Genomic DNA, 144,179 nt, shown 5'->3' with positions numbered 1-144,179 from the left:
GTTGAGCGCTTACTTTGATCTTTAAAGTTTAAATGTTAGATCTTTAGATCTTCCCCCTACTTTGAAAAAAGACAGATGCTTTGAAAAGTTGGTTCATTAATAAGTTTTGAGTTGTCAGGTCTGTCAAGCATCCCCCGCAGTGATCCCAACAACTGTATTTGTCCACTGACTAGCAAAGTCACGCTAACATGCCCATTATAATGTTAGCTCCTTGTCAAGGTTTAGTCTTGGTTTCATGAAGTTAGCCTTTGCTTGGACACATTCGTATTACCTTGTGATTTTTTTGGCATTTTTGAGAAATTTAATATTTACTTCTATGTCCACCTGCACCCCATGGCTGGCTCTCTATAACTGCCCTTCCAGTAGATTTCAGTACAACCATATCCGGTTCTCAAGCATATTCACATCAGGCAATGATTGATCCATTTTTAAATACGTATGCACGATATGGATTTTTTTCAGCCGATACTGCAAGATGATAAATGCCTTCTTCTCAAGGCCAATACCGATAATTTTACTTATCAGGATACACAACAGAAGTTAATGAAGTCTGTTCTGGGTCAAGACCCGTCCTCGTCCAAGTTTCATAAAAAAAATGCATTCCATGTTTTTGTTTTTGCATAATCCTGCTGACAAACCAACCAAATAACAGGGCTGAAAACATAATCTCCTCGACGGAAGTAAAAAGTCAAAAACGCCATGTGGGCGGTGGGCAAGTCGCGTATCTTGAGTAATCTGTGTATGCCTGAACACCATGTTACACCAGTAAAAAGCAACTGCTGTGGCAAGCTAATCCTGATTTACAGTTTTTGATGCTTAACAAAGTAGGGTGTGACTGTAAAATGACTTTGCAAACACCACTGCTGAGGAATTCAGCCCCAAGAAATACAGAACAGAAGAATGCTGATTTGCACTCAGTGTGTGTCTCCCTGACTCAGTCTGTGTATGGTTTATATCTAAGGCAGCTTGATGCCAGCTGCCTGTCAATCACTCAGATAACTGGCTTGACCACAGACACACAGACAGGACCACCCAGGGGCCAGTCTGTCAGTGTGTGTGTGTGTGTGTGTGTGTCTGCAGAGAGTAAGTGAGTGTGTGAGAGAGAGAGAGAGAGAGACAGAGAGAGAGAGAGAAGCCAGTTGTTTTCTGTCCAGCTAAAGTCACTGGCCCTCACCCTGAACCATCCATCACTAGACAGAGAAGGATGGAGATAAAGCCAAACACAGAAAGAGAGAGTCAAGGGCTACTAAATGGTTGGACAGAGAGAGACAGTAAAAGGGGGAGGGAGTGGGAGGCAGGGGAGCAAGAGAGAGAGTATGAGAGCGACACCAAAGCCAAACAGTGTGAGTGAACTTACTCAACGGTTTCGGCGGAGGAAGACAGTAAAAGAGAAGATTTAGAAAGAGAGAAAACAGTTTGTGTACACTATCCTTCAGTTTTAGGACGCGTGTCTTCGTAAGCACCACGGCGCATCAGGAATGTTTGTTTCATAAGAAAGAAGTTGAATATAAAGACTGCGTCTGAGGGCAGGCTGTAAAACGTCTCGTTTGTGTACGACGTTCCAGCTGGAGTCTGCAGGAACAAAATGTGACGCTTTGAATGCCCGAAAATAAACTACCTCCTACATTTGTGACAGTCTGAAATATCAGACCCTTCTCACTCCCAATGCTACTTCTTCTAGTGCAGTAGCATCAAGAGAGAGAAAAGTCTGAGTCATGGGCAGGTCGGGGTTGGTGAGTGAGTCATTCATGGGACTTTTGCTCCAGAGACTGGGGTTTGTGACCAAGAGTCAAGAGTAATTTGTTTTTTATTCATGTAACCTAAGCATGCCAACGTACATCAATGACATTGCTTACGTCACTTATGTCGCTTTATGTGAGTGACGTCACTTGTGACTGAATGGTTATTTTAATCCAAGGTGTGATCGTTTCCTAAACCTAACCAAATAGTATTCAACCCTAACCAAACCATGACCGTTGTTATTAAATGTTATAAAAACATTTCAAAAGTCATACTATGTGAACTGTGACTCCACAAGCTTTATTTTGGAAGTCTAATTGGATGTGGTATATTACATATTATTGCTATCTTGGCCAAGGAGCCTTTATTTTGAAAGTCTAACTGGATATTGCCTACAATGTTTTATTGCCAACTTGAGCACTGAGCCATTCATGTTAAAAACTGATGCTAGAGTGGTAGGTAGAGCATCATAGTTTGAAGCTGAAGGCCACCGACCAAGCTTGTGAATTTGACAGACTGAGTGTGAGAATGGTCTTCTCTTCAAAACTGTTAAAATTATAGACCTCGCTCTCTTACAAAACACCAAAGCTTACCTATCAATTTCTCTTGTGCCGACTACCCCCTGTCTAAAGGCTGCAGCACAGCGGTAGTTGTGTTACAAATACACAAAAACTGAAATTTTAATTCAAAAGCAAAAGACAGACAGCTGGAAACTCTTCTCTGATAGTGTAACTGAGAGAGCAACAGCTTGAGTTAGGAAAGTGATTATGTTTCTCTGCTTTAGTCTTTTTTTTTCCCTTTAAAAGGAAGACGACATCACCCAGTCGGCTCAAATAAATTAAGAATAAACCAGGCACCAGAGCCGGTTCTCACATGTAATTTATATGTCATGGAAAGTTTAAGTTAAGCCCATTAAAATGTAAAACGTCACACAAATCTCCAATATATTCCACTTACACATGTACTAAAAGCAACCGCTGCCTGAACCTCTCTGTATGTGTCTTCTCAAAGGTATTAGCTGTTACATACAACTGAAACTATAACTGTAACCGATGCTTTCCTCTCATCCATTCCTCACTAAAATTTCAGTATTCTCAGTAGTTTGTTTTTTTTTGCACTGGGTGAAGTCTTGTTTGTTTTGTTGTTGTAGACTTGGCAGCTTGTTTGTAGCTTTGGCCATATAACGAGCACATGTTTGGTCAGCTCCCTTAAAATAGAGCGATTCAAGTCCTAGTTGCTACCAGTAGTAATCGTAAAAGACACCAAACAAACCCATCTGTGTTTTAACACTTACAGGAAAGTGTTGTCATGGGGTTTCAGTCCAACAAGCAGAAGGAAGTTGACATGCAAGAAGCAAGCGAGTACATTTCCACCCGCAGAATCTGTAAAACTTCACATTTGCATTCATTTAAAATATGTAAGCTGCTGTGAAATTGTTTTGCATTTTTTACTTCGCTGTGACTTTAACTCCTGCTGAGGTACTTTCATGGTTTGCAAAGAAACAGTTCACCAGTGATTAGTGAAAACCAGCTTCTTTCATCTGGCGGCAGCAGCACGATTCAAATTCCCGAGAAACGGCTAGTGGAGTGATATTGGAAATTACAGTAGCCCATAGTGCTGAAGGTATGTTACAACCCTCGCCATGGAGCTTGTAGTCCACCGACTCTCCCCTGACTGGCAGCTACTAGTGAATGAAGCTGGACCGGGACGGAATGACAGTCTCAGACAAGACGGAGGCCAGTTTGATGAAAGGGTATACAGATGGTTTTCTTGCCAGGTTTGGCTCTTGGCTTGGGAGTCAGTGAACAGCACTGCTAACTTAGCTGCATCGCTAACCGAGGTAAATACCTAATGGCAGTGACATTTAGCAGCAATCAATGGTTATTTTAACAAGAAAGCTGTTGGTATCTGTTCATCAGGAAACACCATAAGTCAACTCTGCACTGTAATTGGCCTCCACCGTTCTTAAAGGCCCTGTATGTGTTTTATTGGACTTAAAATCAGTGTAAATCCTTTATCCTTTTCCAGGAAACTACAAACTACAAAACAAAACAACGTTTTTGCCATTGCTGAGCCTGACTTTGGCGATACTGATGATGACTCCATGGGAACTTTAACTACATGTGACTGAATTTATGTTTCATCAATTTGTTATGTAAGTGTTAACTGAATCCTGCAGATGTTATATTTTTAATAACTGGGCCTTTATGCATCTTCACTGAGGCATTTTCTTTACCCATCTATCACTGGTGCTACTGTGCTTGTGAACCAGACAACCACAGTTTGAGTAACACATGTGAAACCGCTTCCTGAAGACGAGCACAAACGCTGCCTTCAGACAAACAGGAGACACAGCATCGTGTTTTCACTACCACTCTCACACCTCATGAGACTTGAGAACAATATCAACTTTTGATTCGATTTTCCAATCGACACCCATGCAATTGTGGTGTTTTACCTTTAGCGGTGGCTGTCTGACATTTTCTCACAGTCACGGGCTGCAGCGACAGGGATGAATGCTAATCATTCCTGGACTGTATCTCAAAAAAATATCAACATGAAGAGGAGTTTTAATGGAGGAATGATAATAGAAATAGCTGATTCATTCCTACACACACATATTTCTCTTTATGCATATTTAATAAAGCATTCTTCAGGGTTTAAGACCGTTGCACGGAGGAATGCTGTAATGATTTTACATTGGCCTGGCATCTGATCAGTGACCTATAACAGGCTCATGCACTCAACTTTGCCATTTTTATTTATAGACTTATTTTGTGTGTAGCTGTGTGTCAAAGAGAGAGAGGGCAGGCGTGCGTGTGTGTGTGCATGCTTATGAGGATCTACATGGCAGCTTCATAACTCAAACAATTCCACAGTGGATGCTTGTGTTGTGCTATTGTGTTACAAATATGACAAATCGCTAACTCACTGCTCGCTAATTGTCCCTCGAGCCCCGAATACAAGCGCTTGTTGTGAGCTAATTGTCACCCAACGGGAATGCACAAATCCACTGAAGTGAGCTGAGACAGTATGCACATGGGTTGAGACTCTGTTATTAAAATCAAATCATTAATAGATTACTGATCACCTGAAGACAAATTTCAACCAGCGATTCCTCGAGGGATCCGATGGATTCTTCAAAGCTGCCGAAATAATGCCGTCATGTTGGATGTACTGACCCTCAGAAATTAGCTGAAGCTGAGGTCAGCTGAACAGTTTCATCTAATTTGCACTCTCATTTGAGTCTTCTAAAGTGGCAATTAACTGCTGCCCGTTGGGAGCTGCCTCATTGGAACTAGGAACAGTTGACTTAAATACTTTGTGCAAACAGAAGCATCTTGTCCTTAACATAACCCTCAGTATGCTGGGTACATGCATAAATCTGCTTAAGTAGGTACTCGTATGGAGAACCTTCTTGCATGTGCACGCCAAATGTCTTTATGATGAAAGATTCTTTAAAGAAAATCACCTCTTTTGTCATTTTAAACATCTAGAAAATAATGTGAATTTAGCTGTTAACGATCTTTTGCAATACCAATCATTTCTTATTCTTCAACACCAAAAGATAGTATGGATTCTGATACATTAATAAATCAAAAAACTGGAAGATGACACCCTTCCCTACCTTTTATTTGTCTCTTTGCAGACTTGTATTCTTCTTTTTCTTCAAAGGCAGACATACCGTTATATTCACACATCAAATTTTAATCTTCCAATCTTTCCCTTGGATGCAGCTGTGATTGGTTATGAGTGACAGGAATAATGAATTATACATCTGTTAAAATAGCAACACATATCGCATGTGAGACCACGAACGATTGGACACTCAGACACCTTTGTATGCAAACTCAGTGTAACGTGAACAATATTCCAATCCTTAAAGACTATAGATGTATGTAAGCTGTTTTATTTTCTTATATGTCTGCCTCAGTCTGTCTCTCCTCCCTCCCATCTCTCCACTCTGAGTGTAAATGTTGATTTTGACCTCGAGATTTCTTGCTGTTTGTTGTTCTTAATAAGTGTGTGCATCTGTGTGTGTATGTGGGTACAATTTGGTGGCGTCTTGCTGTTAGTTGCTCTAGATGTGAACCTTCAGAGCGTCCGTCTGATTCATCACCTCATTAATTATTTGTTGCCATAGCATCCCACACAGGAGCCCTCCTTGATAAAGGCGCAATTCTCTAATTAAAGAATAAACAAAACCACAGGGTTGGACTCAGTTCTGAGTGTGTATATGTAGAGTTCGCCACAGATGTGTTCAGCGGTCACTGTGTTGCCTCCTCAAGGCCATTAAACACTGGCGGCGTTTAGTTCGCACATCAATATTTGTGTTCAAGCCGTTGTATTTGTCATGAGTATTTTCAAACAGAAAGTGAATATTACACGCTATAGAAGCAACACAATTTGTATTGGAACATTCGCCATTTTGAATGAAGGCAAAACAGACGTCACTTCACATCTCACGACAATGGCGGACTTGTTGATTGTTTGTCATCACCCTGTATTATATGACAAAGGACACAAAATTATTTAGGCAATGTGACAAAGGTGACCTGGACTGAGTAACCTCGATTGCTGTGGGATTTAGCGTTGAAGTGGTTACATCCTTCCGCGCTCTCTTCAAATCCACCAGACTACTTTGATAAAAAACAGTAATCTTTCCTTGCAGAACATGAGGGTTGCTGGTCTACTGCAGCCTCGCTTTGTTAGTTACTTTGCAATTGTGATGTTTTAATGCATAAATACACCTTTAACAGATCAGACTGGAGCTTTGGGACAGGCAGCTGACATAAACCTGGTGAAGGAAACCTCTCTCTACCTGTCACCGAGCTGGTCAGTGCTGCAGTGCGACCCCAGAGCCCCCCTGGGGGCCTTCTGGGAGCTCTGCAAGCTGGTGTCGTTTCTCTGCCAGTCCATGTCCTGCTTGATGATTCTGGACAGTCATGTTGTATATTTGCATATTGGAGCAAACTATCGCAAATTTGCGTCTCTGCCAGAATAGTTTCAATGTGACATCAAGGGTGTCACTTTGAGTTGAATAGCGGTGGGGACGTAAGGGGCTAAGATGATGTCACTGACAACTTGCAGTAAATACAGAAAACATCTCAACTCATGTAAGCAGGGTCGGTGTACTTTTGAATGATACAATTCAAATACAATTAAAGAGAAAATGAATCAAAAGGTGCTTATAGATGTTCACATAACCCAGTCTAACCCAACACAGTACTCAAGGCTTTTACTTTGTGCTGAAAAGTGGAAAGAAAATGGATAATGGTGCATCAAAACACGTTTAATCTCATTTGTTAGTTCACATTTCTTGGTGTAATCTTTTATTAGCACATTTTTAGCTAATTATGTTCTGTATCAATCTGTAATTTCAAAAAGGGATGGGGAACATGTCCTCAAAGCAATATTTACATCTGATTTGTTTGATTTCCTGTTTCTTCAGAAGATTCAATCAGTAACAATGCCAGCTTTTTTTTTCTCCACCGCAGTTATTCCCTGCTGGTGATGAACTACTATGTTGGGAACATCCGACCCCACTTCCTTTCACTTCAGCTTCACACATATGGTAAGTGGTTGGGAGTCCCATACTGAGCCATGCTGTGAGCAATCATAATCAGAGCTCATGATGCAGGAAAAAGCAATGAAAATAAAATGAACAGATGAACAGACTTTTATGAATTGCACTGAGTATCTAGTTGCCTGCATGAGCCATGTTGTGTTGCGCAAAGCATGGATTTGTTGAGAGAGGAAATCTATGCAGATAGCAGTTATCCCCTGCTGCAAGTGCAACCGAAATGCATTTTGATCACGGCTGGATGTGACACAGAAGCTTTGAGAGGCTGAAAACTTACTGCAAATGATTGGATCCTACATTAACACGTACTTTCTACCAACGATAGACCAGTTGTTGTGGCTCACATGAGTCTATCTGTGTTTCTGTTTTTATCTGTGCTGTAATCATGGGTTTGAAGTGGGTGTGAGTCTATAAAAAGATCATGTCTCATACTCCTGTGCTCCAATCAGGATTTAGTGAAGCACAGTTGGTGGGTTGTTTACTTGCTGCCAATCAAATCAAAAGTGTATTTCATGAGTTCTTACAAGACCACTGTCATTTACAGCTTTACAGCAAAATATAACTTCCTGGAGAAGGATAGTTGATTGATAAGTCTCATCCCCAGATTGTTAAATAACAGACTTTTGGACACCGACCCAGACTGTCAGTATTTGACCATCTGGGAGTGAGACTCAACAATCAACTAGTGACGTGTCGGCCATGACCGAGTCGCTCTTTGAGCTCTATGAGTGAAGATGGGAGCCGGCTCCCATTGATATCTGTCTTTGTTAAATAAATTAATGAATACAAGACAGAATAAAAGGATGATGAACACATTTGTTAAATAAAAGTTCCAGAAAAGTCAGATTTTGTTAAAATGAAGACACAAGCATGTGAGACAATATAGCGTTCATACACAAAATACTGTTTGATGTTTTGACATTATTTAAGGTTTGTTTTTGTTTTCTGTAATGTAGAATTATGTTATTCTGGAAATTATAAGGTTTAGTATAATTAAATTAAATAGATTAATTGTATTGGCTACATACCCATCAGAGGTCAAATTATAGCTTGACTTGGCTAAATTGTATTCTTTATGCTGAGCAAAGCTGAATGATCTGCCTCCCAACACAGAGCCGGAGTTACCATCACTACAATCATCAATCTCTTTCTAGGAAGTTGTTGCTTTGAAGAGATATTTCAAAAATAAAACTAAATTTTACATCAACATCAGCTGATTTTGTACTGTTTTAACACTCAAGTGAAATAAGAGAGAAGTTTGGGATTTGAGCTAAGATGTGGGGTTAGTTCAACACAATTAATCTTCTTTGTTGTGTGACTTCCTTTATTTTTCACTTTTAAAAAAACAAAGTAGCGTCTGCTTAGTCATAAATATTAGATTCTCGAGCCGGGCTGTAAAAAAATGAAGGTGGGAAAAATGAATAATTAACATTTAAGTATCTTTGAGCAAGGCAACGCTTCAGTGCAGTTGTTTGGTGGCCAGCAGCAAAAGGCTGCGATTGCACCGGGCAGCCCAGAGGGGAGAGAATTTTAATCGGAAAAACAAACAGTCAAGAAGTAAACTTGTGTACTTTAAAGTCAGTGTTAATGAAGCGACGACATAGAGAAAGCCAGATTAAGACGCAGGTGGTGTTAAGGAGAGAAGTGCAGCAGCTCTGATGGGCATTAATAGAGAGAGGGATCACAGCGCCTGTGTTTACTCATTCATTTTCTTTATCTCTCTCTCTCTCTCTCTCTCTCACACACACACACACACACACACGCAAAAGCACCCTCCACTCAGTCATCAGTGAGCGATAAGATAATGACAGGAGATGGACGAAGGGAGGCATCCTGCTGAGAGAAGAGATGAAGAAAAAACACAGGAGTGTGTGTGTGTGTATATGTGTGTGTGTGTGTATCAGCAGGGGGTTGTGGGCTAAAGAAAACAGAAGTGGTTTTCACACATTAGCCAGCAGCATGCAACGCACACACAAGAAGACACAGGAGGTTTTCACACGTTAAGCAGTCGAGTGGAAAACCTGACCAAAAAAGCTAGTTTAAAGGGATATTCTGCCACATAAAAAAGAAGTCTTAGTAGATAATAATGCTATTTTTTTCCTAAACAGACCCCAATACGCGAAAAAAATGTGATGGACTTTTGCCCTAGTTCATCTACACAACAATAACAGAGTGCAACTATGATTAAACCCCCCGACAAATAATTGCATAGGCCCGTGTCTGTGTTTACAGGCGGAAAATGGGTTCAATCTTTAATTACCTGTGCTGTTTTTAAAAGGGATCTGAAATCTCAACGAAAACAAAATGCTTCACCCCCCACTGGAAAACCAAAACACACCTTTCACCTTTAAATTGATTGACGGAGAGCTTGAGATCAGACCTGTGGGTGTGTGTGACAGCTGAGGGGCAGCTCGGCAGGATTTCAAAGCCGTCTCACCACCGCTGTTAAGATTGAATTTAGCTGCTTGTTATTTATTGATGAAGGCAAAATATCTTCCTAGAGGTAAAGAGTGTCCAGGTCTTCGCATGAACCTCTTTGTCTCCGGGCTATTTGGAATGGTGGGATTCATAAATACTGACTTGCACTTATCCACAGTGATCTACAGTGTCAGCTGAATGCCTGAAAAGCAAATTTGCTTACCATCAGCTGCAGTAGAGCGCACTCTCAGTAAGCATAGCATTGTTTTTGGCTTGAACAGTGTGCTGCACCGATGCCCTAAAAGCATTTTTACCACTGGAGAGTGACAAAGCACCGTGCAAAATCAGAAGTTATGATTCTAATAAAATATTAGACATATTTTGGGAACATTTCTAAAGAAGTCAGCGCCCCCATCAACTCCCTTACGTAATTAATGGAGCACCGGTAACTCTGATACATCATGGCATTTCATTGTTGCTTCCCACCTAAGATGGCATTTGTGCTTTCTTTGATTAATTAATGAACCACATGTACCCTGTGGTGTTTGTATCCCCTGCTAAGGAGATAGAGCAGGGTGTGACAGGCAGTAAAAGACCCCGTGTGGAATCGAATCAGGCTTTCTGATGTCGTGGAGGCCTGTAACGATTAGTGGCAGCATGACATGAATGATTTTTTCTGCACTAGAAGACAAAGAAGCAGGTATCATAAAAAATGTATTGCTAGCTTTTATCACATCTTCTCTTTTTGATATGCCAACAAAATCTTCTTTTTATGCAATACATTTCTGTGCGTTTCCACGTTGCTGTTTTCATACACTAACTGGAAAAATAAAATGCTTCACCAAATTTGTTCAATACATCATGTTCCATTATGTTATTTTACATTGTTTAAAATGTTGAGTTAACGGTGTAATGGTCACCTTTCGAAGGTAGCTCTAAAGGTTTCCAAGGGAGCTGCTCACTATACTCATTGCTGTAGTTATCTTTGGTTGTAGCAACTTTAGCTGTTAGTAAGTTAACTCGGTTAGCTTTGCAGCTAAATGGCACTATTAGCTGACAAGTTGCCTGAATGCCTGGACTGCAACCTTGGCTTACAGGGGTAGTAACCGCGGCCAATGTGGCTCAGCTCTACTGGGCCCAGCAGCCTCCCAGTGAACACGGCTGGACAAGGATTTACATATAAGACAGACCAAGACCGAGACTGTTTTGGTGAGTTTTACTTTGTTAACGTCAAATTGCATGAAGTGTGTATGACCATCAGTAAACAGAGTTGTTTATTTATTAGAGCTTATGAAAAAAAAAAGAGACAACTAGCTGCTAGCAGGCTGGGGCTAGCTGGTTAGCATGCTAACTGAAGTAGATATCACTGCAACACAATACATAACGTCAACACTGTTGTTTCATGTAAGTTAATTTTTATATGTTCTGTAGTGAAATTCTGGCCATATCTCACATATGAATATACAAAAGAGATTGGCAGTTTCCAAGGAAATGTGAAGTATCAGCAGGAATAAGCACTTCAGGAAGAATTAGGAGTTGGTTACTGTGAGGCGCTCAATTTGGAAAGAATTTCCATCTAGTTAAGTGAAATGTTTTTGGTTCCCCATTGACGCGCACTACAAAAATCCCCTGCAGACCGCCTGTATCTTTTTTAACTAAGTGAAGCTTTGTTAGAGTAGTGGAACAGTTGAAGAGAAACTGAGGAGTTTAAACTAAACAGCTTGCATGTTGTTTAAAGAGTGAAATACTTTGGTTCCCCATTGACTGTGACTACCCAAATGCAAATAGGGCACAGCTGCCAATTTCTCGGGCACAACAGCATGAAAACATTCAAGATGTCTTGAAGGAAAGTGTGGTTTTAGCGTGAGTGTGGGGGTGTGTGGGGGGTGTCATCATGGTTAGGGATCGTTTGCAGGGACTTCTAAAAATGCCTCCAACCCATTCTTTAGCTGTAGTGTGTAGCAGCAAGCCCCTGTCAATATTTTCTAATTGGAATGAATTGAGGTAGAAAGTGGTAAAGGGCATGCTGTGGTTGTGTGCGTGAGAGGAGGCGAAAAAAAGCCAAAGACAGTTAAAACTGAGAGAAGGATGGAAGAAGACAAGGAGAGAGATAGAGAAAAAGAAAAAGTTGCACGGAACGATACTTGTACTGTGAAATCCAATCGTCAATATTTTGTCAGAAGCTAAATCTGCAGTGTCTGGTGAGTGTGGGTGAATGACATTTTGTATGATGTGGGGTGCTTTTGCTCACACTGTGTGCCGCCGGGTGTGTGTTGGGAGGGTGTTTATTATGTATGCCTCCTCTCTTCTACTTTAGATGTAAGAAAGCCAACGCGGATCAGGAAATATTTTCATTCCTGTAAGAGATTTATGTCTTCACACATAACATTGTGTCATTTTGAACTATGAGGCATCCAAAGTGCGATGTGTGTTAAATGTTTAAAGTGTTGCCATTGTAAAATACTTTGATCTGTGTGTATGTGTGGCCTGCTCAGATACATATGTAAATTATAGGGCTACTCCCCGCTGTTTGGATCAGAAACTATTGGCCTGGTTACCATCATTGTCTAACTGGCCATGACGCGCTGTCAGAGATAAGAAGAGGATAGGAAAACAATTAGAAAAGAGATCAAAATGTAAAGGGTGGAGCAACAAAACGATGCAGAGCCAGAGACAAGTGGATCCAAAGTACTGTGTAGGGATTTATGCAGAACCTACTCCCTGAAAACCACTGGACCTGGCGTGACTTGAACTAGAATTCCAGTGCACTCTTTCTACTCCCCTCTGCTTTCTAGTTCTGCTTCTTTACAGGTTCTGGTGCAAGATGTTGTCTACCAGACAGGACCTCAGATCAGTGGGGCCAGCACAAATCCTCATTTTGAAGTCAAATGTTCCACACAACCTCCTATCATGTATGTTTACAACCCATTCGTCACAATACACGGTCCTTATAAACGTTTGATGTGCATTCAGCCGGCATACAACAACCCTGAGCTCGGCATCGCTGTTGCTACACTTCTGCCTGCTTTCAGAAAAGTAACTCCCTCCACCTCCCTAGCCTCCTCCTGCATTAGCATTTATTATTCATTTATTAGCATGTTTCTTTAATATGTATTCATGTTCACCAATGCTGTGTATCTCAGGGTCTGCTGGCAGGGGGGTTGTGAATGAATGGGACAGTCTGTGTCAAGCTTTGCTCTGATTTGGTTGCATCACATGAGAAGACCCACACTTCCAAACCAAAAAATGCATGTTGTTGTCGCAATAAATGGTTAAAATCTTTATGAGTGTCCTGACTGATAAAACATAGAAACGTGCAGGTCATGCAGAACGAATGTCAGAAATGGAACACGGCTTCATTAAATGTGGGATATTTGTTATTATAAGGGTGTTGCACTTTGGCGGACAGGCAGCTGTCCTCATTAGTGAGTTTTTCTCGGTTTGTCAGGACCAGGGAATTTTATGAAGCTGCCTGTTGAGGGAACGATGTTGGACATAATGGTGAAGTAAGCAATGGAAGTTCTGTTTTTCCCAATTAAGGCCCAATTTGTTCAGATATTAACTTTGGTTAACTGCTAACTGTACGCTGGTTAAGAACAGCCTCTCTGTCAGCTTAAAATGATATCAAGGCAGCGAGGCAGTATCATCAGTCAATGTCGGGTCAAAATCTAACAAGAAGTTAGCCATGTTAGATTAGATTATGTGTTAATTAAAAGGGGAATTTGTAAGGTTTGACCAGAATTGTAGTTTAATGATCAAAAACTGAACTAACATTCTCAACAGACAGTGAAAAATAAGAGAGATGGGTGATGAGAATCAAGGTTGGCTGTGTTTCACAAGCTCTTAGTGTAGTGAATGAACAAAATAAGTTTACAAAATGTCAAGAAAGGAAATACAAAATAAATCTTCAGTTCACAGAGTTAGATGTGAAAATATTCTGGCTATACAAGCCATTTGTGTCAGCTGCTGATGCCAGACTCCCTCCCGCCTCTCCCGTCCCTGCCTGCCTATTTTCTTGTCGATTAATTTATAGTCATGGTCAGAGCTGCTGTAAATCACCTCCATACTGTATCCCCCGTCCTCCATCAGTCCAGGAGGCAGTGGTCGGTCCCAATTGAGCCAGGTCCCGTTGCACATGCCGACTCCCATCGTGAATCAAGGTCTCGTTCCAGGAAAACTATAGAGCCACGAGCCAATTAGCAAACAGTAGCTAGCTATAGCCAAGGATAGCTAGCACCGAGCAGCACTTATCGTTACTCTGGTGATATGCTGCCCTCTATGTTTTTGGAGCTGCCTTTGAATTCTGGCCATATTTTACCTTTAAATGCCCATCTGTCCATTATGAAGTTTAGTAAACCACTTATCACAAGTTTCTGTCCCCTAATGTCTTTATGTCTGGCTTTATTTCTGTAGACTGTGTTTTTATTTCATTTTTCTTTTTAGTTTGCTGTCTCTTTGTACCAAACCTTTCAACTGTTTTCATTTGCATTAGAATAAAAATTATTTATTTCATGTCTTAACCAGCATTTCATTAGCAGTGGTGTGTATTGGGTCTGGCCGCCACTGTGACATCCTCCTTCTTTTCATTTTGTTTTTTTTTTCTTTCTCTTGGCTCTAAAGTGCCCTCCCCTCCCCGGCCTCCCCGTGTTTACTGCATCTCCAGTGCACCAAAACAAGTTGCCTGTCCTTTCTTTTAACTTCTTACTCCCTCTTTTTCTATTGGAGGGTAAAAGTCTCTCCTCTTTCCGACTCCATCCGTTGCATTCTCTCTCAAATGTATCCATTGAAAGCCTTCATCCCACTTGCTCTCGCAACTGCTGCTGCAGACACCGATACATAAAGAGGAGGCTAATGCACAGACTTAGGGCTCTGATTAAATGAGTCTAGAGTGTAGGAGGCGAGCTAATGTTTAGCATTATCTGGCCGATTAAAGCATAGCAAACAAGTGATTGCTATGCAGCTCTGCTCCTCACTGCTAACTCATACACAAGGCTGCTCTCTGTTCTCTCTCTCTCTCCACATCTCTCCATCTCTAGATCTCTCTTTAATTCTCCATCTCTGCTCCTTCGGCCTTACTAATTCTCTCAATCCTCTCTCCCTGTGTCACTCTGACTTGCTTTCCCTCACGCTACCCTAAAAGAAAAAAGTCATCCCTCCGTACTTGTTCGAATTTGCTCAAACCATTTCTTTTTTTTTAACCTGAATGGGTATAATAAAGTATAAAAATATGGACGGATCTCTTATTTTATTTACCCTCCTGTGTCTCTGTCTACCTCCAAATAAAAACTCCATCCCTCTGTCATTCTCTGTACCTCTAAGTCGGTCCCAGCTCCCTCAATTTCCACAGCTCAGTTACCGTGCCGACAGCCCAAATTCAATTATTGCAGACTGTGTGATAATCCCAGGCCACTGATTGGTCACTACAGCCCTCCATTAAGTGAACACAGCAGGGTAGGGTGGGGGCACAAGGAGGCAGAAAGGGTTAATACACAGAAATTGTAAGTGTGGCAGAATGTAAAATATGACATAGAAGGAGGGAACTTAAGAGGTTAAAGGAATAAAAAGAAACATGTGCCCCACTCTTTTTATCCCCTTAAAGCCCCTGCTATCCTTCAGATCCAAGCTAAAACAAACAACCGTGCCCTTAAAAGCCCACTCCATAATCCCTGTGTAATCACTCAGGCAGCCTCACCACACATAACCAAAACACGAGCATGAAAACAGAGATCTATGTCTGTGTTTTTGTTTAAAATGAATTGGCCGTAATCCACATCAAAGACCCAAAAGCTCGAACACAGTATATCACGCTGAACATTAGTTGAAAAATGTCATTTGGAAGATTGTTTCTATCTGCAATATAAAATCAAAGGAGATCTGGATCAGAGCGTTTAAACTATGATGACAAATTTATAAAAACGTATTTTCCGAATGGGGTTTAAAGATTATTTGATATCGGTCTGCAAACTGGGGCTGTGTCATGAGTATCCTCCAGGAGTTGGGCACTTTTTACATGAGAGAAAACACCAAACTCTCAGGATTTTATTGGCAACACAAAATGTGAAAGTGACAGCTGTTACGGTGTCTGGAGAATAGACTGTTTTCTCACCCTATATCCTGTGGGCTTTATATAGAGCACATGGAGGCGAGTGAGAGGTGAGCAAGGAAGGAATAGCATCATGGCAATAAACCACAAAGATGCTGCTATAATACAGAGAGGAAGAAGACTTTTGCCTGTTTCTGTAGAAAGAAAGTCAAATAAGATGATTCTAATTTCAAGTATTCTCCAGAGGAAAAGCCTCAAATGACAATAACAACATCGAGCGTTTTGTGTGGAACAGTTTTCTCACTTGAATGTTGAAATGACATTTTTTTCAGTGAAAGGATCTTGATATTCAGCCCAGTCAGCAGGATACAATGTTGGCAGTTAACGTTTCTGCAAACCATCGACACATTTATATTGGTGTCCATGTGCCATATCAACATTTCTACATACATGGTTGGTTTTTTTCTAAGCAGCTCATCTGAATATTGCCTTGCATATTGATCTTGTTTCCTAGTAGCCAATCACTTTTATGCAAATAAAGCACACCAATTACTGACAAAGCCATTTCTGCAGGTGGAATACCTCCACTCTCGGGCCATGATGAGGAACAGCTCTGTTCAGGATCAGGAGGCCAATAGGCTTTTCAACTAGCACATTAACTGACGATACAAATCCTCAGCTTGGTGACAATATTGAACACGTAGCCAATCCATTTATTGAATTCCAATCAGTGTTCAACATTGATAGCTTAAAAAGATCAACGTCAACACTGAAGCTGAAAACCAAATAACACGCCTGTCACAGAACATTTATAGACTATCTAGCTGAGAAATCAAACCATTCACAGCATCAGATTGTAAATAACACTCAGGTCTCTGTCGTACAGTCAGTGGAGCATATTCTTGTACGTAAGCCTTGTGTGTTTGTTCCCCTCATGTCCAATCACCCAGTCGATGGCTTAAATACCTTTAGTCATGACTGAATCAGCCTCACGCGCGAACACACAAACAAACACACACGCGAGCATCAACTGTAATTATGTGAACACACAAATGCACCCTTGCTAAAACACAAAATTAAAAAAGCACAACAAAATATTGCAAACAAATCTGCTTCCAGACAAACACACACAAGCAGGCACGCATCCGTTGCTCTACTGATCTGCCTCTCACACACACACACACACACACACACACACACACACACACACACAGTTGTCTAAAATAGTGCAGTATGCAGCCCGGCCTGTGTGTCTGCAGTCAGAGGTGTTAATACTTTATAACTGAGCAGTGACATCATCAAGGCGAAGAGGGGAAGCTCTCTCTCATTCTGTTCTCTGCAGGCTCTCGCAGTCTATTTGTTTAAATTGATTTTTAGCTGGTGTTCCTGTTGTTTTCAATAAACCCTGGTGTCTGTGTATGTACGTATGTATACGGTTGTGTGTGTGTGCATCCTGTGTGTGGCCCGGCTCACGGTGAATATTCCCTTATCGCTGGGGGGGTTTGTGGGTCAGTGTGTTCGACGACAGAATCGTCTTCCCACTCCAGACCTCTGAGAAGTGCAGCCTCAGCTGAACGTTTATAACATGAGACTGCAGGCTCTCTCTGTGTGTAGCCACCACACACAGTATTACTGCACCGCTCACCAATCTGCAATGCTTCAGTTTGAAATGCTCTTACTGACATACATAAATGTAAACACCATAACAGCTGAGGGACAGAGATCGCTTAAAGGTTTAAAGAGGTCAAAGGGTGGTGGGTAAATCATAATTCTCCCCTTTAAGAATTTACTCTGCTTTCTCTTCTTTACCAGCAAGGACGGTGTAAGGTTGGTAGTGCTTTCACCTTGTCGGTCTGTGTGTGTGTGTCATCATGGTAAAATGCGGCCCTGGAGTTACCTATTGTAGTGGGAACTGCCAGAGTTTATATTTCTGTCTGTTGGTGGTGAGATATTGTCAACACAATATCATGACAACAAGATGAAGTCAAGAAAGTATACACGTGTGGAGTCGAGATCAAAGTTAATGCCAAATTTGAAAATGGGTGTGGTCCGACCTATGAGTACTAGCTACTCGTGCAATAATTTGATTATCAGAATAAATTTTTTTATTTTGATGTTGTGACAATGCTGTGCTTATGGTATGGTTAGGTTTAGGCACAAAAACCACTCTGTCTTGTTAAAAACACCGGGTTTTGTCACCACAAACACAGCTGGAAATCGTCCCAAGTCTTTTTTAAATTATCCGGCGGTGTCATACTTACAAATGTTAAAACATCGTTCTCTCATCAAATAATTCTGTTGTTCCACACCGCCAAACGTTGAAACGCAGTCTCGAACTGCGGTCACTGGCTTGGTACCTATCTCAAGTCATGTAATAATCATGTAATGGGGATGTGATACATATTGTAGAAATGTTAATATGTTACCTTTGACACATATAAATATGAATGTATCAGTGGTCTGCAGAAATGCTAACTGCCAACATTTTATTCTGGTGACTGGGCTGGTGCTGTAGACTTAAGTAGTCAGAACATGACCATGTTGACAACCATCAACGCTGGTGTAATCCCATGGCTAGATGGTCTTCTCAGCTAAAAAAGCATCTTACCATTGAGTTATTCAACACAGTGCTCGCCGCTCTGTGGACACCAACGATTATTCAGCCCCAAAGGCATCCAAAGCATGACGTTTTCAACATAATGATCCTCTAAACAAGTCATGTCTGTATCTAATTTTCTGTTTACCCATGACCCAACAACCCTCAATTCATATTTTGCATTACTTTATGTTGAGAGTAAACAAGCCCATGTTGAAGCAACAGCGAAGGCAGCATTAAAACTGTATGATAATGGCATGACTTCACATCTTTTCACAACCGTGTGTTATTTTCAGGTGAATATGCATCTTGAAAAATGAATGCTGATGAAATGATTTTGGTGTTTGATGGATAGGGATCAGAGAATAAGGTCCATGATTAAGACCGCCAGAGGTATGTTCTGATCTGAATGAAATCATCCATCAGACCATACACATGACCGTATCAATCATGACTCATGGAGGACAACTTAACTCAGCTAACTGTATACTTGTGTCTTGATTATAGTGACAAACTTCTTGTTTATTTATAACAAGAAGATGTACCAACCTCTCACCGGTGGTGAACTGGTGTGGTCCAGTCGAATTCATATCTCCATCTCGTCTTTCCATCACCCCAATTATTTAACCCCAAACTGCTCCGACTGAAAGGGAGCTCTTGGCACTGCAGTGATGCACCGTAAGCAGCCAAAATAAAGCAATCGTCTTGAATGTTATTACTTGGATTTAATGCTGAATTTCTTAGGGGAAAAATAAACTTGGAATGTTTTGATTTTTCTTTTAACTGAAAAAAACACACACACAAAAAAAAACACCGGCACAAACCTTACCAGGGAAAATAAGTCTATAACTAAACTGAAGAGGTAATGCTTCTGACCCAGTCATTTTCAGGGGTGAAAAAATGAGTGCAACGGTTTTATCCTCGCTCAGCACCAGAGAGAGAGGTGTGCGCGCATATAAGCTTTATAAAATCATAAAAGTCCTCTGTCTTTGAAGAGGAGAAACAAATCAATTCCTCTTTAGTTCTTAGCATCGCCCTGCTGTCCCTTCCACCTGCAGACCTAGACAGAGAATTAAAAAACACACAAAGTAAACAGAGATATGAGGGAAAAGTAAGTGTGCATTAAGAATATTAAATACATGCAAAGTAATTTAATGAAACTAATTTTTATCTGTCTGCATACCAGACACCCTGAAATAAAGAGACTGTGCGCAAAAAAAAGGGGGCAGCGGTTGTTTACATGTTCATTCATTATGGCCAAAAATACCCTCTAATTACATTTGACAACCTGCCCTTTATCTTAATCTAATTATGTCATTTTGCATCCAAAGTAATAAAGGCCTGCTGAATGCCATAATGAAAATGTGTATTATCATCTAGTGTTCTCCACTGAATGAAAGCCCCCGCTGTCCTTCTTGCAAATGAGCACTATATCAAGAGCTTTTCAAACCTGCCATTAACGCTCAAAATACACACTGAAATGTACAGAAATTATTGCTTTGAGCTTTCAGTCATTAAATAAATTAACGTCAGACATCAGAAAAAAAGGAAAAGTCTTCCTGAAATTTCAATGCGGCACAATAGTGAGCTGCAGTTGGGACCGCATGATGAGTTCTGTAGGGGGTATCAGCTCCCCAGCATCTCTGCTTCTTTGTACTCCAACTGCTGCACAACAGTTTCCTTCAAGATAAAAAAAAAAAGTTCTGTCTCATCTTCAAAATTGTGTCATTCCTAAACTGTTTACTAGTCAAGCAGTCATCTGCATATCCATGAGTGGGTTTTGTTCACACTTTCAAAAGCCAGACCTGTAGACAGGACCTCTGAGAGGCTGCTGGCAACCACTTGAGTCCAGCTGTTGGTTTTAAGGAAATGTCTCAACAAGTCCTTCAAATTAAATGACAAAACAACCCAGTCTCATCAATCTGAGAACAAATACAATTTTACACTTTCAAACTACCTGCGGTGCACTGGCGACTGGTGATATGCCAATCCTTCCCATTCAATTTTGTGGAGAGCAGATTCAGAGCGAGGCGTTCTCTGTCAAAGTGACAAAAATGAAGACGTTGTGAAGCCGCTGTAGTTTAATGAGGTTTAGGCAACACTACTTGGTTAGGATTAGGAAAGATCATGGTTTGGATTAAAATAAGCGTGGTAAATACTGTTGTGGTGTCAAATAAGTTAAAATGTTACATCTGTGAACTTAAATTAATACAATTCAGCGTTGAGTTTTGGTTTCACACAGGACACAAAAAGAGGTCTCCTGGGTAAAAGTCCCTGAACATCTCAACCTCGACCCTCCACAGACTTTTTAGCCATTTAGACTACCTCACCTGACATATCCTGCCTCTATTGTTAATGATGTGACAACACTGTGGTTTGGGTTTGGTTCAATTTGGCTCATCCCACTGAGGCAGGACCTTCCTGTGCGGAGTTTGCATGTTCTCTCCGTGCTTGCGTGGGTTTTCTCCGGGTACTCCGGTTTCTCCCACCATCAAAACACACACACTAGGTCGATTCTCCAGTCAGACCAGTTGACCAAAGGCACTGGCTAAGATCTGTAATTGGTCCCTGGGTGTGCATTCTTCTTCCATTAAGTTTTAGGTTTAGGGAGCGACCATGGTTTGGGTTATGAGTTTTTTCATTAAGGTTAGTGCTATATCCTCGTGGTTGCACTGATAATGATGTGGTTAGGGTTATGGAAAAACGTTTGAATGTCGTATTGAAACAGGAAATGAACGGCAGTTTACTGTGTTAAAGTTCAACCACCCATCAACCCTGACCTTCTACCAATTATTAACATCATCATCGTGTTTTAGCTTATAAGGGAATAAATCTTCCAACAAATACAATTCTGGATGGAGGATTTTTAAAACATGAATAATACACAACTCCGGGGGGAAACTGCATTTTAAAACTCCCACATACGAAGGAGTGGGAGGACTTTCACAAATCTGGGTATTTTTCTGTGAAAATCTGAAAAAAAAAAAAAAAAAAAAAGTTTGGTGTTTGGTTAAATTTTAAAAAAAATATGAAATGTGAGTAAAATCTGTGTCAGCCAGCCCTTCAGGTTGGCTTTATACAAAAAACGAAGATAAAGAACCCTTTGTAATCTTCTTGGATTGTTGTCATATGGCAGCAGGCATTAAAGGAACATTAACACAATAATCCATCACATGACAGCTTTACATGTCTCCTCAAAGATACATTTATTCAGCGGATGAGTCACTCTGACTCAAAAAAAAAAAAAAATCTATAAAACCAACACATCAATAAATAAAAAGTGTTGCTTTACTTTACAGCTGTTTCACCTGACTGAAATGATGATGCGATTTTCTTTTCCCAACAGTTTTTTTTTCCCTCCTCTTCGATCATTGGCTGGGAGATATTTTTAAATGGGACTTGTATTCAGCCAATCGCCTCTCAGAAAGACGGGGTCTTCCACGGCTGCCCCTCCCTCCTCTCCTCTCATTGGCTGCATGTGAGATTCTGAATCCTCAGCTTCTCAGCCAATGAGGAGAGAGCAACTGTTGCATCCTTTTTACCTCCCTCCTGCGGGGCTCCTTCTGCTGCAGCCTCTCTCAGTCTGGGCTCTGATCTGAGACGGTGCACAGTGGAGAAAATCATGGGGACGCAAAGTGACCCAAACACCTCCTCATCTTACACCAACGCCAGTGTATGTTACAAAGAACACCAGGAACATCTGCATGCATTTAAATAAATATATTTCTCACTCCTTTGCTATAATATTCAGTCAGATCTGTGGATGTCAGAGCGGTTATTGGGAGATCTTATTGCATCAGATGGTTGTATTGTTCCCCTGTGGTGCCACAGCTCATCCCCACAGTCCCGTGACAGGCTATTCAAACAGTATCCGATTAAAAAATATATGATCAGTATGGCGAGAATGAATATAGAGAGAGGAGAGAAAGTGAGAGGAGTTACTCTAGTTTCCAACGCCCTCCATCGGCAGCGACATCTCTCTCTCCCTCCCTCCCCCCCTCTCCCTCCCCTCCCTCCCTCTCTCGCTGCTGCTGCCGCGCTCCCGTTCAGCTCCCTCCTCACTCCGCTTCCGAGGCTCTTGGAGGGAGGACGGATAAACGCCGCTGACAGTACCGGATTTTCATACCCGAAGGAGGGAGAGGGATGCTACTGTGATTTCCCCTCTTTTTCTCGCCTGACACCCACCTCCTCACCACTCCTCCTCTTCCATCACTTCGATCTCGGAACCTTTAATCAAGACGCACCACTGCTCTGTCTATCTTTGTTTTGTATTTTTTGTAATCTTTGGTTTGGTTATCTTTCGCCTCTGCGCTCCAGCGGATAAAAAATTAAGCAGAGAGAACATTTTGGGTTCGAGGAGAACCGGCTCGGCTCTGCCTTGGGTTTTTTTTTTTCTCCCCCTCCTCTCTCTCTCTCTCTCTCTCTTCTCCAAGCGCACAAACAGCAAGAACTGGGTTTTCAATCAGTGGATGTGTGTGTTGGACATCTGATACAAGAAGCAAATACTAGTTGAGAGAAGTGATCGTTTCTCTGCTGGCTTGTATGTATTGGGGGGAAATTTCCTTGGAGAGACGGGCTGCGCACGGAGTCTCTCACTTCCAAGGTAAGGACCGCTTAAGTTAAAGGACTGACTGGGATTTTTTTCCCCCCCGACACAGTCCCATTCATCTCTTTCCCCCCCTCCAGTCTGTCTCTCTCTGCCTCTGCAGAGGCTTTAATGAGCGTAAAACAGGCGAGAGAGAAGTGAAATGCTTTCTGCTCTCGGGATGCTGTGGGGGGGGGGGAGATTCTGGATGAATTCAGGGGGTTGCCGCACGAACACTGCACATACATGTTAGAAAAGGTCACAGTGAGAGGATGTCGGACTTCGTAGTGTTTGAGCACATCGGGTGTGAGATGAGGAAACCCCACAGAGCCGTTGCGCATTAGCGATGGGAAGATTTGGGTGTATGTGATGAGCTGGAACAGAGCGGACTTTCTTCGCTCCTCGGAACCGCTGGATGACGGTTGGACTTGTGCGGTTTCCACTGTGTGTGTTTTTTTCTATCACATTTCCAGCGCAGTGTGTGTCTGCATATTTGCGCTCCTTTGGTCGGTGCGTGCGTGCGCGTCTGCGTGCACGTGTGTATATCTGTGTGTGTCTGGCCACGTATAGTCGGGGCTAATCTCGGCGAAGGCTCGCTCCTTCGCTGTGCCTCCCGGCGCCTCCGCGTAACGGCGACGCACAACTTTTCTTTGGATCACCGTAACACAGGCTTCGTGTGTATGTGTACGTGTGTGTGTGTGCGCGTGTGTGTGTGTGTGTTTCACGGTCAAATGACATCATTGACTACAACAATTAATTTCCCTACTAAAAGAGGAACAGTCGTCACTTTCTGGAGGCCGATTACTTTTTTCCCTCATCAGCTGATCAGTCAGTAAAGTGTATTTCTGAAGCCACAAGCTCTTTATTTTCCCTTTCTCATTCCCACTCATGCGTCTCTTCGCAGGCTTCATTATCCCCTTTGTAGAATTAAGATCTCGTAATGTGAAACCCTCCAGAGTCCGAGCGGTTTCTTAGTATTCAGTCCATTTGAATACTTCAGCCGGCGCTGCGTCCTTGCCCTTTCCGTGTGCGCCAGCGCCGGTGAAACTGCATAAAAATTGCATACAGATCACCCGCCCGTAGGCTCACTCAGGCTCATTCTGCACTCAATTAGGTCCGTGCGTTTGGCTTATCGCCCCTGTAGGGCCACATTAGATCATTTATTTAATTGTTGCGCAGACATCTATTGAAAATCTGCTCAAAACGCGTTCCAGGCTGGTTGGGTCTCTGGAGTGTGCTGGTCTTGGGGTGAATAATTACGGATGGATGGAGTGCTGAGCTGCTGCTGCTGCTGCCGAGTCGTTTTCAACGGAGAGTAAAGTGAGTTATCGGTGTATAATTTGGGCAGCTGCAATTCCGCTGCGTTTTCAATGGGGGAGCACAGAGAGAGAGAGCGAGAGAGAGAGAGAGAGAGCTGAAGGGCTGTGCAGTCTTTGGTATTCATGGCACAGCTCGAGATTGCTGCTCTCAAGCAAGCAATAATCTCTCTCCCCCTTCCCTTCTTCTGTCTCCCACACTGTTGCGCTATGAAATGTCTCCCCTCTCTCTCCTCTACCTCTCCCTCTTCTTTCTCTCTCTCTTTCCAGCTCCTCTTCCTCTCCTTCATCTCTCCTGGCCCTACACTCCCTGACTCTCTCTCTCTCTCTCTCTCTCTCTCTCTCTCTCTCTCTCCCTCTCTGTACTCTTCAGTCTTGTGGGAGCCATTGAGAAAAATCATTTGCTGTTGTTGGGTTTTTATTCGACAGGGGGTTCTTACCAGCCCCGGCTAGGCTGTGGTTTGCAGGGCTGTTTCTTGCAGTGCCTTTATAAAAAAATAAAAAAAAGGTCTGCAGTCAACAATGGAGAGAAATATGCACACAGAGGTCCTTGAGAGGCACTGTAGCTCCAGTTTGTTAAATGGAAGGAAAAAAAAAAGAGTTTGCAACTTCTTCTGTTTTATCCTCACAGGCGAGAGGCTTTGTTGTCTCCCCTCTAGTTTCCAGTGATGTTGTGGTTTTCCTCCACATTTCCTTATTATGTGGTTGCTTTGCAGACAACGCTTCACTGTTTATTTCTGCCCCTTGCATTTTGCTAATTAGCCTACCGAGCAGTCAGCAACACAGAGAAGAAAAGCAGAAATTCCCCCTCCTTTTTTCAGTTGTGCAAGTTTACATTGTGGTTCAGTGGCCACTTAAAAGACACATCACAGGAAAAGAATGCCCCCCCTTATTTTCCGAGCGTTGAGTCGCTGCTTCTCGTAGTCGCTCTACGACCGAGCCCAACATCAGAGCCTTCTCATCCTGTGGCTCTGGAAAAGAGGGGTTTTTTTTGTAAAAGCACCACAGTGTCCCTTGATTTGTTCTTTTGGTTGATTTAATTTGCTAATTAATTCTTCTCAGCTAAAGCAGTTGAGTCACATAGTAATTCAGTTTGGAAAGAGGAGAGGATCAAAAGGCAGGAAAGACGATGAGGGCAGAGACGACAGGACAGGCGAAGAAGAAGAGCATGACTCCTATCAGAGGATGAGGAGGAGGCGGGGGAGGAGAGGAGGGCAGCGTGACTTCTATCAGCACTGTATTTCGTCTCCCGTCTTTCATGAGAGCCGCTGAAAGGAGACCTGCAGCTAGAAAAACTGCTCGTCTTCACTTGAGCTATCTCAGGAGCGAACACGGCTCCTTTTTCAAGGGGAAAGTGTGGTTTCATGTCTGGGAGAGCGATTGTATACCTTATAAAAGCAGGACAGAAACACAGGACCCCCCCCCCCCCCGTACCGGTACATCTTTGTGCTATTTAGGGTGAGCGGTATACAGAAACCAGGCTTGGATGACAGATGAAAGCGGGGTGGGTGAGGTATCAGATATTTTCACTGATGTGCAGCCAAGAAATCGCACAGAAACTGACACAGAAGTGTCGTCTGATTTGTTGGAATCACTCATCGAAGCGGTTTTTCGGGAGCTGGCGTTGGAAATGTTCTGCTTCACGGCAGAATGTGTTTATATAGTTTGTAGAGACGTAATTAAAAACGTGCGTTTCTTAAGGAATGTTTGAAAAGACACAGCTGGGCCAGTGAAAAAAGTTAAGATCAAGATTACAGAGTGCTTTATGTTTGTGGGGGGACTTGAAAGTTGATGATGAATCCGGTTATTAGAATCCCATATTGAGTTCAGTTAAAGTGCCTTTTTCTCATTTCCTGTCTGATCTGCGGATGTTTCTCAGTGTTTCATCATTTAGAAAAGGAACTTATTTCTTCACTTTGCAGACAAAACAAACACAGATGCAGATGAGGGTTGTTGTTTAAGAGTTTATCAAACATTCATCAGATATACTTATGTCGTGTGTTTTACCCAGAAGTCGGACTGTGACCGGCCGTGAGCCACTTTCAAAGACGATGTGCTCTCAGTTGTGTTGATTTGCCCCTAATTTTTTTTTTAGAAATGTGCAGCAGGACTGAATTTTGAAGGAAAAAACCTCGCCTACTGGAATGAGTTTAAAGACAACTGACTCCAAACACTGCTGACGTAGCTCAGCGGGGAGGCAGTAAGATAGAGGGATTAATTTATTACACTGTAATCATTATATTTATATTTAATTAGGCGCCAGCTGCTGATTCTCACAACTTGTGGCACTGTAAACTAGTTCTTTTTGAAACTGTGATAGAGAAGGGAGAAGCTGAGGATGAAGAGGAGTCGAAACACAAAAAAGGGGGGAGACAGAGGGAGAGGTAAAGAGGGGGGGGTGAATGACAGAGGTACCAGACCTATTCTAGGTGACGACAGAGGGAGCTGTTGGGCTTCGCTGCAGCCACGACAGCTCTGCTCTGCCTTTTTTTTCCTTCTTTCTCTCTAATTCTTTCCAAATCTCTCTCCCTGTCTCGCTCCCTTCTCTCCCCCCCTTCTCTCCCCTCTTTTCTAAGAGGGCCAGTCAGGGAGATGGAGAGGTAGTTAGGCTCCCCAGGGACGCCGGATTCAATCTGTACGGGGCCAAACACACACACACACACACACACACACACACACCCCTACACACACAAGTCGAGTCTGTCTGGATAAGCATGTCCATCGTGACTGGCTTCTGTTACCTTCAGATTCACATTACCTCCCAGAGAGAGGGAGGGAGGGGGGGGGGTCGAGAGGGAGAACGGCAGTAAAGAAAAGGGGGGTGTTGAGGGAAAATTGAGTTGGTTCCTTCCTTTCGCCTCTGCACTACTTTGTTTTGCTCTCCCTGGGTCCTCAGGTTCGATAGAAGGCAATCAGTTTAACAGGCGACTTTCTTTTCTTTCCAACGTTGATCTTCAGCTCTTCATCTTCATCCCCCCCACCCACCCACCCCAATGCTCTTCTCCAAACATAATGGGAAGCCAGGTAGATGTTACACTGATTTATAATTTCCTGTAGCCGTATATACGATAGGATTATAACTCTAATCTCCGGCCTCAACCAGATTAAATGACGGAGTCGGTAATTAGTGTTTTTGACCTCTAATCTCTTTACTTGCCCTCAAGAGGAAAAAAAAAGAAAAAAAAAAAAGACAGTGGCTGATTTGTCTGCATTTAACGAGGGGCGAGGGGGGGGAGTGGGGAGTGATTTTCTGGGTATTGGTGCGAGCGAGGAGGATTGAGACAGCACAGGTGGTTCACTGTTGTTGACACAGTTTCCTCACAGTTTAACGTCCAGGGTTTAGTTTCCTCGGCCTCTAAGTATCCAGTCTGTATGTTTTCTTTTTCCCGTGCTCATGTGGTTTCACTTAGTAGTCCATTGCTTTACATTCTAGTGGCACGCCTGTGAACTGGAGAAGCTAGATCACCCACAGGTCCAAAACAGAAAAAAAAGGTTTTAATAAGTTGATAAATTCAGCCAATGTCTTGGTCTTTTAGTCCAAATTTTGCCTAGACAGACATTTTAAAGTCATTCTTTCATCATTCAGAAGCTCAAAACTGTGTCATCTTCATATTTCAAGCCGAATTAGAGTTAGAGTATGTCAGACAACATGTTGTCTAATGTGGGTAATCTTATGCAGCTTCAAAGTGAATGATTTCCTATCTGTGTTTTCAGTGTTTTTGACAGTTTTCCACCCTGCATTTAACTAAATGCATGCTGGGATTTTAATCCACTCCTCGTAACCCTGAAAAGGACAAAAACAGAATAAATTACACATCAAACTGAAGTCAGTATAGCTGAAAAATGCTTTTCATCTTCAGGCACAGAAACAAACCGGTAACAGTGTTGTTCATGAATATGTCCCGTGTTCGCGTTTGTTTGATGAGGAAAGTCACATCGAAGTCATTTAAGTGAGCGCGTGCTGGATGGATGCACAGACGGACTCGGAGACAGAAACAGCACCGCAAACAGGCTAACAGCAAGGACACCACTTAAAGCAATCGACAGAACAACAGAAATTAAAAAAGCACAGAAACACTTCAGCATCAATTTGGCATTTTACCACCTCTCATCATGGGAACACAATGCCAGACGCTGCCGCAGTCCAAATGAGTTGGCTTTTTAATATTAAAAACTTTGTCAGGAGTAGCTGCTCTTCAGTTAGCGCGTGACCTTTTCTCCCCATCCATGAGAGAGAGAGGAGATTTACTGCCAGACGATAAGGCTGCGGTGTAATTGTGATAACGGAGGATGCCGGATCAATGTTAATTCAAGATTAATGGGCGATTTAATCGATTTCACTATTGATGATCAGAATGTGGTGTTGACAGGGGTATTGATCGGATTAGAATGAGAATTGATTACTCCAGATAGAGAGCCGAGCACCTGGTGTTTTTGTGTGTATGTGTGTGTGTGCATGTGTGTGTCCCTTTGCATTTCTCTACCGCGAATGCAACCCCATATGTGGTAGCAAATGCAAAGCCAATGTGATTTTTGCTAGTGTACTCTGTAGATTTGTGTGTGTGTGTGTGTGTGTGTGTGTGTGTGTGTGTGTGTTAGGGAGAGCATATCTGTGTAATCCAGTGTAATTTGTTTTCCCTGACAGTCGTTAGGTGCAGTCAGGTGGTTTGTGGTCTCATGACACCGGTCACATGAGAGAAAAGAAAAGCAAGGTTGTTTTTTTTACAACCAATTTTAACTGCATTCTTTACGTCGGCCGGCAGAATTCAGCAGGGAGAAACACTGAAAAAACAACGGAGGAGAAACGGGATGAAGGTCGAGAACAAAGTTCATCTTGTGTATGAATTCAGGAGGTTTTTTCAGTCTGCATTCTTTCATCAGTTTGGTATAAAAACTGCTCCAGATTGGGGTCGGTGGATCTTTTTTTGGGGAGTTTTGTCAATGCCGATTAATAATTCACAGCTGAAAGGGTTTTCTGGTTTGACAGATTTCGTATGAAGTACAGTACGAGCCATGCGAGACAGAAAGGAAGGAGGAAAGAGAGGCGAGTTTGAGCGTGCGGGTCAAGGAGAGATTTAATGAGTCGTTTGCTTCTCATTATTCTGAATAATAATTAACGGTGTGTGTGTGTGTGTGTGTGTGTGTGTGTGTGTGTGTTCTTTCTCTCGTTGGAGCCACCACTGAAGCGGTCATTCACAGCTGTCTCACCTCTTTTCTTCTCTCCTCACTATCCTTTCCCCATTTTCTGCAACCAAGGATGACATTTATCATTGATCAAAGAGAACCCAAGCTGATGTCCTCAAAACGACTTCAAAATTATATTGATTATCAATCTTTTTTGATTTATTCTCTTCATCATTATCAACTAACCTCTTTCACCTACTCCTTCCTTCCCTCTCCGTCACCTCCATCCTCCTGTTTCTCCCTCCATCATTTTCTCTCCACTAAGCTTGCCAGTAGGTGAATCTCACACTCACACACACACACACACACAGGTTTGAGTGTGTGTTTGCAGGCGGTGTGTTGATGATTACCATAATTAACACGGTTATGTTAATTGTAGCAAGTTAATTTTGCTGATGGAACACATTTGTAAAGGTGAACTCTATGGACAGACGGCTACTGCCTCGGGGTACAATGTGTGTTGTTTGTGTTTATGTTTGCGCAGTGTGTAGACACGCATGCATTTGTGTGTGTGTTTTATCCATGTTAGCAGCTGACAGGTCGGCTCCAAAAAAAGGTGTGTATCACCTGGAAACAGGATTTATTTTGCAGGGCACGTGCTGACACAGACACACACAGTGATGTCGAAACCAGAGGCCCCAGCAACCTGTCATGAGGTCGAAAAGAAAGAAACGACCACACACACGCACGCACGCACACACGCACACACGCACGCACGCACGCACATAAACAGCCTTACTGGTCAGCCAAAACAGCAAATGCTGCATAGAGCTTATCTGATTATGAGCGGGGTTGGATAGAGGACTCTGCATGAAGAGACAAGCAGATAAACAGACTGATAGATAGTTTAACTAAAAAAAAAAAAATGGCATCCTGGTGGCTCCACGGTCTGAAAACCATGTAACTGTGACCTCCGTCTGGCCAGGAACATTCATCATAAGTCCCCTCCCTGCACATTCTCCCCTTTTGTTTCTGCCACAGTTCAGACTAACGAGAAAGTGAGAAATTAAATTGACGACGTGGCGCACAGTGGACGGAAATAGCTGCATAATGAACATCCCTAACATATAGCTCGGAGGCAGAATGCTCCACAAATTGCTATGATGTGTGGTGTCCGATGTCATGGTGAGGGGCGGGGAGGGGGAGTTCTGGGGCCTATTTATTAAAACTATCTCACTGGAAATAAGTGGCCTCATCTCCATTTTTAAAGTCTCTGCTTTGTTTTTTTCTAACTTCATTATTTATGGGGTTGAGTTTCCTCACTCCCAAATAAAAAAGCCTTCGGTGTTTTCTGTCGTCGCCTCCAAGGAGACAGAGGAGTAATGGTGCTAACATTTGAGCTGATTTACCGGTAAAAATCACTTTGTGGGTTGTATTATTTTGAGAAATGTGGCAAAAATTGAGTCATGGCAACCAATTTTTCAAGCAGCAGAATGTTTTGTTTGTCCTGTCTGCTGTTGTATGGTTCTGGTTCTTTCAGTCTGCCTGAGAGCAGAAGAAGCTCATTCTTGTCGGTGCATTGTCGTATGCTAGGAGTGGGTGTTAAGGTAATGGGATTTGTACTCATGACTTACCTGTGTTTAAAGCAAATGAAAGTCATCAGACACAGGTGATCAGAACTAGTCTTTGTGGACAGCTATGAGATGATCAGATCCGAACCATAATAAGTTAAAAAATGGTACGAAATACAGCCGATCTTACTGTGCATATCAGCATCACTTGGATAAATATGAGGAGAGGCTTCTTAGTCGCACATATTTTAATGTTTCAAAGTCTGTATGTGCATTTCGAACATTAACCAGTCAGTCTGCTGGCAAGGCCTGCTCTTGATGTCAAAGTACTGCTTTGATCACACTGGGACTTATCTAGTAGTTCTCATCCTCTCCTGTCTCTTCCTCTCTCGTCCTCTCTTTCCATCCCTTCTCTCCTCTTTCCTCCCTCTCCTCTCATCACTCCTCCCTCCTACTATTTTCTTCGCCTGTCCTCTTCAGTATGGCTCACCTCGCGTCGCCTTCTCCCCCTCCTCTCTTCTTCTGTTTATCCCGACTGAGCTGTGGATGAACGGAGCAGTTTCTCACCTGAGAAAGGATCCAAAAATAAACCCGAACACTGCCGATATGTAACATAGTTTACAACAGCTCTCTATATCATCACGTGGTATGATGTTTGCTAAATTAAGCATCAAAGAGGAATGCATGGATGATGTATGTTTTCTAATGTGACCACAAAAAAAACTGAGCTTTGATTCAGCTCCGTCGATATGAAAGTGTGCTGAAATTGAGAACTGGTTGCAGTTGAAAGCCGGTTCCAATTTGTCCGATCCATCAGAATCATATACCTACAAGGTCCTTTTTATGTATGCCGGTATGTTTTTCTCCTCATGCTGGAACAATTCAGCAAGGAGTAGTCGTGGCAGAGAGGAAGAAACGGTGGCTTCATTGCACAAAGAAAAATGACAACAGTGCAAGTTGTCTGTAAAATGATCATTCCAAGAGTAGAAAGATGTTGAAACATCTTTCTACACAACGTGGGCTTAAATTCCAGGAATGAAGAAGTGTAGGCTGGTTATATACGCACATCTCGTGGGCGCGAGGCTATCAGGAAATAATGTGAATGAAGAGAGGGTACCGACTCTGACCTTGATCAGGTTGGTGTTTGAAAAATGGTAAAAACCATCCATATTTATACATCATGGTTGTGGTTCTCCATATTTCTAACAGTCTGACCTAATGCAGATCCAAGAGGGATTCAAAATGCTGCCTTCATTAAACTTCTTTGGCCTGGAGTAAAGGCTCATTTTATGCTCACTTAACGCTCAAAGAATATACGCCCGTTTAAAACGATATACAACCCTCACTGCTCGCATACTCCCATGCATCCTTCGCGTTGGCATGGATGCAAAGCAGTACAACCACTAGAGGGCGCCGCTCAGAGTCAAATCAGCCATCTCACATTTAATTCCTGTCCAATCTCCTCCTGTTCTGTGCCCATACAGTTGTTTAAAACAGATGTTTTAACTCGCGTAACCTCCCCTCAAAAAGGTCCGCCATTTCTAAAACTTCCGCCTCGCTTTAACTATTGGCTACACTTCTAAACTGCCCCTCACAATCATCGGAGGCTCTGCTTCGTATTTGTAAGCTTTCAGAAAACATGCAGAAATAAGGACAACATGAACGCAGAGTACGGACGGAAGGCTCCCGCCATATCTAACCTCAAGTGTGCAGGTGTTACCCTCTTTTCTTTCACACTTAAACTCTAGGAATGCAATAATTTGACACTCTACGCCCGAGTGCCGATGCTTCCTAACCGAGCAGCACGGCTGACTGAGGGTAAATATCCTATGTTATAATAACATTCGTGCCATGCAGGAAAACTTATCAGGAATAAAGTAAGAGAATTGATAAAGAATATGACAAGTAAGCACAATCAATCATGGCATCGGGTATTGGTAAAATCTTTTCGTTCCCATCCCAATCTCTGAAGCTTATTCATGTTTGTCTTCTGTGTACCTTCACATATTCTGTTGCCAAGGAAGAAGCCTTGAGGTTATGTAACTCCAGTCTTAGTCCCACACTAAACACACAAACAACAGCGCAAGCTTTACAGAATCCGACGTGATGGCGCAGTGGCAGATGACGGTCCGACTGCGTGCACATACACAGAGAGATATTGAGATAACAGTGCACAGTGAAACACACAAAAAAAAGCCTATTTTCTTTTCTACAAGACAGAGCATTACTGCAAGGTTGACCTCTTTACCATAATAACCTCGTCCATTTCGCTCCCCTCTGTCTCTTTGTGTTCATGTGTGTTTCTTCATTTTCCGCTGTCCCTCCTCTCTCCCTGTTCTCACTCTCACTATCTCCCACACTCCCTTTTCTGCGTCTTTCCTCCTTTTTTTTTTCCCTGTCCTTCTAAATCTTTCTCCTTCCTCTCCCTCTGTCTTTCTCTAGTCGTGCTTCATTGACCGTGACACTTATAATGGTGTAATATGATTGAATATGACTGCTTCTTCTTCGCCGGACAGTATTAATTTCACTTTTTTCCATGCGAGCGGCTTGACTCCAGTATATTTCTGTGCTCGGTCTATGCCTTAATCCCTGACCGTGACTCAGGGACTTAAAGAACAGCCCTTAAAGTGACCTCTCTGGCTTGTTCTTCTATTCTATTTTGTCATCTGTCCTCAAAGGTTTTGTTGGTATATCTGCTTGTTTCTCTCTTCTCTATCTTCTATCTGTGTCTCTTCTTCCAGGCCGTCTCCATTTCTCATTCTCTGTCCATCGTGATCTCAGATACAGTTGCAGCTGTGACTGCATTGACCTTTTCAGTGATAGGAGAGGCAGCGACAGATAACGTCTCCTCGAGGGCTGCTAATTGTTATTTCAGCTATCGAAAGCCTTAGTTATATATAGGAAGAGGTGGAAGGACCGAGTCAGATCATGTCTCTGATAATGACATGTCACACTGCCATTCATCCATGTATAAAGCATAAATGGCAGCTAAGTACGTTACTGTAAAACTACTGAGTTAAGCTGAAACAATACTTTTCTTTATGTTTGTTTAGGTTGAAATTTCTTTTTACAACGCCGTACTTATGCTCCGGTTGGTTCAGGCACAAAAGCCACTTGGTTAGGGTTAGGAAAACATCATTGTTTGGCTTAAAATACCTGTTTTGGTCGCCACAATCACAGTTCGAGATAGTCTGACTTCCTGTGAAAAATAGCCAGTTTTGGTAGCCTCAAAAATGGCTGGAAATGTCCCCAAAATATCCAGTGGTGTGACTCAAAGCAGCATTGTTGGCTTGTAGTAACCGTCCGCCCGAGCCACTAACCCAGATCAAGAGTATTCACCAGGAATAATCTCCAGGAAGTTGCATTTTGTTGCTTTAAGTCAGTTTCTCTTAACTTCCCCCTCAAGATGTGTACCAAATAACTTTTAGAGGGTATTAATATGAGTGAATGTTTCAGGTTGCAGGAGTTTTGGAGTTCTACTTGATGCCAAAAAAGGCCAATATGTTTAATTAGATCATTGGTTTTCAACCTGGGGGTCAAGAGACGTCAGGGCGTCCAACATAATTTCCAGGAGTCATCAGATGTGTTGAGATCTTTTTTCATTTTGCCACTTTTGGGATGTTGTGAATCGAAAGTACCAGTAGCGGCGGGTTTGGGTCGTGAACACCAACCAGATTTTTTAGGTGGTTGAGACTCAGAAAGGATGACTCCATTAGATGTTGGATGTTTACAATAACCGTGTATGTATATGTTTTTTTAGTGGACTATAAGAAGGCAGTGGTTATCATTGCAATTTATTTGAAATGTATGCAGATAATCCAGCAGGAGTTATTTTTAAACCCACTGAAGTCGCAGTTGCTTTGAGCCACTTTCATACATTGTATGCGTTTTCAATGTTTATGCGGAGTGACATCAGATTTGTCATGGCCATGTGTGTTTTTATTGTGATGTTATGAAAGCAAGTGCCATCAACGTTGTTTATATTCTACTGGCAAGGTTGAACAAACAAGGTCACAGTGTGTACATGTTTTTGTGTGTGTGTGTGTGTGTGTGTTTTCACATACAAGTGCTACAGCTGACCATGCAAGGTCAATGTAAAGTACGTGTTTTTGTGTGCCCGTGCGCGTGAGCGTCTGCACTGCCAGGACAACAAATAAAAGTCGTTTCAGGCCGTCTGTCCGCGTGCGTCCATCTCACCTAAAGGTTAGATATGCATGGTCGCCCTGAGCTCCGTGAGTGTGTGACTAACTGTAAGCATGCATATCGCCTCGTGCTCTTATCTTTACTAGAACCAGGTGTCTCCACGGCCATAGAAAGACCTGGGACTTCTTCCAGACAGCAAACAGGGTTTTAGTTTTGACTTAAACTTTTAAATGCAGCATTTGAAGTAGGCATTTGTGAAGTGACTCTAAACTGTGGAAGTCCTTATAAGTACACTGTTATAATGGGGCAAAGGTGTGTGTGTGTTGTATGTGTGTGTGTTGTGTGTGCACAGGGCCGGGCATACAAGGCTAAATACATCACCGCTTGTCTAGACAGCTGTTTTGACCTTTTTATATTAGAAAATAGTCCTGATGTTTTATTCACAGAGCATGCTAATATTTTATTCAACAAGGCAATGCACCAATATTTAAGAGCAGTTTAGAGCAATAAGAGCCGCGTGTCACCGGGTTTCACTCTCAAGATGAAAGGAAATATATCAAAGAAAATATCTTGCTGTGACATTTAGAGGCGAGAAAAAGAGTCCTTTTCATTTATGAGGATTTCCATTTTCTGTTTATCTTTCAGATACAGTATTTATCTGATGGTTTTATTCCAAGAGATGTATACTGAGTGGAGAGGAGCAGGTTCAGATGCTTGAGGACACTTAACCGCACAGTGTTGCTGAGTACAGGTATAGATATATTAAACGGCAAGTCATGATGGTGCTATTCACAAGAAATTACCTTTTTGAGGGGACGTAATGCGAGTTAGTGAGACATTTTAAACATTCGTATGGGCACAGAGACAAACAGATGGGAGATATTGTGAAGATGTAAATTTTAAAGCCATTTCCTTCAGAAAATAGCGAATGCTTTTCTTGATCCGATTTCAAAATACATGTTTTGATACTAACAAACATTTGGACAATCAAATGTTAAAAAAAAGAGGGGGCAAGTATTTTTTCCATCGGTTTCGGAGGGTGCATTGGTACAAGGAACTACTTTTCAGCTTTGTCGAGATATGTGATTCATATTGGGGGTCTTCAGTCAGGGGGAAGTTTGAGAACCAACTGTGCAGTCTTATTGAGGTATGTGATCACAGCTCAGGACGACAAAGGCCTCTCTGTGTCAACCTGGAGAAAGAAGGGAGGGGATTTGGCACCAACAATCATGAGGGGCTCGAAGACGGGGGTTATTATTAAGTATCCCGCGCGTCCGTGCATTGGTTTGGAGAGGGATGAACAGAAAACAAGGAGGGAGATGAGAATGGAGGGTGAGAGCAGAGGGGGATCGTTTTGCAGGGGAGGATGTTTGGCACAATGACCCTTGTGTCCTCCAGTTTGTCATTGAGTCGAGTGTTTGTCGGCGGTTCGCGGGTGAGGGGGTGGGAGGGGATGATTCAGGGGGGTAATTAGGGTCATTACAGATGCATGGTAGGGGTAATGGTCCGTTACATTGCTGATCAATTTCTACCTCTTACCTCCCTGCCCACTGCCTGTTCCCGTCAACTCTCCAAAACTCATTCATCCACACAATTTTTAAATGAAAAATCATGTATTAGCAATTACAAAAATGAGAATAATGGCTATTTTAAAAAGGTCAAAGATTGTCAAAACATTCGCTGAAAAATGTGAATATTGACAAGCTGCACCTACCAAGTAATGTCACATACAGATCAATATCATGTTGAAATGAATCTGTTCGAGCATGTGCGGTAAAGCGAGGTGTTTGGTTTATTAGCACCAGGATCAAAGGTCGAATCCATTGAGAATCCAACCACACTGTGATACATAATCTAGCTTCTTGTTTTCAAGTACAACCATAAGAAAAACAAGGCTCTGACTGTTTATTTCCTAGCTCCTAATTTTATATTCTTATCCGTGTTAAGATGTCCAACACTGAACAGCTGACATGAGAGACGAACACGCTATTAAATATGAATGAAGTTATTGGCTACCCCGAGGCTTTCACTTACAAGGAAATGAAGCATTTGATGATGCACATCGTGCTTTGAAATCAAACCCATTATTGCACTTTATCATTATGAATTAAAAAAAACTGATTCAAAGCTATTAAACCACTAATGACTGTTAGGTGAACGGATCATGACCTGCCATTGAGGCTGCATGTATGGCCACTAAGGTCTCCATGGGCTAATGTCAATGTAAACGGAGTGTCAGCGACTGGATAAATGGGAAAGGGAGGAGGGGGGTGTACATCCCAGGCTGAAGGGTGGTCTTAAAAGGCTTAGTGGCAACCACTAACACCCTGTGTTCTGCCCCTTGCCTCCTCAATAGAGCAGAGCTAATCTGGGTCTGCTTAGGGCTGCTTCTTTCGTCTCTTGGGCGACTGTCTCCCTCCCTCTTTCCCTCTCTTCCATCCCAACCTAAGCGACTCACTGTCTCGCTCAAGGACACTGTGACTGGACACATGGTTGTTGATGCACATATATTGCAGTGAAAGAAGTGTTGACCTTTGAGCCAGAGACTCGTCTGTCAAACCACTTGATGAAGCGCTGCTCCCGGTGTACAGAGGTCTCCATCAAGCTCTGTTTTTCTGACTCTGACATATGCCTGGCCCTTCCCCTCACCGTTATTTTAGCAGTTGGTTGCCACATTTTAGGAATACACAGACCGTGTCACAATCAACTGTATACTATATATACATTTTAAAGGTCCAATTTGAAGAAAACATCGAGGGCACAACATTTAAGATTTTATTAGCAGATAAATATAACAAGGCTTGTGTTTTGCATGTTAATAAAAACAGCATCCAAGCTAATTTACTCGTGGAGGAGGTGGGGATATGTGGGCACTACAGTGGTGCATGTATCAACTCGCTGTTGGAGATGAGAGTCAGAAAATATAGCTATGACTTGATATATGACAACACTTGGATGTTTTTTTTGTGCCGTAAAAGAACTGACCAAGAAGTCTTCCAACAAAATGAAGCTTTTCCTTCAACTTAACCTTTCGAAATGATACTTTTCTACTTAAATGCACCCATAAGGATACGCTAGTCCAACGAAAATAAGAATTTAGTCTTGTAAATATATGCATCCTTGTCTGTCCATCTCGCTACCTCGTCTTTCTCCCTCCCTCACTGGCTTCAGAGGGTCACAGTGTCAGCTGTTGGACAATGGGACAGCTGTATCCAGATCAGCCATAGAGCCACAAGCCCCCAGGGTGGGATTAAACCAATTAGTTGCTGCCAATCACCATGACATATCATCAGAGAAGGTGGGACAGACGAACGGATAGAGGCTGGCAGTGAGGGAGGACTGGGAGCATGGATAGATTGAGGAGGGAGTGTGACTGGACAGGGGGATAAAAGGATGGGGAAAGCAAAAAAAAAAAGGAGCTCTGCAGGATGCAAAATGGACAATGAAGATTGGAGGGATGGTTCGGGCAGGAAAAGGAAGGGAAAGCAGGGATCAGATGAGTTTTTGGATGGAGGGAAATAAAACTACACCAAGCCAGTTCCTGAACTGATGCACTGCAGTGAATAATAAGATGCTGCCAGACATTTCGGCATATTACTTCTCATGAAGTCACTCGTATAAAGTACTGAAAATGATTAAAATATGACGTCAAGCGGAGATATGGAAAGGAAAAAGATGTATGTAGGAAGAGAAAATGCAAAACGGATGGTTAGAGGAGAGCGATAGAGGTAAAGAGGCAGAAAGAAACGGATCCAGAGATATAAATAAAGACTAGTGCCATAATAAAGCGTTGCCTCAGCTTGCAACCCCAAGAGACGTTAAAAATGAATAGGTGTGCAAATCGCCCCCCCCCCCCCCCCCCCTCTCTTCCTCCATCTCGCCTTTCTGATCATCTCTCTCTTCCTCCCATCTGTTTTGCATTTAAGTTTGTGGGTGTGTGTGCTCTGTAGTCCAAAGAGTTTTGTGGGAGACAGAATTTGTTTATCATGGCTGGGGACATCAGACGATCTCATCTCCTTCTGACAGCTGAGGGAGGAAAAAGGGCCCCAGTAGAGAATCAATAGGCCTCAGAGAGAATGACAGGGAGGAGGAGGAGGAGGAGGATGTGGGGGACTTTTGAGGGAAGGAAAGCAAGAAATGATGCAAAAAAGGAGAGGAAATGAGGGAAGAAAGCAGGGGAATAGGGATGCAGATGGTTAATAAAGAAACATGCCATTAACTCAAGAGAAAGAAAGAATGTGGGAAGTATGTGGAGGCTGCATCAATGGAGTATAAAGTCAGTTAAATCAAGAAAGACCCAAAGAATGAGAATGAATGATAACTTATAAAGAGCATGAAGGAAGATAGATGGAGCAGAGTGAAAAAGGAAGGATGGAAATCTTAAAAAACGTTGCCACATCTGCCATATCCAGACTATTAGGGGAATAATGAGAATGAACAAGTCTTCAATAGCAAAAAAAAAAAGCTACTGTTCCTTTAAATGTTTTGAGCTGATTGAGCTAAAAGTGAATAGAGAATATGGGAACTACATTTACAGTAGAGGGACGGGGGAGGAAGGGGAAGTGGGGAGAGAGAGAAAAAAGGAAGGAAATGGAGACAAGATGGAGTATGAACATCCAAACAAATTAAGGATGGGGTGGGAAAGTGGAGGATGCGAGCGACACAAAGAGTACAATGGTGCAAAAAGGAGGGAGGATACATAAGGAGAAAAAAAATAGATGTTGTAAAAGCAATAAAGGAAACTGTGAGATGAGAGAGGAGGGGAAAAAATGAACAAAAGGCCAGATGAGAGAGAAAAAAGGAGGAAGCAGGACAAAATAGCAGAAATAAGGAGACAGCGAAGGAAAATGAGAAGTGAGGGGATGTTGTTGTATGAATATGAGGCTCTGGAACATCTGGCATGACTCTCGAAAAAAGTTCTCCAGCCTTTTGAATTTGTATGTTTGAGTGTGTGTGAAAGGAGGGTACGTGGTTGGGGTGATGGTGGGGGAGTTTGTTAGTCTAAAGCAGTGATGCACAAAGACACACAAACCAGGCCTGACACACTCACTTACACACGCCTGGATGGATACAGAAAAGGGAAGATCGAAGGTTTGAGGAAGAGAGGGATGGAGAGAGAGAGAGAAAAAAGATGGGGATGGTAGGAGGGAGGAGGGTGGATTAGGACAGATGGGAGGGGAGGAGGGAGAGAGCGAGACAAGGAGGGGAAGGAGGGAAGGAGTCGGGGAGAGATTTGTTTTTTGATTGATTTACCTCGCTCTCCAAGGCCACTGAGTCATGTAATCATCAGGAGGTTTTCTGATCTGCGCTCTTTATGGAGGGGATGTGTCATTTTCTTCTGCTCATTCATGTGTCTGCTCAGAAGTATATTTTCTGTCTCTGACATGTAAATAGTACCCAGCATGACTGGCAGATATTCATAGAAGTAGCCACAAATATTATCATCTTTCATCATTTTTCTTACACGTTTTTTAAATCTCAGTGAGGCTTTTGGATGATTTGTCATTTTTTTCTATTGTATAACATCTCAGAATAATTGCTTTATGCGTTCTTTAAAATCTGAAGAAACTCGTAACAAGTGTATTTTCCACCCGTTTTCACTTGTAAGGACGCTTTGAATAATTCATGGTGTTTCGTCAGGAACATATTGAAAAATATTCTTCTTTTGTTGCTTTCCTCTTTTCAGCTTTTGAATGTGCACTCGTGCAGCGCTGTATATTTTACAATTAATAATTTCACTTTGATTGATAGAAGAAATCTCATATTTTCCACTTGTGAAACTTCTAACAAGGATTATTTCCCTTTCTCGTCTTTTCTCCTCTCTGTTGTGTTTTGTCTCTTTTTTCCCCTCTTTAAAAGTGTATTCTGTCTGCGCTTTCAGATCTTAACAAGCATATTTTCCGCCTGTTTTAACCCTTAAGGAGGCGCTGAATAATTCATCAGGTTGTGCTCCCACTAGTTTTGCTAATGGGTCAGTCACAAAGCCATACATTTGTAAATGAGGGTAATCCACCTTTCTGAGCCCCCCGTGCATGTGTGCCGGGCAGTGTGTGTGTGTGTGTTTAGACTGGTCGGGCTCTCAGGTTTTAAGACAAGGAGCGTTTTGTCCAACAAGAATTTTTGTGTTGTGTGTGTGTGTGTGTGTGTGTGTGTGTGTGTGTGTGTGTGTGTGTGTGTGTGTGTGTGTGTGTGTGTGTTTTAGCTGTTGAGTGCTGCCAGGATTTGTAGCTGCGCCACCACAATGACCCTTTCATCCGAAGAAACATCTGATTGTGTGTGTGTGTGTGTGTGTGTGTGTGTGTGTGTGTGTGTGTGCATGGCCGTTCATGCATCCATGTGTGTGCGTGAGTTATTTTGCAGGCCCTCTTTTCAATGCGACCCAATCTCTTTATCTGTCCAGAACAATAAAAGATGGCAGCCTGGAGGCACAGACACAAACAGACAGAGACAGACAGACAGACAGCAGGGAGATAAGCAGACAGACAGAGACTGAATGAGACGGACAAACAGAGCTGTATGATTCGGGTCACTGGCGTAGCCTCAACACGCACACAATCTTCAATCACAATCTGCCAATACAGTCAAAGCCTCTATACCTGCTTCCCTATCTCACCATTAACACAGGTGCCTTGAACTGTAAACACTCCAGTTAATGGTGGATCGGCTATCAAAGCTTTTCTATCCACCAGATGGACTACACGTCTCGCTGAATCCCCTGAAAACGATCTCCTGTCCAACGTCTGAGTGTGTACCTCTTACACATGCAACTGACACTCTTATAGCAAAAGCAGAATATGGTAAAATTCCTAGATTACAAACATCAGCAGCATGCTGAGTGGTAAGAAGTGCAAGAATCAGAGCCGCCGCAGAGAAATGAGAGCAAAGCAGTGAAGTAGAAAAGCTTTTCAGCTGCAAGATAAGAGCGTATTAGGGTGAGTACAGGTGGGGAAAGACAGGGGGGGACGTGAAACGCTTTATTAGTTCTTGATGAGACACATTTTCAGCCCACGAGAGTAGTGGAGACTGGAAAAAATGTCTGCAGTTGGGAGTGGAAAGGTTGTTTCCAGCTTTGGGGAAGTTCAAAGACAGATTAGACTTAGATTAGATGTTTTAAAAATAATGTAAAGGAATATCCCAGCTTCAGTCAACGTTTCCTCTACAGTCAGCATTTTGTAGGCCTCTTAGTTCATATGAAAAAAACAACAGATGTATAAAAATGGAGACAAAATGGGGAAGGAAAGATACAGGAATGGGAGCAAGGAAGGACAAAGAATAGAAAAAAGGAAGCAAGGCAAAAGGAGAACTAGTAATGGAAATTTTAGTGGTGCAGGCCCGGCTCGTTCATGGCAGAAGGGACAATCTTTGCATGAGTGCGAGTTGCCAGTTCCCCAGCTGTGAACAGCTCTGTCGAGACAAACTTAGTCTGACAGCAATCACACACACACTAAATCTACCTGCTTTGAGGGGATGCCATTTCGACTTTTTTTCTCTTTCTTTCTCCCCAGATGTATTTTTTGGCCTCCTCAGACTCCTAATTTGATGAGTTTTCCATGGACGTGGCCCCCAGTTCTCCAGTGTGCATGAGCGTGTGTGTGGTTTTGGCAAAACAGACCCAGGCTATTTCTGGCATTCTTGATTGGTTGGACATGCTAAGTAAAGTCTGGGTTTCAGTCACCACCACTGTTTCTCAGATTTCACATACTCTCTTGCTTTTTTATTCTTTCCTACTTCTTTCCTTCACTCGTTGACCCTCAGACTCCCCCCTCCCGTTCTCTTCTTTTTTTTCTTACGTCTCTACTAAACCACTTTTAGACTCAGGATACTGTGCAGAGGAGAGAGAAGTTGCATTCTTTTGTTAAATGTTACGACAAAATAAAGTTTTTTTCAGTGAAAACGCACACAGGCTTTTGAAGCAGAAATTTGAAATTTTCTGCAAGTTTGGCTGTAGAGATCATCACAACCTTGATCGTCTCCACAGTGACAGAAAAGGGCACTTTATACTGCGTCACGTTTGTCTACTAGAAGCTCTGGCAGCTCAACATACAGTGTGACATTTGCATTCACCTTGCCATCTCAGGTACTAAGCTGTTTATCAAATGCTAAATCCGTATATAAGCCAAGCAACATCCCTCTTCAGCATTGTCCCCATTTTCATTGTATTGTGGAGAGGTCACGCAGATGTGCATTGCTGTGCACAAGGAATCATCTGTAGTGACAGTCAGACCATCACAGATTAAATATATGTCAGCTTTCAGTGTAAGAAAGGCACACATCAAACTGATGCAGATAAACAAAGCAAGTTGCACCTGAACACGCCGCAAAACCACAGCCGACGGCCAACTAGCCTGTGTGCCTGTGTGGGTGGAAAGACCTCTCCATACCATCAGCTGGCAGTCGTCTATATTTGTCAATCAAAAAGGGAAACTGCAAGACTCCGGATATACAAACCGTTGTTATGTAAAAGCTGCATTGTCTGCATCACTCTTGCTATTAGTAAATGGCACTGGTGAAGAGGCAAAGGCAAAATAATGAGGAGAAACTGCAACTAAATGTGTGAAATTATGAATACTATAGTGACAGGTTCAAGGGTTTTTTTCTCTTTCCTTTTGTTGTTAATCTTCTCGTTAGTTCTTCTCAAGTGATTTCTCTCAACGGGCTCCGCCACCAATTCTTCACACTCAATTGGGCAAAAAGTCACCAACAAGGCCACAGATGTTCATCGACAGTCCCAAATTAGGCCAACAGCCACCTTCATTACAGCACCAACATCTTAAGAGTGCCTCCAACAAAAACCTCTTTATTAACTATAGCTGAACACAAGGTTGATATTTAGAAATGTTTCACAATCGTCCACATAGTTCAAAACTATTTTTTCTTTGAGTGTGGCAGACCTTTCTGGAAGCTGAAGGTTCACTCTGACAGTATCGTCTGGGTGGTCGCAGAGGAGGCAGGGCGATCATTAAGGAGGACAGTGGTTGGTAATAACGTTCACAAGTGGAGGGTGGATGTCAGAGACAACGTAGTAAAGTAGTAAAGTAGTAAAGAGTTTTGTGTAAAAACAGAGAAGGAGAGGAGCTGTAACTCATTTACATAACACTACAGTCAACTGCCGTAAAGGGGACAAGTATTTTAATGGTGTGTGTGCCGGACCCACAGGGAGCCACAGCAGGAGGTCAGAGAATACACCACACACACACACACACAGTCGGCTAACAAATGAGTTGAGTGTGATGTAAATGCTTAGTCTTTTCACTGCCTCTGTTGTTTGTTCCTCACACTGCTCCCTCTGCCATTCAACCTTTTCACCCTAAATTTTAACCTCCCGAATGTCAGACCGGCCGCTCTCTGGTGCATTACAATCCACGGGAATGTGTGTCAAAACATGAATGGTCTTTTCTGCCTATTTTAATTCCGTGTTTGCTTACCAAAGCCTGTTGTGACACATCAGGAAAGGACACTTCCTGGTGTATCACAACACACAGAGATGCTGATTTGAATGGAAGTGGACTGTTTGTTCCACTTAGCCTCGGTTTTGACCAAACAAATGCGGAAAAGGACAACCACTGCGATCCAGCGGGGCACAACATGATGCTGAATTTAACAATGAAGCCTTTTTCTAATAAATACCACTACCACTAGCTGTAGATTGAAAACCCTCTAACGTCTGTCTTCTGTCTTCAGTAGAGGGTACAACTGGCATCAATTTTCAAGTCAAATGACTCCACAGTAGTCACAGGTTGTTTTCTTGCTCCAGTTTCAATTGGCAGTGACTGAAATATGACACCCGGGTGGACACGCTAATCCACACCCCCTTTCCAAGCACATGTCGAAGTTCCGGACGTTGGCATGTAAATTAATCTGTCTCTGTTCATCTCTTGAACATTGTTCAGTTGGTGTCGAGTTTGAAAGAGAGAGTCAAGTTAAAGATATAATAACTGTAACATTGTCCTTTGACTGTTCGAAAACAGCATGGACAAACAAAAAAAATAATTTGTAAAAATAGTTAACGTGCTAAAAAGCATATTCTTTGCTAGACCCCACTAACTTTTGGTGCAGATCCTGATAAAGGGACAGAAGCAGGAATTTTGCAAGATTATGCAATATTGTTAATTTCTCAGAATAATGCATGGACCTTGATGAAAAAAGTCAGGCATATTAAGGTGGCTGGTATCTATGAGTGAGTACAAATGAGATTTATTGGGCCTTGGCAGAGGTATGCGCTCTTCTGAATGCCATTCTAGTTTCTATCTAAGGACGCTGTATGAACTACGCCTTTGTCTTTCTAAAGAGATTCATAAAAATTATACAAACTAGTGTTGTATGTAGATCTTAAGAGCATGAGAGAGACAGACACAGATAGGATTATGGGATGGCGAGGTATTGCATATGGATGTCATCATACCCGCCTGTGCTCACAGGTAATGATGCCATCCCTTTATCTCTGTGCGTGTTGAAGTTTCTGTGTGTGTCAGGAAAGTACGACAGAGGCAGACAAAGTAGCCTTGTTCTACACATATAAAACATTTCAAAAGGCCTCTGCACATCCGCCACAGAGGGATCGGAGGAAGCAGGGAGGTGTGTGTCTGAGTGTGTGTGGGTGTATGGGTGGTAGGATGGAAAGTCAGGGGTTTGAGTCACACTGAAAATTCTGCATCGACCGTCCTTGGAGGAGCCACTCCATGTCTCTCTGCCGCTCTTTCCTTTATCTCTGTACATCTATACATGCGTCACACCTGGTGTTGTAAACAAAGCAATGGGTTAACTACGAAGTCCACTTAACCTAAGTCTACCGTTAAGTGCGATGCCATTATTTGTTCCAACCTTGATAGACTCTTTCCCGAGTCGTTGCATGACATAAGATGAATTTAGGTCAAGACGATTAGAATAACAAGCAGGTTTTTCCTACGGTGGCCCTCGGTGGGTTTGCTTTTTTATTTGACCTGTTTATTTTCCTTCCCCCTCTCTCACACACACTACACACAGCCAACACAAAAGACCCGACACTGGCCGTGACCTCCAGTTGTTTGCTATTACAGAGTCCAAGCTGTCCACTTGTCGGATTGATTAAACTGGAGGAGAACTGCCCTCAGCTCTGGTTTTCAGACTGCGGTGTAAAAGAAAGAACAGCTTGATGGATTTAAATCACCGCGAGTTGTTACAAAACACTATAATAGTTCAGAAAACAACGGGCAGGTTTCCCAGGAAATTGTGTGGAAATAGGTGAAAGACGGCCGGCTCAATTTCTGAAAGATTTCTGGGAGTAAAAGCCGACAACACAACAAGTCTCTGTGAATCCAGTCTTCCTCTTGTTGCTCTAATCCATTCAGCTCTTGGACTTTTTGCATTTCCTTCATTTCATTTAACTGCTTTTGTTTTTATAGCATTTGCCTTTTGGTGTGATGATCTTTTGTGCCATCTGTTCGGCTTATTTAGCCACGACCAAACATTATGCTTGGACTTTAAACCAAAAAAATCTTCCCTCAGGAACTGTAATGTAACTTTACAATTATGGTTTGAGAATTAAGCCGACATTTTATTGTGTGGAACCTTCCTGAGATCAGACCATCAAATAAAAGATGGACACTTTTGAGTACGAGATTCTTGACTTTTAATGTAATCTTTAAAAATAGTTTGTAATGCTTCCAAAGTCTCCTGATTTGTCCTTATCGTCACATCCTAATTAATCTTAATTAGCAAGGCTGACACAAATAAATCAAAGCCTCATTTTCACCGTGCACCTCGAAAATGCCTGAACAAGTAGTACTGCGAACGTGCTTTGAACGTCGGCTAGATTGGTTTGACCTCCGGTCATGTCTCTAATCAACCTCCAACACTTTACCTCAATCGATCGCTGGAAGGGCTTCATTTCAAAAGGCCGTATATCCAAACAAGCCATCAGGGATTCTATAGGCCACCGGTAACCTGCTCACAGTGTCACCAGTGTCTCTTAAAGTCTGTTGGCCTTTGCAAATTATCCAGACTGTAGCCAGCTAAAGTCACAACTGCCTACCAAAAGCACAAAAGAGCCTTTGAGCTTCGGTTTAATGACGCACTAAAAATAGGTGGTTTGCCTGAGAATGAGCGAGTGGAGGGGGGGGAACAGGTGTTTACTCTCCTAGTGCGTTCTGTCCTGCTTTCCTTAGCGCAGCCTCTCTGTGCTTATCTACAGCCCGGGACACACCCAGCATCTCTGCTCTCGCTCTCTCTCTCCACCCTCTTTATCTTTCCGCGGATCCCCTGAGGCTGTTTAGAGGGGATCTGTGACAGATTCTGCTGTGTGTGCGTGTAGCACTAGTAGCTCTAGTAGTAATGACAGGCAGATGGGGTTATTCATCACCAGCCAAGTCTCTGCAAGCAAAGCAAACGCCCTCTCTCTCTCTCGCTCTCTCTCACTCTCCCTCCATCTATTAATCGTTCTATCTCAGTGATGCATCTGAATAATGACAGATCAAAGAAAATCCTCTTTACGTCACTCCTAAGCTCTTTATATTCTTTTTGTTTTCTACCGTCTTACACGACCTTCTGCACTCACAGGCATTTTGTCACAGCACCACAGCTCTGACCGCTAAATCATACTATTTGTTACTTAAAACGTTAAAGCTCAATCATTTAAAGATATTTCTGCTGTTTCTCTCATTATAGGTCATTATAGGAGACCTTTATTGGGTATAAAACTGTAAATTAATTAGTCCATATGTGAAATCCATATTGGGAAAAAAACATTAAAAACTAATTACAGCCTCTCACTCAAACGCACACACACATACACATTTAGTACGACCATTGACAGACGCAGCCGTCTTTGCAAATAGGTCAAATCCTTTTGACCGCAGCCATTCAGACATCTATTTATGCATCCCACCTCGAAGACTACAGCAATGCGCACTTTCTCACACAAGCACACACACACAGACACTCTTAGAAACACCCACACGTTGAAACACACACATACATGCTGCAGGGATGCTTCAGCTCCATTATTTCTCTGAAGTGGCTTTTCAATTCCATGGCGGATGCTTGAGGGACTGTGTGTGTATGTGTGTGTTCCTCTATACGTGTGTGTGTGTGTGTGTGCGCGCGTGTGTGGGAGGTGCTTCACAAAGACTGTGACATCAACCATTTATAGTGCTGCCATAGTGTTTGACTATAGGCCCGTGTGTGTGCGTTGCTGTACATTAAAACACTGTCCAGGCTAGTTTGGTGCAGGACACATACCATAATCTCAGAAAAAAATAGACGAAAGAGGAGAGGACGTTTGAGATTGGAAACAATTTCTGATATTTTTGCTCTTATCAGTAAAAAAATCAAAAATAGTTCATGTCCCACCTGCGTTCTTGCATTCATGCTATAATCAGTGGGAGGGAAAAATCTTTCAGCCTAACCTGACGCAAAAAAATTTAAAAACACGCTCACTAATTAACACAAATATGGCCTACCACCTGCTGTGTCACCACATGGGGACACTTCAGGTTTTTCCATTGGCGCTACAGATGGCTAACAGGTAGCGAGGCAGCCAGGCAGGACAGCAAGCAGAGAGAGACTACTTGTAGGGAGAGACGGCGTAACAGGCAGCCAATTAAGAGGGAAATATTTGACACTTGCAGGGTGTTTGGACCCAGCTTGTAGCCTTGTGATGGCAAATCAGAGGAAAACATGGCAAGGCAGGGCGGAATAAAAAGTGGAGGACAGATTGAAGGCAAATGGATTCAAATTTGCAAAGACTCAATTTGTGCACACCTAGGACAGGGCGGAGGAAAACTTTACATTTTGAATCGCCCTGCTGCGTCAAGGTTTTAGGATACCAGATGCTTCATGTTCGGTAACTGGAAGTAACATAAGTGCACACTGAAATGAGCAAGTTAAAAGCAAAAAAAAGTCAAATTTATGGAGGCAGTACAGAAGTGGGGAACAACAAAAATGAAAGAAAGTGGTCAGTGGCAGAATGTATGAAAGAAAAATAGCAGCAACTTAAAAAATACAGTTAATAAAACCAAAATGTTTGCCAGGAGAAGAGGCAGAGGCAGTTTCAGATTCTCCACTAGTTGTTATTTTCCATTCCAGCAGCAGTTAACAGTCTAATTGATTACGGCGACCCCTATTTTCTAACTGCAGTCCCTTCATTGATCCAGTTACTGCCGCCACCGCTCAGCTCTCTCCAAGTGATTCTCCTCGTCATTATCACCCGAGAAGAGGAGCACTTCTCCCCATGGCCTCAAAAACAACTTAAATGCAAAACCTCAGTCAACTGCTCAAATACTGGCCCGGGCCTTCAAGTCTAGATTTAAAAAGCAAGTGGTAATTTAACCAAAAGTCATTTTGATAACTGATACTTAACTTTTCGTGTCATAGGCCTCGTTTCCATCAACATATTTTAGACTAGTTTTGAAGTATCGCATTAGACAAGGTTGATGGAGACATTTAAATGTTTTTCACTGCTTCAGGTTCACCGACGCTCTTTCGATTCCATCTTCTTGTTGTATAAATGGTTTTCTGATGGGAGGATTGGTGCCACCTACTGCTCAGTCTCATTAAATCAACTTCTTATAATTGCATAACAGCAGCAGAAGAAAAACAAGCAATGATTCACATTTTCTTTGGTCAGTTTTCTCAAAATTTGTATGTATTTGCAACACATTTAGATGGAAACTGGACTACAGTCAACATTATGAAATGAGCTCTGCAAATTAATTGATTGAGGAAGAGAAGTTTTCTTCGTCAGATTAGGGCAAAATATCAATATGATATCATTATTGTGATATGAGACTATATATCATCTTAGATTTTTGATTATGACTTAAGTGTTAAAGGCTGCAGTACAGAAAAGTGATGTCATTTTCTTCCCTTGCCTTTACCCACTTAATCAATATATCCACATTATTGCTGATTTTGCCGCTCAGTCCTAGCATGTATTCAGCACTTTTGAGGAGATTTAAACTATCCTGATACATGTCCTTTATATACATAGCCTCAAACTATCACAATATTATTTTAAGGTCATATTGGCCGGCACTATTTGAGAGACTTTGACATCAAGTGGTCCAAAGTACAGGAAATGACTCACAGTCAGAAATGTAGCACCGCTGATGATATCAATGACTCTTATCGATGGTTTTCTGAGATACCACAATGGAGAATACCCTTTGTTCTTTTGTTCGCTTACAATTTCCAATACAGCAGCTACACACTCCACCAGCAGCAGCCTCAAATGTTCTGCTACTTTACCTTGAAATCAATTTCACGTTAGGTTACAGTGTGTGTGACTGTGTGTGTCCTCCAGCAGAGGTCATAACCTCTACCTGCTGACTGTGTGTCCTTCCTAAATTAAAAGACTGCTGCATCACATTACATACAGCACACACACACACACACACACACACACACACACACAGCAAGCTACACACCCTTAAAGTGCAGATACACACACCCACACACAGCACATCGTATTACCTATATAAGGCAAAGCTATCGCAGCTCGCGCAAAGAAACTCAATAGGCTTTTAACATTCATTTAGCCCCGAACAGCAGGGCTGACTTAAGCTATACCAACTAGATCTGATAGCACATACAGAAGCAGGGTGAGGCAACAGAGATGGATCGAGGCTGACTTTACATTACAACCTTCTGATAGCGCAGTGCTGAGTGGATGAGAGAGATGTAGAGGTGGGCAGAGAGACAAAGAGAGAGTACAGGACGGCTGAGGAAGGAGAAACGGCTAAATATATAACGAGTAGGTTCAAAAAAAAAGAGAGAGAGAGACCTGAAGAGGATAGTTGTGCTGGGGGTGTAGATCAATTCAACACACGATCACAGAGCCAATAAAAGTAACAGTAAACAGTCCGACGAGGTAGATTTCTTTCCAGGTTTTACTGCATTGTAATGCTGCTTTTCTTAGGCTTCACTGGCTGCAGTGTGGGCAGGTTGGCTAGCTGAATTTTCCCACAGCCTCTCTGTATATCCTCACCTTCAACAGGTCTACATGATCTTTATTGTATCTTGTTGTTTTCAGCACAGTTTTTTGGCTTACTTTCATTCAATTACACTGATTCCAATATGCTTATAACTGTCTTTGAGTGTCTCGTTAGCACCCACAACAACTTCCAAGCTGCTTCATGTGGCGTGGACTATTATATGAAAAGATCTGGGAGTCGCGATGAAAATGCTGGCACTTGCTCGCAGCGCTATATTCGACAGCAGTCTGAGAACATGCCAAATTCAATTTAATTTGGAGTTTACTGCCCGCCTCAGGTGTGGAGAGGGAGAGAGAGGGAGAGAGAGGGAGGGAGGGAGGGAGGGAGGCGGCAGGGAAGTGATGATTGGGATGGAGAGAGGGAGACAGGTAAAAGGTAGAGAGGAGATTGAGAGTAATCGAGGGAGATAAACGGACATCTATAAACGCACCACGGCTGCAGGGAGAGGCTGGATGGTAAAACAAACATCCTCGTATTAAACGGACCTCTCGCTCATTTCTACTCCAGATTAGGACTGAACATTACATAAAAATGTGGTGTGTGTGTGTGTGTGTGTGTGTGTGTGTGTGTGTGTGTGTGTGTGCAGCTTTGGATATCAAATCTATATCAGCTTGTCTTCAAGTAAAAATGAGAGAATTAGACGAAGGGAGATCAAAGTGGGGATGATGGGGAATGTTATATGCTATATTTCAGGGCCGATATTGATACTGATTATTAGTAACGTATTAGTTTAACTTCAACTCCACTTATTCAGCTTATTCAGTGTTGACATCAGAGTCAAAGTAGGGCATTTTTAAATGATTTTTTGATCAGACACAAAAAGCACAGATATTCGGATATAATATATATTATACAGTGTTGTAAGAAGTACCCAAATCTCATACTTAAGTAAAAGTAAAGGTATAGTGTTAAAATATTACTTTGGGAAAAGTGGAAGTCACCCATATCAATAGTACTTGAGTTAAAGTATTTAAGTATCTGATATTAAATATACTTAGTAATTTTCTGCTAATAAAGGTACTTAAGTATCAAGACCAAGCAAAAGTTCATTATACATATATTTACGTGTATCTATAAACTATATACTGTTGTCGTTCAATTATCAGGTGTTTTGTTTTTGTTATTATAATTCTTTTTGTGTTGCTAATAAAATAAAAACATTTGAATATGAGTTACTTTGGGTGTGATGCAGTCTGCAAAGTAAGTAGTAACTGAAGTTAACAAACAAAATGCAGTGGAGTAAAAGTACAATACTAAATACTGTCCTCGTTAATCCGTCTATCCCTGATATAAATAGAGCGTGACTGACAGATACATAAGCCCGGTAGAGGTCAAATGAAGTACGAAGGTTGTGTTTGTTTGCTATGAACCGCAGGATGTAAACACACAAGGTTGTGACATTCAGTTGAACGTTCAGAGGCAACATCATCTGTTGGAGGTCAACACTTCAAATTTCTCATAATCTCATGATTACTGTAAGTACGGTGACAAGTTAATTTTGCTTCCAGCTGGAACGGGATTGAAACTGGCATCCATCCAGTCACTCACCCACCTCCGTAACCTCTAACTCTCCTTTCATGCTACATATTATTACTATTTATGGAGAATGAAGATCTAAAAGCACCATCCATTTGAGACGGTTTGATTCTCCTTGACATTATGTTGATGGTCAGCTGAAATTTTGAGGGATGGCTGACGGGAAGCGTTTTTTCTCAGTTAGGATCAAAATACGAAAAAACGGCGTGCTGTAATCTATCAGAAATGTCAGGGGAATATATTTGGCGTCATCTTCTATGGTGAATTAAACTTCTGGATACCCTTTAAATGGTGGCCTTTTTTCCTTCAGATGGAAACACACCACCAAAACAACACTGTCACAATGTTAAAAATGAAGGACTGTTTTTGTGGCATCAAAATGACAAAGGGTACAAATTCCTTCTTGCATTGATAAGAGTTAATACCGCTCACTGGCGCCCGGCTTAGCTTCCCATTACTCAGGCATATGGTGGATATTTTTTGCTGATTTATCATTGCCACAGGCTTTCAGCGGATCTTAAAATAAACGGCTAAGACGCTGTGAGCCTCGGAAATCGCCAGATGTACAGTAACTTTCACATCAAGCTACTTATTAAGTCTCCATGTTTCTCATGGTCACAGCTTAGAAACAGAAATCCATAGTGTTTTTGTCGCAAGCTCTCCTCCCCTTCCTCTTCCTTTCTCTTCTTTTCACTCCTCTCCCCAGATGCCTTTTAGAGTTGTCATTGGAGAGTGACCTGCATTATCTATCTCTGAGTCGCCCTCCTCAGCTCTGTCTCTTTCTCCGTCTGAATGGAGATCTAGATAAGAGAGTCTGAGCTGCAAGAGAGCAACTGCTGAATACCAAGAGACAGACCAAAAGGAAAAGAGAGCGTAGGCCAGTGAGGAGCAAGAGAGTCAGGGCTAGATTTACTGAGCCATTTGCACCTTGTTTCAGACTCCTCCTGCGGCAAGAGAGTTTACAGTTATTTATCAAAGGAGAGGACTGGGCTCAAAGTGCAGTTTGAGTGTCATCTCCCTCGCTTCAACTTTCCACTTTTAAACATTTGCATGCGAGGGAGGATCATGCAAATAAGAGGACGATATATCGCAACGGTTACTGTGCTTTCAGCTGGATTCAGTGAGGTTAATGCTGCTGTGGTGGTCGGTTCCTTGTGTAAATCTCTCCGCATCCTAAAATGGTGGATGGAGGAGAAAGTACATTCAGTATATTTAGTATGAATTATATATACTAAATATGAATGCCAGTGGCAACAGATCAACGTATCCAAGTGAGTTGCACTGTAAGAGAAAATTGAGAAGCAATAAAACAAAAACCTGATATCTGAAGACTTCATTACACATGAATTTGGGGAATTACTGGAGGTAAACAAGTCACCATTACTGAGGTGGCGTGTAGTTGGTCTGTAATGATGCAGCTCTTGATTGATTATGCTTAACAAGCTTAATTTCATTGTTAACTCATCGTAAAACAGTGTTCATTTAAACTTTATGGAAACAAAACAAAACCAGCTTGGTTCGAGCAGTAATCTCCAACTCTGATTTGGTCAAAATAAACCCTTAAATCAACGGGTTGGATGTGAAAATATTCGGGCTCTAGACATTTTTCCCCGCTGCCTGTTTTTGTTGCTACTGCTGCTTTCACTCATGCTTCTGCTCAGCAGGTGTGTAATGTGCTACTGGGCTAACTCAATGAGTATCTCAGCCTTTCGTTGAGTGGTGACTCGTACTCTACTTTACCAATAAATAGGAAAATAAAATGGCAAAAATCGCCCCAGATAAACCCAACAACACAGCCATGGTCTCAGCTGGTTGCTGAAAGCAGATATATTCGTCCAATGGCCAAACCAAAATGGGGAGTTGAAAATGAAGAAATTGAGATTTTTTAGCCTGCAGTTTACCCTGTGGGTGTGTGTGTGTGTGTGTGTGTGTGTGTGTGTGTGTGTGTGTGTGTGTGTGTGTGTGTGTGTGTGTGTGTGTGTTAAGGAGCTGTTTTCATCTGCCTGATTCTGCATATGACACACACACATTCACACAGTCCACCATTTAAAATGTCCCCAAGGTGATCGATGAGGTGGTGATGGAAATGTCATCCGGTGCTAATACATTTATCATCGCTCATCCAGCCTCATGAATTTCTCCCTTTGGTTTTCAATCATTTTTGCTCTTTTACCACGAGACCATTTGAATGTGGTGATTCATAAGACTGCCAGCAGTTTTCTCTGAGGAGGCAGACCGAGCGTGCAGGCATCCAGCACTCTGACTGGACTCGTTAATTAGTGGGCAGGACAATGATAGCCTGTGTTTACATGAACCCCGTGTGATGGGTTGGTAAATAAAGAGCCGGGAGAGGCAGAGATCTTTAATCAGCGATCGTCATAAAGAAAGCAAAATTCCTACATAGTCGATAAATCTTCATCATGATTGATGATTTCTTTGGGAAAGTTTCAAGATAATGGTCAGAGTCTCGCTCTGTAATTTAGATTTAACTGTACAGTTTTTGTTTCTGGCTGCAATTTGGTACTCCGAAAACTAAACATAGCCTTTTTCACTGTTGGTTACATACCGTGAAGGTTGGAGAAATAATATGTCGATCCCTAGAACATGTCTTCTTGCACCGTTCACCAAAGAGCAAAAAAACACCAGAAAAGTGTCTCATGAATATTTGCATCAAGACACCACAGACAGTCACCCGATATCCTAATGTCTTCTAGAGTACGATTCGTTTTCTGTCCAAACCTGAGCAAGTCTGAGAGACTACTAACCGAGCCCTACCCAAACTCAACGTTCTGTCCTGTACATCTGAACCGGGCTCGAGCCAGGCGCAGGCAGTGCTCTGTTCAGACCAAAGATTTACGACAAGACGAGTTGAAACTACCAGTTTACACCAACGTGACTAGGTGAAACGTGTATCATCTGAATTGCAATGACTCTCTGTACTTCCATGCCAGCTTTTTTTCATAGCTGGATATGATTGGCAGCATCTTAAAATATGAGTTATATATACCCATATGGAAATGTAATATATGACATATATCAAGAGTGATGCTGCCATACATATTACCTATAAACCAACATACGATTATTACATACATACAACCTTGTATATATGAAGATATAGGTTAAAATAATATCTACAATTAATTCTTTATATTTGTGTACATACAATTTTGTGCACATATGCATAGTTTGTATATTACACATTTATACAAACACCATCAATAATTATATATGTGACATACAGTATGTGCTGAAATATGTCATTTACATAGATAAACATACATATTTATATGGGCTAGACATATTTCAATATATGAAATTGCTCCAAATTCTAATAGGTTTCATATATGTACATATATTACATTTGTGTAGTAATAGTTACCTGCTACAGTTGCATTTCTAGTATTGATGAACGCCAGAAATAAAAGGTCTGTGTGTAGCTTTGGGTGTCCATGCTCTAACGGGGTAGCAGAGGGATTTACAAATGAATGTACATGATAATAATGTCACTATGAATAAAGAGTGTCGTGGGCTAGAACAGTTTGTGTGCCTCAGTGACTCTTGCTGGAGGACACTGAAGCACAAAGCATGCTTTTCACTTTCCAGGCTTTGAATGTGCATCATGTCCTGCACTTGGAAGTTCTTTCTAGCCATACTCAACCAAGCGGGTGCACACGAAAATGAAAACAAGCGTCTGTAGGTTTAATATTCCAGAGTTCACGATGACACGATCTCTCTAAATATGTAACTTAGCTTTTTCACTTCATCTCTCATCATAAATACGTGATCCGGTGTAAGCAGCGGGCAGCGTTCTGATCTGATTGTAGGATTTTATTTCCAACTCAGACGTAAGGTTGCTCTAAAAAAAAAAAAAAAGACTTCAAAAGTAAAAGATCACACTGCCAAAGTGTCAAGATACAGTTCTGAGGGATCGTTACATATTCGTGTGGGTGTGGATTTGTGTGTGTGTAAACTGCTGGCTGGACTGCTATATGAGTAAGAGAGCGTGTCATACAATAACAAACTATCTAAATGAAAATCATCGACAAGTGAGGCGAGTCATAACTGAGCGTGCACGTACACGCATAAGCGAGCAAGCCATGCGGGACTGAATATGTAAAAAGCGTATTTATTTTCTCTCTCTCTCCCTGCTTGCTCTCCCTCTCCCTCCTCCTTATCCATCATCTATCTCTTTCCTCGCACCCTATCCCTCCTCCCCACCCTGTCAGTTAAATGACTGCTGCTCGTTTCTCTCTTGTCTCTCTAAGTCAACACGCCAACTAGAATATATCTCTTCCCTCGGTCATGTCGTCAGTAACGCACACCGTCATTATCCGTGTAAGCACTCACCGTCTTTGTGTCTGGGATGCATGGTAAAGTTAGTGTGTGTGGCTTTTGTATATACTTGAGTGTTTGTGCACGTATGCATTTGTTACGCGTTTGCTTGAGAATGCTCCGAAAAACGAGACGTATTTTTGTATGAACTATTACGTGCATTTATGTAAGTATGTAAATGAGTGCTGGCATGTGTGTATGAGTATACATGTGCGTCTTAGTGTGTGTGCCTGTTTGTAGGAGTCAGTCTGAGCCAGCATACAGTGTGTGTGTGTGTATGTCTGTGTGTTTGTATCTAGAAGGCTGTGCAGGAAAGCGGCTGCCTCCCAGCTTCAGATGTCGCAGTCTTCTTTTCTTTTTTTTTCTCTCTGTCCCCTCTCTACGTCTTTCCATCAGCTTTCATCTAAGGCACAAAAAAAATTCTGTTGCTGGTTCCCTCCATCTCCTCTTGTTGTTACACAATACACATTGCTGTAGAGGCAAATGGTGACACAGGATGCAGCGATGTCGCTCTGAAGTTGGCATACAGCAGGCAGCAGAAAAACATTTCAGTCATTTTTGTTTAGAGCTTGGCTGATGCTCGATTTTTTGGGCTGATGTCAATAACAGAAAGCAAAAAATTTGAGTATCCACACAGCAGCCAATATAGAGATGTTTTTGGCAATGATCCCCTCAAATGTGGGTATCAAACACTTGTGATCAGGACATGTAACAGAGGCAGGATATTAACTATAAGCTATGTTGTCTAAAATGACATCAGTGCACTGAAACACTAAACTTCATTGGGAATTAAACCACCCGCAGGCATCTTTTTCTGCATTATATTCTGTAAAAGGAAAGTTTTTGTATCAGCACATATCTGATACTGACAAATCTATGATGCCAATATCGGGCCAAGCTATATATCGGTCGGACACTAATTTTTGAATGCAAAAATGTCAAACATTTGTTTTCAGCTTCTTGAAAGTGAGGATTTGCTGCTTTCCTTTGTCATTTCTGACAGTGAATACAGAGTCTTTGGGTTTTGGGCTATTGGTTGGACAAAAGAAGCAATTTGAAGACACCACTTTGGGTTTCTAGGAAATTGTGATAATGGATTTTGTCCATTTGACTCCTAGTCTGCATGATAGTGTGCAGAAATTATGGATGCGACTTCCAGAGTGTCCTGTCATTTAACCAGAAACAGCTTTTTTCTCCATGGAAACAGGACATCAATCCTTTTCCTTAGAGCGATTGATACGGTTATCGAGTGCATATGACCAACATTATTATGATTGCATAGCCCTCTTAGCTAGCCAACCAAAACCCTGAAAGTGCCGCCGGTGTTTCTGTTCTTAAGGTACTTTCTTACTTACGCTAGTTCTGCTGAGCACCGGGACTATCACCCATGATCTTTTCCCCAATAACCTCCCAAGTGACCTCCCCAGGGAACTTAGCTTGAACAATTCATTGTGAAAATTATCATCATATCATCATATCATCATAACAAGTCCATCAGATCTCATCAACTGCTAATCTGCAATTCCACCAGCTTCATGTACCCCCCTTGATATCTAAACCTGCTGGTCCAAATCGTGTTACCACATGCCGTCTCTGACAAGCTCTACCTTGCATGCTGAATGTTTTTTCTTTGAATCCTAAAATGAGAACGTTTTTAGTTTCTTTATTGTATCTGCACAGTGATAAGGAGGGAAAGGAGAAATTACCACAATCAAATGTGAAGAAAATGAATATACAAGATGCAAATGATGACTAGTTTCTGCAGAGAAGAACCTCGAGGGGCCAATAAAAGCTTCTCATCTTGAAGCAATGAAGACGTCTGAGGCGGTGGGAGTGCTGAGGGTGATGTCTTCAGAGTTTTAAATTACCTCGCTGTTTTTTTAAAACATGGGCAGCGTTTTGTAAATGAGCAACATCGCCTCCTCCGGGGACAGAGCAGAATTAGGAAGAAATCAATGTTGGGAAATATAACCAGCAACAATTTACAAGAACATCAGCAAAAGACAATACAGATGGCTCACAGACACAGTATGATACTTTAAAATAATTCCCTGTGTGCCATAGACTCAAGACGTAATCACAAAGTCTAGGCAGTAAAATCAGATCACAGGAGCATCACGCTGGTTTGTCGCCTTACCATGACACATTATCAACTTGCAGATGAGCTTGTATTACTACTCCAGTGGAGGTGTGTGTAATATTTGAGCTGAATGATTTGTGCCAACTACTCCTGCAATATGAAGGGTCGTTTCATCAGACACTTCGTAGAAAAAAATCAATTAGTGGCTCTGTAGGAGGGGGCAGTGACAAAAACAATCAAACTCTTCAGATGTTCTCCATCTTGTCTCAGTTGCTCGGCTCAAACTCTGCTTTAAAAAGACGTACAGCATCAACATGTCTGCTGGCAACCTTACACCCACGCCTGCTGCTGACACATTCTGCACATTGAGCAGCAGTTGTGCTTTCAAGTGAGTGCAGCTTACTTCAGAAGGGCATTTAAAAATATCTATTACATTTTCTGTGTAGTCACGTCTTTGTAGTCAATGACATTGTAATTTAAGTTCTGATGGTAGATTAACTCTCGAGTGTTTTCCTTTTACAGCAACTTTATACTTTCATTTTACTACATTGTGGAGGCAAATATTGTACTTTATACTCCACTACATTTATGAGATAACTTTAGTTACTAGTTACTTTGTAGATCACATCAGAACCAAAGAAGAAGAAAAAAAATGATTTTGAAAAAAGGGACAAATGCTGAATATCGGAGCCGATAATCAGCTGTCCCCAAGTATACAGTATATACATACTGTACATGTACACTTATTGCAAGAAAAGTACTTTGATATTTGTACATTTAACTTCAGATACTTTAAGACTTGAAGTACTATTCATGGGGAAGACTTTCACTTCTTACCAAAGTTATGTTTTAACCTAAAATCTTGAATATTGGGTACTTTTGACAACACTGATTAATTGATTAGTTGTCTGGTGGTTGATTAGTCAATCAAAGTTTACATAATTCATCAAGTTAAACACATTAACGTTCAATTCCACTTTGTCCTAGTCATTGAAAATGTAATACTGCTGAGTTTGGACTGTCAGTCGGACAAAACAAGCAATCTGCAGTCCTAATCTATATTTGATCGGGTCAAACAGAAGGAAGTTGAGTCATCAGCACTCCTAGCATCTGCATGGCTTTGACTTTTTATGAATTTCACACTGCCAAGGGGGACAGGGTGCGGAATCTGAAAACTTAGGACGATTTAAAGGCTGGGTGAATGTTCACTCACAAGCCGTTGTCGGGCTTAAAAACTGTAGTTATCTGACCTTCGTTGCTATAAGTCGATTTCCTTGTAAAATAATGAAAATGAAGTTTTCAAGGGCAGACAGAAAGTTCTCACTAGCCACTCGAGGTGGAATAAAAAAATCATCCTGACTTCTATCTTTCAGGCTTATCTAACCACACAGAGTTATTTCAGAGAATCTGACAGAGAGGCAGGCTTATATTTTCAGATGAGGAAGTGGAAAAATACATGAGCTGTCTAGAGCAAATGTTGTAGGAGTAGCGCTATTGTGGGTGCAGGACGTCTGAGCTCGAAGATAAAAAAAATATATATATATATAGGCCTATAGTTACCAGCCAATCCCCTGTAAAGTAACTGCCCGCCAATTGCACCTGCATCTCCTGTGTAGCATTTTATTTTAGACTCAGCAATGAGTCAGACAAGGATGTGAGAGTCAGACGAGGATGTGAGAGGAAGAGGAGGAGGAGGAGGAGGTGGGTAGTTAGAGGAGGATGCTTGCCTGCAGATAAAATATATGAAAGGAAATGTGCACCGAAAATAAGTTTAAACAGTGCAGATGAAGAGGCACATAGTTAAATACAGTAGCTGGTTATTGTACAGAATTTCATATATTCCTGACCGACTGCTCGGCCCATGCTGAAGTTGCCCCTTTTTTTCCACCACGATTGCTAATGTGACTGTGAACATGGAAATCATGCACGGAAATTTAAAGGATACGTTCACGCAAAAATGCAAAAATCCAAAAATCCAGTCATTATCTACTCACACCCACGCTGATGGAAAGTCTGGTGAAGTTTTGTTTTCCACAGAACATTTCTGGACCTTCTAAGCAAAACTATGGAGAAACGATAGGGACTCCTAAAACAAATTCCCAAGACGATCTGAAAAGACTTTATTTACACCCTTGAAGTGCAGTCAAGCTGGACCTGGATTACATTATAAGTCCCCATCTACTTCAGTTGCTGTTTCCGTCGGTATGGGAGTGAGTAGATAACGACAACATATTCATTTTTGGGTGAACTCATCCTTTAAGCAACTGAAATATGCACCAGTACCTGGTAACGCTAACACTTCACTAGCTTGTATACACTCGTACAACGAAATGTGCTTGTGTGTGTTTGTCTATGTGCCCATGCACCTGTGAATGCATACTGGCGCATGGATAATACTGACACAGCTGGGATCCACCAGTCCTTGCCAGCCAATATGTGTGTGTGAGAGAGAGAGAGAGACAGAGAGAGAGAGAGAGAGAGAGAGAGAGAGAGAGAGAGAGAGAGAGAGAGAGAGAGAGAGTGTGTGTGTGTGTGTGTGTGTGTGTGTGTGTGTGTGTGTGTGTGTGTGTGTAGCTACCAGCTGCGCCCACTGTGCTGATCCTCAAAGCTGCTATCACATTCTGCTTGCATCATTTCACCGCAGTCATACTGAGAACATCAAACTCGTGAACACATGCTCCCAGTTACAAGCCCATATTCACTCTTACTCTCATGCATATAATCACTTTCGCACATAAACACCCAGTCAGTGACATGAGATATTGTGATTACCTATGGGTGTTTTAAGCCACTTGCTGTCGAACGTATGATTCATAAATGTGATTTTTGTAGCGCGTGGTATTACAGCGAGCTGCAGTCACCCTTCATCTGTTAAAAGGAGCCACACGAAAAGAAAGATATTCTCATTTTAAAAATAGTTATGTTGGATCAGATGGTGCATATTCAACTGCTGTGGTCAGTTAGTGTTGGAGAGGACAGCCCCTTAATGACAAGTGCCTCTCAGTAACCATCCGTTATTGTCCAAAAGATCTGCAGAAGCCAAAATGCTTCTTAAACTCTGGGTCAGGAATATCTTCAGGGCACGTCGGATGTAGCTAAGTTTCCCTGTGTAAAGGTCATCTGTTATACTGCCCTATAAAGCCGGAGAGCAGTAGCTGTGCGAGGGAGTAAAAAATGGCCTCAAACTTTATCTCCAGCCCAGGCAAACTAATAGCGCTTGCTGTTTGCCTTTGCAGGGCTGCATAAAACTTGGCTTTCCTCCAGTTTCAGTGGTAATGCTGAGGTTCCAATTGGCCGCTATCATGGGATAAACCCGAGCATCTTGATTTGGAAACTGGATGAAACACCAGATTTTAATCCGAGGGAGTGTAATGTGTTTGGATAGAGCTCAGCTAGAGGGCTATAATCAGAATAATTATTCTGGTCTCACTCCAGCTTCGGGGCCTTTTAGCTAATGACAGACACAACACTAATGGCAGCATTTCAATCTGTCTATTTGCATGTGTACATGAGATGTGTGCGCAACTGTCGCGTGTCTGCGTATGTGTGTTTCAGCACGCACGCCACATTTGCACACTAGTCCAAAAAATCTGCCCCCCCCAAAAAAAGGAAAAATCTGATTATTTTCTGCAGTGATGGGTAGCTAAGCTGAGAGATGATGACTGTTTGTATCCTGAGATGACCTTGTTCCTGGCAGCTGCGGCCAATATCATATCGTACCTGCTTTTGTTGAACAGAGAACTCTTACAACAACACATCATGATATAACAGAAATATTCAATTTCTCGCATTATGAAATGAAAACTGAGCTGTAAGTGCTGGTGTTCTGCCTCTGGGTGCTTCCTGCACAGTGTGAAAGAGAGAGAGAGAGGAACAGAGCAGGGATGTGCGGCGCTTTCAATGTATAGATCCGCATGACGCACTAAACAGTCCGATTAGGCCGAGCACAGCGCAGCCAAAACAACTATCTGTTCACCCAGGGCCATGTTGGAGCGTAGTCATACATCATAACGTTCTTCAAATGTTTTTTTACCTCGATTGTTATCTATTGCCGAACCCCCCCAAAAAAAGATGGGAATGAAGAAAATCACTCTTCAGATATGAATGTAATTCATCAAAATAAATCAATAAAAAAGTATTATCACTTGATGGAGGCACGCAGAGAAACATGTACGCAACAGAGCTGTTGGCAGTTGACTACCAATCAATAGGCCTTTATTCATGCATTGCACATTTCACACAAGAACCAATTCAGACGGTGCTTTATAGTATTGACAGTATTGTCTCAGGGTCCCTCGCAATACCACAACACGGTGAAATCCATTTTCCCTCACATAACGAGCTGTCATTTTCTGGTTGGAATGAGCTCAATCGTCTCCGCATACAAAGCAGGCAGATTTAGCCGCAGAATGATAATAACGATAGCACAATAGCGATTGGGATAATTCCACAGCGACGTTGCTCACATCACACACAATGATGATTAGTGCGGAGGCTTCATTTTTTGAAGCATCTGCGGTGTAGTCACGGACGGACGCGATGGATTGTTTGCTTGCGAACGACATGTGCTGTGTCAGCACGTGTTGCTACAGATACTCTGATGAAAATCCAATTTTTCTTCTTTAACAAGGTGAAAGGAGCCGGTGTTCTTAGCATACAAAGCATGCTGATCTGCTACATGACAATGATGACAGCATGATGATGATTGGGGTTACCCTTGAGGGATATTACCAACACTGAATAACAATGATTTGTTATAGTGCTCTGCCGATGATGAAGGTGTTGGTGACAGATTTATGCTGAAAACCATGAAGTGCTGATGGTGCTGTAAATTACGATTGCACTTCTGCTGTCACTTTCTTTCTAATGCACACAAGTTAACACATACCTCTTGTTAATTAGATATTTTATGGGAAACATGTCAATCATTGTTTCAAAAAAAGCGTTTTGGGTTTTAGATGTGGAGTAAATATTACGTTATTAAAAAGTCTCCTCGGTTTTATTAAACTGTTTGAGTCTGTTGACAACTTGTTCACTCAGAGCTGAATAAAAATGTGTCGGCAAACATCATTTCCCAGGAAACGCTGAACAAGATCTAAAGCAATTAAACGCAACCGATATTAATCCAACATGTGTAAACTGTCATGTGTAGGAGGTCACGTTCGAAAACGACAGCGCTTTTTTTCCCCCCATCATGTGAAACGTCTCAAAATTTTAAGTCGTAAAAATGTCAAAATCTTCAGCCTATTGCTGGTGTGGGAAAAAAAAACACATTTAATTTCTAGCAAGAGTCTTTTCAGTTAAAGCTACTGGCTCTGATCTTTAGTTACTGCAAAAAAAAAAAATGGATAGGAGGTTAATTATTGCAGAGTCTCGGTCCTCGGAGCTGTGTGATCTCTCACTGCACATTTATAAAGATGTGGATAAAAGAAATGTGGCACAGAAGATAAAGGCAGTTTTTTGGCCTTTTGATATTTAGCCATTACGTCGTTATAAAATAGCTCCCTCGCAGTATTTTTCCTCATCTCTTCACTCATGTACCATCACACCCACATAATTACTAGATGGAAGGGAACACATTCTGTTAAAAAAAAAAAAAAAATCTTATGTTACTAAGCTGCTTTCTTCCGTTATTTTAGCCTTATTCACCCGGTGAAAGCTGGCACAAATTACACATTTTCATTGCGGCGACGCCACGCTTCACACTCACACAGGGGAGCTGCTCTGTACAGCCACTCAGCACCACCACAGACCTTGTAACCGCCCCACTGGGACAGGGCCTGGGTTAAGTAGCTTGCTCAAGGGCTTCTCACTGGTAGTTACTGATGGAGGTGAGCACATGTCCTGTTCATCACGCTGCCCAGACAACACCTCAGGTGATCTGGGAATGAAAACATAAAAGGCAGTGGCTTACAAATGTCTTCAAAACCCATTTGTGACCAATTCTAAAGTTCAGTAATCTTCAGGCCCCTGAACCCAGACTTTGAAAGAAAAACCTCAGCTAGCTCACTTGCTTTCAATCAGAGCTGTGAGCATGTGCTGCTCCAGACACTTGACACAAGTCTTGAAGGAAAAGGTCACCCAAGAGAGAAAATTCTGTCATTATCTACTCGCCCCAATGCTGATGGGAAGATAAAGTCCGGTGAAGTTTTGTAGTTTGTGAAAAGTTTCTGGTTCTTCACAGCAAAGCAGTACTGCTTTAAGGTCTGTGACATACCGCTGCACATAGGCTCCCCATTTGATGACACTTTCTTTGTGTTACAAACATTATGCTATCGTAGCAACAGTGAGGCGACCATTATATAACAGTAACTGGTTATTTAAAGCTGATATTTATCTGGCTGACTCTCCAGTTAGACACACAGTCCCATAAACAAAGCGTCTCAGTTGCCTGAAGTGTCCTTGTGAGCACACTTTACTGTACCTCTGCCCACATTTGAAGTCCCACTGTGTGCACTGGAAGCAGGAACACATTAACTGTCCTGATGTATGTAAATAATGGACGAGGTGAAAAACAGGACACCTTGGACTGCGATACTGTGGTTATACAACCACTAAAGAATAAGAGAGTGGCTGAGTTCAAATCCTTTTTGTTTTTGAAAAGTTTGTTTGCGGCCCCTGAGTTTCATTCCACTGTGAGCGAACTGGTAACATCACTCTTGCCACAGAGTACTGAATAAAACTACTTTAAAAACACTGGCTGGCAACCCTGACCATTCATCTCGATGAAATAATGTGTCAAGCGATGTTTTCTTCTGCGTTTTTAATAGTTTCTGGGCAATAATGCAGTAGAAGCATAGGTTAAATCATACTTGTTATTATTAAATCTCATCTTGTCATGGCGGTCGCTCATAAAAAATAGATGTAACGACACCATACGTGTTCTGAAAGTGATACCTCATAGCAACATTTAATATTTATAGCTAAATTTGTTTTTCAAGCGTAGATCTGCAGTGTGCATGTGCAAGGCTGCCACCTCTAGTTGAGATAGACAACATTTCAACTAATCAAAGTTATAATCCTTGTTTTTTTATCTGATTTTCTGCTGTCCGTGTGTGATGTAAACTGTTAGAAATCACAGTGAAAGCTGAAACCAGAGTTACCAACAGTACCGACTAAATCAACAGATGAAAAACACAACTTATTTATATTTTACTCACTCGACTCCTGTATTTCTACAGTGCAGGGCAGAAATGCAATAAATTTGGAAAGACAGCGAGGGCAGTACGAACACAGTTTGAAAAAAGTCATAAATCTCTGCTGGAGCCCTCGCCCTGCTGCTGCTGTCTTTGTTGATGCAGTTCATGGCTTGAAAACATTTTTTAAACTTAAAAATCTATTATCAGAGGTTGAGAAATTAGGTTTGGAAACACTTTCTGACGGCTTTACATGTATTTAGAGGTTTGTTTGGGAAGTTGCTGATGTTTAAATTTGCATGAGACATTTTATTTCTGTGTTTTGTGCAGCGCTCTTGATCAAAAAGTCAAACCTCTCCCTTCTTATATGTTTGTTTCCAAAGATCTCTCCTCTCACTCCATCTACTGCTAATTACATGCACAACATAATGAGACACACTGTACATTCAATTATGAGACATAACATATCTAATTACGCCGTAATCACATAATGTATAATGTCTTTGAACCCTTTTCTCCTCAATAAACACGACTTCCTACATGTGATTAATCTAAATCCCCCTCTCCTCCTTCTCTCAGGCAGATCTGTGTCGCCGTGCAGAGGAGAAAACCCTCAACGTCTTCGGCCCCAGTAATGAGCTAAAGGTCCGTTCTGACATTTTTGATTTTCCTGTGTGTGTGTGTGTTGAATCAAAAGAGCTGTGAATTGGTGCTGACACATCAGGCGCCACCAGCCTGTTTAGCATTCTGTTAAACTGGTTGCTTCTCTTTCAGAGAGATGGAGAGCAGCTCAGAGTGATTAGTCGAAGTGCACTGTTTTCCTTCTGAGAGTTTTATCTCAAAATTCTTTGACTCGTTCTTTCCTTGCTTTGCGCTTTCATGATGTTTTGTTGTGTTTCCTTGCTTTCTTTGTGTCTTTCTTCCTAATGGCATTTCTCTGTTCCTGCCTCCATCTCTCTGTACTGATCTCCGTCCTTCATGGTTAATAGAAAATTATCCTGACTTGTTTAGCTTGTATTTGCCTACAGCAGCTTGTTAAAGAGGACTTGTAAGAATGCATATTTAACATGATCTCATGCCTGAAAAATGTAGCTTACAACGCATTTGCCCTCTGGGCACGTGTACCCAAAGTCACTGTATCGCACACCTCACATCTCCCATACTAAGCATTTTTTCCGTTCGCCTGGGAAAAAAAAGTTGAATAGATTAAAGGCAGATCTAATCGATCCTGAGTGTGCTTATCAGTGGCTGGCAGGCTGACGAGCCGATTTCAGAACAGCACATTGTAATCCTTCAACTGCAGGCTGGAAACTGGAAAAAGACAAATAGGTAGAACGACTCACAGAGAGCCGAACAGACGGGGAAAACAAATCACTGTATGTTTTGATTAAAGGCCAGTGTGTGGACTGTAGTGGGATCAATCGACAGAAAAGGAATATAATATTTATTATTATGTTTACATTAGTGTATAATCACCTGAAGATAAAAATCATGTTTCCAGGGATGCTGGAGGTCAGTCACAGTTGTGGTCGCTGAGAGGAATTTGAATGACGAGGATAACTTTAATCAAATAGTTCACAACAATTAGAAAACATTCTGCACGACACCAGACAGCAAACTTGAATGGCAACATATGAAAGGTCAAAGCAGCCAGCAACTACACAGTCAACAACAGCAAGGAGATATTGTCAGCTGTGAACTTCTGGTCTTATTCTCACGCTCCCTTTTCCTCACTGTCTCTCTTTCACTACTTTCAATCTGCATCACACTTTTTTTAATCAGTGATGGTTTCTGCAGCCCTCTCAGCGTCCGTACGTGCTGCTTCCACGTTGTTACCTTAGAATGAGCCTTTTATATCTACAGAGGGAATGGGTGCTCTTCAACAGAATGCGCCATGTTGCACTGCCATGTTTCTACAGTAGACCAGGACGAACGAACCAAACACTGGATTTAGAGAAGTGGCCTTTTCGCATTTCCTGCGCTTCTCTGGCCATCACAGGGGAAAGTGAGACGAGTTGTACAACCCATAATGCCACTAAATCTTACACACTGGACCCTTTAAGTCACCATGGCACACAACAGACAAATAAATTGTTCAAGCATCACAGACTGAAATTCATATCATGATTACGGATGCTTATATTAACAATAAACAACTCATTTCCACCAAGGACCAACAGAATCGCTGTCTATGTATTGGTCACAATTGACTCGTTATTAACCAAACATCGCATCAGCCAACTAGTGCCGTTCACATCAGACTCCAGATGTATAATGAACTTAAATTAATCAGTATGCTGTGTGTAAGAGTAATTAGACTCTAGATTAAATGCATGGGCACATTATCTGTCTTTTACTGCCACCTATCAATCCATCCATTCACTAATAGCATGCATCCAATTAATCCTGGGTTTCAGCGTCTGTCTTGAGGTGTAAATAATGTTCTTTCATCCAGCCATCAATAGTTGTTGTAGAAACAGCGTCTCCATGAAGGAGGAGACTGACCTCATTTATGGAAACTGAACAGGAGTATCAGTTATTGCAGGCTTAAGTGTTGTCCTTCTAAAAACTCACATCAGCGAGACATAAACGAAGACTTGAGCTCTTCCTCCATCTGGTTTTTGCCTGGATTAAACTTTGAGGTCGCCTGCGAAACGTCTCCTCATTGACATCTATTGATTCCGCTCGTAACTTATTATGATTCTTGGTTTTCAAAGGGGTTTGGCGAGGCCGTGCGCTGATTGGATGTTTAACCTTTTGACCTCCTAACCGAGATCTGAGCACATATCCCATAATAGGACGCATTCATCCAGATGACCTCTTCTGTCACTGCGACAACTCAGCGGCAGGCGAAACTGACAAAGACATCCTGTGTGTGCGCATGTGTGTGTGTGTGCGTGCGTTGCAGAAAGAGATAGAAATGGAACAAAAGTGCTTATCTGAACCGGTCTCAGGTCACATCACCCCTCTCTCCTCTCTCTCTCTCTGATTAGCAGCTTCTCCTTTTCGCTGCCAAAAGAAAGCAACAAATTCACCGTCCTGTGTGTGTTTGTGTGTGTGTGTGTGCGTGTGCGTGCATGTGGCAGCCCTGGGGCTATGTTCCTCAGTTATTTCAGTCAATAGCGAGTTCACACACACAGTGACAGCAGGAGGACATTAGGACAAGCATCCATTCTCTCTGGTCGTTTGTTGTGTTTCCATGATACGAGGAGAAAGTTTCTAAATTACGCTCTATTTCAGCGCACAGGCACCTCCAGCACAGAGCTCTGCCTCAGCCAAAAGGCTTCAGGCTCGGTAGAATTAATCTTGTCTGGCGGCAGCGCTGCAAAACTTTAGCTGCAATCCTCGGCACGCCAACTCCAGGTTCAGTGAGACACACTTGTCATCACAGTAGTTACAGGGAAATGTCAAGAATAAGTCCACATCTCTCTCAGACAGAAGAAGCTCTTCTGCTGCTACATTGCCACTTTGGCTTTGTTTGCATGCAGACCGTGTGTACAGTGTAATTATTTGACTTGCGTGCTGATTTTGCATGTGTTAACTAAAGCAAATGTAATGCTTACAGCAGCATCACTGCAGATTAAGCGTAGCTGCAGTGCAACGATTTTCAAAATGAGATATTGAAGTGAGAATTCCCCTGAAACGATTGTTGTGCTTCTGCCAAAAGCAAACACCAAACCCGCATCAAAAACCCCAGTTTTTTGATCTTATAATGATCTGATATTCTCTGTGTAAGACACTTGTGCCTCAAAAAGTGGGTCAATCGGGTCACAATCGCTTCTCTCAGCATATGCGCCTTGTTACTTGTGCGTTTGTTTGTACTTGTTCCAAGTCTGGAGCGCAACGGACTGTTGTCGGGGATGTTATTCATCAGTTGTGGGGCTTTTATAATCATGCGTTGATTGTGTAAGCAAGAGGAAAAACATGATTTCAACATGCACAGGGATGAGCTGCGATGACAGGCACATTGATAGATGTTTAAAAGGAGGCTGTTGCTCTTAAAAAGATGTTGTTTGAATGAAAGTCTTTAAATTACAAATTGTCTTTAAAAGGAAACCAGACAGAGATCAAGCTCTGTTTAATGTCCCGCTGGCAGTTGGAAATAATTTTCTCAACCTAAAGAAAAATGTCCGGCATTTGCAAAACATGGCCGTGAATGTTAACACAACAAGCAGAAAATGCAACGTGCGGCAGTTTCCTGTATATGATTAACACATAAAGTCGGTGGAGTCTGCAACGCAGGCCCTGATAAGCCTTTTTTCTCGAGAGCGGAACATAGAGTAGGAAAATGTCGCTAAAACTCGTTAACTATCAGACTCATATATCTTTAAAAATGTGACACTGATGGGTGTCTGGCGGGATAGATAAGGAGCAGGAATTAGAGAGGAGACGATTCCTTCTAGAGGGATTTACACAAACACACATGGTGAGAGTTTTAATGCCCTCTACCAGTATTGATTACCCTGCAGTCTGACTGATTGAGGTCTAGATATAGAAAAGCACACATCAATAAAAATACTGGGGAGAGTTTTGAAGACGCTGCCCTTTCCCACCCAGCCTCCCACCCACACACACACACACACACACACACACACACACACACACACACACACACACACACACACGAACAGCTTCCATGTGATTAAATTATTCTTGAAGTCCAGTGAGCCGCTCCAGTGACAGTCAGTAAAAACCCTCCAAAAATTGTCTGAGCTCTCCGACTGATCCAAGGCTGTTTTTCTTTGAAGCTGTTACAAACTAAATTTACATGTCAGGAGTTGAAAAGCGGGCAGATAAAAGCTAAATTAAACCAAATGAAAAAAAAATAAACCTTGACCACTTCTGATCTTTTCAGTACAAACACAAATCCAGCAGACTGTTCTGACCTGCTTGAATACGATTGGTCTGTTCATAACATAATTAGAGATTTTGGTTGTTTTCCATAGGCTGCTCCCATCCCCCATCCATCATCTGACGCTGTCTTACTGGGATATTGGATGTTGGGTGTTTATTACTTGTGTACTCGTGGATGTTGCAAGGCCGGAGTGCAATAAAAAACCGACGGCGCCCGTGATTAATTAGCTGCAGAGGCTCATTAGCACCTGTTGATTGTGGAGCCACTTAAGAATGACAAAAAGGGTGGATTTTTTAAGCTGCAGACAGGCTGAGCTGTTGGTGGTGATGATGGGTGGATGAATCATCAGAAAATGGCGAGAGGCTACGTACCAGGCATCTTTGAAAACATCAATCTTTTAATGGAACCTTCTCGGATAAAAACGACTGCCCTCTCTTGCTTGCTCGAGCTGCCATCACTTCTCTGGGATCATTCGAGGGTAACAGAAGCACGTCACTACAAATGCTGTCTGGACGCTGACTGTGGCTTTGATGCTTCTGTGGATGTCTTTTGTAATATTTGCAATGCGGTGGTTTAAAGCTTATACTACTCTTGCACTCAGCCTTTCGCCCATTCTGAATAAGAGCATCAGCTTAATGCCTAAAACTGAGCGTGGAGTACATTACATCAGAAGTTTTGCGAAGACGGACTCGTTCAGCTTTAGATCATTCTCAACTGCACACAAATACCAAAGTGAGGGCAGCACAGTAGTCTGTATGTGAGTGATGATGAACCTATTGTGAGGACTGACACTCACAAAATGGCAAAATTGCACTCTCATTTCATGAAATATCGAGCAATTTGAAATTCCTCCCTGTTAGAGCGCTAACACTGGCATTAAATTAAAACCTACAACTGAATGTCACTGACATTTTTCCGATTTATGCCCTGGGCACCTTCGGAGATTGGCCAATTAAAATGGCAGCTGGAAAGATGAACTCTAATACCCAACAATCGTGAAATGCCATGCCAGAAAACACTTTGTAACCACAAAGAAGAGGAAGGCAAAACACATCACAGACAGCCTTGATTAGCTGCTGTTTAGGACACAGTTTGGATTTCTTTCTGAAACTTTTGTCTTCTGTTAATCAAATATTTTCCATCCTCGTGTGATTTCTGATGTACAAAATCTGAAGGCTGTCTGTCATTTTGACATATGTTAACACTGTAACCTAACACTGTCAATAACCACATGCAAACCACCTGTAGGAGACCCTCCTGCTAACTAGGTTCTGACAAAGAGTTGAAGACATACGGACTAGCAGCGCATGCTGTGTGATTTCCAACACAATCGCCAGAATAAATGTTAGCTAAGTATGTTTCTGTAAAACCACAGATAAGTTCAAACTTAACGCTTCTTTTATACATTTGTTTAATTTTCGATTTCATTTAACGCTGTGCTTATGTTCTGCTTAGGTTTAGGCACAACAACCACTTGGTTAGGGTTAGGAAAACATATTTTTTTGACTCAAAATACACGTTATGGTTGCAAAAAACAGCTGGAAATGTCCCCAGGTCTCCTTAAAATAACTCCAAGTTTTGTCGCCACAAAAACAGCTAGAGATGGTCCACCTTCTCATGAAAAATAGCTGGTTTTGGTTGCCACAAAAACGGCTGAAAATCTCCCCACAGAGTCAAACTAAATGGGAAGTCATCTGTCCGAGACAAAGATGCAGAACCTCTCCCTTGATGCATTTGATCAAGTGAGCAGAGGGAGGTTTAAGTTCAGCTAGGCTTCAGCATGTCAGCTGAGCTCATTTTAATTTCTGGTTTGTTCATATTTCAATTCTAACTGCATATTCTGTAAAACGGCATCATTCATATTTGCCTGTTTATTGCAATTACAATTGCCACATTTAGCTCCCTCCACTGTCCCTGTGGGGGACAAGAAATCATTCACTTACTTCATCGTGATATAAAAATCTTTTCTCTCCACGCCCTTAAAAGTGCATAATCTGTAAGTTTGTTGTTAAATGCAATCAAACATGTTAAATCTCATTATCATTCAGTGAAAGAAAGAAAATAAAAATGACTGGTATTAATTGATAATGACGATTGTTTTACGACCCTGTCCGTCAAACTTCTAATACAACCTCTGAAGTGAATCTACCTGACATCAGACTTTCATTTGGCATGAATAGAATGACCCAACTACGTCTCACCTCTCTGTTGCAGTCTGATTTCGTGTCAAAATCTGGCCCAGATGTTTGCTTATAAAACAGCGACACAGGTAATGATGTGAGCTTTGGGGAACAGTGATGAGATCTGGTGACAATGTTTAATTTGAGAGCTTAAGGGATCTGCTATTTTCTGAATGGAGGGAAATTGCTTTTTCGGAGGCACTCAAAGGATGCAAGATGTGGAGTTATCCTCCAATATGAGATTACAGGTTTGGCTTGATCAACCAAGCCACAAAGCCACCTGCACTGGATTTCATAAGAAGTAGAAAAAAACAATAATTTGCGACCCAAATGTTTTTTATTGCTTTTCAAACATAGGTGAACCATCACACATTGATTTTCCTTTTCTCACAAATTTGTATTTTTTATTTAATTTTAAAGATCAGATGACAGTTTTCTTCCTTCTTCCAATATGCAGACCTTTCATGGATTTCATTTTAATTCTCCTTTGCTCTGCGTTGGCCTTTATCTGTGCCGTTGTGCTCTGAATTTGTATTCACTGCTCTGCTCCGTCATGTTCAGCTCTTCTTTGCTCTTTTCCGTTCTGCATTTCATTGCGCCGTTTTGCTCTGTTCTGCCCTCTTTTGTTCGTCCGCCTATACATGCCGCTCTGTTCCGCGTGCAGAAAATCAAATGTAAATATCCTATAAGCATCATCACACAGCTCAGAGCCCTGCTGAGCAACAAGGAAAAAGAGAGAGAGAGAGAGGAAGGAAAGGAAAGGAAGATAAAGAATGAGCAGATAAATGTGTTTGCGCTGAGATTACCACGCATCATAAACCCATAAAACCCTGCAAAGGGAGGGAGAAGATGGTGAATCGGCGACGGAGGGAATTCAACAAGGGACGGACATGAAGGGGAGAACGAAGGGATGCAGACTGAGAGCAGGAAAACAAAGAGAGTTGAGAGGGAGGAAACGTGAAGATCAGGAGGGAGCAGGGAGAAATGTCAGAAGGCAGAGAATCTGAAATACCGACAGATACAGAGAGAGAAAAAACAAATGTAAGCCCCTGGGGATTAACTCTCTCATTTCTCTATGGGGAAGAATGGAAAAAAAGAGGATTTCCACCTCCTATCCTCTCAGCCTCCCTTTTGATATCTCTCTCTCTCTCTCTCTCTTTCTGTCTCATATTCTAATATCTTTAGTCTCTATTCATCGTGTTGGAACAGACTCGCTGAGCTCGCCAAAGCATGAGCACACAACGCTAACCTAGCTGGACACAAATCCCTCGCTGTTGCTCTTTTTTTCTCCCGCATCAGTGGATCAATTAAAGTTGATCAACATCATCATCCATTATTTGTTTTTCCTCGTAATTCCACTTGGTTTGTTCAGGACTTGAAGGAAGCATAAATTCCTTTTACCTGCCTCTTTTCTCCTCCATCTGCCGTGGTTTTTGGCAGCTGCGTAACTGTTGCACGGGGCCAATAACGCACAACAGCGCTCATCATTGTTGTGGTCGGTTTAACGAGCTTTGCTAATAAGATGAATGAGCTTCCTGCTGATCGGTTAATGGCGCATTCGCTGGACCTCCGCAGCGTAGTAATTCACAGTTTTCTCATAAAAAACGCTGAAATGAAGGTTGATTTAAGTACGAGTGCCAGATCGGAGGTTTTACAGCAGCAATGTTCTGGCACGGCAACACATTCAACAGATTATAGAGTTTTTCCACTTAAACTACCTCGTGCATTTGTTTGTTTTTACTATTTTTAAAAAAAGTTTGATTGACTGCGTTCATTCTTGAACATCTGACATGTTACTGCTCACTCTAAAGCTCACTCTTGATATATACAGTATAAACAGAAACCAGTTACAGTTATGGCTAAACACTTTGCATTTTGTGTCATATGTCATTTTCTTTTGCATAGTTTGAACACAAGCAAAGGTTTTTTAAATCCTCTTCAGCTTCCAACATGGATTTTTGAGGGACAGAGAAGGACAGAGTTCAAGCAATTCTTAAAAGAAAATAGGTGGCGTTTCAGTGTGACCATATTTCAAGGCCAGCTTTCTGTGACTGTCATTGGTAAGTTTTTTTTGCAGTGTTCATGGTTCAGCTCAATTTGGATCCTCTTGTCGAGAAACACTTCCAACATGTGTGGGGATCACGGTGCTTTCACACGGCTGTTCAAACGGGATAGAAAATAAACAGTTTCACAGCTGTAGTGTGAAACAGGTTTTAAAGTGAATCTCAAGCCTCTGCAGCAGTGTCTCAAGTTACTCGCCACCCTTCCTCATCTACATCTACTTCACTCCAGTTCTCCAAAGAAGAATCTGCTGTGTACTTCCCTGCTCCTCTTCTTCTTCTTCTTCATATCTATTTTTTTCAATTAGAAGTTATTAGTGAAGTTGCTGTAAGTGACTAATTCATATTCCTGCACGTCGCTTCAATCATCGACTGGCACTGCTGCAAAATAGGTGCAGGAGCTGCTATTTTTGGACAATCTCATGCCTTGAATATAAAGTCATCTGGCTGTCCTTCGAATCAGTCTTCAACTGTTGTTTTTCTGTCAACAGTCCACACCAGCTCCGCACACAGAGACACAGAATTTGGCCTGAGCAGAAGAATCTCAATGTCATGCAGCCTCTCTAACCCCTTTGTGCATATTTGAAGAGGCACACATGAGATCCGGCCACAGTGCACTTATGGCAAGCTGACAGACTTTATTGCAGTAGAAGTATAAATCCTTCTATATGTTTGCTTTATATCTCAACCGCCATTTTTTTTTTTTTTTTCTTGTGGTTCTGTGGCCTCTCTCTTTTTTCTCCCTCCTACCTTTCTTCATTTCTTTGCGGTCATCTGTCCCTGCTCCCCGAGCCTTTAAGAATCCGAAGTATTTTATTTTTCCTTTAGCCTCAAATCAATTCCAGACGCCACCGTTTCCTGCCCCCCCACCTCTCGCTTTCTCTCCCTCCCTTAGGGGCTATAGACCAAAAACCACACACACAAACACACACAGACAGAAGTAGAGTGAGAAAGACAGAGTGAGCTAAAGGCACAGAGAGTCTCAGGTTTTTCGCTTGCTTTTCCATAGCATAAATTCCCTTAAACTTTCCACCCTCCCTCGTTTCTTTTCCAGGAATTGTGTGTGTTTTTTAAGTATTATGATTAAGCAGCATCTTCTCCCCATGACTATTCCCTTCCTCTCACCGTGTTTGTCTTGGCCCGTCTCCCGTCGTGCTCATCTGTCTTTTTATCTCTCAGATTAAAAGCTGCGGTGACGGTGTCATGAATCTCTCGCGATGGAGTGTGTACGTGTCTGTGACCTCTGAACCTCTGCAGATGTCTCCGGAGAGTTGTTTTTGAAGTACTTCATTCATTAACCATGTGTGGATGCGTACACACATAAGGTAGAAGAAGACTGGATGATTGATTCTGGACCTTTTTTTTTTGTCTGGCTGCTTCTGAGGGTCATGAGCCGTTCTCTCAAAGAGAGAGAGATGAAAAAGTACAAATGGGACACACAAAAACATAAAACCTGTGATGTTGTGCAGCACCGTGTGATTATCCATTTTCATTTCCCATCCTTAAGTATATTCTCGTAGTGCTCCGCCGTAATTACAGAGTCATTCTAACGCTGTAATGCACAGCTATAATTGCTGCGATGGATCCTGCTGGACTGTGACAGAAAAAAAGAAGAAAAAGAGGGGAAAAAAAGATGAGAGATATACAGAGAGGACGAAGAGAGAAAGTGGGAGAAAGAAAACAGACAAAGGGAAAAAGAGAAAGAGTAATTAAAGTGCTGGTTAATTAAAGACCTCCCTCCAAGACCTCGCTCACAATCTTTCCATTTAACCAAAGTCAATTCTAACATGGTTAGTACCATGTTTTTACACAACATCGCCTTTTTTTAATTTTCACATTTCTAATTGTAGTGTTGGGCATTTCAGAGATTACTCGTCATAATTAACTGCGAGAGTCTCTAATGCGGAGTTCGTCCTTCCAATTGTCGGGAGTGAAATAGCCTAATAGTCACAAAGTTGAGGCCAATGAAGGAGGCATTCCCATGCAGGCCACTAGCCAATAAACAGCGGTCAGCAGGCTAATTGGAGCTGCATTGTTTCGCCCTCGAGCTTAACTGTTTCTCATCAGCTCGTCTGTTGTTTTTACTGTCTATTTCGGCTGCTCATTTAGAGGGAACACAGAGAGCTGATTGGTTCGGTCATCAACTCGTTTTAAGCCCAGAGGATTTCCTCCAGGATTGAAATGCCAAATCAGGAACACAGCAGAGTGACGAGCCCTGCTGAAGTAATTCACCCCATTAGAGCCATTGTTTGTGTTTTCATTATGTTTCACTGCATTCAAAACTTATTTTTCTTCCCCCAAATTAATTGTCCAAGCTTTTTTATTGAAGGGGGGATGTTAGGAACGGTTGACAGGTTTGTGAACGCTACAATGGCGCAGTCCTTTATTCTTTCAGTTATGGTACAAGTTCCCAAAAACATTCATTTACAATATTTAAGTCAGGTCATCAAATACGGACACTTCGGGTTGGAGTGCGAGCCGAGCCGTTAACCCAAAGCTTCAGTATTTGATGATCCGGGGATGAGACAGCTGATGGCTGAGTCTCATTCCCGACTCGTCAAATACTGATGCTTTGGGTTGGTGAAAGACTGGAACGACCAACCCAAAGCATCCGTATTTGACAAGCTGGGAATGAGACTCAACAATTAACTGGCTTGCATATTAGATTAGTTAACCATCTTTATCCTTTTTTTACATTTTGTTGCTTCAAATTTTAATTAGTTTAACCATAATAACAACTCTGTCCATGTTGGAAATACTGGTTTTGTGTTGCAATCAATTCCTTTGATTAAATGATATGTAAAAAATGATGAGGCAGCTGTCTTTATAGGAGGTGAAGCAAGTTCACAGCGATGTACACAGTAAATAACACCGGTTATTGAATCGATTGAAAGGAACATGTTTGCTAAATGATTGTAAAAAGCCATCTCTGTCTCGTTAGCAGAGAGAATTGTTTTGATTGCACATAATTTACCACCAATTGCATATTATTTCCATACAAATTAGTGTGATTCTCAGTAATTGAGGACGCCACTAAAAAATGAGCAAAACAGAAATACACATGTAAACTGAGTTTATTTTCACGGAATAAAGTACTTTAAACTGAATAAATTAGCTCTGGGTGTGAACTAGACTTCCCCAAACACAACAATGGCGGCGTTAATTAGGTGCTAGTTAGCTGCACGCAAACAAATGGAAGTTTGTGTGTGCTGTCAACACATTGTTCGTCTTCAATAACAGCTTTGTGTACTTAGCATTTCTCAAATTTGCATAACTCGTCACAACACTTTTTTTGTTCAGCCAACAACACTGAATTTCCAATGAGGAGGATTAATTAAATGATCCCTCCTCTTCCTAATTCTTCTGATACCAGTGTTGGAAAAGTTACTCCTAGATTCTGTCTCTAAAATTGTCGTAGTTAGGGCTGCAAAATTCTTGATAAATGTTTCAAGCAAAGCAGGGACTACTATTCGCCTGCAAAATCACCAGAATCATTTCAGAATGAGTCATTATTTCCAAAGACTAAACTCAAGCTATTCAAGTTATCTGGTGAAAATTCTTGATTTTTTTCATATTGAAATATAATGAGAAAAAAACAAAATACCTCAATGTCAGTTTATTAAAATACAGCACATTCCTGGTTTTAATGGTGTTACTACAACATTTCTTTGATAGAAGTAACAAGAAGTGATTTATGAACGAGGCAGTAAGCAGAAGTCTGTCTTCAGTGCACAACTGTTCTTCTATGGATGACAAAGACTTGGAAGGATTATTTTTTCCTGTTGCTGATCTGTTCTTGTGGTCAACTGGGAATCACTGAACTGCTTCCAAACTATTCTCCGAGGACCACAATGTTAAAACTAATTGGCTTTCAAGCAAAGTGAGTCCATATTCACTTAGGATGATGTTGCCCCTCTTCCCCACAAGGGAATCGGTTGATGCTTTTGTGTCTCCCAAGAGGAAAGAGATCTGCTTCGCTGAGGAAACTGATCCTCTTCAGACTCTTCTCTCCATCACAAATCTATCTAAGTGCCACGACACAAAGTGCATTACCTTTAGAGAGAGATGGATAACAAGCCACCTTTTTCACTGCACCACCTCAAAACCACGGTCTTATCAAAGTCAGCGATCAGGGTAAGTGAAGTCTTGCCGAGTACCTTTGACTGGGCTTTGTTCTGTGTTCGGTGTGTGGTTGAGGGGAAAAGGCAAATCATTAAGTTGTCTTCCACAAGGTCAACTGTCTGACAAAGTAAAAATGCTGACGAAGCATAACAAATCGCCTAATAACAGACTGCACATTGATCAGATTACATAATTATTGAATTTCTGAATGAATCTCATTTTTGACTTCCACGTTCTGGACGATAAACAGCACAAGATCGTTCAGTAACTCATTCCCTTTCATGTAAAAAAGACACTAATGACGTTAAAATGCGGTTGATTAAAGAAATTAGTACAGTAACAAACTGTGTGTGTGTGTGTGTTGGGTGGGTGTGTGTGTTTGTGTGTAAACAGCAGACGTGGGGTCTTGTGGGTGGTAATTAGCACTTGAATTTCACTAATGGCTTAACAGGAATCAGCACACTCCACACACGTACAGGCACACCAACACATTTCATAACACACATAAGAGACACAGACACACAAGTACACACACACACACTGCGAGGACTAACACTGCAGTAACCATGGGTATGTTCAGTTGCTAGGCTCTCATTAATACCTATTTTTGCGAATGCTGAGAAAGCTTTGCAGCTTTTTCTTTGTAATCGCTATACACCACACACACACACACACACACACACACACACACACACACACACACACAAACACACACACACACGCACACACAGGCCTATTAGTTCCTCTAATTGAAAGGCAATTAAGCCTCAGGTTTCGTGGTGTGAGCTAAACGCCGGGTGTCTGTTTTCGGCGCCGCTCTGTTTTTTAAGCTTTTAACAGACCACAAAGAGCCGGCCACCGAAACGAGACACCCAAAGTGAAGTTTAATACATCGGCTGTCTTGCTCTCTGGCTGGCTGTCGGTCACTCTTTAAGTTTTCTGTATCTCTCTCTGTCCTCTCAGCCTCTTTGTCTGTAGTCCTTAGTTTTCATGCAATCATCTCCCCCCCCTAGAAAGAATTATCATGATGAGAAATGCTTATCAAGCCAATATGTTCTACTGCAAATCTTGTTTTCTTGCATTTTTACCTAATTTTTCAAAATCTAATGCCCTTGATTCAACCCAGCAGACAGGAAACAATGATGACGTGTGGTCTTTGCAGCATCTCAAAAGTTTGTGTAAAATTCACTTGACAGTCGCTGGACAGGAACATGACCTCTACTTTGTGTTTATTTCTGTTGAGTTTTGCCGTTCTTCTGTTCACCCTCCCTCCTCTTCGTCCTCTGGTTGGGTTCATTTCATCCCATCCCTTTATCTTGTTAAATCTCTCTTTCCAGAACATGTCACAGACATTTAAAGGAAAAAAAAAAAAAAAAGAATAAACTTACGGTCTGCAGCTTTGCATCCACAGCAGAGAAGCTCTGGGATTTGTTTTGGAGAGTAGGGGTGGATTTATACAGTAAGAAAAATCTCATTTTAAACCTCATATGACCCCCTTCTCTCATCCCAGCATAAGCATGGAACAAAACACCACATCTGGTTCAAATAGTGTTCAGGGTTATCGAGGGGTCCGGTGGCTGGAGGGGGCTTCGGTTTGAGTGAATGCTTACAGGTTTGGTCATGGAAATAGCCATCCTGTGTTCTGGTGTCCTTGGGTGCATCTTATCAGGCAAGATCTTACTTGTCAATTTACCATAAATAGGGTAATTTTCCTTTGTCATGATTTTAAAATATACAGATTTGTTCAACCCGATCACCAGAATAAAAGTTTCTGCAAACCACATATATGTTGAAACTTTACATTCCTTTACATTGGAAGTTTATTTTTTAAGTTTCTTTAGGTTCAACTTTAAATTTTATGTTGCCATTTTTATGCTCTGGTTAGGTTTAGGCAAAGAAACCACTTGGTTAAGGATCGTATTTTGGCTTAAAATACCTGCTTTGGTCGCCACAAACTCAGTTTGCCAAAAATACCAGTATTTGTCCCAAAGTTTCCTTGAAAATTCCTGTGGTTTCATGCTTACAAATGTTGAAATGCAGCCTTGAACTGTGGTCACTGGCTTGGTAGCCATCTTGCCTGTAGCTCCACCGCCACCCCCCCCAAAGCCTGACATGAAAGTCGGTTCATAAACATGTAATGTGAACATGATATGACAATTAATGCTGCAATGTCAATATGTATCAGTGGTGTGCAGAAATGTTACCTTCCTCTGGTGACGGTGGGGATTTCGTTGCCTCAACAAAACTCAAGTTCGAATGAGGCTGTTTCCCATAATTCCCTGCTGTACCACCATCTTGGTTCATGTCAGAACAGACTCGCCATCCTGCCAAATGACGCCAATGTGGCAGGAACAAACGATGATACAGTGGCTGTGAGAACACAGAGGGGACAAATGTCGCCTCCAGGCTGCGCCGTAGGAACAAACAACACATTTTACATCCATTCTGTGTTCATGTCGGCCGGCTAGTTAACTCCAGACATAATCCTTTAGTTTCGAGGCTCGGGGACACTTCATGTTCACTGTGGTCAGTTCAGACTCGCAAAAATGTGAGTCAGCAACAGAGTTGTGTAAAGTCATGGTAGCCATGCTCTGTTAAAACTCAACTTTGCCAGTGTTTACAGGAGCCTAACATCACCTGAGAAAGCTAAATAATAAAAAATGGGTTTGGAGATTTATGCAGGGGATGATCTGGGACCATCTTTGATTTTCAAGATCAAACTAGGCCCATGTTTGAAAGGCCTTGTCCAATTTGAGAAGGAACAAGGCTGCACAAGGAAAAATCCCAACAAATATACCCGTAGCTCTCCTTCTTTCTCCTTTAATTCTCATATGTATGTATTATTCCCTTTGTACACAATGTGCAGACAAGGTACAGCAAGTCCACTGTTTGCCTTCATATCCCTGACACAGGCAATATGTGGAGACAGGAGGAAAGAGAATGAAAAGACACACAAAGTCAGCCACAGACGGGGATATATATCTCATTCGTACATGAATGAATCACCTTTATTACTACTGAACCCTTGAGAGAAAGAAGGAGATAGAGAAAGTTGGAGCAAAAGGTATGGGAAAAAAAAAAGCAGAGTTAAGTCTGTATTTTTCTTTTCTCCAAAGATTTTCCAGTGTTATTTCAATGCTGCTGTTGGAGGTTTGGCTCAGCAAAGAGAGAGAGAGAGAGAGAGAGCAGTCGAGACAGAGACGCCGACAGAGGGAGTGCTGAGAGATGAGAGGACGGAGGGATCGAGAGAGGCAGAGACAAAGTGGGAGTTGAGGAAGGAGAGAGAGCCAAAGAGACTTCGTTGTTGCTCAACGGTCGAGTCTTAGAGACACAACTCTCCCACATGTCTACAAATAGAGACAGAGAATGAGTAAAAGGCATCGTAGTGGTTGAAATAACTTATTGAACACTAGGTTTGATATATTATTAACAGAGATTAAAACCACAAAATTTGATTGTGCAGAAACAGAAAGCAGACTGAAAACAGGTATAGGATAAAATACCATAAAGACCTTTGAGAAATTGCCTCCATTCATTCACAGATGGCAAAATCCTCCTATTTGTTTTTGTTGGTTTTTTTCGGTTCCGGAGGTAATCACCGACTGAAGCAGCACAGTGTGAGACAACCAGAGAGAGAGGAAGAAAGAGAGCATGACAAACAGAGACACACATTTACCTACTTAAAGAAACCTTTCACTGCCTTTCAGACCCCGATTCTCTGTTAAACACTTTTTAATCATGGTGTTACGAAGATTAAAAGACTGATTTCTATGCTAAACTGTCAGTCAATATCAGAAAACAAAATATTCTTATGAGTTTTGCCAACTTGTCACTTCCCTCTAATACTACCTTGATTATTTAATCACAACTGCACACAGAGATTCATGTTCACAGATAATCTCACAGTCACACACAAACGGTCGTCAAGTGTCTCTCAATTAAAACAAAAGACCCAGAGTAGTGTGAGAGCTGTCTTCATTGTCGAACAGCCACCATTTTTGCTCAGGCAGAAAATGTTCACAGACGAGATAAAGTTTTACTCACATTTATGTTTAGTCACGTTCGCTGACTTCCTTCCTCTCTCTCCAGGAAGTCGTACCGACAGGTGACCAGATAAAAAGGACGGTTACTTTAATAAAATTACAGATTTCTCCGGTTTTGAACATAGTTGGAAACATTTGGGATAATTTAAGAACAAAAAGTTCTGTTGCTTTTAGAGATTTAAGGGCTGAAATGTAGACAGTCAGACTTATTCATGCACAAATGCTGCCTTGTGATTGGTCGGTCAGTGAGGATACGTCAGCCTGCATTCTTTTTAAAACTACTGCTCTGACCTCTGTGACACACACACACACACACACACACACACACACACACACACACACACACAAACAGTATGGGTCTAGCTGCCGTCTAATGTTGGCCAATGAATCACAGCAGTCAAGTCCAACACTTGACTCATGGATTCACAGCATCGCTATGAGCCCAAGGGAGCAGTGCGCACACACACGCACACACACATATGCTGTTCAGTATTCTAATGTGACTCTTGAGTCATGTATTCAGACAGAGGAAGTGGTCTGGCCAAAAGGCATGCTCGCCCTGGGGAGCCATTATCACTGTCTGTTTCTGTGTTGCATTTTCTTTTCTCCGTCTCTCTCTTTTTCTTTGCAGCTCTCGGGGCCATTAGGGAGGTCAGTAAAGGGAAAGAAAACTAAGAAAGAATACTCGACATGCAGGAATATAAAAGATTTTTGATCAATAAATACAGATGAAGCTCTAAACTAACGTCTGAACTCACCACATCTGTCTCCTTTTGAACATACAGAAATTAAACTGAGCAAAAAGGACATTTAAATTGTGTTGTTAAGTCATTTTCCAGCATTTGCTTCATTTGAATTCAACAGCGAGGTCATTTCATTTGTCATCAAGCAGGTCACACGTTATCATGTTCACAGCCACGCTGAGTATTTCTGAGCCGTCACTCTGTTCGCTGCTATCAATCTGTTTTATTATTTTGTTTTTTCACGTCGTTTGACTTGACAGTTTTTTCAGACGAACAACAGATGACCGGTAGCAGGGTATCAGGGATATCGGTGAAAGCAATTTATTTTGGAGTTGCTTTATTTTTTTTTTACTTGTTAAATAAAGCAGACACTTAATTTGACACATAAATGACAGTCTGAGAGCTCGTTAATAGATTCAGCATAGCAGGTGTCAGCTCGTTGCACAACAAGTGAGCGGCGGGGTTTATAATTGTTTCGGTGTTGTTGTTTTTCAGACTCCTTTCAAGTTTTGCCTCGTTCTCTGATCAACTTCACAAATGATTTCACCTGTGACAAGTGACGACTTCCAGGAATAGATTTTCCCTAAATGTTTGCTTTTGTGTTTGTGTTGTAAATTTGTTAGCCGGTCTTAAGTTTCTCAACTGAGATCCAACACAGAAAAACCAGCCAGATTATTTGCAAACAATGGTTTTAAAAAGGGGCACTATGTAGTTTTGGAGGTCAGTTTGTTCAGTCATGAAAACAAAGAGATTTTGTTTATACAGTTTGTTTAGGCATGACAAAAACATCAATTCCCCAAAACTACATAGTGCACCTTTACATTATTCAATATTTAAGCCTATAAAATGGAAAAATTATGCAAGAAAGTCCTGACAGAGTTACTTTTTTCTTTACTGTTCCAGTTCGTCCCTGATTCCTCTTCAGTCCTTATGTTTTCTTTTCTTGAGGCACTTTCAGTTCAGTCCCAGATATGTCTCGTCAAGCAGCCACCTTGCTGAAGCGGTGGCAACAGACGAAACTGCTTCGGGGGCTTATGGAGATGAATAATAGACGGGGAACTAACACACATACACGTATACGCTTGCACATCAATCAAAAGACTCAAGGATAATTAGCCAGATGATGAGCCAGTATGGAATTAACTGTCAACATTTCCTGGTTGACTGGTCATGTGGTCAACAGGAGCCAATGAGCCCTGAGGGAATTTTCTCATCTAATGAGCTGTTGAATATTAAATACATACTCACATTTGCATACGCAGCCTTTATTCATATGGCACAGGCAGAGAAAAACAGCAAAGTACAGGTTAAGACCAAAAGAAACCGACAAAGAAGGAAAAGAATAAGGCAATTCTCTGAGAGTCACACCTTAAGAGATTGTATTCGCAGCTACTTGTAGCAGTTGTAAAGGGATTTGTGCTCATAATCACTTCCAGCGTTTGCTTCTTGCATGTGATAAATGACTTTCGAATACTAAAAGATTTGGTGCAATCATTTTCAAGTCTAATTTGGCATTGTTCGGATGTCAGGCTCTTCAGTGAGAGACACTGCAGGTCTATGTGGAATATAAAGTGGGGGGATCTGCAGTTGTGTCCCAAATCTCCTGTCAAGCATGTCAGGTGCCATAATGGAAGTTCATTGATGAGATGCAGCCGTGTGCAAATGATGCATCAATATCCTATAACCACTGGTCTGGGAAAAGACATATCTGACATATAGGTGTGGGTCAATTAAGTGACTTTATTGCCTTAAGTGAAGCGTAATCAGGTGGTTCAAGAGACCAAGACCTCACATTTTTCACTAATCTTCACCATAACAAAGCAGTGTCTCGAAATTGGTCTTGGTCTCAAGACCTATTTTTGAATGTGCCAGTCTTGTCTCAGAACCGACCAAACATTTTACTCGGCCTTGTCTCGGTCTCAGACAAAGAGGACTCTGGATTTTACTCTAAGACCAGTCCAATTTTTATTGTAAACGTGTCATGCAGCGTGGGACACTGGTCTTGGTCTTGCCTCAGTCTTGACGTACTCCGGTCTTGGTTATGACTTGGTCTGAATCACCGTTAGTCCTCTGTTCAGTGGATCTTTGCATTACTTGATTAATTTCTCTATTGCTCTCATCAATTTTATGATGCTCATATGCCAAGACTTTTTTATTAAAATGACAATTAAGGTTCAATTTGTAGGAATTCGAACCTCGTCAAATACTGATGCCTTGGAGTGGCAGCCAATCCGACCCACAATCCCAAAGCGTCAGTACTGAGAATGAGACTCAAACTTTCCTACAAACTGAACTGAACTTTTAAGACATTTCACTGACATTCATCTGCAGTTTCCAATAATGTACAAGCGAAGTTTCACTTCCAAGGTCAGGACTGATGGATGGTTAAAATTGGATCTTGTACTGATCAAATTACGTCTTCCTTCTCCTGATCAATGTACCGCAGAGGCAAATACGCCTGAATCATGACCTGTACAGATCAAACTGAAACCCACGTAATGGCGTTTGAGGGAGAGGCACTCTACAACATTTGGCTTGAATGACTTTCATAAATTATCATTCTGCTTTACATTACTTTAATTGCATTTGAAAGGGCTGTAAATGGAGCAATACAACGACCTGGTGTTGTACATGAGCTGTACCTCCCACGTTGAATCCGTCTGTGTCTAATTGAATTTTAGCTAATGACTTTACAGACAGCATTGTCGAGATAATTAGTGCAATGTCCTAATCAACTAAACAACTATTCTCCAACTGTAGTCGCTTAACATCACCCTTTATAACAGACAGGAGTGAGTGATGATAAGTGAACTGTTTGTGTTGTTCTTGCTCTCGGTTTTAAATTCGTTATCTAATCTGTCTGGAAAAGTTTAATTAAACTAAAAGCAGTGATTTCATTGTTATGACTGTCAAGCACCAACCGGCTTTCTCCTCTGCTCTCTTTCAGGCTTTGTGACTCGCGGAGAGAGGAGTGAACAAAAGAAGAAGAACGTGGAAGTCGGTGATGAATATCTGCACTAACGGGCCCCATCTCAGCTAATGAACTAGGAAGTTCATCAACAACATTACATTAACAAACACAGGATATCACCTCAGTGGGAGCTGAGCTCCACTGAGAGGAACCAGAAAGTAGGGGACAGAGTGAACGGTTGGGCAAGATGGTGATGCTGAAGCGGCACGGCCTCGGGCTGATGAGGGCCTTCCTGGTGTTGGTCGGAGTTTCTGCGCTCTGTAGCGTCGCATTAGGAACCCGGAGAGCAAATGTTTCTTTGGATCAAAGGGGCAACAAACACAGACATCAAGGTACGACAAAAACAATAAGGTTTCCTCATTATTTGGATTTAATGTGTCACGTTCTCGGCACGATATATTTATAAACTTTAACTGTAACGATGATGCAATGATCTCTTCAAGGGATGAAAGTTTGAAGCAATTTTAATTCAACTGACATTTGGCTGCCTTGACGATCAATTATTGGTTAATCATTAATTATCTATGAAATATTTGGGATTAGCAAACTGTTTTAAACCACTGACATGACCTACGTGTGATGCAAACCCAAAGTAGGGTATATTGGGAGTTAAAAGAACAGACAGTAAAATACCAAGTGACTTGAATGATAAAGCAAATAACACAAAATAGTGAATTCAACTCATATTGAAACCACTTAACGGCTCAAATGTTTGTTTATGATGTCTTTTTGTATTTTTTCAAATTACATATTACTTATATTTTAAATTAAATGTTTGTATTTTAATTTTGGAATATTTGATAAGCAATAACTATAGTTTGTAACAAGGTCCTTCTTAATGTATTTGTGCCCATATGTGATTGTAGTAATACGTCATATTAGTAAAATTCCTAACCGCGATTAATCAGTTATATCTCTAATTTCTTTCCTCAATTATTTTGTCCAGTTTTTGACAATTACAGTCCACAGATGTTACCATCCCAGCTGTGAACCCAATGTTAACTTAGGGAAACTTAAATGTTCCTTTCTCTTTGCATTACTACTTGGAAAAGCACTAATTCACATTTGTTGTCAACAATGTGTACTCTTACTCACCCATGTGGGTTTTGAATAATTAGGTCCTCAGTGCATCTCAAGGGTATTTGCACCCAGATTTTATACATTTACGTTCTCTCAATTTACAGTTATTTATATTTTCCATAGAGGCACCCTTCAGTTACAGATGTTCAGACATGGTGGCTGCTCAGTACGACCCACAGCCTGCTCCTGCAGCTGCACTGCAACAAACATGGGTGAAGTGCCTCGCTAAGAGCCACCTAAAACGCTGCTTGCTGAAGCGTGTGTCGTTCACATCGCCCACCCACATCTTCTCAGCTGTGATTTGAACCGGTGACCCATAATTCAAAAGCGGGCCTCTCTGCTCATGAGGTTACCGCTTTCCACCCACTTTTGAATTCACACTATTGAAAATATTCTCAGAGAGCAAACTGCAGTCGCGATGATAATTCATCCATTTGACACAGAGTGACCTAAATGAGCCCTTTTTTTTATTTTGCTTCTATTTAAAATATTGAATGAAAGCCGACAGTTAAATGTGCTGTGGACTTATATTAGTTGATCGAATAATATAGTATTGGTTTAAAGAAATGTTTCCGTTTGTTTTTGTGCTTGTAGGTCACATGTCGCTGCACAGACACAGACAGAGGGGAGGGAAGGAGGGGCAGGTGCTCCACAGGTCCAAACGAGGATGGGTCTGGAATCAATTCTTTGTCATTGAGGAGTACACTGGACCTGACCCGGTGCTGGTGGGCAGGGTGAGTACAATCAAGCCAGAGTTATAAAGCATTTTTCCATCAACTTCTGAAACATGATTAGTACCTAAATAACAATTTAAAATTTTCTGTATAATTAATTGCCACTGCTCGTCTTGACAGTCACGGCGGGGGCATGCAGGGTGACAGCAAACGACCGACTCCGAAAAGGATTTAAAAGAGCTTTTGCCCATTTATAATAAAAGAGAGAGGGAGAGGTCATGTTCACATCCAAGGGTGAAGATGATTGGTGGTACTCCTCCACAACAACAACATCACTCAAACCCGAGCCGTGGCTTTTCATAACAAACAACAAATGATGTTTACAATGCCTCATATTTCACAGTCCAGGAGTTGTAAAGGAAGAACAAGAGTTTAATTGAATGTTGAACATTCTTCATTTTTTTCGAGGGATGACAACGTATTAAATCTCTTACTTATTAGTGTTTGCCTGTCTCACACGGCACATCCACCAGCCCGTCTATCTTAACCTCTCAGCACCTTTAATTTGTAGACTTGAGGAATAGAAGCCTCACCTCACGTCTTCCAAGCACTCGAGCTAGAGGATGTTTTCCAGTTTTCGCCTGTCGAACAGACTACCTGTCTCTCTCTGCTGCGATCACCAGTCTGTCTCTTCTTCTGTAAAAGTTCCACACCATCTGAAATCCAGATGTTGTCCGCGCCAATCATGTACCGTCTTTGCATATGTCTCTGTTTCCCTTCTGGTTTATCTCACTCTCATCTCGTCTCTCACCCTCCTCCTCCTTTTCCCTCCCAACTTCAGCTCCACTCAGACGTAGACTCAGGCAACGGCTACATCAAGTATATCCTGTCCGGGGAAGGTGCGGGAACAATCTTTGTTATCGATGACAAGACAGGCAACATCCACGCCACGAAAACCTTGGACCGAGAGGAGCAGGCCCAGTACACTTTAACAGCCCAGGCCGTGGACAGAGACACTAACAAGCCTCTGGAGCCTCCTTCAGAGTTCATAGTGAAAGTTCAGGACATCAACGATAATCCTCCTGAGTTTCTACATGGGCCGTACTATGCCAGGGTGCCTGAGATGTCCAATGTTGGTGAGTAGTCAGTTTGCAGCTAGGGAAAAAGTAAAGGTTTGGTTGAAGACTCGGTCATTATGGCTTCCCAGTCCTCAAGGTTCATTTGAAATTTTATATTCATTTTATATTCATTCAACAACAAAATGCAAGTTGTAGTCCCTTTATATTTTTTAAGGTGGAGTGTTAAGGACGAGTTAAGGTCTCTCACAACTTGAGGAAAAAAGCTGCTCTGTACTCTCGTGGTATGGCAGTGGATACTATATCTTTTGCCAAATGGCAGCAGGGTGAACAGACTATGGCTGGGGTGGGTGTTGTCTTTAAGTATCCTACGGGCTCTGTGCAGAGACTTCACCGACGCTCTGTAGACGGGTACCAGTGATGTTCTTGGCTGTTTTAATCACCCGCTGGAGAGCCTTCCTGTCCTTGGCCGGGCACGAACCATGCCAATTTGTGATGTTTCCAGTCAGGATGCTTTCCATTGCACTCCTGTCAAAGCTGACAAGAACTGGGCATGGGGATGTGAACTTCTTAAGTTTCTGTAACAAGAATGCTACTTAAATGCTCTATTTTGGTAAAGCCAGTCCTGTCTGAGGATATCAAACATAATTTGATAACATCAGTGAAAAAAAGAAAATCAAATTACATCTTTTTAGTACAGAAAAGCTCTCAACTGTAGTTTGAGTGACATTCGTTAATGAAGTCACTGATGGAGTTCATCGACAGTGTTGTTTGTCTGCGAAACAGCCTTTTTCATACATTATTAATTATCACTGAAATCTGACCACAGGAAGTGTGACAGAGAGGCGGATAACAGACTGCTCCATTAGCTGAGACAATCAGCTTCTAAAAAGCCTTGTCATGTTTTTCTTTCTTTGTACCTAAGAGAAAAAAAAATGGGCTCAAAAAGAAGCAGAAGCAAGAAGATATTAAGCACCAGATTGGCGTTGGCAAGAGCTTCTACCATCTCCTCAGAGTCTCCTTACTCAGAGCTTCAGATCTTGATAGATTTTCTTTCCGAATATTATGTGGTCTTGGATAGTCTTAAAACCCCTTGAGGCTGACCTGAAATGAACCACACTGGCAGTGGTGCTGCCTCTGAAAGCCAGAGAAATCCCTTCTCTCAATGAACTGGACTTCCAAAGAAAGAACTTCTGAAAGGACTTCTGTTCAGCCTTTTTTTTCACCCATCCGTTTCTTAAAGCCGAAACCCGAATAAAGAAGTCCGGCAGGGAGGGGCCGCCGGTTGCCGTCATCCTCGATCACAGAAGTGGAACATAGAGAAAGGCAGCACTTTGCCTAACTAGGTCCATGTTCCCCTTATGGAAGTCAGAATTAGAACAGATAGAGAAGCCAATCTCTTTCAAATTGTAATTTACCTAGTAGACTTAAGGTAGCTGCCACATGGAGACCAGGATTGAATGAAACTTGATTACAGTTATATACCTGATGGATTTTGTATGGAGTAGGATAGTGGTCCTCGTGCAGCTGCATATGGAGAGTTAAACAGCATGTGAAAGGACGGTTAGGAAGAGTCTCACTGTCGGTCCTCCATCGAGACTGTCCTTCAGGTTACCAGATATGTTCTGTCCAAAGGAAAAAAATGACGAAAAGCCATTTTGGCTGACCAAGATCTATCTTGACTTATCTGCAAAAGACTGTTAAGCCTTCGTTGTATATTTTTAGAAGAAAACCGAAGGATAAATTCATACACAAAATGTTCAAAAGTGATAGTATTTTACAGCCACAAGCTGAAATGCATTTTGGTATGAGTAATTAATATCGTGGTGTAACAATTCACTTTTCAAGGAAGAAAACTGCATCTGTAAAACTCACCCTGAAGTTGCATGCTGCTTGTACTTTCACTGCCTCTAAGAGTGACAAAGTGAAAGCTGCAGCTCTAAACTGATCTTTCAAATAGGTAATGCAGGCTGGCAGTTGTAGATGATTTCTGTGATTTTATGACTTTTTGAGTGAGTTAGTGTTATGAGTTGTGTCCCATCTGAAAAAAAGGACTTTTAAACAATTATGCAAAGTTAATAGAATGTATTTCCAACCTCTGCAAACGTAATTATTTGGCCTGTTTGCTCGGCCTTACTGTGTCAAGTTTCGTTAACAGAGATATAGGGAAGTAAATTGCTGTTGTCGGCTGGAAGCAAGACATTTTCAAACTGACTTGTTTTTGTGACAGCCATAATTTTTATTCAGATTATGTGATGGATTTTGAAAGGGTTTCATAAATCAAGGGGGAGTAGAAAACTCTGTCAACTCATGGAGGAAATCTAATGTTTTATTTAAAACGTGAAAATCACCAAAGTGGAGAGTGGATGTTTCCACCCGACAATGATGAAATGTAGGGAAATCATAGTGGGGACTGGCCTCGCAGGTGCAGCACAGCTGCAGCGTCTGAGAAAAAGGCAGAGTGTTTTTCATTTTATATCCAAATTCAGGCAGTGCAGGCAGGTGAATCAGCATATTCTCTGTGACATGCTTGTTTGTCAAACTATTCCTGAACCGAATCACTGAGGCGGAGCAGTCTCCTGACTTGACTGTCTATGTCTGTGCTTCTGTCCTGTAGGTACGTCAGTGATGCAGGTGACGGCTACAGATGCTGATGACCCCACCTATGGCAACAGTGCCAGACTGGTGTACAGCATACTGCAGGGACAACCATACTTCTCTGTGGAGCCTCAGACAGGTGAGTGCCGTGGGTCTACATACATCTACACTTCAACCAAAGAAAGGCCTCGGTGTAGTGTCACACAAAGACAGGTGTGGCTTTTTCCGTGCTGGCTTGGCTTCACTTGGCAGGGATTTGCATTTCCATTACAACAGGGCTACCCATTTAAAGGTGTGTATTTAACTGATAACCTGATTGTGAGGCGTGGTTAAAGGAACGGCTGTAAAAACTATTATTCTCTGCAGTATTATTGAAGAATCGCTCCAGGCTCAGATAATTCAGCTATAAACACCTTTCATTTCCAATAAATTCCTGTATTTAGTCATTTAAAAGCTGTTATTATGAAGCAGAAAAATCAAATAAAATGTTGGCTTTTCACTATCAGTAACTTAAACACAAATCCTGAAATAGCTGAGAAAGCAAACAGTAGTAATACAGCAGGTATCTGAAAGTACAAACAGGAACATAGGAGAGACAGGCTTTAAAAAAACGTTTCTTCTCAGCACTCCTACACAGACATGAGCTGAGTATCGCAACTTGTTTGAGGGGATAACAGGAACATGTCACAAGTTGTGGCTGTGGTCGCAAGACATCGCTGTAGCACACGTGCAGGAGGGCCAGCATGCTTTGGCACCACTCAAGAGAAGGTCCATCTCAGGCTTAGCTCACTTGGTAAAACCTGGTGATGGAAATGCAAATCTGCGTGGAACAGTTTGACTCGGTCTTAAAGCCTTAAACATACCGCTAAACAGCCACACTTTGGGGAACATATTCTCATTTTAACCAGATAAATATGTTATACAGGGTCTTCAACGATTATGTCATGTTCAGTGCAACCAAGGACTTTGATTTTGTTTCTATCCGTGTGTATTCACTTTCCTAAAACCTGTCTCTGTGCATCAACTCTCACAGCTGATGATATGTGATGATATTAGGCATCTTTTCCCAACTAACAAATTCAGCTATGAATAATTTCTCAGCTCAATCTTATCTGGGCAACCTGCCTTTTTCAAAGTCCTGGATATCCTTCAGGTCTTACAGTCATTATTAAATATACTGAAAAGAAAATCAATTATATGATTTAGGCATTTCAACATTGTACACACCAAGCATTAACGGCTGTATCCATGTGGCACCTTGTGGAAACTGCTTGTCCCTGAGACCAAAGTGAAAAAACATTTTCAACCACTCTTCATGTAAAAAAAGCTGAGAACTCACTGCTGCAGGGATCATGTAACTACACGTCCTTTCCACTGAAATTGGTGAAGAGAAGAAGGCACTGCTGAAAAAAAAAAGAGGTCCCCAGAGGACATTTTAGCCTGGTCTCTGCAGAGCCGAGGCCTAATATTTGGGTTTGCATTAAAAGAAGAAATTGGATGTAAGGAGCGAGGTTAGGGCAGACATGGAGCTATGTTGGGTCAGGGTGGGTGAAGAAGGACAGAGAAAAGTGAGGTTAGGAGAGAGAAACTGGTTTAGAGAGAGTGAGTCCATGGAAAGAGAGTGGTTAGGGCACAGAGAGGGAGAGAGATTTGGGCAGAGTAAATCTGGCTAATCAAACCAGTGTTGGGTATTTGACTGGCTCAAATCCATAGCTCACATTTCTAATTGGTTTGGAGATTATCAGCTTTTCATGCTGTCACACACACACACACACACACACACACACACACACACACACACACATACACAAACTTGGCATAATATGACAGTAGAAAAGCCCCAACTCCCAAACACTGCAGTCAGACATGTGGAGAAAGAAAGAGAGAGAGAGATGGAAAGAGAGCAGGCGCTGATGAATTAAACAGATAGAAAAGCTTACCAGGGCTTGAAATGGAGAAAAATAAGACTTCACACATGTTTAACTGGAGTTCTTATTAATGTGAGCGATGAGTGATGATGCGTTTTCTTGCAAAAAATGAAATATCTTGAAATAAATTACACCCACTCTGAGGAAAGAAAATTACACTCCAACGTTTTCCTTTAGCAAATGGTTCTATTTTTCAAGTGAGACTTTTTTGAAAGATTAACTTATGACTCTTTAATTACCATGAAATTCTCAAAATAACATGTCGGCATTGCAACATTTAGATGTAGATGCACAGTGTAGACCATTTGCATACACTACTTGCATCCGTCTATGTAATCCGTGCACGAATTTGATGTTACGATCTGTCCATTCAGGAATAATTCGTACTGCCTTGCCCAACATGGACCGCGAGGCACGCCAGGAGTATGATGTCGTCATCCAGGCCAAAGACATGGGCGGTCACATGGGTGGGCTGTCGGGGACCACTGAGGTGAAAATCACCCTCACAGACGTCAACGACAACCCTCCGAAGTTCCCTCAGAGTGAGTATGAATGCCTTCTCCATCCATCCATCCATCCATCCATCCATCCATCCATCCATCTCTATCTATCTAACATTCCCTTTAGAGGAGTCAAAGGTCAGATATTTCACCAACTCAGCCACACTACAGTGTCTGCGTTTACTTTCATCCTGTAGCTTCAGAGGCCTTTTCTGTGCTACACATATGTGCACGTAGATTATGCAAATCCACATACACGTAGATATTTATGCATGTACCGTATGCATGTGTGTGCGCGTACAACCCAGAAACATGTTGCTAGCGAGCGGTATAGAAACTAGGGGAGTCGCAGCAGAAGGCACAAAAGATAACTTAAGAAATCAATTATTAAAGGCTCTTTACGGGCCCCCTGCAATGTCCTCAGGCATTTGCGTGTGTGTGTGTGTGCATGCGTGTGTGTTTATGTTTAAGCCTCTCCCTGGGAAATTTGTGGAATCGCTGATTTGCTGAGCCATAAAAACTAGTGAAATATTTCGCCTTGGTTTATCAAGAGCTGTAGCTGTAGGAACATATATATTTTTTGGCAAGTGTTACTCTAAAGTATTCTTACATTTCTAACCTCGGCAACAATAAAATGAAGTAAACAAATGGTGGTTTTCTGATTGGACTGTCAGAAAACTGTCCTTTCTGTGATTTTTTGTTCCTTTCTTCTCTCTAGTCAGTTAGTTGGCGGTCATATGGGTACTTACTTCACTTTGCTCATGCTGTATGTCAGCATTTAGGAGGAGGTAGGAGGCAGCCGATGTTGTTTGCTGACAACATTTCATGCTAAGTTTTCAAATTGCAGCAAATGGCAAAAAAGCCTGTAGATGGTAAATATGCCTGAGTGGCTTCTGCTCAACCAAAGATTCAATCCTTCTGGTTCACCTGACAGAAAAACGGACCTTTATAATATAATAAACACAAACCTCAGTCTCAAGTCAACCAGTGTGTCCAACACCCCCTTTCTCTGTGTCCATCTTCTCTTTCACCCTGTCTCTGAGTTTCTCTCGGCCTCTCTCTTTTTTTTCCCCCTTCATTTTCTTCTTCCACAGCCTCCTCTCCCTCCCCTCCTGCAGCTCTGAGCAGAGCGACTCCTGGCAGAGATTCAGCAGAGTAGCTGCGGGAATGGATGGAGAGAAGAAGAGACGAGGGCTCAGGATTTAGCCCGTGGAGAAGCTGAATAGGCGAGAAAAGGGAGAGACACGAGCAGAAGCAGTGAGGGAGGGAATGTAAAGGACTGAGAGAGAGAAAGAGGCTGTCAGAACCATCACTCCGGTTCTTGTTTTTCCAACAAGCCGACTGTGTTTCGGTGTCTTGCGATGCCAAGCTGAAATCTGATTCTGCAGGTCGCAGCCGATGACAAAGGAACATTTCGAAAGGAATTTAAAGGGAGCTTTTACAAAGATGATAACCTTCAGTTGATTGACACCATCAGAGATTAATATATTTTACTGTATGTTTAATGCTGAGGTTTAAGTTAAAGGTGTCGTACTGTCAACTCAATCGCCAGACTACATGTTAGCTAAGTACGTTTCTTCAAAACTTATGTTGGATTTTCTATTTCTCTCTTGTCACAATGCTTCACTTATGCTCCGGTTAGATTTAGGAACAAAAACTAGCCGGTTTTGGTCGCATATAAATGACTGGAAATGTTCGCAGCTTTCTAAAAAAAACACCCCGTTTTGATGCAACAAAAAGAGATATATCCCCTGATGTCCTTAAACGTATCCACGGGTGTGACTCCAACTGTGGTCGGCTGTTTGGCTGCCTTTGTTGGCTGTAATAACTGAACATTATAATCTTTTTAAAAGGTAGTATTTATGTCTGAGCTGTTGAATTGGATTGCAAGTGATTTGAGAGGTGTACCTTTTAAAGTGGCCACCGAGTGTATCCTAAAAAGGGACATCCAGTAGTATTTTCCATTGTCCAATCCAATATTTGTGTTCCTTCTTGGGAAGGATCAGGACCAGAGTTAGTGTTAGTGAAGAAGGCTCAAACCACAGACATCCAAGTGTTGTTTGCTCTGTTGCTTTGGGGTAATCTAATTATAATGGGAAGCTTATGCAATGACGTGCGAAACATGGTTGTTGTGAGTAGGCAGTAAGGACAGAGTCTCTAACCGCAGGCCTTCTGTTTGCATATCCAAAGTGGATATAAAACATAATTGTAGTCATAAGTGTAAAAAAGTGCGTCCTTGCGTTACCTCAAAAATATCAGCTGTAACATCAGTGGCAGTTTACATCTGTGATACAAGACAACACATCAAATAGCAATATGTTGTGGTGGTGAGTACCCTTGTTTTTAAAAAAGGAGTGGAAGCAGTACAAACACCTGCATGAAAAGTCTCCCAGATGGTGTGAATGAGGACAGTGATTACTTATTTAGTAGATGGGCAGAGTAAGAGAGAGCCGACAGAGAGGGAGAGAAAAAAAAAAAAATGGGAAATGAGATAAGCAAGTCAAGAAAGGGAAAAAAAACAGAACCGAAGCATGAGGCGGAGAAAAAGACAAAAATAAAACAGATACAAAGAGAGAAAACACAAGAGATAAAAGCAGACAGAAAGAGAGAGATGCACAGCATGACTCCCTCTCATGCGTTGGAGCAGCTTTCCAGTTTCCATTCAAGCTGTTATATTTTTTTCTTTCTTCCACTCTTGATCTCTCTGTCTCTCACAGACTTGTTGTCCCTGTAACTCTCTCGTTTCACTTCATTATCAAGCGTCTCTCGTTTGACAACCACGAGAATCCATCACGGCACAGACAGGAGGAGGAGCAAAAAAAAGAAAAGGAAGGCAAATGAGAAGTGATTGTTTTTTAATTCTCTCTGACTTCGGTCTTTATTAGACTGGCATGACAGAGAGAGGGTTTATACTGCTAATATATGTCCCGCACAGTCCTTCACAGCTAGCTTCTTTCTCGTTCTTGTTTAAACATGAACAATGCAGAACAAAGCAGACGAGAAAAGCTGTGAAAGATAATCTTTTGTTGATGTCTGCAGGATTCTATTTGCACATGTCATTTACCCCCCGTTTCTTTTAGGATTGTGAAGACAGAATCGTCTATTTTCATCACCAAAAAAACAAACCAGAATCTATATAAAAAAAATCCCTGACATGACTTGACAAGATGATTACAATTCAAATGGTATTTCTGAGACTCTGCAGGCTTCTTCAAACTTCTATTTGAAGTTTCTCCCCCAAGTTGAGGCACAAATACATGTGATACCGTGTGGAAGATGTCCCTTTAGTGTAATAAATGGTTATCATCTCACAAGTGAGAAAATGAAAGCATGCAAAGCTAAATTGCCTCATGTTTAATAACAAAAAATGCTCTCTGAGAATCTATTCAGTGCTGTTTACCACAAAGCAAAACTCTGAGCTGAAGTCCACAACCCGCCACAGCAAAAATAACACACACCACAGCCACATATTAGCTCTCTGCATGAATAAACAACCCTCCAGTCAACACTTAAAATAACTGTCACTTGAATTTAAAAACATAGCTGCCAAGTTTTTAAGAAAAAAAACTACACTATAAAACTAAACCACATTTTATATTTAATATAAAAATCCATCTGCATTATCGTCTTCAGCAGGGCTGCCAAAACGGGACCTGCCATAAGATTTGATTGGCCCAACAGATGTCTCTAATGGAAATAATTAAACAAATAAAAATGTAGAATATTAATAGCTGGTTTATTTTTTATAAGAAATGCTCTTCAAATATGTAGGACACCTAAATATCAGTTATTTTTTCATAATCTAAGCAGGGCAGGCAGAGTGAAGGAAAGAAGTCAATTAAGGAAACTTGGGATCTCTGTACTACGGAAGCTCTGAGAGGCAGATTTAAAACAACAAACACAAAAAAACCTCTAAGGAACTAACTAACAAAACATTATCCCTGAAAAACTCATTTTTTCACCCGTTCTTAAGTCATGAAGACAGAAACAAAAAACAGCTGAAAAAGTGTGGGCACCCTTGGTCTGCATGAAACCACATCAAAGTCCCCAGTATGAGTAGCAATAAAATACAAAGTAATATAAGGCATTATTGTTGTAATATCAATAATCACATTAAAATTACTGACCTAAGAGATTGTGGGCATTACATCAGTTATATTTATGAGGCTCTTTATTGCTTGTTTACATCTAAACTTTGCTGGTTTTATGAGCTCCTCCTTCCACTAAACTAAAAAAACAACTGTGATTTACGAGTGCGTGACCAAAAAAGTAAACACCTCACAGAAACTACATTTCCTGCACAAGCGGTGCTCCATTTTTAGCCACACATCCAGGTATGCCGGCCTGCCTGTGTGTTCTGTCATACAATGTTTAACTCAGCTGCCAGAAGCCATTGAAGTTAAGCTACTTAGGAAAAGCAAGAATGGAACGACAGGAGAAGAGAGGGAGGAAGAGGGCAAAAGGAGGGCAGGGATGAAATGAGCTTTTAGCCAGAATAGGCAGACAGACGTGAGGAGGAGACAGAGGAGGAGGAGGAGAGACAGACGTGAGGGAAATAGGGCGGAGAGAAGGGAGGAGAGGTGAGGATGAGTGGAGAGATTTAGAAGGGTGGAGTGGAAAAGGGAAGAAGAAAAAGAAAGAGGTGGATGGAGGGAACAGTGTTATACCAAAAGTGTGTCAAACAGTATGGAGATGAGATGGAGAGGATGGATTTGGTCGAAGGAGAAACGTATGAAGGTTGGAGGGATTTAAGGATGGATGGATCAAGTCCTGTGGATCGCTCTCAGAAGCCACATGGCCGAATGAATTTCCTGCTGCACCTGGACGAGCGGGATAAACATGCTAATAACGTAGAGCCCATAAAATGATGAGTCCACTCTGTGCTCAATGCCTGAACCGTTAAGTGGGAGGAGGCGAGGAGGGAGGAACTGGGGAGGTGCAAACAAGAATGGGAAGAAGATGGAGGAAGCAGGGAGGAAATGACAGATATGGGAAAAGAGAAGAAATAGGATGATGGACAGAGGTGAGAGCAGAGAGAAAGGTTTTATGATGAAATGAGCAGAGACTGGAGACAGACGAGAATAAGAGAGAAGAAAAGGTACCCGAGAGAGGGAAAGAAGAGACGAGAGAGGAGACATATGGTCCTACTGCTCTCATTCTGCAAGCCAGGTGTCTACGACACACACACACACACACACACACACACACACACACCTGACACTATAGGGGGTATTAATATCCTTGAGGCCATATGAGACAGATGGTATAGTTCCACGTTAATCCCTCTGTGCCCTCCAAAACTGACCCTGACTCAGATAGTAAACACGGTGGCAGCCGGCCAGGACTTCTCTTCTCCAAAGAGCTGAACATAAAAAGCCAGCGGTGATCAGAAGTCCACCAACTAGCCAACCACAGCCAAGTAAATTCTTTTGCTTTTGTCTTCCCGCTCCAGGTGTGTATCCAATGTCCGTATCAGAGGATAAAGTGCCAGGAGAGGAGGTGGGCCGCCTCAAGGCCAAAGACCCCGACCTCGGAGACAACGGAATGGTGAACTACCGCTTAATAGACGGCGATGGGATGAGCATGTTTGAGCTGAGCACCGACTCCGAGACCAGAGAGGCTGTCATCAAACTGAAGAAGGTAAAGAAATGAAAGAAAGAGACTCATGGACCTAAAACCTACTATAACTGTTTTGGCCATTCGGGGAGGAAAGGGGGAAATAAGGTGAACAGCTGACATCACAAGAGTCAATGTCAATGACAAAATATCTGGCTCTTTAGCTGCAAAACACTCCACTTACTGATCATAGTCACTCAGCAGGTCATGAATAATGTTTATGGCTGAAAATGTAGCTATGACATCAGCCTCTGAATCGAAACAGCTAAGTTGCAGCCGCACACTTAAGGAGCTGAAGGTTACTATAAAGCTTCATGAACAAGGGGAGCTGCAGATCTGGGAGATAACGCTGTAATAAACACCCCTTTAACACTGATACACTGCAATTAAGAAATATCAATTATAGCCACTTTCACTTTATAGCCCTCGCGTTTCCCTTTGGTACAATGTTACTGTTGGTTGGGTAACGGCAGACGTGCTTCCTCTGTGCCATCTGGGAAAAGTCCAGCCCGATGGCGAGCCACACTGCAGAGTGAAAGTGATTTTATAGGAAATCAATCTATATGCGGTTGGTCATTTTTCTACAGTCATCACACTGTGCAAACAATATTTATTTCCAAATGTTACGTCTAAGCAGAAAAGTTCACCATCGCCAGTTTAGAGAGGAATTGAGAAAGGTATGACTTTGGGAGGTCAAATGTATTTAAAGCTAGCCAAAGCTGTTGGAAGGCATTAGTACTGTAGATGGGTTACAGTAAGTTTTTCCACATAAAAATCTTTATGCTACAGAGCCGAGAGGAAAAATAGACGATTTAATGATTCATTTATAGAAAGCAGTTCCCAGTGACAACTCAAGATTTCCATTTACACTGGGAAGGGAGAAGGTAACATAAGGAGAGATGTTCAGTTGTTGTTCCTCTGGTCATGAAAATCCAGCATACAGAACATTTGATTAGTAAAGATAAGACTTTATTAATCCCCGAGGGGGAAATTCACAATCGTCGTAGCACTTTATGGTCGGGAACGTTGGTCAAAAGTGCTGTTTGCTGATAGTGGCTGCACAAGCAGCTAGCACTGATGGAAACGAATGCGTCATCAACCATTATTTTTCAATATAAACAGCACAGAAAAGGAGTTCAGCCTGCACTTTTCCTTCAGACACAGCAAGTTAAGTGCAGCCTCAGTCAGCCCACAATTCAGTTCTGTCTGAGAACTGTGTCTTAATCCCGCGCGCTATAATAGAAGAAAGAAAAGGGTGATTGACAAAAGAAAAAGAAAAATACGGAGCAATAAGGCAGGTGGGTGGAGGCGAAGGGGGAGGCGGCGCCGTGTTCCTTTTTCCCTGACGACCCTCGCAGGTTCTTATTATGTTTGATACGAACACTGGCTGGCCAAGGGAGGCATGAAAGTTAATGCACTCTCGCTCACAAAACCATGGAAGAGAGCTCATCTTCTGCACTGTGACTGTAACCCACACGTGCACACAGACAGACACACACTCTATAACTATAGCTCTCAGTGATCCAGCTCAGCGCACACAATTACTTTTTCTCACTCTTTTCTGTCGCTCCCTCTCTGTGTCTGTCTAATGCTCACACACACACACAAGCACGCACACAGTCTCTTATTCTCTGAAATACACACATTCAGTCCCTCCATCTCAAAAACACACACAGCGGCCTGTCAAACACAGACACGCGCACACACACACACATATTATTGTACTGTATGTGTAGCTGCAGGTCAGGATTATGAGCTGAATCTTCCAGTGAGCTGCGGTAGCCTGCTTTTCCCTGCCGGGGCGTCCGACCTCGGAGTCTCTCAGTTACAAAATAATGGCATTTTTCTGTAGTTGAGCTGTCAGTATGTGAGGTAAAATGACACCAAATCAGTCTACTAAAAGGTTATTATATTATTCTCTTGTGGAAAGTTATCCTAAGAATTAAAAGAGGACATTTTTCCGAGAGCATTTTAGGTTCGTCAGACATTCAGTCGCACAAAGGGGCTCCAAACCATATCCTTATTTGGTTAAAGTCTTGGCAGTCAAACCTGTAATTATTATGTATGCGCTTTAAAACTATGATGGCATTCATGGCAAGCTGCATTTTCCTGTCCAGACAGCAGTGACGTTGCTCAAAAGAGCAGCCAGCCTTAACCCACTGCTTGTTTTTACTGATGCGGTGGGAAAATCTCTGTCTGAATCAATCGATACGAGTCTGTTTCATGCTTTTTTCTCAACCAGCTGCATGAGCGATTCCTTTGGAGCTCAGTGCAGGAGCTTGGCATTAAGACTGGCAGGGTTAGGGGGCTCTCTTCCCACTGGTGTCACCAGCAGTGAGCAGGGAAATGAGTGAATAATAACAATGAGTAATGTGCTCTCTCCTCGCTCAAAAAATACAATTTGTGTGTCCTGGAGGGAGGCAGTTAACCCAGAGAGCAGGCATCTGCGTGGTTTTAGTGGGCAGTAATCAGCTGGGAATTTGTAAATTTGCAATTTAGGGAAGCACTGAAACACAGAATGCCCTGACTAGATAAAAGCACATGGGAACAGTTAAAATGTGTAGTTTTCAAATGAGGATCCTTCAAAGAATATGTCACTGACTTAATGTGTTGCAGAGCCAAACAGGGCAGCCCAATCAAAGTAATGAGAGGAACTGATTATACTCAAGTGGGGGGCACTATCTGTGTGTGTGTGCATGTGTGTGTGTTTGGCTTTTGACCCACCTAAAGGTAGGAAAGTTTGCTTGAGATGTATTAAATGTGTGGGTGAACCTCTTACGCTCAAACTCAATAAAACGAAATCTAGACAGGACCATTGATCTCATTGTAAAAACACAGTCTGGCACAATAAAAAAAAACACACACACACACACACACACACACACACACACACCAAAGCTGAATGAAGCCACATGTCAACACTTACGTCTTTTTTGGAAAGCAGTGTTAGTATGAGCTATAAAACCTCAATTAATTTAATGAAAACTGTTGCTCTCTTAGGATTAATTCAATGTAATTAAATTGTTTGAAGTCATGTCAACCCAAAACTTGAACTCATGATGACATGCTTTCAAACCGTTGACTGCAAGTGTTGTTATTTGTCACGAAAGGAGTGGATGTTCTTTATTGTCCCAGAGAGGCACTTTGGTTTGCAAACAGTAGTGAACACGACTAATACAGAATAGAAAAAAGAAAAATACATATAATTAATGTCATAATAAAGTTGCAATGAGCAATGAAACACTAAAAGGTCATCAGCGTTTTGTTAAAGTGTGTGTGCTATAGAAACTAGGCCTTCAACTTGTTTCAGAACCCGACAGCTGAGGAAATAAATGATCTCAGTTGATCTCATCAAGGAGGTTAATGTTTTCACCCATGTTTGTTTGTTTGTTTGTTTGTTGGTTGGTTGGATTGTCAGCAGGATTTCCCACAAAACTTGGATTGACGACGGGTCATTAACTGGAATTATGTCTCACTTTCTTTAACTTCGCAATGATACAGCGTTTTTCGACATCTTGATGAAAAAAAACAAAAATACATTCTTGGATCTGGTGAGCTTAAATTATGGTTAAGCAGTTATGGGGCAGTTTAAAATTTGGAGTCATACAGTTTGATATTGGATGAGGCTTGATTAAATTTAGAGGGGACGGTCGGGCGTTGGTGGATGTTTGTGTATGCGTTGGAGGCAAACACACACCAAAAGTGCTAGGCAGTGAAAACAATTGGACGTGGTGCCAAAGCGTGTAATTACAATGTCACGTGGTGCAGACTGGCCCGAAAACTTTTTTTCCCATGAGCTAACATTGTGAAAGAAGTGGCTGTCAAAAGATGGATTCATTGTTGAGCATAAAAACCCTCATGAAATCAGATTCTGATCCATCTATTGATTCGTGTTATTGGAGGTCTAAACCGGAAGCGGCTCCCCGAAGCAATGCTGATGACCCCGGGAAGTTTTTTTGGCTTCATGCGCCACCGAGCAGCTTTCAGCTTTCCTCTGACGCTATAACCAGATTCCCCCTCAATAGATCCATGGGTGTGAGGGCACTGACTAATGCCAGGAGCTATCAAACAACAATCCCTCTTCATAAACGCCCGTGTCTGTTAGAATAATAGCTTAATAGCCTAAAGCTGATTTGAAGTGTGTGCCTCTGTGTGTGTGCAACAGCACTTCTGGCCCTCTCAATCTTGACATGGATGTTTATGTATGTTTGTGTGTCTGATTATTGTGTTTTGATGCCTCTCAGGGGAAATCAACATATTTTGCCCCCCCGAGGGCAGTGCCACACAATTAAAAAGGCCAAACGCTCACTACACTCACACACCACACACACAAACGCCTGTGAAGACTCGCACCTGAAGACACTTTCAAATCAGCTTCGGGAGAGGCCTCCACTAATCTCTATTCTCTCACTCCCCTTCTCACAAACACACACTTGCGTACGCACACACACACGGGGATGAGCTTTAATCAGCTATTCTCTTTCAACTGTGTCCTGACGAAAGCAGTCCACAGAATATTAAGGAGCTGTGTGTGTGTGAGTGTGTTCAGGAGAAAGAGAGGGAAGGCATTATTGTGAATATTATTACCGCACACTGATTACATAAAGAAGGAGAGGATGAGGAGAGAGGGGATCTATTGACTGAGAGACGGAGGGACAGAAAGAGAGAGAAGACGACAGAGACGGAGCGAGCGTGACAAAACAAAAAAGGGGAAATGAAAGAACTGGGTCACATCAATCCTTTTAGCACTGTACCCATCATCAACACGTTAAACACCTACACCGACACCACAGAGTCAGAAGCTGCTGCGAATCAGTGTGTGGAACAATCCATCGAAAGGGGAACATCCCTCCAGCATTGAGTCATTTTGGCAGCAGCAACACATGAAAACAGTTTATGAATCTAATAGATTAAAAGAGCTTTTGGGAGCTGTTTTCAGAGGGGTTACCTGCAGATGATGGTGACCGGCCACCGTGTCTGATCACTCACAACAAAAGGAAAGGATTATGGAATACCCTCGCCCCGAAAAAGACGTTCATATCATGCAAAGGTTTAAATCTTCCCCTATGAAACCGGACCAATTTCCAATATCGCTATCTTCAGTGTTACTGTGGCAACCCCTGGTGTTATCACAATGCTATTTGCCATTTATCTGATGGAGATGGAAAAGCATGGATGCTCGCTTTCATTCAGAACTTCCTACAATCAATCAAGTCATCAAATAAATAAGAGCAAAGGTTGCACCTGGCAACCAGCGGTGCTCTATAGGCTAACATTAGCAAATTTTGGGCATTGTACGTGTTCAGAAGGGGGTGAAATGCAACACTGAGATACATTAAAATGCTCGACTGTCATTCCTAAATCAGAATAACAGTGTAACGTTAGCTAGCTGGCTGTTTTTGGCTGCCGAAAAGGACCCTAATACATTGAAATGATGGAGAGTTCTCACAACCCTCAGCTTGAAGTGTGCCTCTGAAAAACCTCCATTTCGAAGGTCACGTAGTTCTAACACTTTGCCCGACCTCCTTCTCCAAATAGGGATCAGGACACCCTACCCCGAGGCATAAATACACTAAACGGAGGGGTAGAGCTGCTTTAAGTGGTGTGTTAAAGATTAAACCTTAGTCTTATCAATCAGCAGCAACCCATACATAATATTTGGTATCAGTAGTTTTGGTAACCATTTCTAATCACTGGTAACCCCCGGTAAACCTTGTGTGTCAAACTCATAAATCCACAGCAGCTTCACTGTGAATGATTTTACAACACTTCACACGAGGCTTATGAGCCCTCGCTCCTCCCGATGGGATTTCATTAAGTGATGATAGCATGGAGATGAAAAGATCAAGCTCGCTCTTGGGACTTTGCCAGTTCAACATCTCCATACTGGCTGGAAAAATAGTGGTGGGGGGAAAAAGGGGTTATTATCAGGGTTTATAACACAGCACTGATACCCAGAAGACATTTTTTTTTTTTCCACTGTGATTATGGCTACGACGGAGCCGCGGATGAGTGCAAGTCGCAGCCAAGTGCTGTTGGCAAAGCACGAGTCCTCATAATCATAGCAGAGAGCATCTCTTGGGTATTATAGCTTTTTATACAATGACTGCCAACACTTTTGTTGACTTACAGGTTTTTCCCTGCAGTAGTATACGCTCAGTACATAAGAATAGAAGTCAGGAGAGAGGGGAGGATGAGTTAGATGTACGTACTGTCTAGCTGAGGGTCATCTCTTTGTGACTGCTGTGCCACTTTTTTTTTTCTTTTATTATGGCTGATAGAAAATGTGAGAGAAATGTGTGATGTTTTTCAGTTTGGGCATTGAATGACTTACCTCAAAGCACACGCTCAATTCAGTCAATTTAATATCAAGGCCATTAAAAGTCAATGGGTTTTCTCCCAATACAGAGTAAGTGAATTGAAAGCTCAGTTCAATATGAGAGAATTGAATCTCAGAGTTGTCCTCTGGCCTCAGGGATTTTAAATGTATTCCTAATTCATCCGTCTCGATTATAAAAGGTGTAGTAAATGAAAAACCATAGAATAAAAAATAAAAAGCCAGTGTTACTCTCAGATTGTCGTTCTTCTCAATTTCATCTCCCACCTTGTGAGCCAAAAACACTTTCTGCTCCCTTTTATCATGTGTCCCAAACTCCCAAACCTAATCCTGGCTCATTAAAAAACAGACCAGTATTGTTTTCATTGGATGATGAAAACGGCCCAACAGAAACAATCGAAATGATTCATTCATGAATCATTCTGATCCCAAAATACTCATATCATATCATGTAATATCGTGCAATACAAATTATCTTGAGGTAAAAAGGCAGCATTTGGGCTACTCCTGATTTTGTTGCTGTGTAATAGTGGTGGACTTTCAATACAAGTGATATTACGCCTGTTTTTCATTCGTGTAGCAACAGCTCCCCCTATCAGACGACCAGGATACAACACTGGACACTTCTCAAAGCCAGTGTCTGCAGTGGATAATCTGTATAGAGCCTTTCGGATATCATTACACTGCAAAATGATAACACAGCTTTTGAATGTGTGTTTGCAGTTATTTTTAAATAAAATGGGGATGAATGTTGATTTGAAATGAACTCATTAACTGACCTCTCCTCTCTCTCTCTCTTACAGATGGTGGACTTTGAGACTAAACGGTCGTACACTTTGAAGGTGGAGGGATCCAACCCTCATGTTGACCCTCAATTCCTCGCTTGGGGGCCTTATAAGGACGAAGCCACGATAAAGGTACACATGAAAAATATGTCTGTCAAACATAAGAGTGTGCTTGAGTATGTTAGAGATGATTAAAGATGGAGAGATGGATTTTTGCACTTATTTTGCTTCTCATGGCCGATACCGATAAGTTAAGTTTATGCGGATTTGAGGGTAAGAAAGGCGAGCCAAGATGGATGTTTTAATGTACCATAGCTGTAATAAGATTTGTCATGTTAAAATGACTTTTCCCCTTCTTTCTAAACACTTTTGGAACATGTATTGCAGGTTGCAATCGTGGTTGTCTTCCTCTGTAACTGTAAAAACAAATACCCACACTGCCGACAACATGTTTGGCTCACGTGATGTCATGAGCACAACTTCCTGTGCTTCCTCTGTTTTTACTGGTGGATCGCAAACTAGCTGAGTCAAGGAAAGCAGTTTGGCCTCATCTTATCGTCTTAAATTTCACCTACCGATAAATAGCTGAAAATACAAATTTCCCAATATCAGACCAATTACTTATCCGTGTAGTATATATTGTGCATCCCTAGTGTATGTGTTTATGATAATGTGAGAAGTTTGAGTGTTAAGAATAAGACAGAGAGCTTTTATGTGTGTGACTTGATAAATGTCACAGGAGCCTTTATAGCAACTCTTTGTGTTTGTGCGTCTGCAGATATCAGTGGAGGATGCAGATGAGCCCCCTGTGTTTGTAGCTCCCAGTTACACCTTTGAGGTAGAGGAGAATGCACCCGAAGGCACCCTGGTGGGTCGCGTCCATGCCAAGGACACTGATGTTGCCAACAATCCTGTCAGGTAACACACGCACAAACACTGAAACACACACTGTACACACACACACACAAACACATTTACTGAGTCAGACTTGCAGCAGTGGGAGAATGTGAATTTTTCAGAAGTGTAAATTCTCATGGAGCAACGCCAAAAAAGCAAATACTTGTAAATAGTGTTCCTTCAGCTACACTGAACAATGATAGATGAGCTTGGCTTTACTCTCGTACTTTTATGCAGATTACATATACAGAAGTTTTCAAAAGAACAGGGAAGCAAAACAGGATTACAAAAGCATAACCAGACACAATTTATACAAAAAACCAAGTTGGAAACAGTCACTGGGTCTTTCATGTTGTTTAACTCTGCAGTGTAGACTTAGTATATTACATACAGACATGAATACATGCCCAATTATCTCCATAATATCCTTACTGAAGCTCAATGCATCCCTCCTGGAGAGACTTCCCCTCAATTCAGTGTTCATTCAGAAAATGCGGGTGTCTAATGTCTTATAACACAAGCCGTAAATGTCTTGTAATGCACATTTAGCAATTTAATTTTCTACAAAGTGCTTAAGCCTAACGTGTAATAGCATAATAACGCCTGTTGTGTTTATTCTCCTCATAGGTACATGATCCCTCGGTACACAGATGTAGAGCAGTTCTTCAGCATCAACTCAGAAGACGGCATGATAACCACGACGAGACCGCTGGACAGAGAAGCACAGGCCTGGCATAACATATCCGTGTCAGCCACAGAGATCGGTACGTATACGCCCCAATATACAGACATGTGAAGAAAATTGGGACTGAATCCGATGTGTGTGGGCCATCGTGGTATGAGCTGAGACAGCACTGTGACTCATTACGGTTGTGCCTCCACACTCACACCTATTACGTTTAAATGTGGAGTGACACAACGACTCTGAGAATGTCAGCGCTAATTGACTGATATTTTCAGACGCTTAAGCAGAATAGTTGTCGGGTATCCTAATGGTACTTTTGGGCCAATTGGGACTCAGGAGGCAGTCAAATCTTAAAGGATAAGTTCACCCAAAAATGAAAATGTAGTCATTATCTAGTCAAGTTTCATAGCCTCCAAAAAAACCCAGCGTTGCAGCATTATCCTTAACAGCTGAAGCGGATGGGGACTTGTTTTAAAAGGTTATCCTAGTCTCCTCCTCTTCAACGCTGTTTTGCTGTGAAGCTCTAGAGATGTTTTGTGGACTATGTAACTTCCCCCAACTTTCCATCAGTAATTGGGGTGACTAGATAATAACTGAATTTTCATCTGAAAATCCTTTAATCTGCGCTTCCATTACCAGTTTCAATGTGCCAAGTCACAATTGTGGTGCACCATCTCCGGGGCTTGGTCAAAGCGCACCCAACCGCCTTCAAGCCGGTTGTGGTGACGTCAGATCATCATTCAGGGACAAATGGTAGCTTCCTCTCCCACTTATCGTCATCCTGTTTCCACTTTTCGAGCAATAAGTGGTAGATGCCAAGCAAAAAAATCACGTGTGTGGCTCATGTGCAATTTGTTCTACTGAACATACTCAACAGTACACTGATGTACTTAGGATGGAGAGACAAAGTCAAAGATGAACAAACAGATGGAAAATTCCCAGACAGCCACCAGGCTGTACATTTGCTGGCATCCAGAGCCCAACCTGTCATTCTGCGGTGCTGGATACACTCCACGACATCTTATGTGCAACATTTAAGTGGATTCAAGCTGCTGTCTTTAATTTTTTTTCCCTCTGGGTGGGACTAAAGTTGGAAATTTTTGCTGTGAATGTCAGTGAAGAAGTGCCTAGACCTCAGTTGAACTAATTATATATTCAGCTTCAGCCAGGAGGGATTGTTTTTTATGCAGATCATTGGCGATATTATTTTTGTTGAGATAATCCAGCTGTAAGGCTTTATGCCCTGACTGTTGACACTGAACACTCTGTCTGTCTGTCTGATGTTGTTTTCATGTAGTGTTTCGGTCAGAAATAGAAACAAACAGAAATGCTATGTTTCGTTGGCTATTGATAGAAGTTATCTGAGATTTGTCCAGTAAACTCTGGTCAAGTCTGCCTCCTTTATTCTTAAAGTGTTAGTTTAGTTTAATTTGGATACATGAAAGAGAAAGAGACATAAATTAAAGAGGATCTGAAGGCTGAGGACAAACAGCTGCTGAAGTACCACTAAAGTTTAAACTGTTAATAGATTTCAACTGTCCGCTCGAATTGAACTGTGTATTACTGAGTGAGTGAGGTGGTTACAGCACAGAAGTACAGTCCTGTAGACAGATACTCTGCGACACAAAAACCAAAACCCGATGCAGTGAAAAAGAATTAAAAGTAAAAACTGTTGAGGCACCACTAAAATATTAAACTATCCGTCTCCACCACAAACACTCTTGCTAACTATACAAAGAGAGTGAGGGGAGAAAAGATGGGAATGCCAGTCGACCCACAGGGCCTCTGGACGTTTTCTCTCTCCAGCTTCATCCCCACAAACCCTCCAGCCAGCGAGCCTCGGCGGCCCCACCCTGGTATTCTGTGGTTGGGGCTCAAACTAGCAGAGCGCCGCGTGGTTTCCCTGTGGCGTGCTAGACGCCAGACGGCCAGATGGAAACGGGCTCGTCGCCCACAAAGCTAGGACCATTGCAGGCTACGCTTACCGCTAACAGGCCCTGGGAAGCTAAATAAATGCCTCGTAATGACAGGGTAGTGGAAAAGTCATACTGACTAGAATTGCAAATATGTGAGGCAGCACAATGTAGAAATGGATGGTTTCTCTTTTTTGCATGGACAGAAAAATTCACTCTGTCTCTCTTAGTTAATATTCTGAATGAATCAAGAGGTTGCTGTACGTGTCTATGTTGGCTGTTTAGACATAATTCTGTCAGCATCACACTATTATTTTTCTTTTTTTCCCCCTTCATTTTAATCTCCAGCAGGCACAACTTGACATTTGTCACTTTTGCATATCAAAAAAGGGCTCTGGCAAAATAAAAGCGTGGGAGCCGGCTAACTGAGTGGCAACGCTGTCTAACGGGATATTTTGATGTCTCACAAACTCATGTCTGTAATTTTTGCAAATCAAAAATAACAAATAGCTGGCTGAGTGGCTGACTGATTGACAGCCAATCTCGCTGGGAAATATTCATAGTTAGCTTTGTGTTCAGCCAATGCCAAACATGGATTAGAATACAGACAGACAAGCAATCACACGCAAGCCACAAATGACATTCGGTCTGTAATGAATTTGACACTGCTTTGAATTTTTTGTACACAGCAGAACACTGATCATTTTGCCCTACTCTGTGTGTGTGTGTGTGTGTGTGTGTGTGTGTGTGTGTGTGTGCAGGGGGTCACCACCAAGACACCAAAGTGCGTGTTAACATAAAAGTGAAAGACGTGAATGACAACCCTCCAGAGTTTGCGACCAACAACGAAGTCCTCATGTGTGAATCTGTCGCGCCGGGGAAGGTACGTCATACAGTAGATCAGCGTATTTGGAGGGTAAACAAACATATATTTAACAGTACGTGACATTAATGTTTTTTCCTCCTGACGTGTGTGGTTTAGGTTATTGAGACAGTCAGCGCAGTGGACAAAGATGAGATGGCTCACAGGCAGCACTTCACGTTCAGCCTCGCTCCGGAAGTCGCCCACAACAACAACTTCTCTCTCAAAGACAACAGAGGTAGACGACCTTTAACGTATTATTTTCGTCTTTTACTCTCACCTCTTTTGCTCCAGTTCATTTCTTCATGTTTCCAACACCTTCTAGCAGCCAATCTTAGTGTCTCTTCATCTACAGTCTCCTCTCTCTCTCTCTCTCTCTGTCTCTCTCTCTCCCCTTTCCCTGAGATTAGATCAAAGCATAACCAGATGGAGGCTTACACTACCTTGTAGAAAGCAGCAGGTGCTCTGAATTTCCCTCACACACACAAATGCACACGTGTCCTGCGGGCTGTATTAATTGCAGTGGGGTCTCTGTCCGTCTGTACACATATCTTTGGGGGCCAACTGATTGAATTAAGTTTTGCGAGTGCTGGGAGAGAGAGGAGAGAGCGAGAACAGACAGGGAGGAAAGAGGAGAAGCAACACAGATAGATAAAGCTATAGCTGTCGGAGATGGAACATAAAAGTGGAAATGTGAATCAACAGGGAAGGGATGTGTGGGATTTAAGGGACCTATTGGGCACTATAATAAAATCAGGGAGTGTATCTGTAATACACAGGGCCAGCAGTGCCTCCCTGAGACTCCTGTGTTTCAATATGATAGTAGAGACGCTGCATAGGGAGACTTCCAGAGCAGAACTGACACCAAAGAACAAAAAAAAAAGCATAGTTGATAGCTAGCTAGATAGCTAGATAGTCAATCCATCTGTCCACATATTCTCAGACGGCTCAGATCCACAGACACACTCACACAGCTGTCAGGGAGTACCAGCGTTGGCAGGAGGCTGATAGCAACAGATGACAGTGACATCAGCAGCAGAGGGTTGGGAGTTACCTCCACTCTTTTGAGGGGGAAAAGTTTGAGTCCCTTCTGACTTTTTGTGTTTTCTTTATCTTGTTTATTTCTGTGCAAGTGACTGTGTTGCATCATTCTTTCCTTTTTACCTGGGCTTTAGTGCAGTGCATGCTTCGTGCTTGTTTGTCTTCATCAAGCACTATATTTTCTACAGTATTTAAGCTGGTACCTTTATTTTTTTTTCACTCTGGGTGGGACTAAAGTGAGACCTTGTTAAATGTTGCTTCTTCGCCGCATAATATTCACTTTCTGTAGGAAAGTTTGGAAAAAATACTGACGTGCAAATTATTGGCACAAAGGCTTTAGGATTTAAGCTAAAGGTTAAAACATTAATGTAGCCATCGGGGGTCCTCACAAGTATAGTGATACCAGTATATGAATAATATAACTTTCCATCCAACAATTCTGAACTATTGTCCCTCCATTGCTCATGGTCACTGCAGTGCATTAGCTTTCAAAATTTCTTACTTATATTGCTGTACAATGTATTTTTAATATAAATGTTAGGACTGTATTCTCGGTGATGAAACTCCTGAAATGGCTTCTTATATCTCCGAGTGCCTGCAAAAAAAGCGAATGTGACATTAGAAAAGAATTATTTAGATAGTGAGGAAGAGAGAGGCAGAGCAGAAGCAGAGGCAGAGCCAGCGAGCCCATGTCAGAACAGCAGTGACAGTAGCTTTTGATTACATTTCCTCCCTAACTGAAGAAGAATGGATCCACTACTTAACAGCAAATAAATATCACCAAAGTCACACCTCATTGGCTCTTGGTATTTGTAAAGTCCAAGCTATGATAGAAGTCTGAACACCTAGTTTGGTATTGGCCGTGTGCTTGCTGTCTTTTACACTCTCCCGTTCTCTGATAAATCAAAGAGGATCTTTCTATCGTTCCACCTGCTCATCTTTCTATTCTGACCAACACCTTTCTATCTCCCCCCCACAGACAGCACAGCCAGCATCTACGTGCTCCGCAAAGGATTCAGCCGTCTGACCCAGGATGTTTACTACCTTCCCATCGAGATAAATGACAACGGTTTCCCCTCTATGAGCAGCACCAACACCCTGACCATCAGAGTCTGTTCCTGTGACAGTAAAAACACCATCCTCTCCTGTAATGTGGAGCCCTACGTCCTACCAGCCGGTCTCAGCACGGGGGCGCTGATAGCTATACTGGCCTGTATCGTCATTCTGCTGGGTAAGGAAGCTGACATTTTGTTGGTTTTGATATGTTAGCTTTGGTAAGGATTACTGATTCACATAAAGTTTTCCTTGTTGTGGATTCAAATTCTGACAAGTTGCTGCAGGGATGATGTATTATTGAAGGCCACCCTTGAAGTTAGCATTGCTCTGGTTCCCTCAACAAAAAAGCCAATGGGATTTTTCCAGTTGGGTTTTTGGATTATTGCAGAAAATGAGCTCTGTGGCAAACACATGTTTATGATACTGAGATGTTTCATTCAGCAAGATAATCTTCACAAGTGAACACCACTTTTTTATGATTTTTGAAGCTTAAATGCAATCACCAGGAGTAAAACGCTAACGTTAGGCTATAATCGAAGTGTGGTCGCATGACCTCAACGACACCACCACTAAGCTTTCCACTACACTGAAGTTGGCCTTTAAAGACGGACTAGTGAGTAGATGAATCTCCATGTTAGGTGTGATGACGTTTAATGTCCCCAACAACCTCTGTAGTAATTTAGCCACTTGTTAGCAACACAAAAATGCTTTAAAATACACAAGTGGGGTATTAACGAACATTTTTTTATTTCGTAGAACAAAACATGAAAATAACCACAGACATCTAACCAAAAAGCCATTTGAAAAACCCATTGAAGTGCAAAAATGCTGACTTATTTCAAGGTTTCAGGACTCATTCCTGCAGCACTCTATTGGTTGCCTGATTAAGATTATCTTACAGTGTGTTTACAGAATGAGTCTTTTAACAAGTCTGTAAATTTGTTGCCCCAAATATATCAAACATGCTTGATATTTACTTAACATGGATATGAAATCTGGGGAACTGAGTCAAGCTCTGAGTCACTCTGTTAATGCTCTGATTAGAAATGTACTCGTTTGAGCTTCTGTTAAGATGAGAGGTCCAGGAGACAGCCTTAGGTTTCTTCTTTTCTTTCATATTAACCCACATTGCAGCTGTTACCTGTCGTTTTCCTTTTATAAATATATACTATATTATTAACTTGTTAATACCACATTTGACACCCAGAGTACTACAAAACTGAGAACCTTTCAGAAGCCTGACACGTTGACAACCACCTGCAATTAAAACGGCTTGTGTGTGCATTGCAAAATCCAATAATGATATTAATTTAACTGTCCAAGGTCTAATTACACTATCTCCTACAGTGTAAACTAATTATCTAATGCTCACGTTGCTCATTTTTTCACAGAAACTGTGTGAGGATTGTTATGTAATCACAACATGCAGAACATTTTTTTGATTTGTGTGTTTTTTCTTTGGCAGCAATCGTAGTGCTGTTTGTTGCACTGCGGCGTCAGAAGAAGGAGCCATTGATAGTGTTTGAGGAGGAGGACATCAGGGAGAATATTATCACTTATGATGACGAGGGAGGTGGCGAGGAGGACACGGAGGCTTTCGACATCGCTACACTGCAGGTATGAAAAGGAGTGTGAAAGTGAGAAAATCAACCTCCTACTCTTTTTTTGTCAGTTTTTGTCCAAGGACATAGTAGGCACAGTAAGGCTTAATACCATCCCAATTTTTACTCCTACCCCTAGTTTTCCAGTGCACCCAGAACAGAGTCACAATGGGTAGTGTTTGAAAACACTTCCCTATGAAGTGGGACAACCCTTCATGACCCTCATATGTCATCAGTTGTTGTTAATGCCATATTAAACAAATGCAACCAGACATTTCAAATATGCCTTCTTCAGCTGTGGTACATTATTTTGCTGGAGAAATCCTGGTATTATTTCAATGCTATTTGCCAACATTAGCATCCTGTGCTCCTACTCTGCCAGTCTGCACTGATTTTTGAGAAGTGGTACCAGGTGTAGCAGCTTCACTCCTGGACTTCAGTAGGCATTACATATTGGCCGTTATACTATGTCATCAAACGGGGGAATGCAACATTGAAATATGTAAAAATGTGGGACTGTCATGCACAAATCAGAAAAAACAATGTAACTACTAACAATGTTAGCTACCAAGAAAAAGCTTACCAGTAGCGAATGTTTTATGATTGTTAAAAAGGAAAGGACCGAAATACATTGAAATTGAGTTCTCAAAGCCCTCGGTTTCAAGTGTGCCTCTAGCCCTTAGCCCTACCCCTTTACACCAACAAGAACCCTACCCTGAGGTGCACACAAAACGGAGATACACAAATAGATTAGGGTTCAAGGGGTGTTTTGGGATTGAGCCTTAATAAAAGGTAAAGGCATATGAGGATTAGAAGTAAAAGGTGGTCCAAATAACAAATTACATTGACACAACCAGGAATTATTTCAATTTTGTATTTCATATACAGTTTTGTTGAGGATGCACCTCATCCTTACAATTCTCTTTCTCATTAAACTTGAAAGTCTCTTTACAGCCTTATCTGACTGTTAAATTTTAAAACAAGGTGCTTTCTCTCTAATTGCTCAGAACCCAGATGGTGCCAACGGTTTCCTGCCAAGAAAGGACATCAAACCTGAGCTCCAGTATCCACTCAGACCCGGCGGCCGTCCAGCAGCCAACAGCGTCGACGTTGATGACTTCATTAAGACTCGAATCGCAGAGGCCGACAGCGACCCGACTGCACCTCCTTACGACTCCATTCAGATCTACGGCTACGAAGGCAGAGGATCGTTGGCTGGGTCGTTGAGTTCCCTCGAGTCTGTCACAACAGAGTCCGACTTGGATTATGACTATCTGCAGAGTTGGGGGCCGAGGTTTAAGAAGCTGGCAGATTTGTACGGGACCAAAGACTGCTCTATTCATGATGGGGATGATGGTGAAGACTCTTAACAGTGGTCTTTCTGAGTGGACGCCCCTGATTTCTGATTAATTGATTCCATGAGGATTTGTTAGCTGAGGGTTAACACTCCTCAATACCCAATTGTTACCACCTGATCAGTTCATGCCAATTCGTCAACGGACGTTAACAGCTCTCCCTCCCGTGGCGCCTCCCTGGTCCTCCAGGATGATTTGTTAATGAACACTTAATGAACGCTTGGACTCGAACCGCTCCCAGCTTCTCCTAAATCTCTTCTTTCCCCCCTATTTCTCTTCCCCACTCTCTTTCTACAGACTGAGCATCGCAGGGCTGGGAGATTTTGTTATGTCACCAGTTTGTTGGTTTGAAAGTAAATTGTTGGGAAAAAAATGTTGCTGTATGATCAAAAAGACTTGCTTATAGCTAAATGTTTAGTTTATTAGAGGTTCTATATACTTTTGTGGACTGGATTCACCTACTTAGCCAATGGTTCCTGAGAGAAATGTTATTCCCTGCACAGGTTCCTGAGTGGGATGTATTTCCCTTAGTTGCTCTCTTAGTGGTGTTTGTAGTGAACACACAGGAAGAGACGAAAAGAGAGATACAAGCAGAATCAAAGAAAAAGTTAGAATGGGATTCAGCAACTGCCTGATGTTAGGAAAGAGAAATAAAAGGTAATGACGACGTGTCAGTAGGATCAAACAGTCAAACAAAACTCTTTGCAATGTGTTGTTGTGTGTGCAGAGTTCAGCAGGTACTGTTGTTTAGATAGCGTGACCCAGAGGGTTGTTGATACTTTGAAGACGCTCACAGCATCTTCACAGTATGGTGGCCTTATAATAAATAAACAACAACTCCAGGGGTAAAACACAACACGTGTAATGAAAGAGACCGCTAGCTTGAGTAGCGACACACAGACGAACACACAAGGACTGAGTATCTGTGAAAATGCTACTCAAATACCTGTTTGTTTTTTTTTTACTCCCAAAAAGAGACGGACTCGACACGGATTCAATTGAAAAAAACTGTGGATGATTCTTCGTTTTCATTCTTCACTGCAGAGAAGACGTGAAAAAGAAAAGCTGCCCTTCTCCACGCCCGGCCGCCCTGTGTCCCCCGTTCCTCCCATCAACAATCACTTCCCATACCGAGTCCACCGATGAATGATCACTTCTCCATTCAGAGTCCACCAATGATGATCAATCACAATGAGTAAAAACCTGTGAGCTCTAAAAATCGCCTTAAACTTTATGGACACTCTTGCAACGCAGTGCATTCTCTTTTTTTCTCCTTTTTGTTTCTTTTTTGTAACTTGAAAAGTATATTCAGAAAGCAAAACTATTGTCCATGTTAGGTATGTACAGAGCAATGTGCAGACATGTGATATATCACGTTGAGGATCCAACTTGCGCCTCGTGCATTCTTCAAAACAGGATGTGCCGTTTCTGCCAGCACGGTAAATGTAGACCAGGAAAAACGTGCCTTGTGTTTTTTTTCCCAACACCAGCTATGTTAGCAGCAACATTTGTTGTATCAACATGTGTTGCTATTTCAACATAAAATGTGCACATTGGAAAATAAACACAAGGTGTGTTTTCTGAGCCACATATGCGGAGAGGCTGAAACCAGAACATCCTTTTTAAGCGTGCTGATTCTTGTTCAATCTCTTTTTTAATGTTATTATATTATTATGATTATTATTGTTGTTTTTTATTATTATTATTATTATTAATTATTATTATTATTATTCTGACGATAACTGTTCTTTCTTTGGCTGCAGCTACACAAGACCAAATTCATGTTTAACTCTTTGCAGCTCAGATTTGATCTTCTTACGGGTGTCTAAACATGGAGAGACTATGTGCTATTTCATTTTCATTGTTGGACAGCTGTAAGAAATGTACTGCCAAAAGTTAAATATCAGCTTTGGTTTCTGCCTGCGTGAACACAACCTCTCTCATTTCTTTTGTTTTTGTTTCTTTTTTTGTTTTTGCATTATTTGGCGTTTCTTCGTTCTTTCTCCCTGTTCAAGAGGAAAAACTAGAAATCTGTGTCTGTTGCAGTGAGAGAACGCCTCGTTTTTATTCTCTGTCAAGTTTTATGGTACCGATTTGTACAATTTTAAAAGTTCTTATTTTAGTATACATGCAGAATATTCCAGTATTACAACAAAAAACATGTTAAGAAGATAAGATTAAAAAAAATGTTACAGCATCACACTTATATTTTCTGAACATTGTACTGTTGCTTTACTATGTGCTTCAATCTCCGAAGCGAAAAAAAACTTTGAAATAAATGCTCTTTTTATAAAATGATATGGCAGTGTGTGTGGGAGAAAACTTTGTGGTAGCTTTAGGTACCTTACTGCTGACGTGCTTAATGAAAGGGATATCCAGGCCATCAGGTGAACCATGAGTGATGCAGTATTAAATGTGTGAACGCTATCACTGTAAAATATAAATGAGCAGCCTATCACCTGAGGACCCAGGTTAAAACAAATATGTGATATTCAGAGTTTTACACTGAAAGAAAAAGCAAAAACTGGGGGAGTCACTCAACCTGACTTATCAAATATATGCAAGGGCATATTCTAGATGTAATGCTTGCAGCGTTTATGCTGCATGCTGTAGCTCGACTGTTTTCCTCGTGGTCGTCATGATGAAAGATGAAATATAGTAACTATAAACCACTGTGCACTATTTTGGTAACTGAAAAAGCATTTAAACTGGGCCTTCTGGATCGCATTTCATGTTTCATGTTGTTTCAATCAACTGTCTTAAGTCTCAACACCCACTAGGAGGCTATAGCTAAGCTAGCAGCTGCTCATGTTTAGGTATAATATTTATGGGTAATGGGAACGGCATACTTTTAAATTACTTTTGCAGGTATTTGGTGATAAACCGAAGTCTTAAATTAGAATTAAAACTTAATCCTGGTGATATTGCCATCATGGACATCAATTTCACAAAACAACAACAATAGGAAATGAAAAACAATAAAATAAATTTCGAAAAAATAGAGTGAAGGATCCAATAAATATATTAATATAAATATAATACATGATATATACAGCTAATCATGGTGGTCAGATCTATCCGACATTTCTGCTGTGCTCATTTTAGGAACTGTGTTGCTTTGCAAGAGTTTTTGATAAACCAAATCTACCCAACAGTGACATCTCACCCTCTACTGGACTAACTGCTTCTTCGGTTTCTGTGAACTCAAGCTGTAATTTTCTTTAGTCTTTGGCCCAACAGGTAAATTAACAACCAGACATTAGTGAATGCTAATGTTAGGTTGGTGAACTTTTTAGAGGAATGAGATGTAATACACTTTGAAATAACCTCATGAAAAAAGAACATTAAATGTGTGCAGGGTTTTCTACCTGGACGCAAACAAACACTGTAATTGCTTCCACAGTGCAGGTGAAAATAAAACCCTTTTAGAGACGGTACTGTGGCCTGGGGGATTTCTGTTCAACTGTTAAGCTTAGCATACAGAAGGACACGCTGTCTTTCTAATTATCACAACCTTATTTATTGCCAAAGTGGGTGCAAGGAAAAATTATTCAAGAATTGTGTCGCTGATTAAGCCATTGGCTCCACACTAACACTGAAAGACCGGAAGACACTTCAGTTTTCAGTCACGTCCACATGAAGAAATGTCATGTGCAAACGCATGCACACGGATCATACACACACACACACACACACACACACACACACACACACACACACACACACACACACACACACACACACACACACACACACACACACACACACACACACACACACACCATTCACTCACTCCTAGGGGAGCAACACTGAGAAAGGTCAGGCTGCACTTTGGATGAACAACATGAGAGGTTATATTGAAAGGGAGAAACAGTGAGAAGACACAAAGGAAGAAGTGAAAGGAAAGAGGGGAAACAGATCAGAATGGGCAGAGAGCGAGAGAGAGAGGGAGAGAGAGTGGCGAGGAAGGAATGAGAGGAACGGTGCCGCAAAATTAAACCATCTTAGGCCATGCTGCAGTGCTTGTGGCATGAAAAGCAGAGCCTCCTACGCTCAATTTGCAGTGAATCAGGGATACTACTGAAGAATACTTTCATTATAAATTAATCTGGTAATTATTGCTAAATCTTCTAGTCTATAAAAACCTTCAACAATAGTTAAAAAATGCATTTTTCTCGACACAATCTGTCAAAATGTACATAATTAGGCTGCATGTTTTGTCTGACAGGCAGTCTATTATCCAAAGATATTGAGTTTTGCAAAAAAATAAACTAAATGATCAGATATTTGTATCATTATCATCATTTTAATTATTGATTTGTTTGCATCACAAAAGGAGCTTCAACTTTCTCACTGCTAACTATACTTGGAAGAAACGTGGATGTGAGAAAGGATGAAAAAGAAGTGAATATTTGCACCACCTGCCAACCGTGGTCCCACTGGACAGGAGGGGGGTGGAGGGAGGAGGGCTGAACTTCTGCACCTCACTGAAGATGTTTCGCAGTGTCCCACTGGGGGAGAGAGAGAAGAGACAGAGGGGAAATTGAAGGAGAATCAATCAGAAAAAGACAGAGGACAAGTAAACTATTGTGTGTGCCAGCTGGAGGTGAGAGAGGGGAAGGAAGGAGGACTGAAGAGACAGAGAAGAGGATACGTTAAAAGAAATAAGTCGGATAATCGGTGAGGATTAGAAAAGGAGAGGATGCAGAGAAGAGGAGAGGAAGGGAGGTGAACTTTTGCACCTGTTTATGCAAACTTAGCATCTCCACCTGGGATTGAGACAGATGCAAAGACAAGGACAATCAAGTTTGGCTGGTTCATGAAAGTAGAAAAGTTATTCGCTAAATGTGACCTTATTAGTGAGCGTAATAAAATATTTTTGGAGTTTAAAAACAGCCATCAGAAGATGAGCTGGCTTTTGCACAAGTGATTTCCCTCCCCTATCTCCCAACAGGACTCCACCCCCCTCCCTGAAAGCAACGAAATATTTTATTTATGCTACGTCCATCCTCTGAAATCACTTCACCTTATATGTTGTTATAAACAAACATTTGTATTGCATCGCAGACAGGAAACATCATTTTTAGTGACTATGGCAATTCAAAATAAATCAGGAAATCAGTATCAGACAGCTTTATCAAGTCACTGATGTGAGAATATTCACAATTATCCCAAAAATGGAAATGTATCATGAGATATTACTGCAACAGTTCATGTTTACTATAATTTAAAGTGTAGCTTAGTTTGAACGGCCAAGATGGAAGCACTCCAGATCTGTTGATGTTGTTTATGGTACACCGTCAGAAAAAGCATTAAAATTCAACAAAATGCAGCGGAAGTGAGCGTAATCAGTAATGACTACATAATGAGGAGATAGTAAACAAACAAGATTTTACTGTACATCCATTTACTTTTATACTATTTAGGAGTTAGTCTTGGACATAATCATCATGGATTTTTCAATGATTTCGAGAATTTTTCAAGACGTATGGTTATTTTGGGTGGAAATACCAGCTATATACGTCTTAAAATGTGCCTAGAGATGACATTTATATTCATATATAAAGCATACATAATGTCTACGACTACAACTGTTACGACCAAACTTTTATATTACTTTTATATGTAAGATTTATAACCTAATATTCTTCCTCCCGGTTTCTTTCTCTCTCCTTCTGTGTGTGCAGTCTGTGTCCTGTCCTTGTTATTTAAATCATTAAATACCTAAACTCCACAAGTCCCCTCGGAGCCGGACTGCATTCTGCGGCACACAGAATCATCAATGGACACTGAGAGAGAGGGTTTATGTGCACGAGGGGACAGGATGACTGTGTGGGTGCATGTTAGAGAAAGTGTTTCTGGTAAAAAATCTTTTCTGTACTCGGGTTTGTTTTCCTTTGTGTATGTGTGTGTTGTAGAGAAGTGACATTAGTATTCATGTCGAAACTGTACGATGTGGCTGTTTGGAGTAATCTGCAGCCCACACTCAGTTTTTGGTGCCTCATGTGGAGAACAAGCTGCTGCGTTGTCTCTGCATGGTGACTCCAGTGTGGGTGTGTGTTTTGAGCAGGGGTTTGTGTGTTTTTGTCCTCTTTCTGCTTCTGTTTTCATGATGACCGGCTTTTCACCGTAAGAAATGTGGACACTTGAAAATAAAAAAGAAGCTTTCAGTTTGGTTTTGTCTGTTTGTTGGTAGGATCCTCGTCGTGGGGTACGATGCAAATCCAAAAGGCACACAAACAGATGCGACATGGTAATGAATTGTAATGAATGCCACAATCTCCCCGAATTAAAACCAATACGACTGGTTGTTATGGGAGATGTGCCAGTGTTTAACAGTTTTACTACACTGTGTATCATGGTGAAACATAATGATTAACTACCCTCATTATCAGAGGACACCATTAGCACAGTGACCCTATATTTATTAGTAGTTTTAGGGGGCTTACCCACAGAAGCAGATCACCCTCATCAGGGACAGCTAATTAGGCTCCTTACCTGTCTAACCCTACCTGTGGCCTTAGCTTGCTATACTATTATTAGCTGTAAGTCCCCATTCTCTCCTCTCTGCACAGCTGGACTGAATGAATACCGGTGCTGGTACCTGGAATGCATCACAGGTGCCCAACGGTATCTTTATTTGGTACATTGCTTGAGGTATGAGCCTACTTGTCCTGTCTCTTTTTAAGTGCCCTAATCTGTTAAATAAGCTGACATAGGTGTGACCATTTTCTCCCGAGCGATACACTGGGACGAATGGAAGTCGGGAATATCAACCTAAAAATACAGACCTCTGACTTGCTGTGGATTTCAACATTAGCTTAAGGCTCAAACATGGCACACCCTTCAGTTTGAGGATATACAGTATTTTGTGTTTGTAAGACCGGGTGTAACATCAGGTTACATGTGTTGCCCTGGCCAGCTTTGGATTTCACATTACGTATAACGTGACTTAAACAAGCTGCAGGGGTGAGACATAGACTCTTTTTTTTCTCTATACTTATTCTGACACCAACATGCACTCACAGGTAAAATTTGGCACTGATTGATTTAACATAAATCGGCACACTGTAGTACCAGCATCATTTGCACAGTACCCTTAAAAGTACAAGGTACAAAGTTTGGTACCCGACCTGCAGTCAATAAAAGCTGCATCATACTTTTGAATGTTGAAACTCACCTGTCACCTTATCTGAGCTGTTCTTGTTCTCTCTCTCTGATTCCTCTGTATCCCTATAAACAATTTCGACATAACACTGTGACAACTTTGACGTCGACACATTTGATTACTCTCACCGCTCCGACAAAAAGTGCAGACAACTATTTTAAGTTTGATGAATGAATTGCAAGACCTTAATTGTCAATTTGCAAGTGTAATGAAAAAGTAATACAGCAGCTATGTGACAAATCACTTCCCCCTGGGAAGAATAATTGCCATTTTGAGTTGAAGCTTCGCATTTTCTGTGTTGTTGTTCAGTTTGCACACAGCAGACCTTGTGCTATAATGCGTTGTGTACTTGAGCATTGTGGGAAGCAAAATAAAAAAAGAGGAATGACTCAGCAACTCGAGAGAAGGCACACTGGGATGAATACAAGTTATTTGAAGTGGTACATTTTAGCCTCACAAATCAGGACTCTTCTTTCTTCCACTTTCAGCGTGTCAAGTTTTTAAGCTGAGCTAGACGCCTACGTGAGTTGTTTAGGAGCTTTAAAACAGAAGAATATCTGAGAGAAACATGTTTGATTCATGCTGAGTAGAGATGAGTATCGTGAGGGTTTTATCAACCCACTACTCTGAGTGACACACTTTATTATTTTTATTTATTATTATTATAATTGGCTCTATTTCCTTACAAAAATAAGAACAGGAATATAATTGAATCTTAAATGTTTGAATCCTAAAACGGCAATAAAATCAATAATATTCCTGAAATCAAAATACTGAGTGAAGTTTAGACAGAATGAGGAACTGACAGATCAGTCGGTATCATTCAGTAAATTTCTATTTAAGATACCAGTACGTGACAAACTAAGCTAAACAGTTCAACTACATTCAGACATCTTTTGTTTTAGCGTACCGTTAGCTTTTCTGTAACAATTATAGCCGAACTAGCGCACTGTGCATGTCATCAGGGGATGAGAGACTGCAGAAAGGGCAGATTAAAATAGCGCTTACACGTGTGCCTGTTGAACAGCTTTCTGAACCACAAGAAGTTGTCCTTGTCTGTAACAGAAGTTGAATAGAGGTCTAAAATGACATTGTAAAAAACTTTCATTTTGAACTCTGTCAGGATATCACTTGAACATTAATAGCGAACGTTGAAATACTGGCTTTTCAGCGGAAGTCTTTTCAAATTCAACAAAGACGTTGAATTTTTTTTAATATGTTTTTGCTCAGTAGGCTGCTATGCTTACTTTGCTTACTTGTGTGTGTATGTGTGTGGAGGAGCTCAGCAGAGGAGAGGCTGCAAAGTGATAATAAATTACACCAAGAATGTAAAAAAGTACCGATAGAAAAACCTTTTAAAGTTGGAGCTTATCAATACTACCGTCTTAAAAAATGTAGCTCCAGAGCCAACTGGGTTTACGTATTCATCCCAGATATTGAGTCACAATTTGTAGCTTAACCAAACAGAAAGCTCCCAACCCACCTGTGCTAATGTTATATTAATACACAATCACCAAGGTTAAACATTGCTACAGGGGGAGAAAAGATGAGTTATCTGAGTTACCAACTTTTAACAGTCACAGCCGTGTAGTTCCTCTTTGTTCACCTCCTTTTCTGATCTTTCTGGATCTGACAGCACTCCTGCTTTATCTCTGTTTCTTTTCTATTTTCCATCCTCACCTCCTCATCACAGTTGCCTTTTTTTTTTTTTACTTCCAACCGTCGTCTTTCACCATCCCTGTCTCTGCTTCTAGCTCTTCCCTCTCCTGTTAAGATAATTACAGTTCATTCTGTGTCAGTGTGTAGGGGGATCCCAGGCTGGCTGAAGCCTGATTAGTTTTTAATCATGAAGTGGCACTTGAGTAAACAGGGAAATATTCTTCCCGTCACTCCAGAGAGGAAAAGATGTGTGTGTGGAATAGTTTGTGTACAAACTGGATGCTGGATGGATGTCCTTGGGTGCACTACAAACAGACAGACAGTAAGTTAATTAACCAGTCAGGCAGCCAGTCAGTAATGTAGTTACTCATCCAGTTTGCCAGTGAGCCTGTAAGTTGGTTAGATGCACGGGGAATGTGTTTTTGTATCAGCTGGATGTCCTTGAGCAAACAGCAAAAGAGAAAACACAGCGAGCACCCGCGCACAAGGTAAATTAACCCATCAGTCAGTCAGTAAGTTAATTAGTGAAACGGAAAGTTAGTCAAGTTATTTAAAGGAGCCAGCCGATCCCTAATAAGCAAGTTTACGTCTTTGTATTTCAGTCAGTCGTTCAGTTTGGCAGTTGAACTGATCTTTCAGCGTGAACCTTAATCCAACAGGCATTTCACTGATGGTTGAATGGGGGACGTAGTCAAGTCTGGCATAATCCAAAAACACCACAAGCTCTCACAAGATAATATTACACAGTAAAATAACTTTAAAACTTTTACGATTTCTTACAATCTCAGTCATAACAAAGATACCTAAGTCAATATATCAGACAATGTAGGCCTGCCAGTTTCCAGAAATCTGTGAGGAGGCATCAGAACTAATTTGCTTTCGTCAACGAAAACTATAATGAGGATTAGGGCTGTGATGGTAAACGTCTTCACCATGGTAATGTCAAGGTTCGGTGCATGCAGAAGAAGAATACATCCGACTGTCACTCTATGGCCGAGAGTATAACCGTTCTGATCCACACTCCAACCCAGTAAGTGCCACAAATGCACCTATAAGCTGTTTTCCAACCACCATTCAACAACAAAAGCAGAAACAGAAGCAGACATAATAAATCAAGAAGAAATGAGTAAAAATGAGACACCAGAGCTGGAGGACCAGTCCACTTCTTTCAAATCAGCTGTGTGAGAACATTTGGAGAGCAGGAAGTAGATCGGACGAGGGCGGTGTGTCAGCGTGTTTGATAGTTGCATGTGAGTAGAAACACGTCAGACATGTAAATACATATTAGAAAATAAACAAAAAAACCCTCTATTTTCATTCCTTAAAGGTTCACGGCAACCAACACTAACAATAAGAAAACAATTTTGCAATACCGTTTACCATGATACTGTGAAACTGTAATATCTTCAAAGATGATTATCGTACCGTTATCGAGCGCTGTGGATGTGGACCTTATCTTAACTGTCAGTTATCTCTCGTGGTACTGTCTAAAGGAATGAGGATCAATGGTGATGGTCAACTGTCTATATTTTCCACTAGATGTTGGCTGAAGAAATATCATTTTACATTATCTGACAACTTCAAGTCAAACTCATGAAATGAAAACAGTTAGTGAGTGAATCCAGCCTCTGAATGCCCTGCAGAGCAGAGGAAAACACAAAGCTGCGGTAATGCTAGGTGAGAAAGAAACAACAGTCAGGGAGCAGCAGAGGGAATGACAACTGAATTTACTGAGAGGAGTCAGGCTGGTTTATTACTGCAGAACTGTGACGTGGACATTGTGTGTGTGGACAGGTAAACAGTGCCCTTTTCACTAACCTCGTGATAGAACTGTGACACAACAAAGAAGGCGACAGCTGTTGCTTCAAAATGCATGACAGGGGCTCGACTGTGAAAGCACATACCACATAACCACAACGTCTACGGTTTGATTCCCAGCCAGGGGACCTTTGATGCGTGTCATACCCCCCAATCTCTCTCTCTACTGGATGTCAAATAAAGGCACACTGCCAAAAATTATTGTTTATAATAATTGTTTCTCATTACAAAACTTAGACTCAATGTCTGGAGTCTTTGTTGACAAAACTAAGACTAAAACTAACAGAATATCAAATGACTAACTTAATATCTCCAGTTGAAATGAAAATGAATTGTGGTGCGCCTTATTGGATGACACGACACAAACTAAGTCAGCCAGACAGTAGGGTTATATTATTTAATTTTGGCAGTGACTAAAATTGAGTAAAAACTATTTTTTATTCTATAATCTGACAGCAACCATTTCCCCAGTTATACTGCAGGACAAGGCGCCAATAGATGAGTTCCAGTCTTGACCAAATTAATCATGGCCAACTTTCTGCAAAAAAAATAAATCATGAGGAAACAATTTCCACCCTGACAGGCAATTCTGGTTGTTTCATAAAGTTGTTGAAGTTGAAAGGCAAAAACTGTTCATAATGATGTTGACTGCTGACACTGTCAGGCATGTCCTCAGGTGGGAAACTTTTTATGTCCACAAGGATCACCAAAGCAGCCAAACTCTCCAACCACTGCAGCGGCTAAATCTCAGCTGTGTGACACACCTGCCACATGTCCTGGGGACAGATGAGAGAAAAAAAGGGTGTTTTCATGCAATTTCAGATAAATTGAAGGTTGTGTTGGCAATTAGTTGAGATAAAAGCTTAGCACCGTTTGAAGCCACCAGCTGGACCATTATGTGTCAAAATCTGGCTTGGTAGTCAAAGCTGTGTCATGGGAAGATTAAAGAGGTCCCCAAATGATTCAGGACAAATTGGTATTCAAGCCTATTGGCAGAATTATTTAGAAAAATGCCTCTGCAAACGATGCCGTATGCAGGAAAATCCCTGTTGGTCGAAAAATGTGTACTTTCCAGGAAAATGTCTGTAAAAAAATAAGAAAATTACTTTATAAAGAAGCGAATGGAATAATGAGAAATAAGTTAATTCTACAAGATACGGTGTTGATGTGCAGACTGTAGTACTACAGACAGGAGCCCCTCGTACATTTAGTGTACATTTAGTGCCTGCCTGCCTGCCTATGAGGTCGTGTGTCCCCTCAGAGTTGCCATAGGGATGGAGTTGCCTACCAGCTCACCGGTGTCGTCACCGCTTTCTGCTGCTGTCGCTATGACAGCATCCTCCAACAGCCTCACCCAGCTGAATTGTCTCCTGTCACCAGCAGGCAGATCCAAACGTTCACATCTCCACCGGTCGGGCATAGTTGTGTTTAACCTCTGTTTGACCTCAAAGTTAGCTGGCTAGCTATACTAAGGAAGCTAAGAAAATGCAAATAACATTACATTAATAACAACAGCTACCTACAACAAAGAAACACCGCCGCCACCAATGTAACCATGCATCTTGGGTTTGCCTTGCTGAGCAGGTTTAATAAGTAAATACTAAAGAGAACATGGAAACATAAGATGCTTTGACAAGCATAAGCAACTTATTTTTATTTTCTAAACATCTGTTTTCCTTCTACATATCTCTCTATTCATCCATCAACCCAACCATCTGTCCCTCTTCTTGTGCTCCCCCATCCCTCTACATACATCTATCAACTATATATTGTTCTGACTGATTGCTGCATTATGTGAAAAATGACAGCCTTCATCAGGGGCCTGTTTCATGTCATAGCCTCGTGTATAGATCCATGTCTGGAGGTCACTGGACTCTTAGATACACAAACACTGAGTGAACTCTTGTAACAAGATCACATGCACATATATACGAAAATAAGAAATCTATACACAAGAAAAATCATGCACATACACACAGAGAAGTGAAAGCAGGCTCTCTCATGGAGAGCTATTGACCCATGAGGTCTGATGAATCAAACTGCAGCCCTGTAGTTGTGTGAAGTGTGTCTCTGAAGCTGAACATAACAAATGACACAGGCTAAGGAGAGGACACTTGGAGACAACAGAAAAAGCAACAAGACAAGCAGGGAAAAAAAAAAAAAAAAATCAACAACACTACGTCTGTGCATGTGCCTGTGCATGTGTGTGTGTGTGTGTGTGTGTGTGTGTGTGTGTGTGTGTGTGTGTGTGTGTGTGTGTCCTTGTGTGTGTGTGTGTCATTGAAAGTAAGGCAGAGAGGGACGGAGCAACCCTGTGTGTCAGTGAGTGAAGGTTATGTAAAAGCAATCAGTGGCCTGTTTAATCTTTCAGAAAGAGAGCTCGCTCATTTCCATAATCATCATCTCTCTTTCCCTGATCCCTCACACTGCTGCAGCAGAGCCACCAGTCCGAGACAGTGAAACAAGTCTGTGTGGGATCCACTGAGACCAGGTCCTCAACTCTTCCGGTCTTCTTTCTCTCCTGATCCGTCCTCAAAATCCTCCGCGGGCCTCTTCGCACAGCCGCCCTTGAAGGTCGGGGGAAGAGCCCGCCGTCATAGAGAGGGGTAAGATGCAATAATCTGGGACAGACTCTCCTGGGAGGCATTTTCCCTGACATTATAAGGCTTAAGGGCAGCATCCAAGCCAATGTGGGCACTACCTAAGCCAAATGAATGTAATATTAATGTAGAGAGGATCAAAACAAACTTATGGCTGTAGTTAGTCCTCAGTGGACTTGTTTAGCAAGTTATCGTTAAGCTTTTTGTGTGTTGTTTGTTTATTATCTGTTCTTGCTTTTCTAGTAATTTGTACACAGCAACCTAATTGCCAGAATAAATGTTACCCAAGTACGTTTCTGCAAATCCACAGATAAGTTAAAGCCTTACATTTCTTTACGTTGCAGCTTTACGTTTAGGTTCAATTTTCAATTTCTCTCTTCTTACAATGCTGTGCTAATGTTCTGGTTAGGGTTAAGCATAAGAACCACTTAGTCATGTTTTGGATTAAAATACCCGTTTTGGTTGTCATAAACACGGAAGGAAAATGTCTTAAGTTCTCCTTCAAAATGTCCAGGTGGTGTCATACTTACAAATACTGAAATGCCCCAAATGTACGTGCATCTAAGATTTCCAAAGACCTGGGGAAAACAGTGTACATGAGTGACAGAAATACAGTAGTTGTGCAAAGAATGAAAAAAGAAAGCTTAAAAAAGAAGCCTGCTGCCTGACTCTCTCTCCTCTGTACACTTTGGCAAATGCTAAATGAAGTGAAAAATGATTTTCAGATCAATTTTATTTTCCCCAAAGTTAAAGAAGCTGTCAGATGCAAAGTCAGAGAGCTGTGCATGTGGGACTCTCCAACAATCTATTACTGGAATTGGAGTATATTGACACCTTTAGTCAGGATGCATCTGAGTTTTACTGATATTTGAGTTAAATCTTTTGCATGAGTCCATCAGCAAGATTTCTATGTGCTTTGTCTCCGTCTCTGCTGACCGGTGTAAGCCCATCTAATGCACTTCTACAATCTGTGTTTACTAGAGAACATCCTGTGCATGCTCCTGTGTAATTTCAAACTAAGCTAGAGATTGGACAAAGAGTATTTACACTCACGGTATGCTCATCCTACCCATAGAGCAATCGAGACCACATGGCAGTGATAAAATCTTAATTTTAAATGTAGCTTCTGTAAATATTACTTTCCCCTCTCAGATTAAAGAACGACACAGAAGAAAGTACGCGTGTTGAATTTTCTTAATTACATCATGCTTGTGTGCATTTGTATGTTCCAAAATATACTTTGGATTTGAGGACGATTGGACAAGTTTCTTGTGCCGGCATGAGTCATTCAGATGAAGTCTCTGTTTATAAATCTTCCTCCAAAGCGTAATAGCTTAGCATGCAGGGCTTTTTCTTGAAATGATGACCTCATTGTCTCCCACTGGCACATGCACAAAGATAACAATAGGTGTGCAGAGAATGTGTCTCGTCTTTCTCGCATAATCGCACACACCTCGCCGTCTCCTCAGGAAGCAACTATCAGTTCTCTAACCTGCAGTTACTCTTCTCCTTTCATCCCGACTTCTGTCATCCTGTCATACCGGCATGCATTAGGTAGCAGGTCTGTTTTTTTTGCTCGTATTGTTGGTTTTGTATTTTGATACAAATGTCTTGGTGTGGTAGTCTGGAAGCAGGCCTGCCGTTATGGAAGCATAACAAAATGAGAGTTCATAAACTCCTTCATACTACAGAAATTACAGAACATTATTATACCGATACCGACAATAATCTTGAGATTTAAAAGTATAATATTGATATCGTGTTAATAATACACATATTATAATATCATCTAGTGCCTGTGGTGGTACTTCCACAGTGTGTCGGATGAGCTGACAGACGATAGTGAGAAGCTCTACCCACAGTGAGTAGATAACGTGACATTGTGATAGCCCTAGTTTGTAGCCAGTGTCACCTAGTAAATTAGCAAGTTAAAAAGGAACTGTGAAATCAATGGGGCCAAAGCCAAACTGTCAAAATACCTTAGAAATATTTCACTGATTGAATGTATTATGAAACTATAGTGTGTGACTCGTGTGCACCAACTGGGCCCAAATAAGTGTCTCCAATGGATGGAGAGGCTGAATGGTTACACCTCTGCACCATCGTGGTTAAACGCGACACTGACTCTGATACAAAAGAAGATATTTACAGCTGTTTGAGAAAACGCAGGGGGGAAAAGGGGAAAGAGAGTATAAAAGCGGGGGACAGGGGAGAGAGACAGTCTAGATTAATCCCCCCACCCCCTCTTCCATTTAGCATCAACTGAACCCGCTCATATTTAATGCATTTTTAATGAACTGATCATTCATTGCAAATCTAAAGCTAATTTGGTGTGTTATGAATCTTCTTTGCTGGTTAACCATCGTGCTAAAGATGACGGTTGCTGTGAAGTGTGTATGAAGTGTGTATGGGCATGACGGTAGTTTTTTGGTGTGTGTATTGGTAAAGGCTCTGCTGTGGCTGTGTGGCTCACAGATGGGTTGGATATGCAGAGTGGGCACAGAGGGGCTGGCTGAGCTACAAGCCATATCAGCCAATGGCGTCATAACTCACAATTAGACCCTAAACAGATTAAAGAATAGGGTGACAACGAGCCAGCCGGGCAGTCGCATAGAAAGAAAGAAATGGTATCATTATTGGCTCTTTTTATTAACATTTTTGTTTATTTCCTCCTTCATTCTGAATCCAACACCATCAAGTGTTTGTATCTCCTTTTTTTCATTATGATGCGCTTTGAAGTCCTCTGGAAAAGCCGTAAAAGTCTGACTTCACCTCTAACCCATTAAGTTGCTTTACTTCTAATGGTTACACAAATATGCAGGCTGATGCCCTATCTGGTTTTTTACCAGGGGAGACTGTTAATTTGGTTTGCCTATGCACACCGGTAATTCCAATCAGTCATCCAGATGGTAAAATAATTTACTGGAGGTTTTATGGCAAACCAGGGACACAGCACACCACAACACCAACAGTGCAAGCAAAAACAGACAAAACTCACATGGCGGTCGCAGCTCCATCCTGCCATTGGTTTTTACTGTATGGTCGTAAAATGGAGATGCCTGCTGCAGAGGTCAGTAAGAGTGCGAAATACAAAACAACAATCTAGGTGCTCAGAGCTTGCATTAAAAGGTCCAATTTATAAAGATAGTTGATTGTTGAGTCTCATTCCCAACTCGTCAAATACTGACCCGTGTGTGTTGTTGGCAGGCCCGTCCTACCAACCCCGAAGCGTCAGAAATTGGACCATCAACCAAATATTTTCCATCACTGACCCAATTTCTTCAACACTGACGGAAAAATATGAAGACTGACGGTCATTTTGATGGGTCAGAACATTCAATCTACCGTCACATTAGTAATTCACATGCAACACTGTCAGTAAGAACATGTAAACCCTCGCTCTCTGGGTGCTGACAGCGCGTTGATGAACAAAAGACTGGAGGCATTGTAGCACCTTTGGGAGCCCTACGGGTCACAGTGGGAGGCATAAAGAGTGCACGCTGTGAGATTTCCATGGTGAAGTCAGCCCTTGCAGGATCGACTTCAAAACTGTGGTAGCGCTGGTAATTCCAGGTTCAGAACAAATTAAAATGACCATGAGAAGTCGTCTGGCCGAGACAGAGACACACAAGCTAATGACAATTGCCTCACATAGCAATTCAAGTTGATGTGTTTAATTACACTAAAGCGAGGATCCAGTTCGAGTCCGTGCAGATCAGGAGGAAGGTTTAAGTTTAGGCTCGGCTTCAGCAGGACAGTTTGTTTATATTTTCATAGTAACTGTCTAATTCTTTAAAACTGTATGATTAATATTTGCTTGTTAAGGCACAATGGCCACAGTGTTTTAGTGTCTTCCGCTAAAAAACTAAACTGCTTCATGTGGTGTCGACATGAAAAGTGACTGCACGTCGTTGAGTTTACTCTAATTACAATATGCTGGGGAGTAGTAAATATACAGTGTTACCTATAACATAAGCTGGAATTAAGTGGTAGGAATCAAATATTATTCACTATTCAGATATAAGTGAGAATAATAATCAATCAAATGTATTTTCTCTTTCAGTAGCTCAAGTTTTGAAGCCTGGAGTACAACATAAAGACAAACAAAACATGAGAGAACATACAGTATCGCTCAGCAGCGCTACATCAATGAACAAGTATAATTATCCGGACAGCGATCGGGGACTTGTGTGAAGGGTTTCCAGCCAAACAAAGCCTGAGTTACTCTACATTCATAACTCATTAGTCAGATACAAAATAATTATTTTGTAGTCTTAAAATATTTAAGTTACTGTTGGGCTCATAGTTCATCATTTAATAAGCACGATCATTTTTGGAAAAACAGGCGCCGGTTTAATAGGATTGAGTTCAGCCTCACGGCCTGCTCTGCACTCATGACACCGTGCTCCTTTGAACCGAGTCATATTTTGATGTGGCTCCCTCCGTGCAGGATACAACAATCTTAATAATGTCTAACACCGACTGAAATCTCACGAAAACATATACCATTTCTCCTCATTGTACACCTCATGTTCAAGCAATTAAAGGAAAGAAAAATGTTCCCTCAGTCATGGAGATTAATTGAGCACATGATGATGTCTCTAGAGGGTTTGATGTGACAGGTTATACTGAGGTGCATAATTGGAGCTTCAGGCGCACAGTAACTGCAGTTAAGACACTGCTAATTGATTTGTCAGAGAAAACTTCCGAATGAATTAAAAAAAAGACCATGTCCAGAATGATGTAACAATATACGGGACTGCCCTCAGTATGACACTGCATTAATACATCATTAGGTTTTGTTTTCAGTATCACTCACTTTGGATTATCCATGAAACCAGAACCTCACCTGCTTCAGTTTCCAGTCAGTCAATGTTTTTCTAAGCCTTTGATGCTGGAGACATGAATGATCTGCTGTGAATGTTCAGAAGTCTGGGTTTTAAGTGGGTAAATTGTGAGTACGAACCTTGCCTTAATGCCTTTGCCTTTCTAGTGCTGATAGTGACTGAGTTATTATTTCATTCAGGGCTCTCAAGACACAAATAAACAGTTTGGTAAGGTTTTGAGATCCAGATTAGTGACTGTTAAGCTTACATTGTTTGCTGACAGATTTTTCCGCAACACCTTGAGAGCACCCTGATTCATTCATCATCATACAACAGTGTCCGGCTCAAGTCTCTTGAAAACAGGAGTTAATTCAGAGTTGTCACAACAAGATATTGATAAAGACTGCTTAAATGTTGCTGAAAATATTTGTAGTTAAACACTGCAGTGTGAGGATTACTCTGCTACGCCCAACACACCTGCTTCTCAGATCCATATTCTACCAGGGATCATCTGATGAGGTTTCTAGGACATTACAGATACTGATTATTAGTAATCAAGAAAGATTTGGCTGATAGTTGGAACCGATACAGATTTGCAGTAAAAATAAAAAATGTAATCAAGTACTGTACTTGCTGTAAGTACAATTTTATGGTACTTTACTTGAGAATTTCCATTTTCTGCTCCTTTATACTTCCACTTCACTACATTTATTTATTAACTCTAGTTACTTTGCAGATTTGGACTTTTTGTTGTTGATAGGCTTTTAATTGCAATGTGTAACCAATCAGATAGGGTTGTGGACGGGACATTGAGTGCATTTTTTTTTTCTTTTGCTGGCAACCCGACAGAAAAACCAATGGCAATAATCATAAAAATGCTGCCCAGATAAACAGTGTATCCCTATTTTCTATCTCTAGTTTAGTTGCTGCTATGTCGAGGCTCAGTCTGAAGTCTGAGGTGGATTTAATGTGGGCGGGTTAAAAGCATATGTTTAACACGTCCAGTTAATGTACACCTGGCAGAGAGTCAGCGGCATTTCCAGAGCAAGATTAGGTTTCATGCTGATGATGATGATAATATAATGATAATGATTCTTACAAGCTCCAACTGGTAATATTTTGAATGAAACCCTTGTCTTCTGGATCTTCAGAATCTAATTCACAGGTAAACACTCAGTTACTGATACGAGCTAACTGTCCTGTCAGTTTGTGTATGGCTTAGAGAGAAACAATTATAATACACTGTATGTGGAAAAGAAGTTTATCTCCTTTCCTGTCTTGATCCTTTTTCTCCCTATTTTCCTCCTCCTCACCATCTGAGACTGTCCATTTTCATTTCTCCTCTTCTCATTTTCTCCTCTATTTCATCTCTTCTGTCCGCCCATCTGCCCTCCTTTCCGCTCCTCTCTGTCCCCATCTCCTTCCCTCTCCTCCATCGTCTGTCCTCGACATTCTCCCCTCTCCTCCTCTCACTCTCTCTTCTCCCTCTCCTCCTCCTCCTCCTCCTCCACCTCTTCTCCTGACAGAGCTATGAATAACAATTAGAGGATATACAAGTCACAGAGAAACCGTTTAAAAGTTTGAAATCACTTCTCTGTAAAGTATCAGCCTGTTTCAGCCCGAGAGAGGGAGGAGGGAGCTCTGGCTAAAACCAAGTCCGTTGCTGAGGATACTGAGAGAAAAAGGGGGGAAATTATTATTTCTCCTCCACCCTGCTGTCTGCCAGTCCTCAGTAAAGAGGAGATTATTTATCAGCCGTTCCTGTCTGGTGCCCAGAGAGTTCTAGTTATCATGTGAGAGGCGCTTGAACAGCAACACAAAGAAACTCCTCTGATTGTTGTCGTCATGCCGCTGCAGCTTTAATAACAAGCTGGTAACAAAGAAACGTCTTTGGGTTGCTGCTTATTAAACAAGCTGCTTTGACAACGAGCGTGAAGCCGAGGTGCAGACAGTTTTATTTTATTTTTGGGATAGGATCTGGGGTGCGGTGGCAAATCTTTCAACGTGTGAGCTGAATATGTTATCGGGTTGGAAGGCAGTGCGTCTGTTTTACCGCACATCTCAGGTATTAATCTAAAGATTACAGTTTTGTTACCGTTTTTAACAAGGTTAATTCATCATGTGCAAAGAGTTAATTATGAAAAAATAAATATATAAGCAAACAATAATGCTGCTATGCTCTTATTCTCAGAATCTGAGATGACACTTTTTCCGTCAATAACTTAATGAGCCAACGATATCCAACTTGCATTTTTCCAAGCTTTATGATTTGGCATGGTTGTCTTCCATCTCCTCCATGTGTAAGACATGAATCTGTTTGGCTTCAAGGCTCCTTTCTGCAGTGGAAAACTTTTAGGGTCTTTTAGTTTGTGTGACTGCATGTTTGAGCTCCATATGTCAGCCTTTAAATTCACCACAGCAACATTTTCCGAGCATTTCGAGAAGAATTCACAAGATGTGGGACAGCTATTTAATTTTGGTTTGGCAGCACGTAGCGAGGCTTGAGATGTTCAATTAAGCGTAGAAAACCTCACGGAAAGGGACTGGTCATCCACCACAATAAATCCCATAATTGTTTCCCCCTCGTCAGCTTTGCTTTGGTGTTGTTTGAGGTTACTCACACTTCTTCTCTCCTTCCAACAAGTTTTTTTGCCCTCGCACTTTGTTCTTTATATATCTGTTGTAGATCTTCGTCACATTCCTTTGCATGTTGCTTCGGCAAGTGTTTTTAAGTTTGTGGTACTGAAGAATCTTCCCTTTGAAAACACTGTCACACTGTATTTTGCTGGCAGCTGCTCTCACTTGCATGCTGTAATGAAATGGCGGATGTTGTTATCATCTGAAGTGTTCCTGCTTCTCTTTACAGCAGGACACACTCAAGGCCATACAGGTATTCAACGTTTATTTGATTGTTATTCAACAACATAGAGTTGTACAACGAAATGCAAGCTGTAGTCCCTAATAACTATTTTTATGGTGTAGGGTTGAGCATGAGTTCAGGAGTCTCAGTCTGAGAAAGGAGGGGGTGTTGTCTTATAGTATGCAGGCATCTCACCTCATCGATGTCACTGACGCTCTGTTGATGGGTACCAATGATGTGCTGGGCGGTTTTAATCACCGCCTGTAGAGCTTTCCCGTCCTGGGCCGTGCACAAACCATGCCAGTTTGTCAGGATGCTTTCTATTGCTCCGAGAGTTGATGAGAACTTGACACCAGAATGTAACCTTCACAAGTTTCTTATAGAAGTACAAAATGTATTCTTGTCAATAGGCTGAATGAAATGACAACTCTTATGTTTTATGCAGTGTTTTTAGTAAGCATACGGTCCTATATTGCAAAAATAGTACATTGGGTAGCGTATATCTGACGTGACATCATTATCCATCTCACAATGCAAAGTGTCACACTTGTGGAGTAAAATAGCATCAGATTACACTTTTTTACTTGATGAAAACAAGTTGTGAAGCTGCATTAAAACCACAGACGTGTTGTTTCCTAAACAGCTGGAAAAAAAAAAACTATTAACAGTCAACAGAGAAGGATAGTTTTCAGAGCGGCTCACCACCCCCACCGACACCGCCACCCCTATTTTTGAATCCCCTTTCACTAACCAATTTCCACCACAGTCACCTCTGTCCCCTGCACTGCCTCACGCCGGCTAATTGAAATTGGCACATTTAATTTAGCCCCACAGCCAGCTTCATTCCAGTGATGGATGGCAGTGGATGAGTGTAATTGAACTTTGGAGAAAAGAGGAAGGAAGCAAAGGAGGAGACATCAATTAGCATAACCTGACTGGCCACTTCATTTATCAGCAGGGACTGAGGGCTTTGGGATGGACTAGAATACAATAGAATAGAATAGAAATCACTGAGCCTAATGTAACTGTCCTATTCATTTAGCAGCCTTATTGGGTTTTTGGGTTTTTTGTGCAGTAAACACATAAATGCAGAAGAAGACAATTCAAAAAAGGGGAACGCTGCTGTAGACTGCAGTCTGACTGACAATTAAGATCTGCGGATACCATTTCATCTCTCAGTAATGCAGAGGGAGGCTGTGTCGTTAGCTTGTTTTATACAAAGTTTTATTTCTGGAGTGTAGATTCCTGTCAAGCCCGTCCTTGCACGATACCTTATGTGTGTGCATTTTAATAATGTTCTTTTTTTCCATCCCTTTCTTTTTATTTTACAAGCAGTCACTGCATGTTATCAGCACACACTGACACCACTTTATATATTTATCTGCTTTCATAGCATCTCATTTCCCCTTACTTTTATAATTTATGCTGTATTTCAGGACTTGATTCATGCTTGTGTCTCTTCGTTATTTTCAAGAGTCAGGCTGATATAGTTTCATAACTGGCAGCAGGTTGTATTCCCAATCTGTCAGCTTTGGTTAAGTTGCAACAGATATCCTGCATGTCTGGTTGTCAGCTCTGTTTCCCCCTGAGCTTACAAGAAAGAGGCGTTTGCACTTTTAGCAAAATAGTTCAGTCGAATGTGAACGGACTATGTGTCTGTGTTGGGGTTTCATCTTCAGTTATGCCATTATGCTTTATTGATTGACTGAATGTGTGAAAATGCATCTGGGGCAGGTTAACAAGCTACTAAATGTCATAAAAAAGTGATGAAAAAGTCCAAGACAGTGGATATGCATTGCTTGGTATCCTCTGGTTTAAGTAAAGCCTGACTGATATATCACAGACATATGTTGTCCTTTGGACTACTACATTACTAATATCAGTTACAGCATCAGCCCCAAGTATCAGCCAAACTCACAGTGTGTAGTTTCTGCCCTGAGGGGCCTCTCTATCAAAACAAAACACAATGTGTTTGCGGGGGGTCAGAGATGCTGCACCAGCTAAGAGGCAGCCAGCCCTCGAGGAATAAAACACTCGGAGTCACTTCAGATCCTGTTCTGCTCTGGAGCCATTTACAGGCTGGAGGAAAGCGCAGAGATTTCGTTTAAATTTTGGGATTAAAGAGCGGATTTATCTTTACTCCCAAGGTGTAATGTTACAAAGATAAGGGAACGAAGATAAAGAACCAGAGTCTCTGGTGAGTGCTGAGTTCAGTGAGTTGACATGAATTCAAAACACACAGACACACTTGATGCAAGCTGTCAGTCAAACTTGCTTCACTGGTGGGGAACACAGCATTAAGCAACCACCATCGCTGATTAAAATACTATCTGACGTGATTCAGGCACAAATGTTCACGGATGAGGTCATGTTTTAAAGTTTTATTCACATTAAGTTCTGTCTTATTCGCCAACTTCCTTCCTCGTCTGACTCTATAGCAAGTTATAGCAACAGGCAACCGAATTAAACGCAATGAACCATAAGTGAAGTTGTTGGGATCTCTGGGTTTAAACTTCGTTGAAAACATTTGAGTGTGTAACTACACAACTGCATAAAATATACAAAAGGTCAAGTTATTTTTAGGCAATTTAATGCAGAATTCTTACATATTATATCTTGAGGGAAAATAAAACCAGACACTTTGGTGGCTTGGGGACAAGTAAAGTATGAACAAAGACAATGATTAAAATTTAAAAGAAAAAGCTATGTGTTGTCAACTGTCAGTGTTTTAATCACTGGATTGACTAGTAAGACTCCTTGACACGAGCACTGGTAGGAAGAGGCAGGCAAATAACAACATCTGATTTTAACATGATGATGAAGTCACTTTACAATTCGCCAGAGACGTAGCCTATATATGAATATTGCACAAGCAGATGTACACACAAGCACACACAATCCACATATTATGGGAGTCATGCAGAGAGAGATCCGTAGACTCAGGAAGTGACTCTACAACAAACACTGTTTGAAGAGTGTTTACAAAGCTTCAAGGCAAAACACCACTTCCACACTTCTGTTTTTTCACTTTTTGATTTCTTTCTTCTTCCCTTCACTCCTTAACCGCCCTTCTCTCCATATTTCTCTCCTTCTCTTTCCTGCTGTTCTCCTTTTTTCCTACCTTTCCATCCCTCTATCCCCCTCTTTTTCTCTTCCTCCCGCTCCATTTCTCCTCTAGCTAATTAGATCAAGACATATAGTGGCTGTGTGACAGTATTCTCAATAGAGCGCAGGGGTAATATGAATAATTGAGAAGCTATTATCCCCTGCTATTACACCGAGAACAGAGCAACAGGGTTGGCTGACACGGATAATACCACAACCACTGTCATTTGTCATCATTTGTGTCTGCTGCTAATGAATAAAAGGACATCTGTTTTCTTTCTTTAATCCAAATTATTGCTATTAGCAGCGCTAGTACTCTTATCACTATTAGCATAAGATTGCAGTGTCGTGTATTGCATTACAATCTGCTGTTGTAATGCAGTCTGCTATAATTTCACTATTAAATTCTAGTTGTGGTTTTGATTCCTAATTGTAGCCCCCCCGCCCCAAAAAGCACAATTTTATCGTAGGACACTCACGTACGATGCTGTAAATGATCTCTTACAATCTTTTCAATCTGCGTCAAATACTTCAAAGAAATATGTAGTAGTGCAGCATCATCTTGCTCATGCTATGACTAGCTGGCATTTTCTTCCAGGTTATGTAAAAAGCAAAGATGGATAACTTTTCAACCTTCCACCCTCCTAGAGCATCAGCAACATGGCTGCCGCTAGCAGCCTGGCTACTGTCCAAAGCAAAAAATCAACTGTAAGATTCCCAATATGACCTAGAAACTCCCGATCTAAGTGCTATGAAAAGGCAGAGTAAAACACCCAGTTGTATTAGTAAGTATGCAGCTTTTGTTACTTACTGATCTAGTAGAGAGAACACAGGTTTTGAACCATCTGGTAAGGGGGAACACATATCAGTGGGGAAACAACTCCGCCGATCCGTTACCTCGGTTTCTATCACTCTCCATCTTCACCTGCTCTGCCTCCTCCATCAGCGGGGTTTCTTTTTTCTTTTGCAGTGTAGAGTCACCATAGTTATTCCAGTTGTTCCACCATTACCTGGGAATTGTGACCTGGGAAAACAATCCCTCTCTTCCTATTTCGGTTGCCCAATGGCAGAAGCGTTTCTATGCCGTAATACTGCTTTCATTTTTGAAAATAACACCCGTCCTGTTGGCAAAGCCTAACAGCACAGTGAAAGAGAGGATTTTAGGGAACCGATCTATACACAGTAGGTGTTTTTTTTCTCAAAACAAAATATTTCTTTGCTACTGACATTAGTGCCTTATCTCTCACAGGTGTGCCAAAGTCCTTGCAAATGCTGAAGGTCCTTACCTATCAGCATAGTTTTATGTTGGTCTTTAATCAAGTTTGTCGTGGAATTAAGCGACAGCTGATGCTCCGGTTTTCATTTTCTCCAGCAAAATCGACAATCGAAATGCTTGCAGTGTAAAGTCCTGCATGAGGTGTCTTTAAGGGGGATGCAACAATGGATGATGGGCTGCTGCAACACCAAGCCCTGATGAATCACCTAGTTTATTCCTCAACAGGACCCATGATGTAAAATTTTGTAGAAGAAACTTTCTAAAAGCAAAACTTTGCTTAATACAGCAGCGGGACTTTTTGTGAATGAAGATCCCCTTTCAGACAACATGGCACACACAACACACACACACACACACACACACACACACACATACCAGTGGTGCTGAAAGAAATCCAATCAGAAAAGGTATTTGCTTTTTGTAATGGGGGCAGAGCAGAATCTGACTCCATTCTTTATCGTCTCTCTCTCTTCTATTTTCCTTAAAACATTTTTTTTGTCTTTTCTCTTCATTATTTCTCTCTCTCTCTCTCTCTCCCTCTCTCTTCCACACTGCTTCTCTTTATGTCATTATCTCTTCCCCACCTTCCTCTGTCCGTCTTTCCGTCTGCACCTGTTCACCTAGCTCGGACGCTGTTCTTTTTCCATTTTCTCTCCCGCAGCCACACAACACACCGTGGACCGGGCCATATGGCTGAGTGAAGCTGATATCAATTTAAATGGCTGGACAGGAAAGACAGTGTGTGTGTGTGTGTGTGTGTGTGTGTGTGTGTGTGTGTGTGTGTGTGTGTGTGTGTGTGTGTGTGTGTATAAAGGATTGTTTGGTCATACATGGCTGCTCTTTAACAGGGAGTTGTAGGGTTTATGGGTTCCAGGGACCGGTACTCTGTCTCATTCACACACACACACACACACACACACACACACACACACACACACACACACTGGAGTATCTGATCTAATGAAACACAAACACACAGAGACGACAAGGAATGAAGAATATACCTGTGTGTCTACACATGTGTGCAACTGTGTGACTGTTTTGTTGCAGTCGACCTGTGAATACAAATATAAACTAGTGCTGTCAGTCTCCCTCTATGAGCCCATTCAAATTGCATTCCCTATTATTTTGAATATTTTAATAGATTCATTTTTTAATTAAAATCCACATTAATACAGATATTTTTCTCAGCTGGTATTTTTCCCCTCCGTATGAAGAAAACAAAAAATCCTGTCCACACAACCTTAGTTTTACAAAATATCTCCACACAGAAAAAAACGCAAAAACTATTACAAACAATGAAACCTGCATGCCGGGTCACTAGGTGGTGCCAAAGTGTACATCACAGATCTGTCAAATACAAGAGAAGAACATTTTGACCATTCGCCATGAACTTTTTCCCCTATGATGGAGGTGCTATGGAGAAACCGAAAGCAAATAGTGATAAATTTGTGGGGACAGACGACGAGGTGGAGTTCCTGTTTACAGACTGAATTATGTGCAAATTGGGGTGTGACGTCATCATTTCCCAAAACGCTTTGTTTTATGTGTACACATGGATACACAGAGTTTGTTTATGGTTTTGAAAAATCCGTTTTTAGTGACCTAAAACTCCATTTGCCTGTAGACGAGAGGCTAAAACATACAGGAAAATGTTCGTTTTGCAAAATATCTGTGTTAGTGTGGACAAGGCCTTAGTCTATTATGATTATTT

General features: G+C 41.6%; 1 protein-coding gene across 1 annotated transcript; it reads left to right on the top strand.

Annotated features, from left to right (window-relative positions):
• The first annotated feature begins 22,934 nt into the window (after window positions 1-22,934).
• cdh11 (cadherin 11, type 2, OB-cadherin (osteoblast)) lies at window positions 22,935-118,404 on the top strand. The gene is made up of 16 exons (XM_073482604.1): window positions 22,935-22,984; window positions 66,755-66,820; window positions 87,126-87,481; window positions 88,824-88,963; window positions 89,745-90,039; window positions 92,597-92,716; window positions 94,880-95,047; window positions 100,458-100,645; window positions 107,762-107,875; window positions 108,522-108,661; window positions 109,268-109,404; window positions 112,000-112,121; window positions 112,221-112,338; window positions 114,121-114,372; window positions 115,663-115,814; window positions 116,806-118,404. The coding sequence occupies exons 3-16, from the start codon at window positions 87,337-87,339 to the stop codon at window positions 117,166-117,168; spliced, it is 2,454 nt and encodes an 817-aa protein (XP_073338705.1). The 5' UTR covers window positions 22,935-22,984; window positions 66,755-66,820; window positions 87,126-87,336; the 3' UTR covers window positions 117,169-118,404.
• The last annotated feature ends 25,775 nt before the right edge of the window (window positions 118,405-144,179 follow it).

This window comes from Pagrus major, chromosome 15 (genome assembly GCF_040436345.1).
Source record: "Pagrus major chromosome 15, Pma_NU_1.0".
NCBI classification, from domain to species: domain Eukaryota; kingdom Metazoa; phylum Chordata; class Actinopteri; order Spariformes; family Sparidae; genus Pagrus; species Pagrus major.
This window is presented reverse-complemented; position numbering and strand designations above follow the sequence as displayed.

Excerpts from the sequence above, each read along its gene's own strand:
- cdh11 (XM_073482604.1), top strand. The coding sequence starts at position 87,337 with ATGGTGATGCTGAAGCGGCACGGCCTCGGGCTGATGAGGGCCTTCCTG. Across the intron at positions 88,964-89,744 it reads ACCCGGTGCTGGTGGGCAGG|CTCCACTCAGACGTAGACTC; the intron begins GTGAGTACAATC and ends TCCCAACTTCAG. Across the intron at positions 115,815-116,805 it reads TCGACATCGCTACACTGCAG|AACCCAGATGGTGCCAACGG; the intron begins GTATGAAAAGGA and ends CTAATTGCTCAG.